Here is a 102,054-nt window from a genome sequence, read left to right on the forward strand (position 1 = left end):
CGCCTCTAAAACTAGGGCAGACTTGCTACAGAAAGCCATTAAGCATTCAAACCAGAGTGGCTCTGATCAGCTTCACATTGTAAACCTTGCAATATTGGCTATCAACACCAGAAGTCATTACTGAACACCTGTGAATAGAGTTTAAGACTAAATTTAACAGATGTGAAATAAGGATGAGAAAAACTGTAGGCACCCCCTGTGTTATTTCTGGAAGGAAGCTGAAAATATTTGAAACCATTCAACATCAGATCCCGATTCAGGGAGTGTACTGAGAGATCTGGAGTATGCATTCAGGACTCTGCAGTTAGGGGTGCTGGTGAAGCAATACATCTAACGCCACTGAAAGCATTAAAGTACAGCTCTGTGAGAAATCTACACTACCCAACAAAAGACTGTCCTTACAAGTCAGCAATATGATGGGGTTTATTACAGGCCACCCTGCTAAAACAATGCTAAGACCCTCCAGATGTTAACTACAAGTTAGGCTCAAAGGTTAGTTATTTCTATGATGGTATTCCTCTACAAATAAAGACATGAAGGAGCGAATGTAGAATTCCCAACATGAATTGTTTGTGGGAATCTTAGTTTTTTATTCAAGTGATATTAAAAGTACTTAAGAAAGTCATTAAGTACATATATTCAGTAAACTTTTTAAAACTTGACATGCTATCAATAACTTTGAATAGTAAGCTGACATTTAGAGCTGTCTGTATCATACTTCATTCCATGCACATTTACCTCATTCGAACAATTTGTTTTGATCAAGTCTGTTACAGGTCAATCATAGTAACTCCTTGTAGATTTCTGAATCCCTGCCCCTGCATCCTACAGCTATATGTACATAGGCTAGTGAATGGAGAATTTTAAGGCAGGCTGTAGTACTTCACAGGACACTGGGTATCAGAGTAGCTCCGACACACAAGAAGAAATATCTGGAATTACAGTCACGTATTCCATGCCACCACTGCTGTTTGTGAGGCAGTAGTGTTTAAATGACAGTCAGGTACATGAACCTTCTACAGATAAGCATTCAAGAAATAATTAACTATTAGAATAAGGCGTAAGTCCAACATGGAGAAACAATGTATGCCTGGTGCTACCTTCCCTCTAAAAGTTCAAATAATGCACTAACACAAGAAAGGGATTGATTTGTTAGTGTAAAGTGACCGTAATCTCCCCATTCTTACCCAGGTACATTAGCTGATACTATCTTAGCAGTAAGTGGTATCTGCTAAGTACTTGCCCTGGAGAGGGGCACTCTAAACCCAAGCAGAGCACTGCCCTGGTAACGATTCTACTAAAGAAGCTTCATGTCTCCATCCTGTCACATACTCTGTCTAGTTTGAGGGGGGGGGGGGGGGGGGGCGGGGGGAAGGGTCACTATTGATACAGATTTTCAGGCTGTTTTCAAAACTGGCCAAATACATTTGTTTTGCTTCAGCAGAGTTTTAGTTTAATGCCTGAAATATTAGAAGACCTAAAACCCCACAAGCACACACAGGAGACAGATATGCATGCAGTTTTAGCTTACCTTAGCATGTATTGGGATAGAAAACAAGGAAATAACACTACCCACTGGAAGAGGCAACCTAGGGTAAGCGGAGGTCTTCCTCATCTTGACACAAATATTAGGTTACATAAAAATTAACTCTGGTTTTGCACACCAAGCTTTAGCAAATGAATCCTAGACTGCTGTTTCAGGGCTGCTGAGGAAGCAAGGCAGCTGTTGCCAAATGGGACTGCCCTAGTCCTTTCCAGCAATGCAGCACTGCCCCTCCTTCACCTCCACCCCAGTACTCACTGGACCTTTCTTCAAGCCTCCTTCAGCTGGGAAGCAAAACATTGCACCCCACAGCTTGCTGGTATAAGTGGGTTAATGGAGTTGACAGACACAGAAATTGGCACAGTACAAGCTAGGAAACAAGACCCTTTTGGTGACAAACAGAAAGTTTGACAGCTCTTGGGGAAGTCCAGACTCAGACCTTACTACTATGAAGGTCAGACTCCTTGCAGTTGCTTATGCTTTTCTGCCAGGGTAAGAGACACACAAAGTAACTCTTTGAGCTCCAGGATGCCTCAGGGTAAGAATTCCTGACGTTCTATTGAAGGAAGTTTTGGTATTTATCTCTTATTTCCAAGTTTCGCAGGAAAGTAAGCATACACAGGAAAGAAGGGATGATCTCCAGCATTCCTGGAATAGTTCTCTAGGACTTGTGTCCCCTCATCACTGCCTTTATTCCTCCAGAGGACAGTCAGTCTAGTTGAGCCATACTGGTCCATTCAAGGAAAGCCTGACAAGCCTACAGCATCTGGGGCTCTGCACAGTTTAAAGAGGAGGATGTAGTTTAGAGCTGGGAACTTATTTTTTGTTGCATTTTGATTTCAATGTTGTTGCAAGTAAGTCAAAAGAGATTTTATTTCCTAGACAATCAAGCTATTTGGCAGTATTTCTGTGTGTCATTATGTTACTAATAACATGCCAATGTTTTCTTCTCCAAAATATCCTATCTTAATTATGAAATCCCCAGGGAAGGCAGATTACACAAATACTGACCGCTACAGAGATGGCATTTACTTTAAGTTTTAAATTTCATGCAGTCCTGAAGGAGGTATTTCTACTCTCCTTCCTCCTGTTTGATTAGAAGTCAAGAGCAAAACTACGTTTTGCCTATTGTTTTTGTCATGCCCCAAGAAACTGCTGCTTAGCCAAGTTGTCACCTCCTTGTTTGTAGCTGTAAATAATCAGAAAGTTTATACTTCTGCTTCCTAGCTGCTGCTATCTAATTCAAGAGCAGGAACTAGATGTCTGTTTAAACAGACACAGACTTCACAGTAAATATCTCTAGCTTTCTTCAGGCAACAAAAATAATTGCATTTAGTCTCTTATACCTTTTCAGTGGTTTTGTGGGTTTTTTTTTTAACCCAGGTATTTTCATTTGAGTTAATGCAAGCCATAACCCCAAATAGTTTTTAAGATAAGATCAGAGAAAACTATTTGGTTTAAGCATTTATTCATCAACACTTTAGATAAACCTCTTTCCACTAAACTGTTACAGAACTATCAAGTATTGATGAGTTACACCAAACCTAAAAGCAGATAACCTTACAAGCCAACAGTGACAGTACAAAGCAACATCTCACAGTTTTATGCCACAGTAACGTATTTTAGTATTAGCACAGATTCCAAAAGCCATAGTGATTTTTTTAAAAAAACATTCATGAGAGGGAATCTTCCTTTTGAGTAACAATGAGGAACTGAAGCTTTTGGGGTGGGACCAGGGAAAGAGGAAGGGTCTAGAGAGTAAGGCACAAGCACAGTATCAACTACTCAAGTCCCACATGCAAATCCCAGAAGCAGTTCTGATTAAGCCAGCTAGCTCTTACCACCTCACAGCTTGTGATGTGTGCATTTAAGACCACACTGCTAAACAGACAAGCCTGTTCACAGGACACTTTCTGCAACAATTATGCATTTATTGACATTTCACTGGATCAACTGCTTTGAGGCAACACAGAGCTTTCATTCAGCAGCACCTGGAAACCATATCAAACCTGACAACCTTCCCATTTGTTTTGGATTTGCTTTAGTTCTGCAAGCACAGAATCATTCTGTATTTTATAGCTGCAGTTAAATGTCTTGGAGTACCCCAAGTGAGCTACTGTGAGGGCAAACAAAACAGCTGAGTAGCAGCTACGGTCTCTCACTCAAGAAAGCAAAAATTGCCTCTTACCTGTGTAAATCACTAAGCATGTCAGGGAGCTAATCAGCTCCAGGCCCAGGACTCCCAGGATAAGATACAGGTACGCTTTACTGTGATCAGGAAAAGAATGCTGCATTGACAGAATTAAAAGCAGGGCTGCATTACCTAGAAAACAAATGTCATCTTTCACAGGTGTAACAATTTCATTAGCTGTTGAAAATAATTTAGTACTCTGTCATCCCTAGTATCTGCATTAAGCTGCAACAATTCAGTAATGCTTTTCCATTTCATAGAAATCACACCATACTTTCCTCTTTGGTTAATTTCCTTAATTCAGGTGTGCAAGCTTACAACTGCTGGCAGTAAAATCGGATTTCAGCATTTGACTGTAATGGTAGAGAATTATGAGTTTTCTGACTTAAGAGTGGAAAAAGCACACTAGAAATACCTAATATATTCATGTGGGCTTCAACAGCTTCTAACCTTGTTGCTGCTACCCATCCTGAAAACTGCTTGAGGACATACGTTTCTTTCTATTCTTAAGAGGTCACACCAAGTCAAATCAAAATGACATGGTGTTTTCCTTCAAGTGGTGGATTTGAGTGTGTTTAAGTGAGGCTAATAGAGCAAAAATGCAAGCACGTTTCTTTCACAGGGAGATACTGCACAGGCTTCCAGTTGCCTAGTTGTTATTTTAATACTTGCAAGTTACTGAAAGTTCAACTGAAATAAGCACAATGAGCCATGGACAGCAAGTGTTAGTTACAGACCTAACAAATGTTCTTAACACCCTCTTCTGCAATACGGACTGTGAAATGTCCTCTCCTTTTGGCTAGAAATCCTGTAACCAGTATCTGGATAAAGCACTAGGTATTAGTACCATTAATGCAGCTAGGGAACTGTACGGTTCTCTTTCATACTGCATTAGGCAACTGAATGGTCAGGATGGAAGTGGTATCAGCAGTAATTTGCACAGTAGGGAGTTTGCAGTAATGGAGCTAACCACGTTCTGAACTACAGATGATCTACATCAAAAGTCTACAGCATGCAACTAATTGCACCTGAGCATTTGCACATGCCCAGAGTTTGTCTGGTAGTGATGAGGTGGGGTCCATCGACAACTGAGAAGAGGGCTAAGTACTCCAGATTACACTGCAACAGGCATAAACAGTCCTTTTACTCTTACAAAACATCCCCAAGCCTGCTGCAGCCTGACTTTGTCACTGCACTGAAAACACATCTTGACCTTCAGGGCTCTACCTAGTGGCCAGAACCTGAAGTTTTGCACATTCATCAAGCTGACCAGATCCTTCAGTGACAGAGTGGAAAGCAAGCTAAAACGTTATATGAAGCAGGACCATCTAACTGGTAATTCTAGTTTGAAAAAAAAATAAATATACTCCAGTCATTCAGAAGACTTACAAAAGGGAAGTGGGATTATAAGAGGCAAAAATACTATAAAAGCCAGCACTGTTCCCTTTTCCATTGCTATTTGTGTGAAAAATCCCCTCAAGTTAGAAACTACTTCAACAAATCTAAAATCTGTCTCTTAGAAAAGCTACACCAGCTAACTGTGCCAACATTTCTTTCAGCTTCATCAGCCAGTGATGTAACTTTAGGATACAAAGAGCTAACCCACTCCCATACACCACCTTCTGTCTGCAGAAAAAGGCAGTCAAAGTTGAATGTCTCACAGCCCCACTGAATATTGGACAATTGCTTATTTTACTGATTTCAGACAGCTGTTGAGCAACAGGCAGTTTATCTGTTTCTACATGAATTGCTGAGCTTGAAAAGGAGGAGCAGCACACTTCTTGGAAGGACTAGCAGTCTTGCCACATATCCAACTAGACAAGTGAGTATGCAAAGTGGGATCACCAGCAGCCAAACATAGACCTTGCTGGCTGAACACTATATACAAATGACTGCTTTACTCAGCCTCACATTTGTCTGCGTTTTTGCACTGCAAAGAGTTCTTTACAACATGCATTTGTCAGGCCAGAAAAGGTCAGTCAGGGGTCCATCTGACTAAAGTATCATTCATAAATGCTCATAGGTGGGTTTTCAACAGTTCATATAATATAGTTTTATATATAACTGTTTGGTCTTATTGTGTCATAGGGTAAAGCTTTAGAATAAAAAAACGTAAGAAAACAAATTCACTTCACCTGTGGAGTGTATCAGCAGCGGAAGCCTTTTTAGATGTCTTGTTGAACGATATATTGAAAAGTAACCTCTACTTCTTACTTTACTGTGGTGGTGCTGGATGTATCGTTCAAAAAAAACATGCAGAATCCACAGAATTACTTTTGCAGTGATTATGACAGTCTGTACTTTAAGTGGGTGAGTATAGTTTCCAGGGCACTTATCCTGATTTGGATTGGGGTAGGAACAAAACATAGCTGCTAGAAATGCTAGAACAACAAAAGCAACCTGCAAGAGAAAGAAAGAAAAAAAACTCTTAAAGTCAACACTTAACTATAAGAAACAGGCTTATGTCATTTACTCATTATGCATTACTTCCTGAGTTTATTTTACTAGAGTTGAGATAATGCATAAAATGTTAGACACTTACTATAACACTTCATGTCATTCTGGGAACATTCTGGGACTGAAATGCCAAAGTAGTAAGATTGTCTTCCAGTAAGGCAACCAGTCTCCAGAAGAAGAAAGCTGAGAATCACTAATCTTCCCAGAACTTCCTCTAAATCAATTTTGCTTTTTCTCAAGTCAAGTCAAGTTTATTTTACTTCTGGACCCTCTTTACTATGTCTTCTTACTTTAAAGGGAGCTTTATTTATACCCCTTCAAAAAAACCCAACATCTTTTTCGATTCATTCAGTTACACTTGTTACTGCTCTGCAGGACAGCCTCATATCTTACTGGTACAGTCCACATTTCTATAAAATGACATTTCATAAGTGACAATCAACCTTTTACTATATCCATTGAAGATAATCTCCAGATTATGACATCTGAAAAAGAGTAAAACATAGTAATTTAAGAAGTGAATTATTAACACTGGGTAGGCATCTTTGCCAGTTGGTGATCATTCTTTAGTGTATTTACTAATCAGATTTTTTCATTTTGCTCAGAACTTATGTAAGAATGACCAGACTATAGTTAGACTAGTGCCATTATGCCATAACTTTTCCCGTCTTCTTGACTTTTCTCCAAGTTTACAGCATTGGCTGTGAGCATCAGCAACCTTTTGGCCAACCAGAAGAAAATGCCTTGGGTGGATATTACCTGCAGTACATGTACACACACAGGGCCTTCTTAACCTTTAGGAAATGCTTTTGTCATAGACAATACCCTACTGTCTTCATTCAGCAAATATGAAAATACAACACTTTCTCATCCTGGTTCAGTCTACAGAATAGGAACATTTTAAAGCAGAAGTGAAGACAAAAACCAACTCCCACCAACACAAAAGTAAGTTGAGAGCTTCTGTATACAACAACCACCATAAATTTGCCTCAAGTCTGCAGAAGTCTAATACCTCTAATATATTTAGCTTAAAGAAAAGAACTGTCCAATGTTCTGCACCTCACAGCTACTAGAAACAATACATCAGAACCAAAGATGGAGGAAACTGTCTAATTTTTGTTTACTAGCTTTGTTACCATACTTAATTCTATGGATATGTAAGAGCCTACCAACCCCTCCCACACTCCCTTGAACTTGTACTTTTATCATTTCTCAAGCAACTTTCTTCACAGAGATTAACCTTTCAGAACCACTTCATTACTCTTGATACAACCTGCCTTTAGCTTGCTCTGGTTGTGAGTACAGTTAGGTAACTGGGGAGGGAGGAAGAAAGGGGAACAATTTTCATACAATTATCAATACCTAAAAGAGACCTCATAGGTGACAGACAGGGTAGAAGATGGGAGAAGAAAAAAAAAAGCGTGTCCTATATGATCCATAAGACCATTACTTCAAATGCAAATTAAATTCCAAATTATCTTGAGATGGGTTAAGTAGCTAAATTAATAAGTTAAATAAGAAGGCGGTTTATCAACAACACATTTGTTTAATCTATTATTTTACCACCTTCTTTTCTTAAAGCTAAGAAAAATCTAGCTAACCCAGATTTTACTTGGTCCATTTACAGTTTGGTTTGCCATTTTAAGTTAGTAACACATCCAGCTCTGCTCCCTCCAGGTGTTAGGAATATATTTCAGTACAGAAAATGGCTATATTAAAATGGTGCAAGCAGAAATGACCTAGCATTGCAGTCCTACTGATCTACTACAGCAGCACATACAAGAGGAAACAGGTATCTGGCATTAAAAGTGGCATTTATTAAAGATGTTTTGCTTACATTTTAGGGTAGTCCAACAACAGGTGCTTCAGCCCAGTACAGGGCATTTTTACATATCAAAACCACTATTCTTTATAAGAGTAACTTGAGTTCAATGTTATGTACATGCATGCTGAGAGGCAGTTAAGGAAATACGAGTTAATATAAAGGAATTCTTTCTAGCCTGTACACTTTACACTGCTCTGCAGTTCTGCTATGAGCCAGAAGCCTGCACAGAAGCAAGGCTTGGCGAAAGGAAAGCCACTCAAACTCAGCCCCACCACACTCCAGCATATCCTGCCCACACAGTCCAGAACTGTACGTAACTATACAGCTCCACCAAAGCAGCCATTTGCTACCTAACTCCATTTCTTGGCACAGGATGGCGGAGAAGAAATGCTCAAAGTTACATACTTACTACTTTGGAGATGCATTACAACTCAATACTGTGATGACTTAACTTCTACAGGATGCTTGCCCCTTGGGCAGGTTGTGCATCAGAAGCTAACCTGGTGTCTCCATGTTCCACAAGGTTCGTGCATGTTTGCAGGAGCAGAGGGGAAGGAGACCCAGTAAGCTTGTTTCCCCCATTCATCTTTTCAGCGAGATGGACAGCAGCATTTCATTTGTGAACTAGAGTGCTCTATTTCACCAACAGAAAAGGGTACTTTTCAGTTTTGCTCCAGGGACCAACCAGCCACTGCAGCAGGTTCAGCAACAGTAGCAAGACCTTACCTGGAAAAGCATGTGTCAATAGAGGCCTCAGAACTTTCCTCTCTCTCCATCTCCCCACACTTCCTTCCATTTGCAGGAGAGGGGAAGTGGTGGGGACAGAAGAGGCAGAGCAGCTTCCTAGGATCTGGGCGACTAGCATTTGCCTACATCAGGTATGGCAGTAGACAGCAAGGTCTCAAGGCTTGGCAGAAAAAACATTTACTGCTCTACTACCAACAGCTGTGTCTACCTTTGTAACACAGACTTCAAGTGCCATCCTAACGGGATAGCACTGGGGTTCTTCCAGCAGGGGAAGGCAAGAAGGCTGGATGCAGTTTCCATTGGGAATTTTGGTAGTTTATTCAGCAGAACAGCAGGAATCTTTCCTAAGTCTATTTGACAGACATTTCTTGATATTACCAAGAGGCCCACAAAACATTTACTTCTAAATCTAGAAGGCTAGAACACTTTGTTTTAACAGCTTTATGCAGCTGCCCAAGAGACCTTAGAGGTTGGGATGTGCTTTTGAAGTTCTGGCAGAGAGTATGTTTTGCAGAGCACTGGCTACCACATCTTTGCTTGCAATCAAATGAAGCTCTAAAATAGCTAACACCACATACATCCATGTCTTGTGCATGCTCTGGCTTTATATATACTATCTTCAGGTCAGCATTAATGGCATTATAGAATTGTTTAGGTTGTAACAGACCCTTAAGGTCATCAAGTCCCACCATTTACCCAACACTACGATGTCCACTAAACTGTCCCTAAGCACCATGCAAGTACTATTTCAGTTAGATCTTAGGACCAGAGCTCTTCACCCTTCGTGTTTTGTTTCCACATGCTCACAAGCAACAAGCCTCTTCAGCTTATCAAGGATAAACTCACTATTACACAGAATCTCTCTACTTCTGTCTACCAGCCTCAGGAAGGGCTTCATACTGTTCGGTACAAGGTCTGTCCATAGTCTCTGCTTTTCACTCTTAACCCCCAGAAGTCAGAGCAGGAAGTAACATTTTGATTCCTTTAATCTCTTCATCCACTGCCACGCAAAACCACTGAAGCAAGTCCAACTTTACTCGTTTAGTTACAATAAGAAATATCTTAAGTCTTCCCTCTGAAATAAAATTCAGTCTCCAAAAGGCATGACATGAAAATTATCTTAGCCTTCTATAACCAGTATAAGCACTTCTGCAGCAGTAACATTGTTCTAAAAGTACATTTCCACAGCATACAAGGAACTGCTGTTTAAAAGGCTTTCCTTCTTAACATGATGCTTTGTAGCATGTTAGCACTCACAATCAGAATGAGAAAACAGCAAGTATCATGTAGCATACACATGACCAGAATTCATTGGTAAATAGGACTTCACTGGTTTGGAAGAACAGTGTGTGCAAGTCTCGGGAGAATTGTGTCCACATGAACAGCAGGAATTCAGAACAGAGACAGCAAGTTTTCATAAGGAAATCATGCTTCTTAAACTTACATGTATTAGCAACAGAAAATTGGCAAGTAGAACCACTGGGATGGCATGAAATCTTGGCCTCAGCTGGGAATGCAATGTATGGGATGAGATAAGTGGTGCATCCAGTAGAGGATCATCTTCCAAACTCTGCGTTATTTCCAAGGAACCCTGGAACAGAAGAGGAGGGCAAAAATGAGTAACAGGTAAGCTCTAAAAGTAAAGCACAAAGTTATAGCAATTTCCTGTTACCAAATCAAGCTTTGGGGAGATAGAGACCCCTAGGTGAGTATCTTGAGAGCAGCTCTTAGATTTTAGGTAAATGCTTATCGCACCTTTATGTAAGAACTCGGTCCCTGAGGAATCCAACACAAATCTACCTCCCAGTATCACACTGAGTCTTAAGGAACTTTAGTCTTTAAAGCGTATGACAAATATTTGAGCATCAATCCTGACAGATGCCACAGCTATTAATAAGTTTATGTGAAAAGGCAGAAAAAGTGACAAAGCCTCTCTCATACTTCATACAGGTACTTCAAAAATCCTTGTTATTCTTATTTCTGTACAACTACACAGAGGCAAACACAAAGCTGCAGCATACCAATAACAGTTTTCAGTAATTCAGCCACTGACCCGTCAAAACACCAGCAGCAGTAATTCAAACAGAACCCAGGCAAGAAAGAAACAGCATTTCACAGAGGGAAGAGGATGCTGCCAAGTGCCGGGCAAAACATTCCCTGCTTTCATGATAAAGCATGCAGCCCTTACTTGTGACTTGGTGCCAAGTATTGGGGCTTTGACTTCACAGTCAGCTCAGATGTTTTGGCTACTTAAGTTGAAAAGTACCTTTTACTTACAAAACAAAAAAAAGTAGTAAAACTAAGTATGGGTGGAAAGAAAAACTTTTCCTTCTGGACAAAGAACCTGCCCCAGTGCTACACATCTCTGTACCTTCCAGGCCAGGACACAGTCATTCCACACATCTTAAGCTGAACATACACAACCACTAAAAATGCTCAAACTGCTCAAGTTTTCCTCTTAGCATTGTTATGTTATGACTTCCTTGTGCAAGAGATAAAGAAACCCAAGATTACCAGTCAAGCTGGCTGCTCTTCTCCTGAGCGATACCAACCACAGCTCAGGACATCAGGACAAGAGCAGAACCCCCCCTGCCCCCCAACTGTTCATTCAGAGACATGCCAAAGTTCACTGTGCTATTTACTGCTCTTAAACAGAGGGCTTCTGCTGGTGATGACAGAAAGCAGCATAAGCCTCAAGACAAATGAGGCATGTAATTTTTCTAGACATCAGCACAAGAAGAGAGAGATAAGTTTTGGAATTAGACCTATGTTTGTATTTCATATTAACCATGACAATGCAGACTGTAGGTTAAATAACACTGGGGAGTCAAACAGCCAGCTACAGTGAAGGAACTAGTCATCAAGGGTTATTTCAGTCAGCAACCAGATTTATTTTAGTACTGTTAATACCACACTTGGCCTACCACAAGAGCATGAACAGGGCTCCCTCACCTATTGGATTTTACCCTCTAATTAGCCTAGTCTTTACCTGTAAGCAACCCTTGCTGAAATACCTACCTGAAAAGATGACCTTTTACTACAGACCTAAACATTTATGATTGTCACCAATGTGAAATCCAGAAGCAAGAGTACAGACATGCCCTCTGTCCCGCATCATCCATTTTCAGGGGCCAGGTATAATTTTAAAGCTCCGAAAGCAAGCGTACAGGACTGGCACTCCAGCAGCCAAGACACCTTACCTCATTCTTCCCTATCGCAGAATTAATAGTTAACAGCTCACACCTCCCACAAGGGCAGGGATCCTCCTCAGGGCTGTATCCCTTGTCTCGTGAGAACAGATGAGCTCTGCTGCTGCAACACCAGGACAGATCAGCACTCCTTCGCAGACAGAGCTTTACTAGGATGTGTTTCACCATTTCACCTACTGCAAGACCAGCTACAAACCATCTGCACACCCTGAAATACAGTCACCATTAGGAAGCACTGGGCAGCATAACCACCCCACACAGCTGTTATTACAGGCAACGTGGGGAGGAGAGGAATTAAAGCAAGAGAGATGATGATGCCATCCGGTCAATGTGACATTACAAAAATCTAGTAAGTGTCCTCATTAGATGAAACACAGGTTTCATTCAATTAAGATGAAACAAAGACACAGCTGTCAAAACCCTGAACAGAACACCTCAAGCAGATGGGCCATCTGTCAGGCGCCGATGCTACCACAAGCACAAGTCACGGCTTCAGCCTCGGGGCTCCCCGATGCGCTCCCAGCATGTGACCGGCCCCGGCCCCGCCAGCCCCGGGGCAGCGCCCCAGCCCCGGGAACGCGCCGTGGCCGCGGCAGCGTGTCAACCCGCAGGATCCGCCCGCGGAAAGCGGCGCACAAGAACCAAACCAGCCACACGAGCCACCTCGCCTACACTGACCACCGCGGTGAGGCGTAGCCCCCCGTCCGCGTTACCCGGGGGAGCTCAGGCACCACCGGGGGCCGGCCCGGTGGCCTCCCCGCTTCGGAAACGGCCATTTAGGAGGCGGCCCGGCCGGCCGCTCCCCCCGAGAGAGCCAGAGGCGGCGGGGAAAAGCGGAAGGCGGAGAGGAAACGGAAGGCGCGGCGAGGCGCTCCGCCAGCGGCGCCCACCGCGAACGGCAGCCCGGCCGCTCGCCCCGGCCCGCAGCACAGGCCCGCACTCACGTTGTCCAAGTCCTGCCGCCGCCTCCCCGCCACCAGCGCCATCTCGCCTTCCCGCCCCCGCTGCCCCGGCTGTATTTAATCGGCGCCCCCGCCGCGGCCCGGCCGCCGCAGGCCCCGCCCCGCCATCAGCGCGCCCGGCCGCCATTGGGCCCGAGCCGCGACGCAGCGCAGGCCCTGGGGCGGGGCCCGGCCGGGCGGTGGGCGGGGCCGCCCTGGAGGTGCCGCAGGCCTGGGGGGGCCGCGCCCGCCGGCGGGGCTGGGACACGGCCCCCTGCTCGCCCCGCCCCGCCGCGTGTCCCGCCCAGAGAGCGAGGGCCTCCCGCCTCGGGGAGCGGGGCGCCGCGCCGGGGCCCCTCAGCCGGGAGCCGGGGCCCAGATTAGCGACAGGGGAAGAGGAAGCAGCCTGAAGTTGTGCCAGGGGAGGCTTACATTGGATATTAGGAAGAATTTCTTCACCGAAAGGGTGGTCAGGCCTTGGCACAGGCTGCCCAGGGAGGTGGTGGAGTCACCATCCCTGGAGGTGTTTAGAAAACGGGTAGATGCCGTGCTGAGGGACATGGTTTAGCAGTGGGCTTGGGCGGTCCTGGGTCAGTGGTTGGACTTGATGATCTCAATGATCTTTTCTAGCCTAAATGATTCTTTGATCCCGTAATTCGTGCCCTCCTCCTGCCCAGGTGCTGCATCTCCCATGGCCATGCTGGGCCAGGCTGGCTCGGCAGCTGGGGGCTCAGATTAGGCAGGTGTTATGGCAGACGGGCGGGTGGTTAAGGCGAGCGGTTATGGCGGGCGGGCGGTTATGGCGGGCGGGCAGTTATGGTGGGCGGGTGGTTATGGCGGGCGGGCAGTTATGGTGGGCGGGTGGTTATGGCAGGTGGGTGGTTATGGCTGGGCGGGTGGTTATGGCAGGTGGGTGGTTATGGCTGGGCGGTTATAGCGGGCGGTTATGGCAGGCAGGCAGTTATGGCTGGGCGGCTATGGCGGGCAGGCAGTTGTGGCAGGTGGTTATGGCGGGCGGTTATGGCAGGCGGCTGGTTATGGTGGGCAGGCGGGCGTTGCTGCGGCAGCTCAGGCAGCATTGCAGGAGGGAGAGGTAAAGCAGCAGCAGGTGCCTAGCAGGAGTGTGAGGACAAGGGCAGCACAGTGTTGCCTTCTTGCTGTGCGGAGTATTCTCCCATCTCCCAACAGTCTGTGTTGAAGGGACTTCTTGAGAAAGGGATGGAGTCTGTGCATTTAATTATTATTTCCAGTGCATTATTTTCCATGAATGGGCATGGTTGCCTCTTCAGACCACGGAAAGTTGTAGTGTGCACAAGACAATAAGTTGTCAAAGATATTTCTGACCCAGTTGTGTATTTTGTGAAGAAACATGTTTTCTTTAAGACCTGTCCACAGTTAATTTAATTTTATGACCTTTTGTTCTCACACTGAGGTGGACTATGGAACTCGCAGCGTCCATGCTACCCATATGTTGGATCTCTGTCTTACTACTCCTTGACACCCTTTTGTATGTGGAAGACTCCTCAACCACTTAGCTACTCTTTGGCCATCTTTGTTAGCTTCTCTGCCCTTTTCCAGCTAGGTCTGTTCTGAAACAGGAGGGACGAGAATGACACAGCTTTCAAGCATCTCAGTAGTATGAGGTTACAAAGGCTGTTACTATGTTGTGTGCTTTTTTCACCTGCTGTTTCTTAACCTTGTTTGCTCTGACCATCCCTGAGCTTTGAGCTGATTTTGGTGGGGACACTGCAGAGGATCGAACTTCTAACAGGGGCTTGAAAGACAGCAAGATTGTATCATCTCCAGGTTGGAATTGTTCTTTATGTACTACTTAAGAGAAGCCAGGACTTTTCACCCTGAACAGCTGCCATGGCCCTGCCTCTCTTGAAAGAGCACAGAAGCGCCAAGAGGTGAAAGCTGCTTTTGAGGTATAGGCATCTTCAGGCTGTCCCAAGTTTTTAATCTCTGTTTCTGTGCCTTCACTTGGGTTCCTTTTTGTAGAAAAAAAAAAAAAAAAACAAACAAAAAAACCCACCCCCAAAACAACAGAAACCTCCCACACAGAGCATTTACATTCATCATTTGCATTCATTTCTTCTTGCTTTACATAGATACACATATTTAACAAAATGGGCAACTACCTTAAATGAAAAACAAGCCTTAAACTTGCTGGGTTCTGTAGGACTAAGTCCAGCTCTTGTGTTAAGAATCTGCTCAGTTCCAGTTTCTCAGCCCCAATGTTCTTTTTTCCTCTTATTGTGCTTCCTCTTTTTTCCTTTCTCACAAGAACAGAAATCCTACTGATCAGCAGCCAGAGGACAAAAGTTTTCTGTGACAGTGAAGTGAGGCCAAATTCACTGGTTGCTGTTTGAGTAATTTGCTTTACTTTTGTGAGGTGTCCTGCCATGGCAAGTAGTTATCTTAGCAGGTGTGGCCTACATCTACACAGATCTAATAGCCATCGAAGACAAAGGTGGTTCAATAGATCAGTTTGAAATTTGACTGTGGAATTTTTATGAGGGTGCTGTGCAACTGCCAGAATTTCCTATTTCTTTGCGTAACTATCTAACCCACCTGCCTAATGCCTTTGAGGTTTTGCTCAGCTTGCAAAACACTGAGTTTTTACGTTTTGTTTGTTTTGCAAGGAACAACAATGTTTCTGTTCTGATTAACATGTCTGTTCTGGAATAACCAGAGAAGCCAGTACGTAGTGTGTTGTACTTAGTCCCACAGCCATGAAGCTTATAAAGGTGCCAGTTATGACACCAATGACAATAGCTAGAATATTTTTTTAAATACATTTATTTTGATTAAAATACTTTATAGCAGTTGGCTTTTTAAAATAATTAAAATAATATTAAACTTATTTAAGAAACAAGTAAAAAAACAAACTCAAAAAAAGAAGTGTTTTACAAAAAGTGTCACATTGTCTGGCGTTGCTTAGCTGCTGTTGCTTTCATTTACGACCAAATAAAATGCTGAACTGCACGTTTATTCCTCCTTTCCCCACATTTTGCTTGCTTGCTTGCTTACATGCATGCTTAGGAATGCACACACGTTTTTGTCCTTTAATCCAGGGGTTTGGGATTTTGCATTTGGGAAGGGTGATATTTGAGGGGAAACAGTAGGGGAAAAAGAAATACAATTTTAAAAAGAATATATTTAGAACAGTGGTTCAAAGAGTTAGGAACCAAGAAGCCTAAAATCACAGATTTGATTCATTACTTGGATACACAAGCTCAACTACCTAGCTTTTTTATTAGCATAATAATTTCAGTTCTGGAAGTACTCCTCCTGTTGCCAGTCTCTGTAAAATACTATAGGTTAGTTACAATCTTGGCTCTAGCCCGTTTCTTCAGATATCCAATACAGACAGGTGAGAAACACATATTTCATCTACATTACAACAGCAACATACTATTTAAAAAGTGAACACAATTGCTAATTAATTGCCTTTTCTCTGTGCTTGTTCAGGAGAATTTTCTAACAATCTCCATTCAGAGATTTAGAAATTTGGTCGAATGTGTAATCCATTACTGCAAACTGCTGTATACACCTCCGTTCAGTGGCTTACATACATATATACAGTGTGCATGATAGATGCCATTAGACAAGTGTTTGAGATAAAATCAAATACATAAATTATTCTAAGTATAATTTTAGAATCTGAAGTCCCAGGAAGTTTACATTTATTAGCTCTCATGTGAGTAAGTGTAATTCTATATGTAATTGTAAGTATTGTTTCTACTGAATAGAAAATGAAGTGTTCTCAATGGCTTACTGAAAAGCATAGTTGGGGGAAATTTAAAAGTTTAAATATTTGAGATGTATAAATGTTTACTGTACACAACACCAGCTAGCATTTTTAGAAATATGTGACTGCCAATTTCAACTGGTTTACTTAAAATATGTGTATAATCTTTACAGTACTAGTCTACTCTTGCTCTTACTAGATCACCCAATCCGTGTTTTGGTATTGAGATATTGGTTTAGTTACTAGATTCACGGGTAATCTTTATTGTGAGAGGATTTAATGATGTAAGTAAGGTTTTAATGAAAGATTCTTTTCTGCTAATTGCAGTTCTGCAGAAATTGTCATTTTAGTACACGTGACTTGAAAGTCTGCTCCTGAGGGCTGTTGCAGTGCTGGGGAGTCTAAACCAGATTAAGATATGGCCTGTTCTTAAATTACTTCCTTTGCAGCTCCATCAGTAACGATGAAGGTATCTGAAAAGGGTAACTTAAAAACATGTGGTATACCCCAAAAATGCCATGATATAACATCCTTATTTGCCAGCTGCCCTTAAGAAAAGCTAGCATAGGTTAGATACCGAGGATTAAGTCCTATACTTAGGCATAACATTTTCCATATCGGTAATAATTTTACAATATTTGGAGACTATCACAATTGTATCCTCACAAAGAGGCCTAATGCCTACTTTTCTTCCTCTCAGTTTTATTTAAAATTTGGCATGAACGGAAACAGGATGGGGCTCACAACCTTTTTCACATTCAACTATAAGGTATAATTATTATTACTGTTTCTTATTCATATTGCAGGTACAATTAGTACTTAAACTGTATTCAGCTCTATGTAAAGAATATACTCTCTGCTCTGAGAATATGGGGTTGTGACAGACCCCAGCATGACTATAATTACAAATGGGAAGTGAAAAGGTAAAAATAATAGTGAGGACAATTTTTTTTTTCACATGAATTGGTTGTAATAGTCCAAACAGTCATACTGCAGTAGGCACAGTCTATGTTCTAGCCTCAAATTACAGACACTTCACAGGTACTTGTTTTACTTCAAGCTTCTGTAAGTTTTTAAAATCCTATGGAGATTAAAAAACAGTTCACTGCTGAATACATTTAAAATAAAGGAACCTTTCTTTCCATGTACGGTTTCAGATTTTCACATCATGCAAGTGTAAGCTTTTTGTGGTGAACAGCATGGGGCTGTTTATACACAGTAATCATGTAACCAAAAACTGCCATTTGCTATGAAGCTTTAGCTTCATAAATAAAATGCCCATTAAAAATTCTTTGGCCTTTAAATGCAAGCTACTAAAAAGAGAAGAGCATAACACTAGTATTAATAAAAACTCTTCCAGCCTTTCACCAATTAATATACAAATTTGAATGCTGGAGGTTTATTGTGGCCCTTGATTAGTTCAACTAATCTGTTAGTACAAATAATTTAGCAAAATGTCCTGTGTGCCCATAATGAAGCCCAGCGACAGGACTGATGAAAACAAATAGATAAAAGTTAATACAGCTGTCGAGAGAGAATTTGGACTGCCTCATGCAGATGAGACAAAGGACGTAATATAATAGTGAATGGAAGAATTGTGAACAACAGAATGGGCACTTACTTACTTTTTAAAATTTTACTGGATTTTCAGTTATATTCAAAAGCAAATATGTTGAGGTTAAAGAAAGGATGCCACCCATCAATTTTGTATTTTTTGTTATGAATATACACAAAGTATAAATCAAACTTTGGAACTAAGTAGCATGATGTATCTTATTTACTTCATGCTAAAGGTAAGTTTTGGTGTTTAAAATGGTTTAGGGTTTAAGAAAACATCTAATTTTCAGGGTGAAAAGTATTCCCTCTGCAGAGTAATTTTTAACTATTTTTTTTTTTACTTCTGATTTTTCAAAATTACGTTTCTGTTTCTATTGTATTATAGAGCCTTCGTGATACGACAAACATTTACTTGAAATACAGAAAGGAAAATGCAGAGCTGTTTCTGAAGATATTTGGGTTTAGATTGTATATCATGTGGGGTGATTTTCATGGAAAAAGAGGAATGTTTGAGATAATTTACCTCAAGAAAACTACTGATAAAATTAAAACCAAGGGAGAGGATAAAATTTCAAGGAAGAAATAGAGCTTTGCCCCCCCGCCCCCCCCAGTTCTTTTTGCATTTTCTAAATACTTCGTTTGAAAATCATAAAATGAACTTGTCAAGAACTAGCTTGCATAAACTAACTTTTTAGGCTGTATAGTTAAATATTACCATTCTGACAAGGTAGTCTCTTGAATATTTTAGATTCTAAGGATACCTGGGGTTTTTTTCATCCAGTATATTAGTGTGGACCACAATGTTATTCTTTTGCATATAAAAAACGGCAAGAGACTTTCCCTGATACCAGTGAGAATTGTACCCCAGGAACACCATATAATCTATTCATTTTATGAACATCTGTACTATAATTATTGGACTAAAACTTCTCTTACTTTTACCTTTGACTTCAATTTCCCCTTCATTTTTTTAATTTAACAGGAGTCCAATTTTACTAGACATTCTGCATAGTTAAGTGTACTAATCCTGAGCTCTTTTCTTAATCTTTACAAGTTTGCAATATCTTCTAGTCTCTCTTACACAAAATTATTCTAGATGAGGATTTACTCAATTTCTTGAGCAGCAGCATGATATGCTTTTCACTTTCTGTGAACAATATGTCTGTGCAAAATTATATGCAGTAACTACACCTTTGATTGGTTTTGTTATGATTCCCTGAATATAATCTTTTCATATTTTAATGTCTTTGATTTCATTGCCTCTGTGTACAAAAGAATTTGTACAATGTGTAAGCTATATCCCACTTGCTCTTTCCCAGTCTACAGTATTTTTCATTTTCACTGAATGCCCCCTCAAGTGCTGTAAATTCTGCAAATACACTTCTTACAGACTTATTTACATGCATATGAAACAATAGATATTTAGGTTGATTCTTCCAGCATACTGTGTCACTTTTTGCAGCGTAGATTGCTCCCAATAACTGTTCCTAGGTAAGCTCACTAGATGCATGACTACATGCAAACTGGCGAGTTTAACAGTTGTTGTGCTATGGGCCGATCACAGACACCGGGAACTATTGAAACAGGAATTTCTTTTCACGGTTGTGCGGCCAGTGAGCACTAGATGGTAGTATATCAACTGTGTAAATGTAGTTTTAATTAATGAGCTGTACCTGTTTTCTTCTCAAGAAGTTGTGTATGGGTTAGGGCTATCTTAAAACACCACTGTTAGAGCGGAGAATATGATGGAGGAGAACTACACAGATTTTGATGGACTTGCACCTGAGAGATACAGTACTATACCTTACAGTTATTTTCTATGAAGAAAACTGCTTTTGCTTCATTTTTCAAGAAAACAATGTTTTGAGAAGTTAAACAAGTATGACTGAACAGAATAATAATCTACACTATTTTTCAACTAAAATGATCAGGAAAAACATACCAGTGACTGAAATAGCTTCTGTGAACAAGGAGGCTACCATAAAGGTCCTGCTTATCCACATGATGTATCTATTGTTTGCTAAAGAGTGAATGTTGTAAGTAGTTTTTTCTTCTTTTGCTTTTTTTTTTTTTGTGTGTGTGTCTGTGTCTCTGTGTGTGTGGTCAGTATACAAAACCTGTGCAGAACTTGTTTCAGTAAGGAATTGCTCTGTATTGAAGGGTGGAGCTCCATCATCAGCTTTGCCTGCTGCTGACGGGAATGGTCCAGCTTTCCCCAAGAAATCCCTGCTGCAGGTTTTTGCTGCGACCTTTTCTAAGTGATCACGTGGCTACAAGGAGAAAACTAATAATTTTTGATGGGCTTTCTGCTGGTTCAGTGAATGGAACCCACTCAGTACAGAGATGTCGTTGCCTTACCCAGTGCACAGGAGGCAACACCAGTCCACATCTGTGAGAGCAGGAGTTGGTTCACCTCTTTCGGAGTCATTTCAGGGATACACCATATATGAAATCCAAACTGTCGCAGTGCTGAGTCTAAGATTTGCTCATCAAGATCTCTACTTTGTGTCTTAGTAGTCTGCAGTATGAATATCAACCAAAGCCATGACCTACACTTGCTTCTCTTCATCATGCTTGCTTGAGCTAGGACTTCCTTTTTCCATGGCACTAAAACGAACTTGTAATCTACCAGGAACACTGCACTGTTCAGCACCGACCACAGGGACCTGGCCTCTCTATTGAATAGAACTAGAAGCATCATACCATTCGCTTTTTATTTGCCTCTTCTTTCCAAAACTAGGATTGAAGTATTTAAAGTCTGTTTACGAGACTGTGTGCTATATCAAGTCTTTCTGGAAATTACACCATGTCTGGTTTTGAATGCTATAAAACCAGTTCTCAGTTACTAATTTTCATCATCATCATTACAGGATCCATGAACTTTACAGAATGAGTCTTATCCTTCACCTATTTTCATTAGGTATGTATCATTCTTAGGCCTCCAGAAATTGCTTACATAGAAGAATAATGATAGAAAAGACTAAATATTTTTACGCATGCTTAATTGTATTTAACTCATTTTGGTCACAGTACAATTTATTTTTGATAGTGGCTGCTTTGCTATTCCTTATTTCACATTCCCAGTTTACACGTCTTATTTTTTTCTCTCTCTGCCTACTCTCCAGTACATATTCCTCTGCAGTCTGGTCCCTTTCTCAGTCTGCTGCATGTGCTTTCTTGCTTTTCCTTTTCACTTTTCAGTAGTTCTTCCCAACTGCATTCATGTCCTTAGGCAGAGGGTTCCCTGAAACTTCAAATATTCCATTATTTTGGGGAAGAAAATTCTCTTCCACTAGAGTGAGGCCTTTTAATATTAGTTAATGCTGGATTAATGCTCATTAGTGCTAGTGTCTTAGACAAAAAAAAAAATGCAGTAACGGCTAATGTCTGTGTTGACCTCAAGTCCTGACATGAATTCCACATAGGTTCTTGTGAATCTATTTAGATGCAGGGATGCTGGTTGAATAAAAGTCTGTTGCCAGATTGTAATGTTAGTGGGGGTAAAATGCATGGGAAAAAATGGATGTGGGCCCTGAAAGATTTCAGATAAATATGTACTTATTTTTACAGAAATCTTATACCTAAATTGCCCACAACTAAATTCATTAAGATACAAATGTAATGGATAACCTAACAGCCAGCAAAGTGAGGAAGGACCTTGTTTTTCTTTGAAGCAATTGGAGTACGGAGAGGTACTTAAGTCCTCAATTCTAGTCCCTTCCTTTTCCATGGAAAGCATCCCAGCCTTAGCAGTAACTTCTCATAAGCATGCTGCCCAAATTGCCAAGAAGGTATGACTTCTAATATCTTAAACAAGAGCAAATGTTCTTAAAAATATAATTTTTGTCCTTTTTGGAAGGGTCTTCCAAACTTGCATTTGTCAATTAAAAATACTAGTAAGAACTTATTTTGGTGTTCACTGTGGCTAAACCTAATGCAGTTTTCTTCTAACATAACCATGTCAGCATGGTGTGTGATCCCTCAAAGATGCTTACAGAACACCCTCCATTGACTTTTACCAGGATTATTCCAGTTGTGGGACTGTGTAACTTGTGGAACTGTCTTGCTAGAAAGCAGAACTTTGCTGACACAGCTTCATTGTCTTCACTGCACTTCACTGATGTATAGTATCAGGATTTCTATACCAGTAAAGTACTTCGAGCATCAATATATCCAAAGAACTGTGCAATCGTATAGTAAGAGTTGGCAGCATTCCTTTGGAACTCTAAAACAAGTGGGAAAGGACCAAGAGTTGTTACAGGGGCAGTCCTAAACACGACAGAGAATTTCCTCAGTAAATGCAGTGATTTGAACTGCGGCAGCATAAACAAAAATGGCAGCTGTTTCATCATAGTTAAGAAATGTAGCCTATTTCCTTTCAGAACTACATACACCCCACCCCACCCCCCCCCGCATAAATAGGTTTTTTTTCTCTAAAAGTTCTTTTCTAAGAAGAGACATTGGATTAAGCTGAATCCTATAAAAATCCAAACATTGTATTTAAAGGATGTGTTTTTTCATGGTTAGATATGTAAGTTGTTTTGCCGTAATCACATAATGTAGTTTGGATGCAGTCTTTTTTGTTTCAGCTGTTTATGATTTCTTTCATGATTACTGAAGTACAAAGACATAATTTTAGAAAAATAAAATAGAATCCTGCTCTGTTTGTGTTTCTTTATGTTCTGCATCACCAAAGTTACTTCAAAAAACATTAAACATTTGGCTTAAAGGCCAAAACAACACTACAAGAAAAGAAATCACAGGTTGGAAATGCTAAATTTCATTTAAGAATAAACATTAATAAACAGTTCTGCCATGTTAACAACGGGCAGAATCTGCAGCTTCTGCACATAGGTGCTTGCAGGATGTATATGCAGGTAGTGTACAAAACCCCTCATCAGCTTCTGGACAAGTGTACAATGATGCATGTCCCGTGTGGACCTTTAAACACCGTGCAATCTATTACTAGCTGGGTTCACTTAGGTCTTATGGATCAGTAAAAGCTAGGAACTTTGTCTTACCAAGTAGCACGCACAGGACTTTATTCTAGGGTACAAAAACCTGAAGCGTGATGTGACGGTCAACAGCAACTCTCTGATCTACCCAGGCCATCCCTGCTTATGAACTCAGAACTTGCTGACGCTACACCACATGGAGCCGGCTGAATTTTAAACCCCCTTTTCAGAGTGCATTATTGCTGGTTGGCTCCTTTGGAGCCGACTGCCCTGCAAACAGGTTTTGTTGCATCTGTCAGATCTTTAACAAGTACCTCGTCTTTTCCAATACAACCCAGAAGCAAATCTAGTTGTCTCTCGAGGAGACAAACTCAGCAGTTATGAAGCACAGACTTCATAAAACCAGGCACTAACAATTGCAACTATTTAATTTAGAAAAACCTCTGGTGGAAACCCATTGAAAAAATTTTGAAGTGTTCCCAGATAAAACATCACAGCGTAGTGAAAGAGGATTGGTAAACTGAGAAAACTAAAATGGTGTTTTCCAAGTGAGGAATATTATTAGACTAGGAAACATGAAAGTAACAAATTAAAATACATTTAGTTTTAATAACCTTATTAGAAACATCGGTGAAGGTTTTATGTATCCATCTATATTCTTCACCCAAAATGCACCTGCTGTTTTCTGTTTTGCCTTCTACTTAAAATGTGCTGTCCTCAAACTTACCACTCTTAGACAAAATAGAGTTGGTCGGTTAGTGACAGATTTATTAGTTTAGCAGTTACTTTGCCAATATAAAATCTTTCTCCAGTGAAGAAGCATTTTATTTTTACAAACACTATCAGACATAAATACTTAAAGTGTGTTCAGCTTGCTAAACACATCTTCCACCACACAATCTAAGGTAAGATTTTGAAGTAAGTTACAGAGGGGCTAGTACAGTACATTCTTCTCGAGTACATCAGGGCAGAAGTTGCTAAATGTAGTATTCATTACTAATCGAATTAGCATCGCTTGCACAGACATGTTTGAAAGAGATCCCTATTGCATTTGTTTTTTTGGCCTGTTCTGCATCACAGAGGCTACTGAAGCAAACACTAGAACACAAGTACTTCATGGTCGGCATCCTCGACGTTGGCGACTGCATGACTGCAGGCAGGAGGGCAGCTGCTGGCACCCGCACAGTCGCTCTTCTGCTGGACCGGCTCAAATGAAAGCAGATCGGTCACGGCCTGCCCCCCGCAGCGCCCCTATCCCCGCCCTGAGCCGCTCCCCGGCCCCGCTGCCCCGCTCGGGCCCTGCCAGGGCAGCTCCCCGCCGGCCCGGGACCCAGCCGCGGGTGCCCTCCGCGGCCCGCGCGGCTCCTTTCGCAGCCGAGACCTGCGGCCACGTTTGGCTGGTTTATTTCCCACGGGCAGTCCCGGCTGCAGGGCCCAGCGCGCCCCCGCGCCCCCCGCCGTCCCCCCGCCGCCGAACGCCCCGGCCCGGGCCCGCTCTCCGGCCCTGCCCGCAGCCCGCGCCCTCCCGGCAGGCGGAGACGCGCCCTGGGACCGGCGGGGCCGCGGGCCGCGCTCGCCCCCGCTCAGGCCCCGCTCCCTTCAGCGGCGGGCAGCGGCGCCTCCTCTGCTTCCCAGAGCCACTGGGTCGGCGCCGCCCCGCCGAGAGGCAGCACCGGCCCCACAGCCCCAGCGGCACCCAGCGCAGCGCCCGGCCGGGGGCACCGGAGTGCAGCCACCCACCCACCTCGGCACCGCAGCCCCCCGCCCACGGGGTCGGCCCGGGCGCCCCCCGCCACCGCGCCTGCGCCAGCGCCCCGCCCCGCCGGCGCCCTCCGGCGGGCGGGAACCCGGAAGTGGGCAGCGGCGGCGGCTCCCGGCGGGCAGCGGGGGCTCCGCCGGGCGGGCGCAGGCGGCACCCCGCGGCGGGGCAGCGGCGGCTGGCATGGTGCTGGCGGTAGCGCGCCGCGCCCGCGTTGCACGGAGGGAGCCCGAGCGGAGCCGCGATGGAGATGCTGCTGCCGCCCGTGTGAGTGCGGCTGCGGGGCGGGCGGGGAGGCGGCCGAGCTCCCGGAGCCCGGCCGGGACGGCGGCGCGGAGCGGAGCGCGGTGCAGCGCCGCGGGCTGGGGGCGCGGGGCCGGGCCCCGCCGCGTAACAGCGAGCTGAGCCGGCTCCCCTCGGCACCGGGGGCGGAGCGGCGCTGGCGGGGGCGCAGACCCGGCCGCGGCGGCTGGGGCAGCACTGGCGGGAGAGTCGCGCCGGCGGCGGAGCCGGTGATCGGTGCCGGGCGGCCCGGGGCTAGCGCGGCCGTCTGCAGCGCCGTGCCGCGCCGTGCCGCGCCGCCCGTGCCTTCGGCGGGCGCTGGGTGCCGGCCGGGCCGGGGGACGCGGGCGCCGGGTCCCCGCGGGTGGGCGCAGGGCTGCCGGCACCCCCTCGCCGCCTCCCGCAGCCCGCCCGCTGGCGGGGACAGGCGCTTTTTTCCCTGGTCTTTTTTTTCTTCCATCCTCCCCCTCACTCCTTCTGCTTCCTCCATATGCGGTCCCCAGTTGCTCCCCGCTTGACTCAGCAGTCCCGCTCGGCGCACGCCGGCGGTGCAGGGGACCGGGTGAGCCGTCGCTCCCGGCAGCGCTCGGCAGGACGCGCAGCCCCGCACCCCCGGCACCGCCGGCCGGTCCGGTCCCCGCTGCGGCCCGTGCGCTCCGGGTGAGGCCCTTGAGAGCAACCCAAAGGGAGCCAGTTCAGACGGCTTTGATCCAACTGGTGGAATGGTAAGGGAGACTCCAGGCAGACAAGCCGCTCTCAGAACAGGAGGGGTATGGCTGGTGGTTTTGTAGGCTTCATTAGCTTAAAACAAAGTCATCCTTTGTGACAAACTAATGAAACTTCAGCAAAGGAATTCACGCTTCGTAGGAACTCCTCCATCTGTCCAGGTTGCTTGGCAGCTCTCTACAGGCAACTCTGACCACCTTTTTTCCTTGCTTGTCTGTATGTGATGTGTGCATAGTCCGTATACGTGTGCAGATACGTATGCTTCAGTACCTGACGCACTGCTTTGGGATTTATAAAGGTGCCATGCAAGAAGTGTTCGTATTTTGGACTTGATAAGGCAGTGGTATAATTAAAAGCTGGGTCTCTTCCTCAGTTATCCTTTGGTGTTCTGAGTGTTTCCTGAAGTCGCTGATTTCTGTATGTGACTTTTTGAATGCTGGTCACTACATGTCACATGATTTAGAAGAGTAATGCTCAGTCCAAAGGAGTTTTCTAGATAGGGTGTCTTTTTTTTTTTTTTAACCTCTACACAGCAGCATGTGTATGTGCTCTGTAACATGTAACGATTTATTTTTTTGAGTGATGCAAAATTGTCTGTTACGTGATTCCTTTCAGCAATGAGTTGTATCATTCAAAATTGAGCATGAAACTTTAATTCATAGAATTTTCGTGGTACAGTGTAGTAAGTTGGTAGTAATTTGAGTTTTGTAGGTGGATTTTACTTTGTTAGCTGGTGTTTTTCAGGGACTTTTTTCTATTCCTTTGTTGCTTGATGCAGTTTCATGCTGTTTTCTCCAAAATTTTGTATCTAGTTTTGGAATCATGGGAAGTAGAGCCAACTACTTTGCTTTGCATGTTGTAGTGCACAGATTTGGGGCTCGAGTTGAAAATCTTAAATTATAGTTGAATTTTTCTTTTAAGCTTCTTTAGACTTGCCCAAGTAAAAAGCTTTAGGTATGGTGGAAGTGAGGCTGGAACTACGGGATTCAATGCATACCTTAAATTTGACTATAAACTCAATCTTACTTGCTTTAGGTTTCATTTAGAATCACATCTCTGATGTACCAGCATCAGTTGCACGACCAGGTGACTTCCCTGCCTGCTTACTTCCAGCTTGGCGGTTCTGGAGTAGGTTTACAATACCATAGGTGAAAGCATCACTGACGCTAAGCATTTTCTAAGTACTACGACAATGCAGTTTGCCTTGTAAGAATAATGTTGTGATTGTAAACAATGAAACAAGCCATTGGCTTTGCTTGGCATGAAAACCCACTTGCTGTTGGGACAGTCCTAGAGGTTGAGGAGTGTACATAATCATTTTTCTACAGAAGTTATTGTCTGTAGTGCTTGGGTATTCCTTATGAAAGGAGGTAATTGCAGATAGAGCTAATGATTTTTCACAGTGCTTAAGTTTTTTTCTCTCTTGGTATTTTGGGTGCGTTTTTGAGAGAAGACTAAAGAGGTTGGTTGCTTTGCTTTTCAAAACACTTAGTGCATCTCTAAAACTACCCACTTTTTCTCATATTCACTTACGTCTTGTGCTGCTGCTAGGGAAGGCCTGGGCAATTGAAGTAGTTGCCCTGTGGTCTTCCTGTCAGACATGAACTGGGAGCTGCGTGAACCGGTAAGGAGGCCCTGGCAGAGGGGCAGAGTGTGGCTCTTGTCTCACAGGTGGTGACAGCATTGAGAGATGGGGGTGATGGATGCTGCATCCTGCCATTGGTCTGTATGGACATCAGGCTAAAAGTTCCCAAACCTCTGCTTTTCCCCTCACTTTAGGGCTTATTGTAAATATTCTAAGGCACCATCTTCATGTTTTCCTTAGTGGAGACTATTGTTAGCCCTGAGTGCTCCTGTGAACCTCACTGGGTCACCAACATATTACTTCCTCAGGAATTCTACCTACTCTGCACTGTGGGTAATGGGGAAACCAGAATTGCTTGGAGTAAAGAGTAAGCTGGAGTACAAATCTTTTCCTCCTCACCAAGATGAAGGTGGGGAAAATAAGAGTGACAGAACTGGAGGTTAGACAGAAGTGTTAACTCTCTTCTTTGTTTTTCTTCCTCTTTCCAGATGTACCAAACTTTGCCACCAGAAGCCCTTGGATCTGAAAGATGATAACACTGAAATTCACTGTCCTGTTACAGTAAACCCATGGCACATGAAGAAAGCCTTTAAAGTTATGAATGAATTAAGAAGGTATTACTACACTGTGTACATCTGGAGTCCATAATACATTTTTACTTTCATTTGCATTTGTGCAGTTGTTAGTAGTTGTTTGTTTAAGAACGTGCAATTCCAGAAGTGTAGCTGATGAGAAGGGTTAAATATACAGTGAAGTGATAGCTGAATGATAGTCATATGACGATAGCTGTAATGTAAAGCACGTTTTTGCCCCTTGTAAGTAAATCCAAACTGGGTTTGAGACTTGAAAAATACGTGGAGGTTGTATTTGAAGAGTTAGAGCTACTGATCCTGTCTTCTATGTAGTTGATCCTGGACAGATGTAAAGTGGCTGTTTAGCTGAGTCTAAGGCTCTTCATGTGCCTCCGTTGATTTTTGTGGTAGGCTGGGAACTGGAAAAATGTTAAAAATTTCTAGTCTGGAGACATAGGTCACAGTCTAACAAATGTAGAGCAACTGGCAGTACCTTTTCTTAGTTATCTTTTGTTGCCCCCTGGGAGAAACTGATGAACTCCCAAATCAAATATTGGAAGTAACTTTTCTCAGGAAAGTTTTGTAAAACTTCAAGTGGTACTGCCATCAGTTTGAGCAAAACTGGGAGACTGGTGCTGATGCTGTTCTTAGCACCCATATTGATTTATTTTCTGCATATGAGTGAGGTGGGATGGTGTTGAAAACTGTGATAGCTGGTAATTAGAGCTCACAACTGAGCTCTGATAATTAGGACTCACAACTATCACTGACAGTAATTCAGCTTTATAACTAACAGCCAGAATTGAGGAATTAAATAAATAAACCACTTCTCTAGCACAGACAATACCAGAGGATGTGAAAATCCTGTACTACTTTGTTATTTCCCATATAAGATTAGAACCTGGAGAGGCTTCACCTGAAAAAAGACAGCAACTGATACCTTATTAAAGTGTGCCTCTGTCTTTGGTCTTTGCTGTTCCATATGGGTAAAACTTTTAGTACTCTGGTAGATACTGTGGTCAGTCAATGTATTTGTCTGGCTGTGACAGTTCATACCATACTGGAAGACTGGAGAAAAATCATATGCTGACTATAAATGACTTTAAATCCAGCTGAAAGACTTCCATAGTCTGAGGATAACGGGATAAGAGCAAAGACTATTTTTCTAGTCTGTTAACAACCCAGTTACCTTTCGCGAGAAGGACTGATACTTGTCGTTTCACCTTACTTAACACCCTTGGCTTTTTCAAGGATCCCAGTAACCAGGTTCAGTGTCTTAAGGAGTGTAACAGAGCCTGGCTAGAGCCAGTAGCCATCACTTCCTAAGGATGAGCAAGAGTTTAGATGAAGAAACAGCTTCCCAGAATGAATCTTGCAACAATTCCAGAAGCAGAAACCTTACCTGCTTTTGTTGTGTTGCGAGTAAAAGATACATGGTCTTCCCGCAGAGTGCATTGTTGAAGGCCGTGGATCATTTTCAGAATATACTTTAGTTTCCATGGTTACTTAGATTTGAATTGGTGTAGAAGAAATTTGAGCAATTTTGTCTTACATGTATAAATAAAGTTGGAACAGGAGCAGAGCCATGCAAACCTTAACTGAGGTAGTTCTTATTTAATAAGGTAGTTGAGGCAGCAATGTCGCTGTTCAAGCTGAGTACAGCTTTTAGAATGGTAAGTGCTAATTAAATAAGAGTATAAACATTAATATTTGTATTTATTTGAAATTATAAACTAAAATATTTTAGAAGTGTTTCAGATTTCATTATTCTAAATGAAGACCTAATATTAATCAAGGAAATGATATTTTAGATTTTATTTACTACATTTTTGAAGTGGTTTCTATTTCAGTTTTTTTCATTAGTATAGCACAAGCAGGTATTTGCCCAGGGGTTTACTCTCCAGAAAGTGGATAGCTAGTGAAGAAATCATCTGCTTAGGCATTTGAAATACATTTGTTTTGGAATGCTTAAGGTCGTGAGTTTATATTACATTTTTGGCTGCTGTCAAGTTGCCTGGTCCTACTAGCTCATAAGAGGTTTTTTCTGTGCCTTCAAATTTTGACAAATTTGAGTAATTTTGTCCTTTGTAGTTTTTGTCATTGCATTACTCACCATCATCTCAACACTGAGTCAGAGAGATCATTAGGATAGCTAATTAGTTCTTGACATATGAAGAAATTACCCTCTGATACCCATCTTTACTCTTCATTATGATTTCCTTTTATCACAATGGAATTTGACCTTACTTATATTTGTTAAAATCCTCATTCATACAAACAAGACTTTACCAAGATCTTCTGAAGGCGTGGGTAATGACCTTTCTTTATAATAACCAATAAGGAGTAGCCTGTGAGCTGGTAAACAGTTATGGTTCTTAAATCGATACTTGTTTGCTCCCCCTTTCTCATTTTCTCATTTCCTTTACTGAGATGATGTACCCCCATGGCTCGGTTCATTCAGTCGCTCTGTACAAGCAAATGAGTACAGTGTTGTGTCAGAATGCAAGCTTTTCTGAAACAAATTGGTGTGCCCTCATGAAATGAAGGTGTAGAGTTGCTGTGGAAGCCACAGGATGCTTGCAGCAGAGTACCTGATTAAATTTATAAGCTTGTTTATTTAGTAGTTTTAGTAGTTGATTTAGCTTGTCAGTTGTGTGGTAGTAACACAGAGCATATTCATTCACTTAACGCAGTTCCAGAGTAGAGATATATCTGAACTACCTCTAAGTTACTATGTCTATATATGCACAATGTGGTTAATTAGCTGGAGTTTTGCATTGATGTAATTCTTGCTTCTGGCTTCATTGTTATCTTTGGTATTTCTGTGTGGCTAAGTATAAAATGTTTTGTTCCTGTAGTCAGGATAAGTGCAGGTGTCTGAAGAAGCTGGGTATCTGATGACCTTTTATGTCCAGGTTTCTGTTTCAATTTTTGTATAATAAATTTAATAGTTGTTTTCAAGCTTCTCTGAATTGTGTGTTTCATCTGGGTATGTCATTACCTTGTGTTATACATCTCTGATAATAATGGTGTTGCAGGCTAAACTTACGGGACTTAGTTGCTGTAGAATTAAAAGCTGAAAGGGGGAAAGTATTTTAATGCCAGGATTACAGTATGGCCCCGAAGGTTAGTTGTGGCCACCAAATTTTTTGGGGTGCGACCTCCACACGGCCACCTTACTTGAGGGTGGGCTCAGATAAACTGGATGATTCCAGAGGCTGAGAGATCATGGGATTTTCTTTGGACTGAGGAGAATAGCTGGGCGGTTTGGCTGGGAGCTCTAGCTGCAGCTGCTTCCCCTGGTCTCTGCAACAACTGTCTGCGGTAGTTGCAAACTATCAGAAAGCCTGCACTCTAATTGCAATATATATTCAGAAAAAGTAAGATTTTATCTTTTTGGAAGTACTAAGAATAGAGATCGCTGGATTGACGTACAGCTCTAGCCCCATCCCTAAGGAATATGTTCTGTTAGATCGTGCTTTCCCCGCTTCCCTTTGTTGCCCTGGCCGAGTTTTGTGGATTGTACGTGACTTTGCAGGGACCGCGCTGGCATGGGAAGGGGGTGAGAGGCAGCGGTGACTACGGCTCCGTAGGTGCTGGGGGATTGGAGCCTTTTGAGGGTGTGGGTTTTTTTTTTTTTTTGGTGTGTGCGTTCCCCCCACCCCCCATCCCTTTTGATCTGGAAATTTGGATTATGAAGAGTATGTGGTGTGGTGGGTTTATCTGGGACAGGGCTGTCCAATAGCCATAAGCCACACTGGAAGCACCGGTATTGGGAATCACGGTGGTTTGGGTTGGAAGGGACCGTCACTGGTTGTCCGGGCCAACCCCCTGCCACGGGCAGGGACGGCGGGATTGTTAATGGATGTTACTTTATTGCAACAGAAGGAGGAGGAAATATGTATTACAAGACAAGGACAAGACTGCAAATGGATGTAATGAAGATAAAATGTCAGGCAAGATATGAAGTTAACCATAATAAATTCTAAACTGGTCAGAGCGGAAAAAAATAATTGCTCTTGCGTGCATGGACTGTTTATGAAAAATTCTTGGAAAAGAGTAAATAGAGATGATGGAGTAGTGATTTTGAACAGTGAACTAGGCATGAGCTTCCAATGTAATGTGACACAGGCACCGCAACTGAAGTTTTGATTCTTTGTTATCTGTAAGGTCTTATTTCTTACCTCGGTTTTCTTTTTTAGTGTTTGTGTGTATCATTTTTTTTCTAGGCTAATTATTCAAAGAGGCCCAGACTTCCAGTGAGAAGATTTACACATTGAGCTTGACACAAATTTTGGTTCTTCAATGCAGAAAACTTCTGTGCAAGAAATCACAATCCAGTTGTTTGATTTTTAGAAAGTTCTGTGTACTGAAGCACCATCTGTAATCCCAATGAATAATAACCATGTGGTTGTGTAACACGTTTAAAAACAATTCTTCATCAACATTGTCTGCCTGCGTCTTTTGAGGGCACGGGAAAAGAAATTGTGTGTGATATTATATACTTTTCTGTTGTAGTTCACTGATGTGAAATTGCCTTCTCTGATATTTCTAAATAGTCAAAACTTGCTGTGTGATGTGACGATAGTAGCTGAAGACATGGAAATTGCAGCGCATAGAGTTGTGTTAGCCGCCTGCAGCCCCTACTTCCATGCCATGTTTACAGGTACCAAACGTTTCAATACTTACTATGTTGTAATCCAATCCAACTTGTAAAGCACAAAATTAAATGACTTTTGCTTTTTAGGATCTCATTTCGTTTTTAGGTAAGCCATTAGGAACATTTGGGTTTCTTAATTTTTTTTTTTTTTCAGTCTAAGGACATAGTGGCAACTTATTCTTTGTTAGCATGATGAATGCTTTAAAAAAATCTCCTTCATTTAAACAAATTTAAATGCTAGGTCAGCCAGGAATAGTAGAGTTGTTATACCCTTTAAGGCTCTAATAATGTCAGTTGTCCAAAAGAAGGTTAAAATAACTTTCATGTGCATTTTGGAGTAAATTATGTCCTGTAACAACTACTGCTGCTACTTTCTTCAGACCCTAAGTACTTTAGGCTGTTAGTAGATATGAAAGCTTCCTGTGGCTTTGACAGCCTGTAGCTGGAGTACATGTTTCGGTATTTTTAGGTTAATTCTCTGTGACAGATGTGCTCTGCATCATTGCCACAACTTCTCTGTGCAGGCTTGATTCTGCCTCTGCTCGCTCCATGCTGGCCACGTTACTGCTCTGCTGCTAGAATAGGAATGCCGAGGGCTCGCAGAGCTCAGATAGGTTCAGGGTCATAGGAGCCTCCAGCTGCTGAATTCCTGTGCTGTGGGTTTAATTTCATAATGCTTACAAATCCCATGGAAATCATGTGGAATTTGATGTCAAAGTGAAAATGCTACTAAATGCATGTTGAAATTAACTTCTGAAGTTTTTTGGCTCCTTCTCAAATCTTGTACCAGTCTGGTGGTTAATGTTGACTGTCTGAAACTAAAAGAATTCTCTGCCACATATTGCTTCTGACCACCAGCTCAGGTGGAAGTGGAAATGTGACTCTTGGCCTGTCACTATACAAGCAAATTATAGAGTTTTAATAACTTTAATTGTATGCAACTGGAAGATTGATGACATTTGAAATACTGTTGGGTCCTGGGGAAGCAGCTGATTATTCTTGATTTTTATATGCTAATATTTTGACACAACCAAAGCTAGAAGTGAAGTCACTACGAGCAGCAACAATGCTTTAAAGTTGTGTGTAAAATTAAGTATCTGTTCTTCTAGTAGTTCTTCAAGCTTGCATTTGTGGTTGAGACAAACATTCCAGGTGACTGATACGTTCTTTCCTAATTTTTACTGCTGCCCTTAAAGTTAGAATGAAAACAGCTTCTTCTGCAGTTCCTTTCCGTCAGTGTAGTAACAGGGAAACGCAAGCCTCTCACATTAGTTCTGTATGGAAGATTAACTGTAGTTGGCTGTCACATTGGAAATGCTCTTTATTTGGAGTACAGTTTTACATTAAGCTTTTTCTGGTTAAGGTATTTCTGCTTGCCCCTCCTGCCCTTTCTGTGGAGAAGTTTATTACCTGTTAGGAGTGCCAGTGCAGTAGTGGCTGTGGCTGCTCTCCAGATGGAATCACTGAAATCTTGGTTCTTTCCTTGCTTCAGTCCCTTTAAACATTTTTTGCTTGTTTTATGCTTTTGAATGTAGATTGTCTTTGGCCCCCAGTGGTGCAGAGGGTGGGAATGCTCACCTGAGTAAAGGGTGGGAAGTGTTTAACCCATACATCTGTGGCAATGTTTGTGTGGCTGGTGAACCACGCTGGTGGGAGTTTAAATGGAATTCAGCTGTGCCTTCAAGATTTAGCAACAGATTTTAGGCTGCTGTCATAGGCTGGTTCCAGCAAGGCCCAGCTGTGGCGTTGGTGCATGTCAGATATTCCCCACAGAAAAAAATTCCTGATGATCATGGTAACTGTTACCTCCGAAGCCCGCAGTTCACGCTCCGCAGGCAGATCTGTGTTCTCAGCCAGCAATCGCCAAGTTCAAATAAGCAACTTTGATCCCTTAACTGGCTACAACCAAATGGGAAAGTGTCTTCTTCCATCCAGAATAAAACAGGAACCGAAAAGACAGTAAAAAAAAAAAATGCCCTTTTATGCTTTATGCTTACTTCTTGACTAGGAATTAGAAGCTTATATTTTGACAAGTTTGCAGGTTACTTCCATCTTTCTCCGAGTCCTTGGGTGCTGACTGCTGTGCAGGCCGGGATATGGAATGAACTGGGATCAAATGCTCTGCCTGGTTTTTTTTTTATCTGTTTGCAGGTGTAATGGTAGAAGTAGCCCTATTAAATATCCAGAATGAAAAAGTTACTGCCTTTTAAAGTTACAAAATTTAGTAAGTTAGTAACAATTATCCTGTGGCAGACAGGGGGAAGATTAAACACCTGGGACTGTGTTACTAGGATTAATTTGTCCTTCTGTATGCAGTGGAATTCTTTAGAAATGTATTGTGATCTGAATTAAATACACTTAAATGTTTAGAGGAAAGAAGGGGACGCTTCAGTGGCCATACAGCCTGACTTGGGACAAAGATGACCTGACTTCTAATTTTCTCTTCTGCAATGGCAGTTATCCTTAGGGTATTACCTGCTCTCTTCGCTTCCATTCTTAGTTTGTAAAATTCTGTGTGGTGGGTGGTTTTTGTTTTTTTTAAAGCCTCCTTACAGTACTTTGTGAGGAACAATATAAGCTTTCTAGATAGTCTTTTAGTAACTTCAGCTTAGTGTAGTACTCTGCTGTTCTTGCTTGGGAGGTTGGATCGGCTCAGTGCTTTCCTTTCTGGTCACGATACGACTTCCCATTGCTAACAGCTCTGTGGAGATACGGCGGTGCAGCTTCCCAGTCATGAACAGGGTTCCTCAGAGCCTGAATTCTGGGCTGGGACTGCCTAGCAAGTGAATCTGTGTTTTCCTGCACGTGATCTGTCAAGTCCAGATCACAAGAGGGCTGAGCTAGGATTGTAGTAAGACTGCATGCCCGTTTAGCATGAAGATAGAAGCAAGTCTTTGTTTTGGTTTTGTTTGCATTTGGTGGTTTATAGATTTATTTTTTTTTTAGTATTTTGGGCTCTGTTGTTAAACAGAGAAGGTGCCTATCCATGGCTCCAGAAGCCTTGACAAAATCTGAAAACAAACCTAATGTGCTTGCAGAATACCAAACTTTGCTCTCCCACACACACAATTTTCCCAAAGGACCACCTCCACAGCAGCTCGCATAATAAATAACTTGCAGCATACATGCTCTGAAGATCAATAGGTTTAACCTGTGTCAAACTACAAGTAGAAATTTGGAATACAGGGCCCTGCAGAGAATACACTGCTATCGTCCTTCAGAGGTGTAGGGGAATGTTTCAGAAGAGCAGGTGAAAAGAGAAATCTCTGAGGGGGGCTGGATTTTGCTGGTTTTGATGTGGTCCTTCATCAATGTTTTCTAGAATGCTAGCAACCTGTGCTGCCGTTGAGTAGTATCATGTTCTGTAGAAGTTCTTCTGCGCTTTCACCACTTAAAGACTTGATTTAAAATGCCATTCCCTACCCTCCAGCTCAAAAAAAGGCATGAATATTGGCAACAAATTTCTCAGTGATGATCCCTTTGCCAAAAACACTGGGTAAAATGCATTGTTTGGCACCAACCCTAGAGACCACAGGGTAACAAACAATGAAAATGTGTATGTACTTTACAAGGAAATAGCAGCAATGGTCAGCATCATCTTGTTTGCTTCCCCATCCTGTCTGCTTCTGTTGTACACATTAAATCTGTTACCTCGTCAGTGCCCTTATCTCTAGATGCCTTGAGGAAAGAAACAAAAATACAGCCAATACAGAAAAATAAGAAATTGATGTATCCAGAGGCTGGAATATACTCTTACATAAACTTTGACTTTGGATCTACCAACATAACCGGCATAGTTCATGTTTTGCTTGTCAGTGCAAGTCAAGGCAAAAGGGGTTAAAGGTCTGAGATGAGCAGATGTGTGGTTGGTAGTCATGGAGAAAGTTATAATCATTAATTCAAAATGCATCTTTGGGCAGTTATTTTGGATATTAACACAATGTTGTATTGTGAGATATATTTTAGAAGATGGAAGCTATTCTGCAGGCCTTTCCTACAAAGATCAGTTGTGGCGTATGGCCAATATGTCAGCCTCCACAAAATGAGATCCAAGAAGTTTTCCCTTGCTTACCATTTTATCTTAGCTTGAGTTTTAACTGTTTAGTCACATCTGTAACAGAGGTGAAATTGCCAAGGGAATAATAAGTAGTCAAGCAAAGAATTATGTATGTTAATTTTTCTGCGGGGATATAATTTTTCTTATTTAATTAAAAAGACTCCAGACTGCCTTTGGTGTGCTCCTTCAGTTAAGAAATTAATAAAGGTAGAGTGTTTTAATTGCTTGCTTTGCCAGAAAAATGATTTTATATGCATTTGAAGAGTTATTTATGCCTGATAACAGTATTTTCCTGATATTGTACACCGGAGAAAATGGGTCACCTGCTGTAAAAGTATTAACTCAGATAGCATCCACATGGTGCTAACAACAAAGTATTCCTTTCTCTTGGGAGGGAGGGAGGAAGGAACTTGAATTATTATTGAAGTTGTTTACTGTCACAACTGATCATACACAAAAAGTTCTGTGTGTATTAAACATTTGTGCTGTATTTCTGTCTCATTTACTTGACTAATAAACTGTATTTGTAGGTGAGATGAGTGAAAGCCGGGCAAAGAGAGTTCGAATAAAGGAAGTTGATGGGTGGACTCTAAGGATGCTTATTGATTATATTTACACTGCTGAAATTCAAGTTACAGAAGAAAATGTGCAGGTAAGAGTGAGAATATTTTCTGCTGCAAAAGAGATGTAATATGCAGAGTCATTTGTTTTGTCAGTGTGGTTCAGCTTCGATACGGGAAATCTTGTCTGCAAACTGGAATTTTTTTCAGACCTTGTGCTTACAAAGCAAGTAGTCATGCTGTTTAAATTTTAGGTCAAATTCAAAGGCTATTGAAGTAAATGAAGAGTCAGTTGACTTAAATGGGCTTTGCAACCAAACCTTATGTAATAATGAAATGAATGCTGTCAGTCACCTCTGTACCACCCCCTCTCTGATACTTTAGTACAATTTACATAAACAAAGTAGATTTGATCCTAAACGTGAAAAACATGTTTTCCAATTAAGCTGTCTCTGTGTTTTGTTTTTTTTTCTGCTGGCCTGTAGAATACAGTACTTTCTCCTGCTCAGTCTCTGTACCTTGCCAGTGGCCAGTTGTGCAGAAATTTTTAGCTACTGCTGTTTTTTGGTTGTGTTTTTTTTTTTTTTTAAATCAACCGATATCTAGCATGAAGGTTTTGCCCATCCCACATAGAGCTGATCAGATTTTCTAATCAGCTGTACCTTAAACTGAAACTTCAATTAGAATAAAACAAAGACAAGCTTAGAAACATAGCTTCCTGCCCTTAATGTCTTCTAACCGCAGATCCGGAAGATGGACAGAGTAGATTTTCCTTCCACTGTCTTTTGAGATTTGGTGTAGATGTTTGCTAAGTTTAAAACTAATTACGTAACAGGTGATGGATTTAAGTCTCCTGTTTGTCTTTTTGCTTCTAAGCCCTTGTTTCTGCTCCTGCCCAGTGCCATGTTACTAGCAGTTATTGTGCTGCTTTTGCAGGGGGCAAAGCCATGTTGCTGTATTTGGCATTGAAAATTTCTGTTGCAATTGTATGATTTGAAAGTATTTGCTTTTATTGGGCATTAGGCTGAAATTGCTAGCTTTTCATCGGCTGCTGAATCAGATGAGGTCACTGCTAGTTTCAGCTACACTTGATTGAAGGCCTAGAAATGAGAACGTTAGCAACTTGAAATAAAATACCTTACCTCTAAACCTTCCATATCTTAGGTCGTACCATAAGTCTTTTAATTCTACAATATTAATTTCTTGTCATCTACTTAAGTAGTTGTTTACTTCTGGTCTGATGATGGGTGTACATAGTGAAAAAACTGTCTGAAATTATGTTGTATCTTGCCAATCTGGTGGTTGCACAAATTTTTTGGATCATTGTGGAAGACACTGGGCAAAATCCAGAGGTGTCAGAGATTCCCTAACAAACCCCTTCTTGCTTCATCATGCTGGCTCTTCATCCTTAAAGCAGAATATTCTGTCTTGCTGACACATCTCAATGACCCCAGTCTTGTAGTTTGGATCCGTAGTATCAGACTGGACGCAGTGGGCAGCCTGCTGTGCTGTGGCCACAGGGGTGCCCGGGCGGGTGCGTTGTAGCCTGTTGCTGGCACTGCCGACCCACCTGTCTGCGGGCAGGAGTCGTCAGTGGTATGTTTCTTCCTCACGCTGAACTTGGTGAAGGCCAGAAATCTCCAGCTTTAAAGCTTCTGAGTCTGATGGGGCTTTCATCAGATTATCTGTCTGAAGATGTATCTGATGATGTTTGGGATGGTAATATAAATAATGTGGCCTAGTGAGTGGTATTAGTTTAGTGGTTACTTGAGTACTGAGAAGACAGTCAAGTTTTTAAGTGCATTTTGATTTATTGCGATATAGTTGGACTTCAATGTTGATACTGAATCTACTCGTAATGTGACTGGTAATGAATGTAAAGCTCTTCCTACTTTGTCACTTTCATCCTTTTTGTGTTATTACTAAATGATATGTAGTGTTTATTTGCATTATGGTAGAACCAAAGACTACAGATAAAAATGAATATACTGGTGAAAGTCCTCTTCTTTAAGTTTGAAAGCCAGGGAGGTGTTACTGTGAATTTCTGGCAACTTAGAAACCTAGTGCAGAGCGTCAGGCCTTAGTTAAAAGTGTATTCTCTCCATAAATGTGTTGCGTGCTCTTGAGATCTAATTCTAGCTCTTAATTTCTTGTCCATATGACAAGAATAAGTATTGCTAGAAGGTATTGTGAAATTTCAATAATGGTTAAGAATTTGTCTTGTAGGAATACAGAACCGTGAAAACCTAAGACACCGTGTAATACCATCTGTCTTAACTTTTTTTGTATTTGGGCTAATGTGCTAAACTAGAGCTTCAGCTTCTAGGCAGTTGGTTATGATTCATATTCTGATACCCTTCATGGGACTTCAAGTGCATTATTCTGTCTTTTCAGGTTATACATAGTAAGAATAGGTATTGAATTAATTTGTAAGTTATGAGACAATGTTTGAAAAGGGTGTGAGTGCTTCGTGTTTAATACAGAATTACTAAGTACTTTTTGATATTAAAATAGCTACATTGTATATTGATGAAAACTGATTATAAATGAATACCTAATGATATAGCCAAGCTCACTGGTCTTTCTCAAGGGACAGGTTAACTGTGAGCTTCTTTCTTCAATATTTTACTGGATCTAGATGTGGACAGGAGATTGCTTCCTTACTGTGCCTTTGCAACTTCTGCATAAGAGCTGTTCAATTCTGCTCACCACTGTCATGTTCTCACTTGTATGTTTTTGGGTGTAGAGGGGGAGTAGAAGAGTCAGGTGTAATCGATGATTAAGGAGAAACCCACATTTATTTAGTGCATAAACTACCAGCATAGAGAGGCCCTCAGCACTGAATGTTATCACTGTAGTAGTTAAATAAAAGAGTATTTGTTCTTTTCTTCAGTTCTTGGTTCAAGAGGTTCCCCCCAGCCCCCAACAGTAAGACAGCTGGTATATGAATGTGTATGTTCTTGGTTTTCTTCTGGTATTTGTCCATTTAGAATGAGTTATTGTATCACTCATCTCTAATGGCACTCACTTCGCACAGTGCCATACCAGTGTTTCTGTCATATTACATATTGCGTCACGTTTTCCTGTGTTCTCAGCTCTCTGCTCTACCTTTTTCTTTTTTTATTTCAGGAATGAAATGAAATGTCAGACAATGCAATATCACATTTGTCATGTTTTAAGAAGGGAACATCAAAGTTAACGTTTTCAGAAGGCAAATCAACTTTCTTGCACACCGAATTTTTTCAATTTCCATGTAGGTATTAACTACACGTAGTGCACAATGTGGGAGAGTTAGTTACTATAAGAAGCTCATGCGTGAGTAATTCTCCCACACTATGCGTATGCATTTCAGCACGTATTTAGTCAGCTGTATACCTAGGGCCTCCACTGAGCACAAATGGATCGGAGAAGAAATTCCTGCAGTTGTTTACAGATTGGGGATTTGTTAAAAGGGCGAGTGGGATGTGATTGGGGTAAACATGGGATAAAGTTGGTCGTGTTCCTTTCTGATTCTCTGCTACAGTTCTCTGTTCCTGTAGTTGTACTAATACAGCTGTTCAGTGGACTGCTTTATAAAACAGATCACTGAACTTACTTAAAAGAAAACCACCACCACCACACTCCTTGCCCCCTGCTCTCTCTCCCTGGCATTTATATTTTTTTTTTGAATTGTTTTTCTTAACTTGAATCACTTCAAGGATCTGGTTTATAAGATAGCCCTACCTGTTGTTGTGTTCACACAATACTTCGGGTTACTGTATCGGTGTGGGAACATGTACCTGAGGGGGCGGACACTTCCCTGCTGCCTGGGGAAAACATTACATGTAGCTTCACGTTGGACTTGTCAATAAACATGCGATGCTGCTTTTGAACAGGAAGTGTGCATGAGAGATATCAGAAGAGAAACATCACAAATACTGGTATTTTCACAAAGCTCTGTCCTGGCATGTTTTTCCCTTCAAAGAATTGTGTTAGGTACAACCAATGTGAAGTCCAAAATCCTGAATAGGACCCTTTTAATATGTGTAATCTTTTGTGCTCATTTTCTGAAATTATTCAAGAACAATCTTTGTATAGCAATAAGCAATTATAAATATATGAACACCCAGTATGTATGGATCTTTGTAACTCTTACTGTTTACGCAGGTTGCCATCTAAAGTATAACAGACACTTCTGTTTGTATGGCGTCATAGGGCGTGGGTGTGAGAGTTGACAGCACATTTGATTTGAGGTGCTGTCAAAACAAGGTCCAAAAAGCAGCTGATTTCCCTGAGAAATCCTCAAAAAAGAAGATCTTCATGTTGTCCAAACTTCTTACTAAGGCAGTCATTCTATAGTACAGTATTTGGTAACACAGGCTCTGACTATTTGTGCTGCTCCTCATCACCTGTGGAGTCTACTGGTTGAACAACTTTGAAGGGCTGTTGAGTCCTGAAGAGTTCTCTAGCTTGGAAGTGAAGAGATACCTCACACCAAAACCCAGAGAAGTCCCGCAGCTTATGGGGGGGGGGGGGGGGGGGGGGGAAACAGATGTGTGCTTTTCAAGATGGTAATCTTCTGAATTTTGTTTGTGGCGTGACCCACAAACAGTTGGATAAGCAGGACTGAGGGTATGTGAAGGAGCACAAAGGAAGAAGGAATGGGAGGTTACAGGGAATACCATAAAAGATAACTTTTTAACTCTGTAAAGTGAAACACTGGTTGAATGTATCTAGCCTTGGCAGAGCACATTTAAGACAACAGTGGTAACTTTATACTAATCCTTAGGTAGTTTTTTCCAGTTGCTTTATAGCTGTTCTAGTTAAAAAGATAGTATCTCACTTAAATATTTTTTTGTCTGTAGTAGACCAATTTCTGGTACTTCCTTCTGCTGTCTTGTAGACCAAATTGTTACTGGTTTTGCTGTAACAGTCTTGTATGTTGAAAGACTGTTCTCATTCATATAGTTTAATTTTTTTCTTTAGACTGAACATCATAGACTTTTCTTTGGAGACAAAGTTTTCTAAATCTTACCATTCTTCTTGCTCTTCTAAATTCTTTCCATTTCACCTATATCTACATTTTCAATACGCGATGGCCAAAATTAGACCCAGTAGTCTTATTGAGGCCTTGTTAATACAGAATAGAGTGAAATTACTACCCTGTGAGTAAAATACAGGGTGGGTTTCTTTGTCATTGAGTGGACGCTCTTTCCCAGTAACATGACATTGACTCTAGCCATCACTTTCTTTTATGCCAGTCAAGAGAACGAGAACAGGACAGTGGTCGTCATGCAGTGGGAGAAGGAACTTGTGGTACCTCTTAATGCCAGTTAGTCTCATTTGTTGTTGTAAGTATTTATGCTTATTTGCATAGTACTCCTAATAAACAGAACCAGCAGAAGTCAAATCTGGTTTATAGTAGTGTCTTTCAGTAAGTTTAGCAGGTAAGATTTCAGTTTCACACCAGGAATATCTGTTACGAAGGGGTGTCAATTTGCAAGTCTGTTTTCAGAGTGCAACCACATGCTAAAACTGTAATTATTTTCACTTTGGAGAAATGTTCAGTTATCTTTTAAAACTCATCGTTAACAGAAAAGAATGGCCTACTGAAAACCTTGTAAACTTAGATGTGTCTGGGGGTGGGAGGGCAAGGGAGGAGAAGAAAGGTGCATACAAGTCATTTTAAAATGTCCGAAAGGAAGATGTCGTATCTTTTGGAGAGATTGTTACACAGAATAGAATGCAGAAGAATGAATAATCCAGACTTGTTCCTTTTGAGGAGTACAAAAAACCCCCAACAAACCACCAAGGAGTAGGTAGTAGTGCCAATAAAATGTAGTAAAAATATATGCCATCAGTAATACGAAGCCTATGTAAACATAGGGTCTGTGTTTACCATGCCTAATCTTTTCTGGCTACTAATTTAAAGGGAAAGATAAAATTCTGCGCAGCATGTAACATTCCTTATTTGTTGTTGTGCTGAGCACTGGAATAAACTCGGATCAGAATATTCACAAAAAATTGTTGTATTACATTTAGAAATGGTCTGCTTATCACAGGCAGTTTTATGTGAGTGGGACTTGTGAAGTGACCTCTGTTTCGGGGCTACCAGTTTCTTCTGAAACTTGTATTACCGTAATACCAGATTTGGTAACAAAGTCGGTTTTTTCCTCATGTCTGTGTTTCATGATGGCTTCAGATTCCCTCCTTCAGTACCCTTTCCACTAAGGGATAGGTACGCCAGTTTAGAGGAGTTTAATTAAAAAAGGGGTTCAGGATGATAATGGAATTACCAGTTTAACCACTTAATATTGCACATCAGCTGAACAGCAGCTGTTTGTGTGTGCTTTTAGCTTGAAGAAAATATGAAATGACAGTATAAGCCAGTTTATAAGGCTCATCTTTTTACTTAATATTTGCTACACTCTTGAGCACTTACACGATCAAATTACTATAGCTTAAATTCCCGTAATTTTCAGAGCCATACTGTCTTTGTATCTGAGCCGAGAGTCAAAATACTCCTGGGAATATTCTGATGCTTGTCAAGCTTTATCATCAAAAGTACTTTATATATACAAACTAGTGACTAAGCTAACAGTCTTTACGTGAGTTAGCAACACTGAGATGTTGCTTGAAGAGCATGAAGCATGTTTTTTGAAACTAGTTTCATTTTAGATACCTGACTTGGAACGTTTTTGAAGAGATTCTAAAGCCTACCAAAAATTTATACCTCCGAACACTAAAGAACATCTTTCCCTTATTGGATCAAAAGATGTCCCTCACCTTTCAGTGTAATTTGGTTAGCTTTATGAACACAGAAAATTTTCTGTTTGAATGGGATGGACTCTTCCTTTTTAGAACTGAAGACTGACTGTCCTTTACAGCTGTGTGCTGGGCATTGTAAGAGGACGGAGTTCGTTTCAGCACTGGAGCAGAGATGTGCGTTCTGTGTCCCGGAGGTATGCGTGCTGCTGTGGGAGTGGGTGGGAGAGAGAAAAGAAAGAAACACGTATTCAACCGAGCTGAATGCTGTGAAGCTTTCACTGAATCTTATCGTACAGTAGGTCCTGGTTTAAATATAACATTATATATATATATATATATATAAAAATATATATAATGCTATATTTTAAATCTGCTTTGAGACCAAATAATGCTGAAATTGCTTCCATGGGAACTTGGCTATTCTCCTAGAGAGTGCCCATGAAAGAGATGCCCAGGAGAAAATGCTACGTTTGATTTAAGAACCTAAAATCAAAGGGCAGGGAGGGAACAGGTTTGATCTTCGTGCGTTTACAGGTGTGCTTCTCCAGCCACTTCTTCTTTAAGGACTTGTTGATAATCAGGGAAAGTGAAACAGCTTAAATGAAAGTTATCTTTCAAAGAGGGAGTGCTAGGTAGGCTGGATCTAGGCAGTTACAGCCCTGTTGGTCATGTCACAATTAACACCTTGCACATTACCAAGAGACCAACAGATAATTAATACAGGTCTAGTACCTTCCCAGTCATGCACTCTACTGAAACGCAGGGCTCCTTCAGAAGAGTTTATCCTGAATTAACAGCAATCACTGAATGGTTTTCAAATAGACTATTATATGCTAGACAGTGCCGTTTGGTGATGACAGTATGGGTAATGATAGCAATTTTTCTGGCTAGAAGCAGTCACAATCTTCTAGCAGATGCAGGTAGCTTAGTAAAACTGTTACTGCTGTATCACAGGTTAAATTAAGCATCGCTTAAATTTGCAGGCTGACTGTTGATAAAGGCCTTTCTTCTTGTATTTGCCTCTATTTACTAATCATGATTGCCTGGTGACAGCATTTAAAAATAATTCTTCAGAGAATACCTTTTGTTCCACTGGAGTCTTCATTATATTATATAATTTTGAGTTCCTTGATGTATGTTTTAAGCCAGTGGGGTTTTTCCCCTCCCAGTTCTTTGCATAGCTGTCCTCTTGCATCTCCACAGTAGCTGGGCAGCCACTTCTTACAACTTTCTCATCTTGGTTTAGCTTCCAAAGTTTTTCCTGCAAGGCCGTTTGCATATTTGGTGCTGGAGACAGAATTGGACTGTGTGAGTATCCCTCTGAGCTGGTTTCTTGCTAAATTCTGCATGCTGCTAATGAAGAATGTTAGGTCAGACAATACCAATGCAATTTAAGATAACAGTGATACTTCTTTCTTTTTTACTTTTAGAGATTTTTTTTTTGAGTGAATGAGTTTGTTTCTCCTACTGTCCCTAAAAAAGTGGAGCAATATTGCACTGATTTCTCTGTCAATAGCTGCAGTATGTTTTTTTTAAAACTGAAAAGAGCTCTGACTTTACATTATAAATATTGTTGACAGCATCTTTAGGGCTGAAATCTGTGAATTTGTATTTCCTGTGACTTTAAATTTAACTCTTTGCCAGAAATTCAGCAAAGTATCCTGCTGCAACGCACAGTTTTTTAGATAGACTGTTAGGCCAAATCTTCATTAAAACTGGATGGCTGTCTTTCAAGCTGTTCATATAGTGTCATTTTTTAAAGCTGATACTGAATTCTGAGACACAAATAATCTCTTGTGAGCTTAACATTTGGGACAGATTTGTCTGATGACAATTGATATAGCTGCTCAAAAATTGACTTTCTCTCCACATAATGTTAAAACCCATGAAATATTAAATTGTGATACTACATAATTTTCCAGCACCATTCAAACAAAAATGGTCTTTGCACTGTATTTTGATGGGCACAAACAAAATTTTGTTTTTACATTTTGACCTGTTGAGACTTGATAATCGCCTTGCATGCTGGAACACCGTGTCGTACCTGTCCTTGCAGCAAGTACATCTGTGTCAAAATTTCTTTTAGCTGAAGGGCCAAGTGTTAAACCGTATACCTGGGGTATTTAATCTCTTCTGTGAGTTTCTGTAGGTAGAGGATAATTTGTCAAAATATGACTTTTACAAATGAGGTACAGGTACCTAATTTCTCATCAGGTTATGCAGTGACAGAATAATTTGTCAGCTGCATTAATTTTTAGATAAAATACTGTTGTCAAAAATGAGTAATTAACACTGTTGTCTGTAACTGCTGCTTTAAGTATTGGAGCAGGCACTTAGAACAAGGGCTAGAATTCAGGAATGCCTGTACAAAATGTTTCTCCTCTGTCTTAAGAGCTGGGTGAGGCGTGTGAAGACTGCGAGGTGTGTCCCAGCGTGCAGGGCCACGCAGCATCACGGGTGATTCTCTTCACTTATGCCCGTGTGAGAACATTTTGAGAAGAGAGGAAGGAGAAATGTTTAAAGACAGCTGTATGTGTAGAGAACTTAAGGACAGAGGGTATCTCAGCTGATGCTTTCAACTTTCTAATTGATGTGACAGTTTTAGTGTTCCTTTAACATTTTATGTGATATTTCTTACAAGACATTTGAAGACAGCCCCTCTCTGCCTTCAATATATAACAAGTAAGGTATAATTACTGAACCCTGAGGTGACAGGTTACAATCCTGCTTGTTTCTGAGGTAATTAAAATATTTGTCCTGTTTTTAAGGCTCCTCATCTTCCATGTCCTCCACCAGTGGGTGTGTGATGGACTTGGCTTGAGCTTGTAACCTTGAAAGCTTGATATATCCACCATCATATTTCAGCTTATGATGACTTTTTACATAGCCTTCGTGGAGACCTAAAACTTTATGTCCATAAACTAATTCTTTTCTTTGCTAATAGGTTTCAGGAAACCACTCATTCTTGAAAGCATTTTTATTTACAAAAAGTGTTCTATGTAATAGTGCTATTGAGTGTCAAAAGCTGCTGGTGGTCCCTAGTCTTATTTCCCTGACACAGACATTATTAAAGCTTTAGGGGGAGATGGAGTTCTTTATTGGATTGTCTTATAGAGCTTTGAAAATAAACAAGTCTTTGATCTTTCTGCTGATCTCCGTCATGGCTGCAGTGGCATAGCTACTACATTCTGCAAGTTCTTGCAAATTCTGAAGTTGCATTCCAAGTCATTCAAGTTAAAATGTTTTATAAAACTGGCTCATCCTAATGACTTCATGATTAAAACCAAATTAAATCGGTTAATCCTGATGTGTGTTGAAACCACTCTTTATATGGTAATCCAAACTTTCACTTCTTTTATGCCAGTACAGTTCTAATAATATTAGAGGCTTGCTGACACTGCAGAGAGGCACTTAAATCCAAGCTGACATGAGTTTCGTTACAAACCCTATTGATAGAAGCATGTTTAAGTCTTACTGGGCAAGAATTTAATGTTGGACTAAACAGCCTTATAGTATACTGTTCGACTGTGTGTGGAAAGGGTACCAGTGGAGTACCACTGTTTTGCTTTTGTACATATTTTATAACTTGGGCCTCAAGCAACCATCTGGTTACCTCTTTTGACCTATTTTTTTTTTTTTGGTATTCGTGACAACAGCTTTGGGGATTTTAATAATGTGAGGGCACAACTAATATGTGGCTTAGCTGGAGGAGAGACAGTGGCACACTTTTTGAATTTTTATGCATTGTAAGACATTTCAGGCAACAGTAAAGGATCTAATTTTTCCTGTGAAATAATCCTGCTATGCATTCATTTGCTTATACATGCCTGCCTGTCAGGAGAGTGAGTGTAGGAGGGAAGGGAAAAGAAGAATGTGATCTTTCTACAGGCGTATTTTATTACCAATACAAGCTTCATTAATTTGTGCTTTAAATGAGTAAGCTTCACATAAAAGATCTGCTGACCAAGATACTAAGCAAACAGCATTGTGGGGAAAATTAGTATTTTGCCCTCTGTCAGTTTTTCAATGCATATTAAATAGTAGTCATTTTTCTCTAGTCTTTTTTTTTTTTTTTTTCCCAAGGCATATCTTTCGTGGCTTTAGCTATTATGTATGTACAAAGTAGAAACTGTCTGGATTTTGAGGTACAGTATTATTATTATAAGACTGAGAAACTGGGTATTTTGGTTTGGTTGAAGGTGTATTTGGAAGCCTCACCCCTGGCTGATAGGCATTTGATGCCCTACTAAAGGATTGCCTTTTCTGCTTTGGCTGGCTTGGTGGCATGTGGCAGGAGGAGATGGTGCTGTGTGCCTGCCGTGAGGGAGGTGTAAGGCTGACTGACTGCCATAGCCTGGGAACAGCAAGGTCGCTGCCGCTCTGTGTCCCCAGGCTTCGGCTGGTAGCGAGGCTGATCATGTATTTCTGGTAGGGACATACACAATCACATGTGAACAGCACACGTGTGTGCGGCCAGGCACACAGATCAGTGCAGACAGAAATACTCGGCTGCTGTCTCGATTCTGTTGAGATGGCCCTTGGGTTGGGCCATCTTCCTAAAACGTCCCTTGGACATGTCTGTTCAACACCTTCTTTTGCATTGTGGTGCTAGACCTAGAGCAGACCTTCCCAAATTATGTTTTAAGCCAAGCTGAATAAATGTAATTCACACTTCTTCATTTGGAGATAAAATTCTTTACTATTCCCTCCCCTTGGTTATAGGTGATATGGTGAGGTTCCGGAAGGTAGGCAGCAAAAGGAGTTTGTAGAGGAGGCAACTGCTGTTTCTATACACCTGTAGATTTGGTTAAGGCAGAGAAAAATGGTGGCAGGACCATCAGAACCAGGAGAAGCAGATGTTGCACAGATGTGGCAACTACTCTTTTCCAGAGGTATTCACATTTTTACATTTCTGGTTTCTTTTTTTCTTTTTTTTTGTTGGAAGCTATCTTTCTGCTATTTCTCTCAGTCATCCAACTGATGCTTTATTCACATTTTGCTGGCATTTTCTAGCCAGTAAGTCTTTTTATAACATCTTTTTTTTGCTGTGATCTTGCTGAATGGGAGATCTCAGAACTTTGTTCATGAAGAAAATTGGGTAGGCAGAAGGGCATGAGCCTCATAAGAATGAAAAATACCTGAATGGAAAGCTGAGCTGTCGTACAGCAGCTTGTAGTTGCTAAAGAGAAATACATGAGGGAGGAACAGAACTGAGTACAAGAGAGAAAGGTGAATCTAGAATGTGGAATGGGTATGGGTACATTAAATTGTCCTGAGACTGTAAAAGACTGTATTGGACTATCAAGTGCCAGTGTGTGTGGGAGCAGTGTCTTGAACTTCTGGAGGGAGACTGAAATCTTACAGACTGAATCGCAGATTATCCCTGTCTCGAAATCTGTTCCTTCAGAAGATGGTTTGAGGGACGGTAAAAACCACTTTTTGGAAGAGAGACTTTTGGGCAAAGGCGGTGAAGAGGCTTGTGCTTGGCTGTGTCAGTGTGGTCTAAGCAGGAGCCAAGGAATGAATCAGAAACTGACGGAGGAGGTGATGGGGTGAGACAGAAGTGGGCTTGAGGCAGGAGTGCATTATAGAAGAGATACTGATCTGTAATCCCGCACTTCAGAAGCATGTGATTCTCATTACTGTGGGAGGTGAATGGGAAGTCACTGGGGGATTTAAACAGGCATGTTTAATTTAAATGATAAAAAGAATAAAACACTTTTACTCAGCACTGCAGCTCTAAATATAACAGCTGTTCATTTCCTGCATATTGTTTCTTTAATGAGTGATTTAGGAGAGTGGGTAGGCTGCCAGAGCTGTGCATGAACAAGGTGCCAAAAACTAATGAAGGTGGAGTGGCCGGGTTATGCCAACAGACCCTGCAAGGTGCGTCCCCTTACAGGACAAGGATCAGATTAGAGAAAGGGTCAAAAGATGAAGATGCCAAAGCAAGTAAGAGTATCAGATCATTTGGGCAAATAGGAATTCATAGACGTATGTGTAAAAATAATCCTTGCATACCCATGGAGACAAAACTTTTAGTGTGAGGTGGCTGAGAGTGTGTAAAAATATTGTATTCTCTATCTGTCTGTTCCTTGCAGTTTCATCTCACATTTTAGTAAATTGGTACAATGTCCCTAGTGTTCCTGAGCATTAGAGAGACTATCAAGTTGTTGGGTTTTTTTGTTTTGTTGGTGTCAATTAGCATAAGGGATGTTCAAACTTTCAGTATGTTTTAGAATTCTATTAGTTATGCATAGCTCCTAGAAACCTTCTGTAATTCTTTGAGTGGTCCAGAAATAACCATATCAAAGGCTTTTGAAAGTCAAGTTAGTTATACTCCCTCCTAAATTGTCACATGAGGAGCAATAAATAGATCAAAAATCCCTAGGGAGCACAGGAGCAAATAGGAATAAATAGTTGGTTTTCACTGTATCAGAATGGTTGTAATGTGTCACAAGCTTCCAAAGGAGGACAGATTTTCTTTAATTTTAAAAAGTAGATGGCAAAAGATGTAGGTGATAAACTGGTTTAATTTTTTTTTTTCCAAGACTAGACAAAAATAGAAAATTTCACTGCTTTCTAGCTAAGCTAGATGTCGGGCTAGCATGATCGCGGGCCGCATTTAATGTTGGAAAGTGTAAAGTAATGCATGAAAAGAAAAAATGGAATTACTCCTACGTATTGCTATGTTTTATATTAACAGCTTTTCCTAGAATAGAATAACATACTGTAGTCACCTTAGAAAAACTTCTCATTGTGAAATAGTGACTTTAAAAAGGAGTGTAAAAAATGGCACAGCAGCATCTGCATGTCAGTGTATAAATGTGTTCTCACCTGTAACACTCTGCTGGATGGTTTAAAATATGACAGGAATAGCACGCTTTGGGGAAGGCTTTAAAGCAGCTAAAGGCATGGAAAAGCTATCGCTGAAGAGAAGGAGAGAATTCCGGCCTTTTTAGGTTGACTGTGAGATGACTAAACAAGGACTACTTTTTCTCCAGTATCTGTTTCAAAGACTCCACATACCCTTTTTAAGGGTAAAAGTATGAGGTATTTACTTACACTGAAATATAATAAGCTTTTCTTTAGGATACCTAGAGAGGAGTACACAAAAACATACATGTGTGTATGTATTGTTGTTGTTACTACACTTAGAGTGGTGGCCTAACGAATAGAGCACGGTGCTGCAAAATGCGTGAGAGGAGCTGCCCGGACGCGGAAAGTGAGCAATGTGCTCTTCTAGCTGTGCTGGTTGGTCTGGAAATGATTACTTGTGAATGCTGGGTTACCATTAGAATAGACTGTGTTTCAAAGCAGGTACTTTCACCCTGTAAGGTTTACCTCCCTAATTAGGTGACAGCATATGAGGTCCAGGTCTGGGTTGGGTTCACCTGGTCTGCTTTTCTCCATCCTAAGTTTCCTCTTCCCCTTTCCCTTGGAAGGGGGGAAGGCGGAGGAAGAGGTGGTGCTGATGGAAGCAGAGCAGAGCTGTGAAGCTTCATTTCAGTAAATACTGGGTTTAACCACATATTGGGGAAGGGAGGAGAGCATGACAGATTCTGTCTTGAGCCAGCTGCCAAACTTACTTCCAGTGTGGCTGAGAGTGTGGAGGAGATCCCTGGCTGGTTGCAGCAGAGCTAGACAAGAACAGTTCTAGGAAGGGCAAAATTGTTGCCATTTCTTCCTCGTTATCTTCTACCCCTCACCTACTGTTACAAAAGCCTGCGTATCCCCGACCCAGCAGCCAGAACCACAGCCACCATCACGACCTTGTACTGTCCCTTTCAAACATGGAAGAGCAGGCCGTTGTCATGCTGCAGCATTTACTTTTATTTGCCTGGGAAGCACTGGAGACTGCCAATTTTTCTCAAGTGACATTTTGTTTTAACTAGAAATGCTATTCTAAAAGGTAGGATGTGACCTTGTGTTTCAAGAGCAAACTGTTCTTACGTTTCAAGGAAACATTCTGCGTTGTGGCTGATTTTACTCTGGACTGTGGGGTTTCCTGCACTCTGATAGTGGATGAAGTTGGATGTTGCTAGACTACCTGGGGTGAACAGACTATTGCTTAGGTCTGATATATCCCAGTGTTTTCATGATTGGCATGACTTGAGGTTGGTCTTGGAACTGTTCGGAAGTGCTCAGCTTCTACATCGGAAGGGTGGCTGCCTTCTAAAAATAGGATGGGAAGAACATGCAAATGGAAGAACATGCAGAAGGAAACTCGGAGATTTTTTTTCATGCAGTTGACGAGGGACGCGTGCGTTGCCTTTTCTTTTTAGAAGGCAGGGATTTTAACTGCTTGAACATAATTTAGCTGAAAAACTGTAAAGTTCTAGGCTAACCTGGAAAATATTTTAAACTCTTCTATGGGCCGGTCCCATAATGAGATTGGGATTCCATTATGAGAGGTATTACAGTAACAAGCTAATAAGTATGGTGTGGCCCAAAAGTGTTTACAGACTTGAATAGACTATTTAAAAAAGAAGAAAGGGAAACAGAGCTACAGTGACCAATGGGTAGGTCAGAAGTAATCAGGACTGAGTTCACAAGTTTTCTGATGCTAAACTGCGGTGCCTTCATCCTGCCTAGCTGGGATGTGGTTGCCCTTTAACTAGACATTAATGAATAAGAACCTCTGTATGTAAACTGCCTTCTCAGACCGAACAGCTTGTGCAACTTTTCTGACTCTGTGATCTTTAAAATCATCACGCTGCTAGGCTGTGTTAGAGCCTCCTCTGTCAAGTCAGATGAAAGCAGCTACTTTAGGCTCCGCTGTGACCTTTACCGTAGGCATCCCTGTATCTTATTTCTGTGTATGACCATAAAGCTACCTGTGGCAAAACCTGAAAGACAGCCCTTGCTAACTTAAAGTGCAGAGGTCATTTGTTCAAATGAAAGCATGTGTGCCTGTCCACCTCCCTGTAAGATTCAAGGTACTTATTATGAGTAAATTAAGCCACTTAAAGAAGAGGTTCCATGCTTGAGCTCTCCTACTTGCAAATAGGTTCAGCAGTGTGTTGTTACACATACGATGAAATTTCTGGAAGCTGAATAAAGGCTTCCTTGAAAATATTTGTTTTCTGGATATTGGTTAAATCATGAAACGTATGCATTAAACCTCCACCTGAAAACATTTTCAAATGAGATACTAGAGATGCCATTTGTTTTGGATGTTCTGTCCCTACATACCTGAAATTTATAAGCACAACATCTAGATTAAAGTGATTACGAAATTCGTCACTAAACTTAATGTCTTTTTTTAGGAGACATTTCCCTGTGACATTTGTAGGAGAATATAGATATGGTCTGATGTAGGGCCCTGAGTAAGTGAGAGTTTATCTCAATAAAATATTAAAACATAACTGTAATGCTAAAAGCTTGGAGTAATCAAATGTGTCTTGATTCCACTGAAGGGCCATTTATTGTACATTAGGTTTTAATATTAACACAATTTTTGTATTGAAGATAAGCACCATGCACACAAAGCACTTCTACTTCATGCTATTTCTGTTGTCCTTAGTTCTTGGTTTTGTGTTACTATAAAACTCGTTAGTATGGATGCATCTTCTGCACCACAGAATGGGATAATAGAGAAAGCAGAGGATCACAATCTACTATCCCAGTTATGCTGCTATTTGTCTTCAGCACAGGCTTTAGGGTTCTGCAAATGGTGTTTCAATCCCACTCTTTCAGGTTGCCAGAAAATATGCAGTTATACAAGAAGAACAAGCCTTGTTTGTTACAAGTCAGTCAGTCTGCAATGTAGAAAAAAACAATTTCAACAACAAACAATTCCTTCCTCGATGCCCTCCCCCTCAGTCCCCCCAAAGCTGTCTTTTACACTTTAGGAAACATAGCAGGTGAACATTTTGATTCTTTTTGATAGCCTTTTATGTCTTCAATTTTAGGGAATATTTTTTAAATTTTTCTATCATAATAATCTTTGGTATAGCCAAACGCAGCGTATCTGTCAGTAGGGTCTGAGACTGAGGGTGGTCTGGTGCTGAAGGTGTGAGATGTTGCAGGTAAACCCTGCAGCTGAATCTGGAGGTATAGCCTATACCTAACTAAAGGCGTCAGCTGATACAGCGATTCTTTATGTGGGTCAGCCTTTACAGAAAGATCGAAGACCACATAGTGTGAGTTATGTTATCCTGCCTACTTAATGTCTTCAGCTGCTTTTAATCCTGCTGCAGGCGAACTTCATATATTATTTGACTGGTTGGCACTTCAGCTAAGTTGAAGAATAAATTGTCCAGTTTCTGAATGACAGTATCAGCAGCAAGTGGCTTTGTTCAGACTCTGGTTAGTCTTGTTTAAATTATCCTGCCCCTAGGAAAATGTGAAGGTATTTTTATGCAGCTGTATAATCTTTTAAGCACTGAATTGCAGTATGATAAAGGATTCTGAGCTTTCCTTCTGGATGACTTACTGGACATGTACTTAAATCAGTGACCAAACTTCAATTCAAAAGCTCTATTTCTATCAAATCAAAATGTCTAACATTTTTTTCACTGAAAGAGAAAGCTAAAATTCTAGCTAAAATTATTTTAGGTTCAAGAATGTTTCACTCCAAGTGAGACAATGTCTCATTTCTATTTCCAGTATCTTTTAACAGAAGAAGAGGATATGAAAGGCTAAGCTCATGACAGTTAACAAAAATAACCATCAGAATGGAAAATCAATCTGTTTTGTGCGGAGGCTTGTGCCAAAATGTGCCGTTACATGGTGGTTAGGGCACTCTTCTGGTAGAGAAGTAGGAGAACGCTCAAGCCAAACAAGACTGCATAGTTCCCCCTTGTAGATCAGATGGACACCATTAATTATAGTGTATTATTTGATTAAAGTGACCCTTCTGTTACTTTGCGTCATGAATCTTGTTTCTGCACTTCAGCAACCCCTGACTGCATCCCAAATCCCTCCCAAAACTTCCACACCTACCCCTTTCAAGAAAACAACAAAGAAATCACACCCCCACCCCAAATGTTTTAATTGATTAGTAATTCATTCAGACTAATCCTGTAAAGTGATATCTCTTCCAAAGCCAATTTTGGAGCAAACCAGTTGCTTCCTATAAATTGCATGTCACTAACTGGACTCGAGCACAGATTGTGATGCTGGTTAAAAAGCAGGTGTGTAAACCAGTTACTTTTTCCTTACGCTCCACTCTAATTTGTCATGTTGCTTTCCAAGTCAGGAGCTGCTTAGTATTTTTTAGATCGTGTCAGACATTCAATATATTAAGTTATCATGATTATTTTCTGCTTTTCAACTGAAATAGTGCTCAGTTTATCTCTAGTACTAAGGGAATGTGAAGGAATAGGATTGTATCTTGATTAGCAGCCTGATTCCTTCCTCTGATACTGTAAAACTGCCACCTGCACCTGATTTTTAATTGGATGGGGCTCATTAAGCTAAAGGGTACATTTATACAGTCAAGTTTTCACTGTGCAATAGCCTATGAAGTCAAGGATGTTAAGATACTCAGAAGGTATATTTTATGAGATAACATGGTATCATGTTCTAAACTTACAGCTCATGCATCTTTAAATCCAGTGCAGTATCTTATTTGTGTATTTTAACACTGGAACAGTACACTTAATTTGCACATGTTATTTGTATAGAAATGCTGGCAGGGTTGAATTTTCCACAGTTGGAACTTCCACATTTTATTCCACAGAAGCAAGTGTTAAAATATTTGTATCTATTTTAGTGGTTTTGTATGCATACTCCCAAATGGCATAATTTCAGTGCAGTGCTGAATGATTTCACTAGACCTTAAGACTACACTTCAGTTACAAACCAGTTTTAATTACAGCACAGATGCATGTAAATGAGAATAAAAAAACCAAGATAATTTGGATGATCTTTGACTGTTATTTTAATTTCTTTCTTCCTTATGCCATGATAGTATGAACAGCAAATGAAGGAGTCTAGTTTGCTTAAACATGGTTATTTAAACCTCAGAGATTAAATTTCACTGTATTTCCTCAAAATTTGTTTTATGACAGGCATTAACATAACTGCTGCTCTCTGAAATTGATTTCATTTTAATGTTGTAACTCAAAATGTGGAATATCTGCAATTAGCAAGGATGTAACTTGCTCTCCTGTGTGCTTCTGTGTTGCATTGTACTGCATTCAGATTCTCACACGTCTGCTTTCCTAGGTTAGCCTCTTGCCTAATGTTACAAATTTGTTTTCTTTCCCCTCTGATAAAGAATGATTTTTTTCTGTTTTAAACAGCACATTATTAATTTCTCTTGATTGCTTTGATTTTTATTGGCTTATTTGCTGGCAAAGTCCTTCAGTGCTCTGAGAAATTTGGTGTTTTTTTATGCTGTGGGATCTTGTTTCCAAAACCTGCAATATGTTCTTTCATTATTTTCATATAGGCATTATACTGATCTTAAAGCATTGTTGGTGGGTATCAATTTGAATCTGGGCAAGAATTCATGACAGAAATCTTAAAGAAATTCCAAGAAATTTAAAAATAGTGGAGATGAAAATATTGCCTTAAACATCTTCATACTGCAGGTAGCGCAATATGTTCTGGCTAGGAGAATCTTATTGGTACAAAGAGGAGTGCAAAGGTGATAGCATGGATTTACATAAAATTACGGAATTATTGATTTAAATCAGCACGCAGAAAGCATTAAGCAATTTAAATTTTACTTGTTGTTTAACTTTTTAAAAGCAGGTCCAGTTAAAGTAGGTTGAGGGGCCTGTCCACTGAATTTTGAGTATCTCCAAGTGTGGTGATTCTGTAGCTTCTCGGGGCAACCTCTTCCAGGGCTTAACTACCCTCATGGTTTAAAATAAGAAACAAAACAAGTCCTTTTTTCCAATTAGATTTTCCTGTGTTCATACTTGCCTATTGTCCCACTGCTATGCATCTTCAAGAACAGTCTGGCTCACTCTTTTATACCCTTCTGTTAGGTAGCTGTGGACAGTAATAAGATCTCCCCTTTGTTTTCTCTTTTATGGAACAAATTCAGTGTTCTTAGCCTCTCCTTGTAATATCACATGCTCCAGCTCTCTGATCATCTTGGTGTGGCTCTTTCTGTTGGACTAGTTCCTCCATTCTTAACTAGCAGGACAGTTAGTAAAAGCTTGTGTTGCATAAAGGGGGACCCGCTTGTGGCAGCAAGGGGCTGTGTGAAAGGGAGTGTGGTACCGAACTTTGTGAAGCAAATATACTGTGAAGGGATTCCCATTAGGTCATCTGGCAGCCTTTGGGTAGGATGAGCTCCGGTGTGGAGGCACTCCAGGGCAGCTTCTCTTAGCCAGCTTCTTCTATATATTCCACATGGAGGGTTTAATATTTTATATAAAATTTACTGATTGGAAAATAATTGGTGCTACATAGGGCTGCGTTTTGATTTAGCAGAGAGATACAGCAACGTACTGAAGTCACAACTCAAGCACAGTATAGTAATTGCAACGTACATTTGGATCAACATGCAAAAGTGATTTCTACTACTGGTGTCTCTGTGCCCGCTGTCAGGATGTTGGGCATCCCCAGATCACCAGGAAGAAAGATGTGGGCTAAAGCCAACCCAAGCCCATTGCTCTTTTCAGAGCTCCTTCTGTTGGCTGTGTTCAGTTTTTATACTTTTTGTTGGGCTGAGCTACATATGTGCCTCTCCTGCTGCTGCTCTGGCTACCTGGGGAAGACATTACACTCTACTAATTATCTCAGAGAAGGCTGTTTACGCAGCCTGGTGACTCAGCGGTACAGCTGTATACCTAAAATAAAGGTTACCGTCCACTCCCCCCTTGTGTTAAGTTCAGCTTTCTAAACACCGCTTGGTCGTTCCTTATGTTTTTTCCGTGAGCTCATCACCCTTGCCCATCTCCCCTGAGCCTTATTCCACTGTAGGGACGTGTTGGTTGCTGTGTCTCCCCGAGACAGTTGTAAATGTAATCCCTGCACCCCAGGGGTCACGCAGCTGGGGATGTACCTGCCTGCACTGGCTGCGCCTCGCCCCAGGGCTCACTATGTGCGTGGTCACGGGAGGCATGCCCAGCCAGCCCTGCAAGGGTAAGCAGCGGCACGATGATGCTGTTTGGAAAAAAAAGAGGGAGAAAAGCTGCAGGCAAGGTCAGTACCCTCAGTCAGTGTACGCCTGGCACGTACCTGAAGGGCCACAACAGAAGGCAGCAGCCTGGGGTGCAGCTTGGTGGTCCGAGTTACTCTGAAGGGCTTGAATCTACTCCGGTGGAAATGGGGACCTGAGTTTAGGGCCTTAAGTGGATCCCTCCTGACTCTGCAGGTGACCTGCAGGTGGATTTTAAAATTAAGCCTTGTGCCTGCTCACAGTCCTGTCTGTCTGGGTGGCTGGAAGGTGGATGTGGCAGGGCAGGTGCACACAGCTGTGGGAACAGGAGTGCCACTGCAGGGAGGAGAGCCAGGAGGGCGCAGTCAGGGAACAGCTGTCAGACCTTTAAGGGTTAAATTATCCACTTTAGGAAATCCAGCAGTCGTTCCAAGATTCATCACCACAATTTTGAAACAAAAAAGAGAATATATAATTTATTACTTGCCATCTGTAATAATAATCTGTTCAAGCTTTTTATTATTAAAACAGCCACCGCTGTGATGAGGATATGTTTTCATAGAATAAGCAATTGGAGATGTTCCCCCCCCCCGTATTTCTTGCAGTACAGAGCGGCATGCATATTCAAGTATTTTTGATCTTTAGGGGAAGTTAGGACACCCCCTACTGGCTATTTTTGGAAATAAATCTGAGTGATAGCCCACCCGTTTAGCCAGCAGCAGTTAAACTTCATCTGTACTGCAGTTGTCCAGTTGTAACGTAGTCCTTTTCTTTTTTTCTTTTTTTTTTTTTTTCTTTTTTATAATGGGTTTGAGAGGAGCTTGTGTTGTTCTGGTCTTTTTTTCCCTGTGTGGTTTTGTCCCTGGCCTCAGCAGTGTCAATCTGCCTGTGATGAAACCGTGTTGTTAAATGCAGGCTGTTGCAGCTCCAGGCTGAGGGTTCTATAGGTGCAGATGGAAATGGCTGAATGGTACCGCAGCTCGCGTTGCCTAGGAACCAAAGCCCACTGTATAAATTTGATGCACTTTGCCTCTCCTATCTTTTTTAGTAGTGGAATACACGTAAATAGATTTAGATTTAAATGTTTTATTGTTTGATAACTAAACTGTATTTAAATCTACAACTTTACAAACTCAATTACAATCATCTAAGAACAGATGTAAATATTGCATAATGAAGAGTGATCTTGTTCTTGTAACACTGCTTTGACTCTACATATGAGCCAGCAAGTGGCTCAGTGTGACTGGGCATACAAATCTTAAATTCTTTTCTGCATATACGATTCTCAAATTGCACCTTTTGATTTTGTTTACTGTTTTGGTGATGATTTGCACTTTTCTACTGAATCCATTTAAGCAGGCAAGGATTGTTCTCGGAGTTATTTGCTCAACTATACTGGTAACATTCCTAAAATTACCTAGGACTGTGTTTGAATTACTGAATTTGTAAGCAGGTTTTTTGGTCCCGCTTCTACTATTTATGGCTGCTCCTCTCCCTTAAACTTGCCATGTATGAAGCCTGCTTGAAAACCATCTTTCTATTCCTCAAAATATTAATCCTTGTTTGCTTCATTCGGATGACTTGTGCAAATAAATACTTGTATTATATTTCTAGCCTTGATTTTTTGGTATGTAATTTCATGAACATATCTTAGCCTAGAATTCACTGTCAAATGAATTACCTACTCACTGTTACAACTAATCATACTTTAGTTCTAGTAATAGAAATTTTATTAGTAACATTATTTTTACATTTTCATAAACATGCTAAAATAAAATGAGTTCACTGTACTGTTTTAACCTTGTCATTAGTAACCTTTAAGCTAACTAGATTTGTTTTCAGTTATGTGACTTTATCATGTTTATGCCTATTACGTACACATCTTCTCTGCTTATTTTTGTCGACTTATTTGGTATTTTCAGAGATTTAAACTAGTTTAGCTATTTTATTTAGTTAGTTATTAGCAGCAGTCTGTGTCTCTCTGCAATCACATTTGTGTTTTTCCTTCACTTCTCTTTCATTAACAGTTGGCATTAAAAGCAAACTCTTGTTAAATGTATGATCCTTCCTTTTTGCTGTCTATATTGAAAGCCGTATGTGTAAAACAGATGCTGTAGTGGATTACTGCTTCAAATTGGGGATTAATATTTTGAGGAATAGAAAGATGGGTTTCAAGCAGGCTTCATACATGGCAAGTTTAAGGGAGAGGAACAGCCATAAATAGTAGAAGTGGGACCAAAAAATGAAGTTTAAAGCAAACGTTAGCTTTACAAGTTTGTATCAACTGAAGTCCTTTTTCTTTTAGTTTGGTCATACTTGTTAGCTTTATTTCAAGAAAAAAAGTCTAAAGAGTAAACAGTAACAGTAGCTCTTTAGAAGCCAAGTAGATGGACGCACTTACAGAGATGATGGCAAATTATTTTACAGACAGTAAGACTAAAGCTTCTTCCAAAGGGCAATAAATTAGAAGTATTTTCTGCAGCTTCCATGTAGTACATGGTACAGTTTTCTAAATCGTTTTACTGTGCTCTTCCAGCTCTCTTTATTCTTCCCGTTTTCTTCTTGTTTGACTCTCTCTAATTCTGCCCAGGTAATTGTTTAAATGAAAAGCAAATATTAACAAGAGTTGTGCAGCTGTTGTCTTTAATGTGGTTTTTGCTTACTTATTATTGATGCAGCCCTATAGTGTATGTTTTCTCTATATGTAAGTGAACAGTTGCAAGATTTCTGTGTTAAAATCTTACTTGTCATCCACTGAAGATGCAAGCTAGCATTAATTTCACACTTAAGTGTTCTAAAATAGAAGTCTCATTAAAATAGCTGTCAAAGACACAGAAAAGTAAAATATAGTGAAGAAAAAATTCTAGCTAGCAGGATGGAATTTCACTCAAAGGCACAATTATAGTTCACCTAAATCTCATGTTTAAGTTTTAGTGAGCAAATAAGGTGTATATGATAGAGATTTTTAAATTCCTCTTTACTTTTTCTTGCTTTGTGAAAGTTGAAGGACAGGTAGTAATTTAGACTAATTCCTTACTGATACAGATTTTTAATGAGTTACAGAATATTTTGTATGTTCGGACTTTTAAATGCCTGAATTGTCAGTCTTCCAAGAAGGTCACAGACTTCTTTGGAAGCTGAGTTGAGTCTGTGCTGGAATCAATTGCATGAAGATGCTTATTATTGATGCTAAAAAGTGGTACAATGTCCAGCACTTGCATGCAAACAAGATTTACATATTCTATCATGGTCTAGAAAACTTTGCTTTAAAGAAATATCTAATGCTGAAGGTGTGGAAACGAGATGTAATTATGGAGTGTTGGGAACAGTAAGAAGGGAACTTGTGAATGAATATTGGGAAGAATTTACATGAAGTGTGAGAAATTATAATCTATGGAATGATTTTCCAGTGAACATGGTGTTCATAGAGGTGCTGCTTGTTATTTTAAATCTTAAACGGTGTTTGCAGGGAGATAAAATCATGTTTATGTTGGGTTTAAAGTTCTTCAGTTGCATAACACTGAAATTGTCCTCTCTGTTTTAGTCTTAATTTTTTAATGGATTCTTTTGTTTTCTGTATTAATATTGGGAATCCTCTTGTGTAAGCTCAAAATTGAATTGAGATATTAACACCTGCTTGCTTCTTACAGGTACTGCTCCCAGCAGCTGGTCTCTTGCAACTGCAGGATGTGAAAAGGACTTGCTGTGAATTTTTGGAATCCCAGCTTCATCCAATCAACTGCTTAGGGATCCGTGCTTTTGCTGACATGCACGCGTGCACAGATCTCTTGAACAAGGCCAACACATATGCAGGCAAGTTACCATTAGTATAGCGTGTAGCTTGGTATCTGTCTGTGTGGATACACGCATACGGGTTTGATGCCCACCCAATCTCAACCAGAGGAAACTGAATTTTATCCAGGGTATTGCAGACATGTATCTTCTGATGAAGAGTGTTTTTGATATGAATGTCTTTAAGAGAAATAAAGTCTCCTGGCTGGAACATAGTTACAGTAGGCTGTGAAGATGCTGTCCCTTTGTGCTTATCAGGGCCACGCAGGGTCCAAGCAATTTGTAATTCAGAAAGAAGCTAGCTTTCTGTTTAAAATTTTGCACCATCACTTAAGTGTGGAAATCAGGAAAGAAGAATTAAAATTCTGGCACAAGCAGAAGTCTGTAGGAAGTACATAGGGGAAGAAAGAAGATAAGGGCATGGAGGGGAGCTATGTGTAGCCCCTGTACTGCACTGGCTAAAGAAGCAAGAAACTTGCCATAAATACTGTGTTACGAGCTTGTCTTCTGAAGATCCTACTCATCTAGCCCAAGACTTGAAATTCTGAGCTGTAAAGCGTACCAGTCTCGCTCTTCTTCCTTGACACGAAGTAGATAGAGGTGCATCTTCTAACTCACTGTATAGCCACTGTACAGCCAACGAAGTTTTACTTTCCTTGAAAGAACACTTGCCATTGGGTTGTTTCTCATTTTTTTTCTGAAGGAAAATGTTCTTAATTCTATGGCTAAAAGTACAATGTCATGGTCATCTTAAATAGTGTTATTTGTATATGTAAGAGGACTGGCTCATGGCAAGTCTTGACATCTTTGAAAATTAGGGTTTTATTATGTATGCTGTTGTAAATGAAAAAGCAATTCTGATTCTATGGTGTAGTAACAGTAGTGTTGTATGGCGGGGGACAAGGCAGGCAATTCCCTTTTTCTTCATGCTGGTCAGGCCTCAGGTGGAAAAATACTGAAGCGAACTTTAAGATAGATGCAGAGGCTGAAGTGAATCCAAGGAAGTCTGTGAGAGAAGAGAGTCCTTTCAGTCAAGAAACTAAAAGGTGAGGAGGACAAGGAATGCAAATCTTCCTGTGCATAAAAATGACTGAGTAAGCTTAACTTGTGAGGTATTTTTAAAGTTGTTTCAGATATTAAGGAAAAAAATCTAATTGTAAAAGTTACACAGATCAGGCAAGTTGTCTGTGGATGTTATGGACTGGCAACTGTTAGGCAGCTGTGAAAAAACTAAATAGAGTAACTTTTGATTTAAGTTGATCTAAATCACATCTGTGTGCAAAAATAGATGCTTTGAAATTCTTTCTAGCTTACGTTTCTATGGTTCTGCGAAGGCTAAAATCCTTTTTTTTCTTTTTTTTTCTTCCAAACCCGTTTTCTGCTGCTGGAAACTGATATATATGTGTAGTTTCAGAGTGTATTACTAAATTGGTAACTTTTAACATAACAGATTAAAACCTTGACTGGTCTTGATGCCAAAAAAGCTTGCAAAAGGTGGATTGCTAAAGAGTAAATGAAACATTGTGTAAGCTTGTAAGTTTGTAGCATAACACTGTAACCAAACTAAGGCTTTTAATTCACTGGAGTAGCGATCATGCTGTTGGTGGGGTGTGGAGTGCCTTGTGGTCTTGATGTTTGAGTGGAGACTGAAGATGTTACACTGAAGAATTACTTTTTAATTGAAGCTTTTTGTAGTGAACAAACCCCCCTCTTTTATAGGGTTTAACTTACTAGCCAGTGGAGTAGTATAGTTTGATTAGCGCTTTGGCAGTGAATGTTCAGTCAGACAGAAGTGTTTGGAAATGGCGAGGCCGCCGTGCCGGCAGCTGGGAGCGCGCGGGTATGCCTTCTTACACGCAGCGGGCACTGCCTGCCAGTCACAGACCTTTTCCTGTCTTTTCAGTGTCTCTTGAATGTTTCATTTCTACTTCAGGTTCAGCAAAACTGAATTGCTTTCCATCTAAACATCTTTCCCTTCTCCCTGTCTTCCTCTGTCACTGGTGACTTCAGTGTTCTCCCAGTCATTCAGGTTTGTAAACTTGACAACTTTCTCTCCTCTGCCATTTTCTCTCACCTACTCTGTTGCGTGTTCCTCTTTTCTTTCTTCCCTACCAAGTCTGCTCTACACCATGTTTTCCTTCTGCTGCAATGTAAGTCTATCTCTGCCATAACTTTGTTGGCAAAGGTCAATTTACTGCTTTTGCAATATTCCTTTTCCCCTGGATCAAATTCCAGCCTCTCATCCTTGGCTTTTCCAGTTCAGCAGAATTACCCTCACCTGAACCTTTTATTTAATATCTCTCTACTACTTTTGTGCTTGCAACTAACCTCCTCTGTCCTCCATAATCAAGCTTTTCCCATTTCTGTCAGATTTCTCCAGAAAGCACTTTCCTTGTCTATGCTTCTTTTTTTGTCATCATATTCTTGGAGTCCTGCTGGCCCATACCACAAGCTGCCAGCTCAACTCCTACTGTATTTTTGCTGTATCTGTGTGTTAAATTTTAAGGCAATTCACATTCTGTTCTTACTCCTGAGATAAATGTGCTGTGTATAGTCAGGGTGTGAGCTACTTCATTGCGTTGCACTCTCTGTGCTGCCTTCCTTAATCCCTAGCACTCTGTCAGGCTTAGTGCAAGAGCAATACTGAGAAGAGAATTAAAAATTAAATGTCCTGATAAGGCTGCAGAAAAAATTCATGATTGTATTCCTTTTCATAAATTTTCTAAAATGTACAGTGGCCAATTAGCATCGTTAACAATTAGTAGAGAGTTAAACCTGAAGATTTTCCTAAAATAGAGCACTAAGTGCTTCAATTCATATGTCTAGGTCCAAATAATAGGCTTTTTATTGCGTTGGGTAATTTTAGACCTCATAAAAAAAAAGGATTTTGATGAATGCTTTCAGTTGCCTTAATTTCTAGAAAATTTGTTTTCCAGTATAGATTTTTCTTTTTTAACACAATTACAGGAGATTGTAGTATTTCTATCAAGTATGGGTGTTTAAGGGAAAACCAGAAATGCAGCAAACTCATATGATCAGGTGTCTGTCAACAGAATCCTTGGTTGCTGTCTTAAGTGTGAAACTAAGGTATACAAATCATTTATATTCAGAAGTTTTAGTCTAGTGAAATTGTAATCAAATAATATAGATATCTATTTTAAAAAATTCAAAAGCTATTCAGTTTTTTTCTGAAAGTACTAGTTTTTGTAATGCGTGTCTTACTTGAGAAGTTCTAATGTGTATGTGACTGAATGACTTGGTAATAACTCTGTTGAGACTATTATGCAAAAAGCTTTAATTAAATCTTTTTTTTCTTTGAGTAATATCAAATCCCAAAAGCGATATATGACCTTTTATGCGCTAGGAAGCAAGGCATATGTTTATTAACTAGAATTAATGTTCAGATATTTAAAGTTTTAGGGAACACATTTTGGTATAGCTGTTGCTTAATTTTGAATTTTAAATTATTTTTTCCAACTTTTATTCTGACTGTGCCTTAGTTACTTCTAAACTACTTCAGTTACTTCTAAATAATCTTTGTTCAATTTAGTAGTTGAAGCTACTATTTCTGTAGATTACTTTCTAGAAATATAAAATCTAAAAGCCTGGCAAGACCTTGAGTGTAATATTGGTTAAATGTGCCGGACAGCTCAGGAACTGTGTCCAGCATGTAACGCTCCCTCTCTGGCTGACTTTGTTCAGGCATCCTTTCCTGTGCTCAGAGAGACTCTGCAAGCGGGATGCAGGCAAGTGGAAAGAAGGAAGCTGTTTGCTGGTCCTAGGTGGGACTTGCACGCTACTAGGCTGAGCACCAGCATGCTCAGTATTCCTGGCAAAAGCGTCCAGGGAGGAAAGGTTGGCCTTCATTTCTCCTTGAAACGGGCTGATTGTTGGTGTTGCTGGATGTCTGCTGACTCCCTGGTTTTCTTTTGTACAGTTTTATACCTGTCCAGGTCAACGTTTTTCATATTTTCAAGCTTCTTACTGCCTGTATCTCAGCCATCACAGCTTCTCCCTGCCCCACCCACCCCCCCCACCCTCCCCCCCGGTTTTTTTATCTCAAATAGCATTTTGTACTTTGTCAAGACTTTCTAACAGCTGAAAAAAAAAAAAGTCTGATCCACAGATACATGGCTGCGCCCTTTCAGAATTAGGCCTTGTATCACAGACAGCTAACTCCCAGTAACAGACGTTTTGGGATTAGGGCTCCAGAAACTAGAATGAGTACAGAATAGGATTATTAGATTGAAAAAGCAGTGAAAATATTTCCCTGCTAGAGAAGCATTTGGATGCTTTTTGGACTTCTCCCAGTCTTTCTTTTGTTACACTTGCTATTTTATACTTACGAAAAAGAGGCAGGGTGATACTTCTGCTAATAGACAGTGATGGCATAAAGAAATGGATGCCAACGTAGATCAGAAGTTATTAGAAAAGTGAAATTCTGGAACTTCCTTCCAGTGGGAGTAAAAATCCTGCTTCTACTAAAACAGGAGTTTCATAATCCTATGGTGAGGTTGGTCCTCCTGTAGCAGGGCGTGAGATTTCTATAATTGGAGTCATTTATATACATCTATGATGCCTATGGAGAGACCTGAAAATTGTGGACAATTGATACAGATTACTTGGAATGAGCTTTTGTTGAAATTTGATTTTCTGAGGGGCTGCCTATTCTCATGATGGTCCAACAAGCGGTCCTGCTCTGATTCCTGTCGCACTTGCACTGTTAGGGACTATGTACAGCTGAGGCCTCTCACCTTTCGTGTGTGAAGAGTATGTGGCATGAACGCTGCTAGTCCATCCTGGTTTTTGTCTGGGATGCATCTTACACATGCTTAGAGGATGTGTAAAAAATAACAATTTTTCCTGAGAATAAGGTGCATTTTGTAGTTGTCCTAATGGTACCATAGAATGATTTAGGTTGGAAGTGACCTTGAAGGTTGTCTAGTTCCAACCCCCTGCCACAGGCAGGGACACCCGAAGATAGGTTGGTAAAGCCTTTTAATGAGGAGGGGTATGCCAGCTTGGACTAGAATGACACTGGCTCAGCGCTTATTTCTTGACATAGTTATAACCAAAGAATAACAGTGTACCTGCACTCCCCGCATAGGTTGGTACAGGGCTTGGAAACACCGGATTACCTGTGGAGGGAGTATCTTTTGAAGACCAGCTTTACACAGCAAACCTTCTTGGCTTTTAGCATTGTGCTGAGGAGATGTTGAAACTTTTGTTAGGGAATCTTACCACGTGTTGTGAAGCAGGGATTGGTGTGTTGTACTTAACTGTGGGATACAGCATTCTTGATTCTGGTGCTCTGACTAGACTTGGAAGCATGCATGTCTGTAGACTATTCTTGTGTACCTTCCTCCGTATGCATGAGATTGAAAGGATGTAGTTAGCAGAATCATTCTTATGATTCTATTCTGAGTAGCAACGTCTGTTGCTATGCTGCTGTTACCTTGGCTGCTATGAATTTCATGGTGTTCTCAAAAGCAGTTATTTAAGCATGAAATTAACAAGTGAGTGAGATTTTTGTAAAAAAAAAATTGGTTCTGCAATGTTTAGTTTCTGCTGGTTCTCCAACTGGCAGGGTTTATGCCTAACCCTCTGTAATAAGGCTGGAGTTCCTGCTTGACCAGTGCCTTGTGTTAAATGATTAGCAAAACCCTTATGTCCCAAGCCAAAACAATCACAATGTGACATTTTGAATTGCAGCAATAATTAAATGAATGAATTCTTGCTAATATATTTGTTTCATCTGCTTGAGAAACTGCCATTGTTCTTTTAAGTGGATGTAAGGTGTAGATCTTTCCAAGCTCCCATTCTCTGCATTGCTCTAAACCAAGACTTTATCAGTTCAGCAAGAAGCTACATTTCTGGAAGGTTCCAGCTAGTTTTGTAGCATTATTGTGTCATAAAAATGCAGGTACTCCATTTATTTTATAAAAAATATCATCATCTGTTCTGCAGAATAGAAATAGTTGGCCTGAACCAGACAAAAGACACTTATGAGACTCAATATATTCAATTGTGATATTGCTTCACACACTAGTAGACATTGTAATTAAAAGGTCTAGGGAATATGAGGGGGTTTCTCCTTTTTCCAGCTGCAGCCTCTGGCACTGATAAGCTCTGGCCATGTTCTTCATGCCTGTTAATGTGGCTTTGGGAAGATCTTTGGGAGAAGATTTCTGAAAGTGTACAAAATCTTAAAAAGATTTCTGGAAATGGATATTAACTGTCATCAGCTGCTGGAACACCTCAGAAAAATGTTAGAAAATGACTGAAGCCTATTAATGATGGAACAGAAATTTAGGCAGTCTATGGCAGTGTCATACAGAGAGACAAACACTGCTAACAGCCACTGTCATATAATAAAAAGGAGAAGATAGGTTACAGGCTGGGTTTTTTTGGCCACCATGATTCATTGGAAGTTTTTTTAATCCGAGGGAACTTCAACAGACCTTTGTTACTGTACTTGTTTATTCCATTTAGTAAAGGCAATTAAGCAGGGGAGGTCTGACTGTAGGTATATAAAGGAGTGAAATAGTGTTTGTGAATTAATCAACAAATGTGTATAGCATAAAATGTCCCATGCATATTTCAGATGTAGCTTTCCTTCCTATGTAATTGAGAAATATAAAGTTAGCATCAACGTCTTTCTGGCCAGCAAGATTATGTGCCTTTTGGATAGAAGAGGTAGGTCAAGTGCTTGCTGCTGCTCTGTGCATGTATAATACACATCTCCAGACTCCATAATGAAAAAGTACCAAAAAGTGGTACATTTACAGCTCCTGTTACTCTCCTGTGCTCTGTATACTGGTATTGTTTACTGTACTCCCAAATGTTTTGTTACTAGCCCCTCTCATGTTGTTTAGAACTTCCTTTTTGTTCTTTTAGTTTGTCCCTGAAGCTGAAGTCCCATCCTGCTGGTACAGGGCAGGCAAGGACAGATCTTTAGCTGTTCAGATAGAAGCTGTCTCTGTCGGTTGCGAAAATGTGAAAATCTGTTTTTCATATGCAATTGGAACAGTTATTTTAGAAATGTCCTAAAAAGGAAGACACGGTTTTTAAAGGCAGATTTTAGTTTTGATAATAATAAAAGTAGGATTCTACTTGCTTAGGAAATGGGAATTTAGGAGCCAAGCCTCTGCAGCTCCTAAGCCAGCTTGTTTCCAGGCTGCCTGACTCTGGAGCCAGCTGGCTTCAATGTCTGGGTAAAGTGGCAAGAAGTGGGGCAGGATTCCAATACAAATTTGTCAAAGTTGCACACTGTGTGGAAAATTCTGATTTGGAAAAAAAATAAGTTTTTTATTCTCATGAATACTTCCAGCCTACTATTGCAACTATTCCAACTTCCAGTTCTATCTGTTGGCTTATCTAGGAGATGTTAATGAAGAAAATGTTACCTAATGCACCAAATAGAAATGAAGCTAACTAGAGAATTTTCAGGGGAGGGATGCATGAAATAATCATGTCATAAGTTTTGTGATGTTTATTTTAATATCTCCAGATTACTGAAGCTTTCCGGATGTAAGCAGTAAGATCAGATAATACAAATCCTAATGCAGATTGCAGAAAAAGCCCACACAGCCCCAATACTATTTTTCTGTCTTAATTATTGGATAAAGAGGATCAAAATGGGATTTTTTTTGAATCATAGTATTTCAAAGATGCTGATATCTTTCTTGTCAAAAGGAAGCAAACATTTGAATTTCATAAGCATTAGATTTATATATAATAAAATAATGCCTTCTGTCTGCAACATTTGAACAGCTTTAAATAAATTTCCTCTGGGAGATTTAATTGGTGTTTTTGTATTTCGTTGTTCCTTTTCAATTTCTAATTATTTTGAATAATCCATTTAGCTGTAATTTCAATTGGCTTCTGCCAAAAGGTTATCTATCAATCAGTTAAGATGGTCTCCTTGACAACAAGAGATCTGGTTCTTAAGAGACAAGTGATTTCACCTTACCTGTTTTTTTGATGACTGACATTCATATAGCAATCTACTCTCCAATTTCTCTTTTTTCTGTAATTCATTCAGCTGAGGATTTGTTTTCTGGTGTTGCTAGAGAACCTGAGCTTGTAGCTATTGCCTGAGTAGTTTGTTTTAATTTCTCCTTTTTTTTTTTTACACTTCTTTCTTCTCTTGGTCATGTGCCTTGTTTTGTGCTTTAAGACAGGTGCTGGCATCCAGTAAAGCAGTCTTAGTTTTTGTTCAAGTACTATTTTTTTTCAGGTTTTCTTCTACAATTCTCTTTCTGGCAAGAAAACAGAAGGCAACCTCCATTCATTGTATTACTTTGAAAATTCTCAACTTTTACTCTTCTGGTTTAGAGGCTGGATCTCTTCCAGTTTGGGGTGTGTCATAAATCTAAATCAACTTTGATAAGGCAAGGTTTTTACATACAAGTCTATAAAATCAACGGAGATTTCTAGTTTACGAAGTGTATCCTGTTGGATGTGATCCACTGTTGGATCAGCTTTCTCGAGGGAAGGTGAACAAAGCTTCTGAATCTCAGGCTTGAGACTTGTATGAGTGTTGCTTCCTAGCTCAGCTTCCGAGTACAGTCAGGCTTGCTGTTTTGTGGCACTGTCACTTGAAATTTGGAGTTTATCACAAAGGTAATCTATGTAAATTACCTTTCTCAATTTCTGTTTGCCATATGCAAGTAGTAAAATTCATCAGATACTTATTTCAATAACAGTACCTCAGAAAATTCTACTTCAGCTTAAGGAACTGCACATAGGTAGTCTGAAAAGCAAACTTACACAAAGGTTTGTATGGACTGGAGACATAATGGTGGTGTTATAAAAATCGGTAGTATTTCTTCTCATCCTTTCTTTCCCATTGCCTGAAATAATGCAGAAAATATTACCCATCCATCGTAAGAGAATGCTGCAGAACTGGAGGGACTGTAGTGATGACGATTGCATGACTGAAAAGGCTGGTAGGATGAGGGACTGAAAAGGCAGGGCTTGGGAGACGAAGGCTAAAAAGGAATACAGAATAATGAATGATTTTGAGTAGACAGACTGTGGCTTTCCCTACTATGTATTCAGCATTAGAACACGGGGATATTAAATGAAAAACTGATTAATGGTAAACTGGGTGTTAAGTTTAGATGTGGGGCTTTTTGTTCAATGAGACTGGGATTATTACTACAGGAAAGTGTTAAAGTTAATTTAACAGGATTCAAGGGGACTGAACTGTGTCTTGCTGAACTCATTGTTTAGTGAAATGTGGTTAAGGTAAAATGTCATTCTGCGGGCTAGCAGTCTCTAATCTTTCATGATTATAGTGAGACCTTTATGGGAGGAGGTGTTACTGCCGTGCTTTTTGTATATATTCTTGGACTTTTGCCTGAAGCTATTTGTGTTGTCTGTTTCAAGGAACAGAATGCTGAATTAGATAAAGGATGAGAATTATACTGTGTTAAGTTTATCTTTTTATGCTCTCTAGGCTTTAGTACAGTGTGAAAAAGCTGTTGTACCCTACAAAGTTGACCTGAGAAATTTAGACTCCTTATGCTGGAAGCATTCAGCATTCTTTAACTTTTCTGAACAGCTGAAGACAGTTTGTCAGGTGTGGAGTCTTAACTATAGTAGCACTAGTGGAGTGATACAAAAGGTTTTTTAAAAATTCTTTAGTTTGAATATGTTTGACTTTTCTCTACATATTCTAATTTTGAATTAATTGTTGAATTCCCAGTAACTTCTAGTCCCATCTAACTTCTATAAGAATAGCTGAAGAGGGGAAAAATAAGTTAACTGTATGGAGCTACTTTTTAAGCAACTGAATGGCTTAAAATTTATTTTTAAGAAAGGGAGAGGACAACTGAATAACTGAACAACTACTTGATAAAGATATATGCTCTATGTTAAAATAAAATGCCTGATTCTACAAGTAAACCATTAAATTTTGTCCGTTCTGTTTACTTTGAGGCATTAAAAAACCCTCTGAGTAAAAATTACACGCCTTCTACATGTTGTAGAGATTGTGATACGTAATATTTTTATGACCTTGGAGAAGCTCTGACTGGTGGAACAGGATCCAGGCTTGTTGTTTGATTTGACACTGCTGGTAGGTCTAATGAATCAGCCACTATTCATGTTGAACTACAGGTTTAAAATATGTTTTTGAAAAACATACAGGGTGTATGAGGGGTCTGGGCAGGCTGGGCCGAGGCCACTGTACGAGGTTCCACCAGGCTCAGTGCCGGGCCCTGCCCTTGGGTCACAGCAACCCCCCGCAGCGCTCCAGGCTGGGGGAGAGCAGCTGGGCAGGGCCTGGGGGGAAAGGGCCTGGGGGTGCTGGCTGGCAGCCGGCTGGGCAGGAGCCAGCAGGGTGCCCAGGTGGCCAGGAAGGCCGGCAGCGTCCTGGCTGGTGTCTGAAACGGTGTGGCCAGCGGGGCAAGGGCAGTGACCGTCCCCCTGCGCTCGGCACTGGTGAGGCCGCACCTCGGGTACCGAGTTCAGGTTTGGGCCCCTCGCTGCAAGAGGGACAGGGAGGTGCTGGAGCGTGTCCAGGGACGGGCAGCGAGGCTGGTGGGGGGTCTGGAGCACAAGTCTTGTCAGGGGCGGCTGAGGGAACCGGGGTGTTCAGCCTGGAGAAAAGGAGGCTCGGGGGGGCCTCATTGCTGCCTACAGCTGCCTGAGAGGGGGTTGTAGGCACGTGGGGGTCGGTCTCTCCTCCCAGGTAACAAGTGACAGGACAAGAAGAAAAGGCCTCAAGTTTTGCCAGGAGAGGTTTATAGTGGACGTTAGGAAGAATTTCTTCACTGCAAGGGTGGTCAGTCATTGGAACAGGCTGCCCAGGGAGGTGGTGGAATCACCATCCCTGGAGGTGTTTAAAAAATGTGTAGGTGCAGTGCTTAGGGATGTGGTTTAGTGGTGGGCTTGGCAGTCCTGGATCATTGGTTGTACTCTCTGATCTTAAAGGTCTTTTGCAACCTAAATGAATCTATGATTTTATATCCTTTTTATAGAAATATTTTGCTGTATTGGTTTCTACAAAATTAGCAAAATGAGATTAAAGTATTGTCAAGGACAAGTGCTGAGATGAAGCAATGCTGAAAATGATAATTGCTATGATTATACTAAAAGTAGCAATGGGTTTTAACATTTCAATTATTTTAAAGTCTTTAAATATGAAAGCTAATTGTGAGACCAAGCTTTACCCTATATAAAATGTTTTAAGTTAAGGTGTTACTTCTAGATATGACAAAATAGAATGCATATTGAATTGTTTTCCTCTATTTTTTCCTCTGTTGCTTTAATACTTGTAGTGGGATACATTTTGCACTGTGTTAGAATATTTCTTTTCCTCCAAACAGAACAGCATTTTTCTGATGTTGTACTTAGTGAAGAATACCTCAATCTTGGTGTAGAGCAGGTGTGCAGTCTTATATCCAGTGACAAACTCACAATTGCCTCAGAAGAGAAGGTAAGGCAAGACCATCTGTACGCCAGTATTCTTTTTATCCTTTTGGGTGAGAGGGTAAGCTTGCTTTTACTGCACTTGTACACTTAGTTGGATGTGTTCTTTGTTTCCTCAGTGAAATTAGGCATGTTTTGTGCTCAAGTTTAAAGGATTTTCCCCAAAAGTGTTGTCAGTCTGATGATGAATATTAGTCTCAACTCTTAAAAATCACATAACCCTTTGTTCTTTGAAAAAATGGAATTAAATGGAAATTCCTTCTCATCCTCAAGCAGAACAAATAGAACACATGCTGTGAGTCACATACATGGGAGTTTGGTTTTTCAAGGGATAAATAACTCAAAAATAGTTTGAAAAGCAAGTATATGCTATCCACTAACATCATCATCATCAGTCCCACAAAGGAATTAAAACTGTATGTGTATGTGGGCTGTTAAGCCTACCTGAACAAATACGGCTTGCAAAGGAGATGGTTAGGTAGCTCCGTATAACCAAACCTGAGTTTAAGTGTGTATTGGCTCAGCGTTAGCTAGATCTCATTCTTCCAGAGCCATTTTTGAAACTGTGATCTTCAGTGGGCCCAGTGTACCATTTTGAACCTCTACTGGTTTTCAGGCTGTAGTCGTGTTCATTTTGAGCTCTTGAATCCAGTTGTGATCAATTTAAAATGTGTTGGTTTTCTTTTTCTAAGGCATATATAGTTGTACTAACACCTCTGTTCAAATGACGCTAAATTGTGTTCAAAAGCATGTTTGAAAACTGAGTTGTATGGCTGGGCAGTGTTTTGTGTTAAAACTTTTGAAATTTTGATTCTAAGAACTCTCTGCCTAAACTGCAGCTAGCAAAGTCATGTTGCTGTTCCCATAATACCCTGAAGGTCCAGATCTATCTGTCACTTTGATACACGTGATGCTGCTTGTGTGGAGTGTAATTAAGGTTTAAATGCTCTAGTGTATGATGAGCTGTGCCGTGGTTTAACCCCAGCCAGCAACTAAGCACCACCCAGCTGCTCGCTCATTCCCCCCAGTGGGATGGGGGAGAGAATCAGAAGAGTGAAAGTGAAAGAACTCATGAGCTGAGATAAAGACATTTTAGTAAGGAAAGTAAAGCAAAAGCTGCCCACGCAAGCAAAGCAAAGCAAGGCATTCATTCACTGTGTCCCATTGGCAGGTGACGTTCAGCCACCCCCAGGACAGCCGGGCTGTGTCACTGGAGCAGTGGCTTGGGAAGAGAAACGCCGTCACTCTGAGTGTGTCCCACACACACCTCCTTCTTCCCCAGCTTTATATCCTGAGCGTGACACCACATGTTCTGGAACACCCCTTGTGCCAGCTGTGTCCAGCTGTCCCGGCTGTGCCCCCCCAGCTCCCTGTGCCCCCCAGCCTGCTCGCTGGGGGGTGAGAGGCAGAAGAGCCCTCGGCTCTGTGCCAGCGCTGCTCAGCAGCAAGGGAACATCCCAGTGTCACCAGCACTGCTTCCAGCACAAATCCAGAGCGCAGCCCCACACCAGCTACTGGGATGAAAATCAACCCTGCCCCAGCCAAAACGAGCACAGCTGCTGTGCAGTAGAGAAGAAACTAGGCTTCTCCTAAGACGCAGTGACAAGTCATTTGAATGATGATGTGGCAGGCTGATTCTCCCAAGAAATGCAGAAAAGTATGAGGATTGTAATATCGCAGCTGCTGTGTTGCTTGTGTACCTAGTTTTATTGGATTTTCAGTGTCAATGAAATTACAGTGTGCATTTTGTCAATGTAGCATGGCTATCCACAGTAGATATCCACAAAAAGAGACTGGCTCGTGCATCTTCAGAATTTTGTAGTGGATAAATACAGGAACACAGGGAGCTGTAATTGCTGTTGTCTTTTCTTACATTAGGAATTTTAGTATAAGCAAAAACTATTTTTGGAGGCACACTGATATTTTCATACTTATGAACTTGTAAGTCAAGGGACTTGCGTTTGTTTGTTTTCTGGAAGGTATTTGAAGCAGTGATAGCGTGGGTAAACCATGACAAAGATGTAAGGCAGGAGCTAATGGCACGCCTGATGGAGCATGTTCGGCTGCCTTTGCTATCCCGGGAATATTTAGTTCAGGTAAGCAAAAAGGAATACTAATTCTTCTGCACGTGAACATTTCCACTTATTTATTTTTAATGTCAGATGGATAATTTAAACAGGGTAATGCAGTGTGTTACTGACAGTAAAAATAAACAGACAGCAATTACCATATATGCACGTGCACATACATGGAATGTCAAATGAGGGATTGCCACATACAGGATGACATAGATAAGTAATTTATCTGTCTGGTTGTCTACTTGTCATACCACACTAGTAATTTGAATGATTTAATTTGCTGAGATCCAGTTGGCTTTCATTTGTAATTTGATCTTTGATAAAAGTTTTGTTTTCATAAGGGAATTTTCAACCTCAGAATTGCATCTATTGTTTAAGTTTTTTAGGAATGAATGACAAAGGAAACATTCCTTTACCTGGTTCAAATATAATGCATTTTTTCAAATTTTATAAGCTCATTTTGAATACTTTGGTGTCGGGATAAATATTTAACATTGAAAATATGAGTTTGCTATTAACATTGGTTAGTAGGTGTAGTAGTATGTTGGTAGGTACTATGGTTAGAAATTCTGTGTTTGTGGTGCAAATGTCCTCCACTTTGTGTGGGTTGTTTTGGGGTTTTGTTTGGTTTGGGTTTTTGGGTGTTTTGCTGCTCTTGTCTGTTGTGGGGTGGCTTACTAATTTGTTAAATTTGTCTGTGCTACTTCTGCGCCCCCCCCCCCCCCCCCCCCCCCCCCGAGTTCTGTACTTCCTGTATTTGAAAAGTCAAGAAATATGCCAGATTGTAAGAAAAGTGATTTACCTTGCCTAACACTGCTTCTTTAACTTACTAACTGAGAATCAACTTCTGATTTTTATTTATTTTTAGTGACTGCATATTGCCATCACATAAATTTGTGTCTAAGTGGTTAAATGACAATCTAAATAATTAGATTAATTTGCATTTGTGTGATATGACACAGGCTTTATTACAGTTCAGATTGTGATTTGTATTTGCTTCCTTAATATGCTCAGACCTTGTTAAACTTCTATTAATAAACAGAGAGTTGAAGAGGAAATACTGGTTAAGAACAGCAGTGCTTGTAAAGATTACCTCATTGAAGCTATGAAGTATCACTTGCTGCCAACTGAGCAACGAGCATTGATGAAAAGCACTCGAACAAAATTGAGAACACCTGCTAGCCTTCCAAAAGTAAGACGCTTGTTTTTCTTATGTACTTATTTCTTCAAACTGCATTTTAAAAGATTTCATGACAGCATGACTGTCACTTGGCATATTCCAGTAAAAATTTTCGTACCAGAATTATTTATCACAAAAATATAACAAGTGATCAGCTTCATCCTCCGTACTACTTATGGCATAGATGTTTTAGTCTCCCACCTACACACCACCACCACGACCGCTACCTCCCCTAGCAATAAGTATTTTTTAATAAGTGTTTCAGCATTTGAGAAATACACAATTATGGGGAAGTAAACCTATTTTAAAAAAACCCAAACAATCAAAACAAAGACTGAGTCTTCTGGTTTGAGGCATTTTATGCAATTTTTAGCTAAATAATGCCTTTAGTTCATTTTGGGTGGAAGCAAACGTTAGAGATGATCTTATTTTCAGAGTACTATTATGGCAACTGTGATAACGGAATAGGAGATTCTATTCAGCAGATTTAGCATGTTTCTGTCAAAGGAACCAGTTAATGCTGTTCTGTGGTGGATAGTCACAGTACTGTTGAACATCAGAGACACTGGATTCTGGGACCTGAGGTCAGAGTAGGATGTGAAGATACAGCAGAACTTGCCTCATTTGTGGGAGCTCTACCTAGATTCTAATTGATTCCTGCTTTTCTACCTCAAATATTTTCTCTGGGCACAATAATTACAAATTGCATATGTTGTTTTTTGGTTTTTTTTTTAAACAAAACAACAAACAAAAAACCCACTAAAAATAAAATGACAGACAAGAAAAAACAAAACAAAAAAAAACCCACCCAAATTTTGCCTAGTTCACAAGATTTAAATTTCTTTTTTAGGAGAATTGTCCTGTAGTTATTTCTTGTACAGAAGCTTGATTGATTTTTTTTTTAGCACTTTTTTTTACCTTTCAGGTGCTCTCATATATGCAAATAACTAACAAATATTATTGTTTCCCTTTTAGTTGATGATGGTAGTTGGAGGACAGGCACCAAAGGCTATTCGCAGTGTTGAATGTTATGATTTTAAAGAAGAGCGCTGGCATCAGGTGGCTGAACTGCCTTCCAGAAGATGTAGAGCGGGTAAACCATGTCTAATTTTTTGTTGTGGTTAGTAATGCTTCAGGATTTGGGCATCTATATAAAGCATTGTATGTTCTTTGGAACAATACTTAAGATATTTATCTGAGAAGGGCTAAGCCTTGACTTCAGTGTTCATTTTTAACATCTGAATTACTTGCTAATCTGGAGCAATACAAGTTTGGTAACTTGATCTTAATTTGTGCTTCAGTTTGTAATCAGTAGAATAAACTGCTTTATTACTTCCCATAGATACAAAGGATAACTAAATTTAAATATTAATGCATAATAATAATGACTTATTTTGCTAATAAATACCCTATTATTATTAAATGAGATGAAGAATGTGAAGAAGTGATCAACCAAGACTAAAAATGTCATCTTAAAGCAGCTGAGATACATAAGCAAGAAGAAATTCCGCAAGCGTGACATTCAGAAGTGTGAGGTATTACTAAAAAAAAAAGTGTCCAAACTTCTGGTGCTCAATCTGAATGAACTGTGGCGCTGGGACACTGTCAAAAGCCTGATAGTGTCATGAGTACTGTACATTGTGTCATGTATCTGCATACTTGGGACAGTACAGAATAAAATTAATTGACAAAGAAACTGAAACGCGTATCTTTCCTCCCTGCTTCCCTGCTCTAGGAATGGTGTACATGGGAGGAATGGTTTATGCCGTTGGTGGTTTCAACGGTTCTTTGAGAGTGCGCACAGTGGATTCCTATGATCCAGTGAAGGACCAGTGGACAAGTGTTGCTAATATGCAAGACAGGAGAAGCACACTGGGAGCAGCTGTATTAAATGGCCTTCTTTATGCCGTGGGAGGATTTGATGGGAGTACAGGTATATTTGCCTTTATACACTGCTGATTGGCATTGTCTGCTTGACATAATTTTATCAAACCTGAATGTCTCTTCCCTGGTAGCTGTGATGAAACCAGGCACGAGCCTGGCCTGGCATCTTGTGGTGTGGAATGTGCTTTAGTGGTCACGTCCTTCTACCTGAACAGTGGACTGTTTGCTCCCATCCAAGAGTTTAGGCTTAAGCATCAGTGACTCTTTAACAAGTTTCCTTCCAGTATTCCTTCTATAGTCAGAGTCCTTAACCCATGGAAGGTGTGAGCATAAAAATTACCTGATTGCTTTTGTCCTATTTGCATACGAAATATGTATCTGCATTTTCATGTAGCATAAGTAGGATTACAAAGAGCTTTCTCTGACCTGTGGGAGAGCTTTGGACATAAACTGTTCATTCTCTTCACAGGTGCATTAAACCATTTGTGCAGAGATGATGCTTTTTGTCAATAACTATTACAAAAGCATATATAGGAGAGAGCATTGTGACTGACTTTAGAAAGAAAGAAATCCAGGGAAGAATTTTTCAGCGTTCCACAAAAGCTTTTATTAATTTGCCCATTTTCAGACACCAAGAATGGCTTGACTGTAATTGGTTATCTAAAGAACAGCAGTTGTGCCTTTTGCACGGTAATTAACGGTCCTTAAAATGAAATAATTTGAATTTTCAGTTATGAAGAATTTCCTGGAAGGTAGAGAGTATGTTGCATCCAGATTTACAGAGAAAATAATGTTACATTTTCTTTGTAGGTTTATCATCAGTTGAAGTTTACAACTTAAAGACTAATGAGTGGTTTCATGTAGCTCCAATGAACACAAGAAGAAGTAGTGTTGGTGTAGGTGTTGTTGGAGGTAAGTTGACAAATGACATTAAAAAGATGGGGGGAGGGGAAAGCAACCATTTACCTTACTACCTTTTCTCACTTTTAAAAACATACATCAGATCTGTGGTTTTGCTCAACCTTGTAATTCAAATGGTATGAACAATACATAATCATTCTACTTGGTTTATTTTTTTTTTCCCAGAGCTTCCACTGTGCCTGAGGCCAAATGAAGGAAAAGCTTGCTAAGCATGCATGCTCTAGGTTACATGTCAGCAAAGCTAGAGAGCCTGATGACTGAACTGATGACCTTATAAATTGGTCTTTAGTGATGTAGCACTGCAGTATTGTCAACACTGTTATCTGTGGCTGACTTTGCTAGTTGCACTCTGGGGATGACCTCAAGGACAGTGCCAGGAAAACTGCTGGCTTTTGAGTAAGCTCGATGGTGAATAGCCTGGATGTTGCTTGCACAGTGCAGACTTGGGCTGGCTCGTGGGTCTTAGCGTAGTTTCAGGTGTGTGTTTTAACTGCATAGGAACCACTGCTAATTCTGATCTGAAAATGCAGACACTGCAAGAAATTTTCATGTGAATTTTTGATATTTCTAGGAAGCCTATTTGCAAGCTTCCAGTGCTGGACATACTTGAATTAGCTTGCTTTTGAACAGTTCTTAATGAAAACCAGGGTAAAGTACCTTTTGTATTTCAGCTGGGCAATTTAAAATCTTTTGACTCGCGTTGTTCTTGTTAGATAGTGGCTGCCTTTTACATCCTAAAAATGACAAGAACTATAGTGTAGTATCTCAGACTGTTTACAAAATAGAAACTCAGTAACTGATTGATGATAGGTACTGATTCGGAGCTAATTCAGAGAATGATGGCTTTTCCTCAGCCTGTGTACTGATATAGTCTGTGTGCATTAAAAATTTGTGGGTTTCTCGGTTATCCTTCCAGGTAAACTGTATGCTGTCGGTGGCTACGATGGGGCGTCGCGTCAGTGCCTTAGTTCAGTAGAATGCTATGATGCTAATACAAATGAGTGGACTTATGTTGCAGAAATGAGCACTAGACGGAGTGGAGCAGGTGAGTGGATGAGAATCAACTATCTCTGTAAAACTGAAACAAATTTGTGGTTTTAAAATGTGTCTAAAAATATAAAAGGTAAGCTGAAGTCTGTGTCCATTGGAACATGTTAGTCTTAGATGGTTGATACGTTGCAGGTTATAAATACAAAACTGTCCTACAGAGTAAGATTGTCTATGAATAGTAAATAGCTTTCCTTGCTTTTTGTATTCCTCCTTTTCCCGTAACTTCTGATGTTTTTAACATATAGACTAATACGCATGGATTGTGACAGTCAATTTAATATCATCTAAATAACACGGTAGCAAAATCTATGTGGCCAGGTTTAAAATATATTTCTTCAAAGATGTCTCTTTGCCAGTGTAGGGCTGATTTTTCTAATAGTTTTTTCAGGATAACTGAATTGTAACTAGATTTCTGCCTCTTTGGAGGACTTGTTCTGCATTCTGATTCACTGCGGGAAATTTTGTCCTTGTTCATTCTTAAGTTTGTATTACTGGTTTCATCGTATTACTTCCACTTATGTACCCTTTGTTTCATCTTCAGTAATTCTTCTCATCACCTGGTGTTTACATCCTTTGGATATGTATAGGCTACTACATGTTATCCTTCCTTATCGGTTAGTCAAGGTATATCCATTTATTTCCTTATAAATCCCGTTTTTGGTTTGGTTTTTTTTTTTTGTGGCTTTCTTTTTTCCCTTCTTACGATTCTCAGTATGTGTATTTCTCTTCAAAAGTCCCTGTGGTATTCTGCTTTTGTTTAAAGAAATGATGTTTCCACAGTTCCAAATTGACTTTAGCATTTTCATTATCTATTTATATTATGGACTCAAATCTCATTTACTGTTCACTGTCCTCAATTTGTCTTTTGGTATTTCAGGTTTTTTCAACTCGCAGAAGTTGTTTTATTTCTCTAGATGTGTTACCATGGACTTTTTCAAGTCAAATTGCATGGCATTATTTTTCTACATTTATTTTTTTAATAGTTACTCAAGTCACTTTTTTGCCAAGTACTCAGTGGTGCTTTTTAGTAACACCCTTCAAGTATCTACTGGTGATTGCAATAATGTGCTTCATAATTGGAAGAGTTGTTGCTACAAATAAAACTGGATGGACCTCTAGGACGCTCGATAGTTATCCCGACTTTCATCTTGCCTTCCATTATTCTTTATTAATGCTGAACAGTTTTTAATCTGTATCATGATGTCTAAATTAAGACCAAAATTTTTCAAAAGAAATATGCAGAAGTATTACAATCGTTACTAGAATTAAGATAACTTAGTTTGTGATACTTTTATTATACCTTTACGAAATCAGCAAGTTGGTAAGTCTGTTATTGCTAAAGGTAATGTTTTAATTGTGTTTCTAAACTAAAACTGTTTGAAGGCAACATGATAAATTGTATCTCCAGAAAACATAGTTGTCTTGCAAAAGTTCTGGTTACTCAAGTCTGTGTGGAGTAAATTCTGGATTAAAAAACGGCCAGAGTTGCAGTAGAGGTACTGTTTAATACTCCCGTCTGATACTGGCAAGTTTTGAGTAAAATATTTATATGAAATGGGCAAATTACAGGTATCATTATGAAGACAAATAGTGTTGGTGGATTGTGACAAAGCTTCATTTTGCAATTTGCCCGCACACCCATTTTATCTCAGTGGTTTTTGTTTTGTTCTTTTCTTAATACTCTGGTTTTGCAAACTATCGTTGTGCTTGTAGCCTATTTATACACTAGATATTGGTATTTTCAGGATTTTTTTTTAATGTTGAGTTATTGCTATAACTCTGAAATTAGTGCCTTAGATACACTAATTACTGGAATCTTTCTGCCCCTCTTCCCTCCCCTTGTCCCAGAGCTCAGGACTGTATGTGTTTACTCAACGCTCTGCTGCCTTTTACCTTGTCCTCTGATTAAACAAAAAAAAAAAGAATTGGGGAGGAAAAGTAAATGTAGTCAGTTATTTCAGATTCATGTGACTGACTAAAATAATCAACATTCTTCTGTGTCACTCTGTTAATACCTGGAAAATTATATTTGTGCGTAGGGGAGTGGATGGTAATGTGAAAATCATGACTATTGATTGAGCTTGGTTGTAGTGGCCAAATACCTAAAACCACCAGAACTGTTTCAATTGGCAATCAGTCCTGGTGGTGTTCCAGGTGCTAACTACAGATAATTGTATTCATGTATTAAACCTCTGGATCTCTGGTCATCTGAAGGAACTTAAGCCCGTCTCTTCTGTTCCTACTGCTTCAGCTTCATTCAAAAGCAGCTTCAGTTACTCTTCTTTAGTGCCAACTGCTTCTCAGTTGATCAGTGCGGGGACAGATCTCTTTCCAGCAACATACTGGGATGAGGAACATCAGATCCAGATAGAGGCCATTTGGGAGGGATGAGAGATATAAGACAGGGTCCTGAAAAATGGGCAGGAAAGAAAAATTAACAAAGAAAGGAGAACTCGGAAGACGGCAACAAGAGGATACAGACGGAAGGAGCAAGGAATAAGGTAGGACTTGGAAACTGGGTGTGGGATTAAGGGAAAATGAAGCACCAAAGAAGAACGGAGGACGTTATTAAAAAAAAGGAGCTATCAAAGAAAAAATGGCAATGTGGCAGAGGGGAAACTACACACTGAATAGGAAGGTCAGTAACTATACTGAAAACCTGGGGGTGTGTGTGGGGGGCATTTGTGTCACATCACATATTTAAACTAAACACTTTAGCCCTCCTTCTAGCTCTGTAGTGTTTAATTCTACAGAAGCTGAATGTTGTATTATCCTGTGTAATGGTGTGATCACAGCGGGAGAAATAAAAGCGGTCAACTATACTATGACATGATAGCTAGAAATAATAGCAATAAAAGAGGAATTAAATTAACTGGCAAAGATAAGGGGAAATGTTAGTAGTGAATGTCACTGATAAAGTGTTAGATAGCATGACTTATAAAAGTGTCCTATTAAGAAGCTTTTTTTCAAATTTGCAGTAACAATTAACTCTTCCATGTTTCCTTCCCCTCTTCCTTTAATTATTAAAATTTGTCTTTTTATTAAGAAAATGTAGTTATTTCAGCAGGAGTAGTTTCTGTCCTCATTTAGGAATGGCTGTTAAATAAACATTAGTGATATGTTTTCAAAGGTATTTCGGTTGGCTATTAAGGTCTCAGGGTTCTCTTTTTAACCCAGCTTTTTTATTTTTTATTTTACTCTGAAGGACTTAACTGATCTTTTGCATTCATATTTGCTGTTTCCCTTTAAAAAATTTAAGCTGTGCCCTTTCCATGGAACCTTTTAAGAACTATACTTGCAAATCTGTATCTCAGCTTTGAGTTTCATGATCTTAAATGTGACATATGTAAGATTTCTCAGCATACTTTCATAGTGTTTTTTCAGTTGTTTTTATAGTCCATTGCTCACAATTTTTAATGCAAAAAACCTACGTTTCTGAAATCTATTATGTTTGGGTTCTAACAGTGGATTATAAAGTGAGGAATGCACAGGCCTTCTTTTCTGTTTCTCCTATATCATCTTTTCAGTATGTGCAGCCCAATCAGCAAGTAGATACAGACTAGCTTTATTCTTTCGTTCCAAGCTTATAGACTGATAAACTTCTATTGTAAATCTAAGAAGTCCCTTTAATATCCTTTTGGGTATTTGGGTAACTGAAGCTTGGTTCAAGGAAGTTTGGTGTCTGAATCCTGGAGGAGGAAGGTGCTGACTCTTTAATTTTGTTTCATATATAGGTTTACAAGGTATTCCAGCCCTTCAGTGGAAACATCCCTATTGTATAATGTCTATCCATTCAGCTTTCATCCTCTGTACTGCGCATTTTTTTACTTTCTAAAAATTCACTTACGCTTTGTCATCATGTCAGATTTCCGTTATGCTGGCTGAGCATGCTGTCTCATTTACTGTCACTTCTAATTAGTCCTAGATTTCAATAGTCCTCTTACTCCCGCACATCATTTTTCACCTAGAATTTTCTAAATCTTCTGTTGCAGAACAGCTCTGGTCTTTGTATGCTGCAGTGTGGTAGATAGGCACACAAGACATGTTATCAGTGTCTGCTGTAGTTACTGTCTGTTTCCTTTAATGCGTCCTGACCCAAATGTTTTTGGAAATAACATTCCTAACATTGACTGGATGAAGGATTTGTGTTAATGGACATAATATTTGTTGTTTCTCCTTTGTATCAGTCAAACCATTCTCTGGTTAATTTTTAGTATTTTCATATGTTCACAGGTGTTGGTGTGTTAAACAATTTATTGTATGCGGTAGGTGGTCACGATGGTCCTTTGGTAAGAAAAAGTGTTGAAGTGTTTGACCCCGTTGCCAGTACATGGAAGCAGGTTGCAGACATGAACATGTGCCGAAGGAATGCAGGTATAACAACAATTACTTGAAAACAGCAGCAGTATTGTTTGGTGTAAATGGCATGTTCCTGGACTTCTGCTGCTTTCATGATGTTGCAGAATAGAAACCATGCTTTTGCAGGGTGAACAGGCCAACTGCTAATTTTCATACTGGTTTCCTGTGCTTTTATTAGGTGTTTGTGCTGTAAATGGTCTCTTGTATGTAGTTGGAGGAGATGATGGTTCCTGTAATTTATCAACAGTGGAATATTATAATCCAACAACTGATAAATGGACAGTTGTGTCATCCTGTATGAGTACAGGGAGGAGCTATGCAGGTAATGTCTATAGATATTTTTTTAACAGACTTTTTACAGTATAACAGCTAGGTTAAGAAATTTGACAAAGCGTCCAAAGACCTATCTAAGGTAAAACTAAGATACTAAAATGAGTATCAAGAATCTGGTGATAGGTTTTGAGTGGTGTCTTCAAACTGTTACTTGCTACAAGGAAAAAAATGGTATTAAACTGTACTTGAGGGATTTAGCACGTAAGTGGTGAGTCAGAAAAATGACTCGGGTATGACCAGTCCTTTTATGAACATGGGATCTGTGTCTCAATCTACGGGGTCCAATTCTTAAGTTCTTTAGGATTTGATATTTAGAAAACAAGAGCTGATTAAGGAATCTTTTACTTCAATAATTGCAGTTTCTCAAATGAGTTAAGTGAATGTTACGGATGTATTTCACTGATAACAAAATTATACATGAGTAATGGAAAATTTTTTCAAGTGAAACTTTTGAAAACTGCACTGATTTAGAAAACTGTCAGAGAAATTAGGGAAGATACAAACACTGATTTTTTTTTTAATGGTTTCTGATGCACATTTTTTTGACATTATGCTAGTTGCAAGGTATTATATTAAAACCTTATTTCATATTCTTGATTTTTTTTTTATACTACCTAAAGTTTTATGCCTCTCCTTTCTCACTTTAGGTGTTACAGTTATCGACAAACCATTATGATCAGTGAAGGGATTTTCAACTTGATTATGCACTAGAAGCAGTCTTCAACAAGTGTATTTGAAGTGACTGAGTATCTTAAGCACTTCTCTACTTGTAGCTGCACCTTGAGTCACAGTGGAAGATGTGACTGTCTACAATTGCAGATGACAGATGATGAAGATTACTCTAGGTAGAAGCAATGCGTAGGATTATTCTGCAGTTGAGCAGAAGCTGATTGAATTTTTAAAGTCAAGTGGACCTTTTTTTTTTTTAGCAAGGTCTTAAAAAAAAAAACAACAACCCACTTTTGTAAGGACCGGCTTCTGTCAGTCATGACTGAGAAACGGATTGTCAGTGAAGAATGGTGTGTATTCTGGTGAAAGTAAATTTTTGTCTTATTTTTTCCAGAGTCTAATAAATATATTTAAAGAAATGAACCGTCAGTCTTCATAGTAGGTATTGAATCCCACCTCAGTAATTCAAGCTGGCATGGGGTAAATCTGTTTCCTTTTATAAAACTTTTGTTACATGACTATACTATGTGCATATGTTTGTGTGAGCCTAAGTTGCTTTCTATTGAAATTCTTCAAAACCTGATTTTACTATTTATAATTTGGCAAAGTACTTTGAATATGTCAGTACTATGTTGTAAAACAGAGTTGTATTTTTTGATATGTAACAATGCTTAACGCTACTAATTCCCATTGAAGGAGATCAGAGATGGTATAACACTTCTCGAACAGGTGTAATTTCAAAATCTTTTTAATAAAAATGTTGCCTGTACTTATGATTTTTTTTTTGTGTTCAATTTTGGTCACACTTAGATGTTACTTATCTTTTTATCCAAAAGGTGATTTGGCATGAAAATAACTGAAAATTTATAATGTATGAAATTGCATTGAACTTGCATGGTACTAAGGCCTATTTATGTGTGTAACCTTAGCTTCTGTTAGCTAATACCTGAATATACTGTATGTGGCCATGCTTCTAAAGCAGCTCATTTTTATTCGTTCTTGGACGGCCTCCTTTCTAACATGACCAAAGTTATTGTCATATTTGAGACATTTTCTTCTAATAAAAGTTTGTATATTGCTTCCTAATGCCAACATATGGCTTAAAACACGTGTTTCTGAATGCAAGTCTCAAATCAAAGAATTGTACATCGGTGAAGAGGTTTGGGGGTGGGGTTGGGGTTCTAAAGACCTGAATGCAAGCATATTGAAAAGAACTTCTGAGGTTTAGGAACTGATCATGTAAATATCGCTCATTTGCAGCAGGTCTGTTGTGGAAAGCTTTGGTCTTCAGTGAGTGAAGGTGTAGTGGCCACCTCCAAGTTCCAGCGAAGCTCATGGCTTGGTGTGGCGCAGGGTTTTGGCAGAGGCTGCATTTACATCGATGATGGCGTTTCACTGTGGGTGCCGGGGTGTGACACGTTGTGGTAGCGGGCTTCAGCAGGAACTTTTCACTGAGGCTGTGCATTTGTATTTGTAGAGTTTCACCGGCAGGATGCCGAACTCGGTGCGTACGGTTCTGGCCCGTTGCCACCCTGCCATACCTTGTGTTCGTCATTTATTTATGCTGTGGGCGGTTATGTCAGTTCTCCTACGCAAGCCCCTGTGCCCCCGCACGGTCGCCACCGGTCGCGGCTGCGCGCCCACGGGCCGTGCCGCCCCCCGGAGAGCGAGAGGGCGGTGGCCGTGGGGCACGGCCCGCTTCACACGCAGCGGCGGGAACGAGCTGCGGCGGCGGCTTCCCTCGGAACGATCGTCTCCTTCGCACCCGCGGCCCGCGCTCTGCCTGCCTGCCGCCAGGCTGCCTTTCTCGGCGGTTTCTGCCGCCGGTCCCGCCCGGGCCGGCCGTGCGAAGAGCAGAGGCGAGCGCAGGGGCGGCACCCCAGGGAGCGGCACCACCGGCGGCCCCGGGGCGGCTGAAACGCCGCGCCCGCCTCAGGTACCGGTCCCCGCCTCATCACGTCTCCGACGTCAGCCCGCGTCCCTCCCGCCTCATTGGCCGCGGGCCGGGGTCGCACTATCCTCACTCCACCCCTTCAGCCAATGGGCGCGCGGGAGCCGCAGCGCCGTGCCGGCCCTCCTCACGCCTGACTCTCCGCCGCTGCCGCCAGCCAGCCAATGGGCGCCGCGCGGGGTGTTGCCGAGCGGCCAATGGGAGGGCGCTCTTCAAGAGGCGGCGGTGCCGGTGCCGGCGGGTGTTATTCCTGTGGCGGGCGCGGGTGTGGTCGGTGCTGCTGCTGCCGTCACCCAGGTGAGGGGGCGCCCCGCCAGGGGAAGCCGAGGGCGGGCGGGCGGGCTGGCTGGCTGGCTGTCGCGGCCTGACCCGGGGGTGCCGCTGCTGGGGTGTGGGCGCCCGTCCGGCTGTGCGGCTGCTCCGCGGGGAGGGCTGGCCGTGCGCGGGTGCTGCCGGCCGTGCGCGGGTGCTGCCGGCCGTGCGCGGGTGCCGCCGGCCGGGCGTCTCCCCTGGGCATTCCCCCGCCGCCGCCGCCATCGCCCCGAGCGCGGGTGGCGTGTGCCAGGGTCTCTCCTCTTCCTCACAGGGGCCGCGGACGGTCTGGGACCCCGGAGTAGCCTGGTCCCTCGGCGAGCCGGCGGCGTTCCCGGAGGGTGAGTAGCCGCGTGTGCCCGCCCGTCGGGAGCTCGGGCTGGAGGCCCGCTGGGCGGCTGCTGCCGCGCGTTCCCCTCAACACGGTGTCCGTCGTGGTGTTCGTGCTTTAATGGGAGCGATAGCGTCGTGGTGCCGTTGCCAAGAGGGAAACACGCCAACTGATGCCAGATACCGCGCTCGGTGCGGGGTTTGTGCTGGGCCCGGCCCGGGGGCGGCGGCCGGGGGCCCGTGACCCGCAGGGGCGGCGCGGGGCGGCCGGGCAGCGCCTGCGGGGGGGCTGGGCTGGGGCCGGGCTGCCTGGGGAAGGGAAGCCTCGGGGAACACCTCGCTGCGGCCTTTCGGTAAGTAAAAGGGCCTTACAAGGACCATGGAGAAAGACTTTTTGTGAAGGTCTCTAGCAGCAACACGAGGGGCAGCGGTTTTAGACTAAAAAGGTAGGTCTGGATTGGGTATATGGGCATAAGGACAGTGTTTTTTACTCTGAAAGCGGTGAGACACTGGAACAGGCTGCCGAGGGAAGCAGTGTATGCTTCCATCGTTGGAGGTATTCAAGGTAAGGTTGGATGGGGCTTTCACCTGCCTGATCTGGTGAAAAATGCCCCTGTCCCAGCCCAAGGGGCTTGGACTAGATGACCTTTCCCTTCCAACCCAAACCAACACTCATTCTATTCTGTGGAAGCGGCAGAACTTTGGGGTGCCTGCAGGAGCACTGCTCCTGTGCTTTTGCAAACTGTGACAAAAACTCCATTGCTTACAGAGAGGTGGATTGCCTCGAGCCAGCTGCAGTCTATAAAGGCAGTCTGCTGTGTTGTAGTTTGTGTGGATTCTGGCTCACAGCTATGAGAAGAATGAGGCTGGATAATCCAGAGATTGGGGTTGATTTAATTTTTAGATCTGACTTGAACCTCTCTGTGATCTTTTAGTACAGAATACAATTATCTTGCAAAAAGCTTGAAATGAAATTGGGTAATAATTAATATTTTTTTTATCCCTTTGCTCCTAATCTCAAAACCTGAGAGCTGATTGCCTTTCAAATTGGTTTGCCTCTCAAACCAATCTTAAGCTTTGTTCTTTTAGACTGTTCTGTAGAAAGAGAATCTGCTTTTCCCTTCCCTTTACTTTAAAACTAGGTGACAGCTAACATAGGTAGCGTGGTTTTTTTTTCCTGAAGGTGAACTGCTGTTTATTATTTTTTTTCTCAAAATGTGCAGGTTACTTACAGACAACTGTACCAGAACTATAATTGTGATGGTTTATGTTTGAACGATGGCAGTGAACGACAGTGTTAATATCTTGAATTCTGCTTATCTGGCGGTGGAATATATAGACTCCTTCTTGCCTGACAATCCTCTGCAGCAACCATTTAAAAATGCCTGGAATTACATGCTGGATAACTACACAAAGTTCCAGATTGCAACTTGGGGATCACTTATAGTTCATGAAGTTTCGTACTTCTTACTCTGTGTACCTGGATTTGTCTTCCAATTTATACCATACATGCAGAAGTATAAAATTCAGCAGGTAAGACAGAGTTGTGAACTACAAGCTTACTGATTTGTCTGTATAGATGCGTGAAGTAGAATGTATAACTGCAGTATCCTAGTTTCCAATTTGTATGACTCCATTTCTTCTATCACTTGGACGTCCTGGAATTGACAGAAAAAAATTCCAATGTGTGTGAGGAGAGCAAGAGAAGTGAATTTTGAGGAAGGAAGGGAGTTTTTTCTGAGGGAGGGTGTCCTTTCCACCATGGTGGTATAAAGAGAAAAGTGTATGTCAATCTTTATGTTAGCAAAGTTATCTATATAGTTTATGTGTCAACAGGGGAAGGTGTAATAGCATCTGGTAGTAGAGGTGTGTCTTGATATTATGAAATAATTAAGCAGTGTGCTTATTTAATAGCAAGCATCTCTTTCAGAGAACCTCTATGCGCACTGTCTTGAAAGGATTTTGAAGTTTTTTAACGATGGAGAAGCCTGGGATGGACTGTGTGCTCCTAATTGATAGTAAAGTCACAATCTGTATTTAAGGATGGTAATTTTCCTCCAGTTCATTGTAATTTGAATTGGAAATTAATAATGCCAGCTCCTAAATTACTATAGGAATTAGTGAAATGTCTCCCTGCAAAAACTAGAAGTTATCAAGGTAACTTACTTCTTCATAGGCTTGTATCTTCAGCATCTTTGTATTATTCTAGCTGTAGAAATACATTCTGTGGTGTAAAGAAGAAAAGCGAACTTAGATTTGCGTTCAGCTGTTGAAAATAAAGTGCTCCTGCTAACTGATAAAAAGAATAGTTTGGGGCAACTGGCAAAGACAACTTCTGTTGAGAGGCTTACTTCATATTTTATAAAAAGCTAGCTTAGAAAAATGAGGTTTTGAAAAAGCTGAATCCAATCCCATGTAATTTGTATTGCCTGAGTTAATTTTTATTATTGGAAGACCTGCTATCTGTCTTCCAAGGTGAAATGGAACTGCCTCTAAAGTAGTTTTTGCAGCACTATGGTTATGTGCAATAGAAATATCTAATACAACTGATTCTTTTTGCTGCTTCTTAGGATAAACCAGAAACATGGGAAAAACAGTGGAAGTGTTTCAAAACGCTGCTCTTCAATCACTTTTTCATTCAGCTTCCTCTGATTTGTGGCACCTATTACTTCACAGAGTACTTTAACATCCCGTATGAGTGGGAAGAGATGCCTAGATGGTAGGTAGATTTTTCTTACATGTTGATGCTGAGTATGTTGAAGGCAGAATATTTAACAGATAGCATCGTCAATTCTAATACACAATAATTTTTTGGAGATGTGAACTGTATTTGTTAGTCTTGCTTCTGTTGATGGTTAATTGCTAGAAGAGCTGATTAAAACTTACAAGAGTTCTTTAAATGGCCCCAAATGGATCTGATACTCAGAAGGGAGATTAGGAGGGAGTTTATGGAAGCGAAGCAAGCTTCATGACGGCATGGGTTTAATACTGGATTTCTGGGGGGGTTTATGCAAAATTTTTTTATTCCTCCTAAGTGTTTCTTCCCCCTCCCTTGTTTTATGTCATAGCAGCAGTGTGTCCTTCAAAGGAGACAATGTACCACCTGCTTGACATTTTCCTCCTTATGCACTAAACTGATGTACTTTTAAACAAAGCTGAATTAATTATAAATGCTGCCTCCTCCCCCACGCCACCCCTGCCTCGATAGTGGTTCTTTGCAAAAGAAGGTCATCTTTCTTGGAATGCTATTTTCTGTTTAGTTTAGACAGCTGACGTAGCTCTGTATTTTTATATCTAGGCCATACACAGTCTATGGGTGTTCCTTACAGACTGCACGTGTAACATTGGAAGGACAGCTTGCTATACTGCGTGCTGACTCCCTTCAGCATATCAACACATGAGCTGATAAGCCCAGTAGCCCATGTACCTGGTCATTAACATTTTTAGTATGTTAAAAAGACAGTGTTAATAATGCGCTGTTATTCAGTCAGTAATAGGCTGAACATTTCCTACCCTTACTGGTAGATAACTGTTTTCTCCATCAAGATTGTGCATCTGCTAGTATATTCTATAACTAATAGCTCTTCTGCTTTTTAAAGGTATGTTCTGGTTGCCCAGTGTTTTGGATGTGCAGTGATTGAGGATGCCTGGCACTATTTCCTGCATAGATTGCTGCATCACAAGAGAATATACAAGTATATCCATAAGGTTCACCATGAGTTTGTTGTATGTATTCCTTGATATTTTTTAATAGTTTTTAGTATATAAGGTTTCATACAACTTGTTTAAACATCTTATTTGAAAGACTTAAGAATTTTGTATCCCTCTAATACTGTGATAGATGTCTTTTCTTGAGCTCTTTGTCAGGAACAGGCATCCATTTTGTTTCTGAAAACACCTCCTGTAATTTTATTTCATTTAATGGAAATGAAAGAGTGCACTCTTGCTAAAGTTTGATCATATCTGTGGAGCTAGGTGCAGCAGGCTTTTAGAAGTTAATTATAGGTCTCATTGTTAGGGGAGGGGAAATGATAGATTTCTGGTTTTGATTGTTCGTCAGTTCTCCACCATTTAGGGTGTTGTTTAGGGCATACTAATCCCCAGAAGATGAACCTGCACAGCCTGGGTGTGTGCATCATGTGTGCAGCATACTTGATTCGGGGAAGGATTGTAGCTTTGGGTATGGGCCTCGTGGAAGCAGTATAGCCAGTTGTGTGAATCTGCATGGAGAGCACAGTGCAGCATGCAGATATATTGGGTGGCTCTGTGTGTATCGGGTGTTGGAGCTGACACTAAGCACAAAGTAATGAGCCGTGCTTGGCTGGAGGTGGCACTGTCTGAGTAAGGTAGGGTGCAGCAGTGCCTACACCTGGTAGTATCGCCGTGTTTAGATGGCACTGGCTTTGGGTCACAGAAGTGTTAATGCTACGGTGTGTGTGTTGTGTTTCAGTGTGTAACTTGTACTGTGCCTAAGGTCAGCTGCAAGCTGCTGGGTTAGGGCTGGTTTATACAGACTGCCGGTAGTAGAGAGGCTTGGTATTGATTGATGCGTTCATATTTATGTACATCTGCAGCAGCAGATACTGTTTTCCTCTTGCTCCTGGCAGCCCCTCAGGTTTCTGACAGGAGCAGCTTCTGCCCGTTACTCTTGAGAGTGGTTAGTAGTTCATACGGGAGTCATCTGTAGACTAATGGCAGTTTCACTAAAAACTCTCCCTGATGGTAAAAGTCCATAAGCCAAAGTGGACTTTATTTTTCTTCCGATAACCAAACTTAAAATCTTCAGCATTAGATCAAATTTTTTTAAATTGTTCTTTGTATGGTGTTCTACTTCTGAAAACTCTCAGTAGAATGTTTTTTTTGGTAAACCAAATGTAGGAATGACTGGGGTGTGTGTGTGTGTATATACACACACATATGTAAAGGAAAGAAAATGTTTTACTTCTGTCTCAAACATTTGAAGGGTAGAAATTTATTTTAAAAAAATCATCAAAGTTGAGGGATTTTTTTATTTTTTATTTTAAAAATAAACTAAGTGAATCCCGATTCTGAAAATATTTTGGCTTCCTTCTTTCTTCTGCTTCCAAGACTAGATGCATAGCAAAACTGATAGGAGCTTGCCAAACGCTTTAATATTCCTGAAATAACACACTGGCCTGGGGTAAGGGTAAGCCTAAACAAAAGGTTTCAACTAGTAGTGAAGTGTTTGGAATCACTAATGGGATGATAATCCTTATGTCTTTGGAATACTGTTTTCCCAACGAGGAGCTGAACACCCGTGTTAAGGCCTTTGCTCAATTGTACCATTTCCTTTGCCCACAACATCATTCAGTTTGTCCTGTTGTAGTCTTGTGGGGTGCTGGGAACGGGAGAGTACTGCAAGATGGTGATTCTGATTTGGGGGTATATAAAATCAAAAATGGTGACTGTTTTCCTGTCTGTTACCTCTTTATAGTCTCCATTTGGAATGCAAGCAGAATATGCACATCCTCTGGAAACACTTATCCTTGGAACTGGCTTTTTTATTGGGATTGTTGTTTTCTGTAACCATGTGATTCTTCTGTGGGCGTGGGTGATATGTCGCTTGATGGAAACCATTGATGTACACAGGTGAAATCCTCATTGCCTTCTCTTCTCCCTAAGTCTGTCTCCAACTTACCTGTCTCTGTCATTGAGATTTATTGTTTATTTTGCACTGAAATGCTTTTACCTGTCTTACAAAGAACAACATGCCTGAACAGTTACCAGTTTTCTCTTTTGAGGTTGTGTTAGTAGCAAATCTTGCTGATTAAGAGTGTAGGCTATCAGCTAGAGCATGACAAGGAGGGTTTCAGAAGCTAGATGCCTGATTAGGATGTCTGGCTGTACAAATTAGGATATTTGGTGTACGAGTGATCTTACGCATGTTAGAACACCAAAAATCAATTACAAAAAGTGATATTCCAGCTAAGATTTTTTTTTTCCATTTAGTACTTTGTCAGACAGTTTTGCTGGACAAGAGGAACTTTAGGCTCTACAACCACTGTCTGTCTTTAAAACAACTACATAAATTGCTTTTGTCTGTTTGTTAATTGTAAATACAAAGGACAAGTATTCCTGTTTCTGTAGTAAAACTGACTTCTTTCAGATTTGGCTCCACAATCCTAGTGCAAATCCCAGTAGGTTTGGTTGGGTCCATCTGTAAATGAATGAGCTTTTCTTCCTGTGCTCAAGAGGAAGAGGGCAGTAGGAGTTCATTTTTAAAATGCCAGTATTAACACTTGACCTTACGTCTTGTAGATACGTTAGGAAGCATATGGTGTCTTCTTGTAAGCTGTGTCAAGTGTTTTAGTGGAATGTGAGCTACTAATGAACTCATTGTACAAATCATTGCGGGTTTCATTATATGTTGCTTGTAGACTGAGAAGTGTATGTTGTGACATACCATGAAGTAATTGATGCAATACAAATCTCCTTTGACAATTACGTGAGGTGTTTGTAACAAGTCACCTTGCACTCTCCCCACTAGGTGGTGGTAAGATGCCTTCCAGTACTACTAAGCAAAAAAGTTGAAATCCCTCTAAACGAAGTGCTTTTAATATTATTTTAATTGTATATTTCAAACATTTGAAGAACTTGCAATAAGCTGAAAATAAGACTAGAAATACTACAGTTGTAGTTGATCTGAGATGCTGTTTGAGGAGGAGCTGAGCTGAGGTTCGTAGCTTGTCACGAAAAGATAGTGTTACTGTTCCTCCTTCCTAATGTCACACTGAGTCAGGAAAAGGTGCTAAGCCAGCAGGAGGTCACCCACTGTGAGTTTATTTATTTATTTATTGGTGACTTTCTTGAATGTTTTTGTATTGCCAAGTACACTGAGCTGAAAAGGCCAGCGAGTACCAAAGCTGTTGTGGGGAGTTTACAGAAGTATTTGGCTAGGATAGGAGGGGTCTTGTTTTTCATATTACGCCAGTATTTCAGTGATTATGGCAAGGTCTTATAATACCAAAAAATCTTTTCATTTTATATAAAAATGACAAGTTATGGCCTATGTTTTGTGTTTTATGTCTGGAAAAAGTCCTCACTCTAGTTACTTTTTATCTTTTTTTCCTCCCCTGTAGTGGTTATGATGTTCCACTGAACCCTCTTCACTTGGTGCCTTTCTATGCTGGGGCTCGTTTTCATGATTTCCATCACATGAACTTTATCGGCAATTATGCTTCAACTTTCACGTGGTGGGATAGAATCTTTGGTACAGACTCTCAATTCATTGCCTATAAAGAAAAAGAGAAGAAGCAACAACTCATAACAAAGAAGAAGGTTAACTAGATTTCCAGTGTAAAAATTCTGATGCTAATACTGGTAGTCAACTTTTGCTTTTCTGTAAAGCAAAATAGGGATTGGGTGTTAAGCATAAATCTTGTTCCTTGGCTACTAAGTGGTAGGCAAAAACAGCTAATTACACTGCAGCATCTTCCTAATGGGAATGCTTTCTATTTTATACATAAGCACTGCATATATTTTAACTACAGATTTAAAGATGATGCAAAAAAAATGAGATGACTTGTGTCTATCCTTTTTCTTTGGGGGGTGTGTGTGTGGAAGTAATATTCAGTTTTATCTTCAATGTTGCCCACTTTGGATCCAGGTGGAATTGTATATGTACACTGAAATTTGACTTAGTTTTTTTAAAATATATATTCTTAAATTTGTAATTTCAAATAGCAGAACATATTAACTAGTATAAGAACTGTATTATTTAAATACTGGATAAAAGTTGCTTAGAACCAAAACATCTGTTAATGGGGAGCTTGGACTGGCCTTTTGCACACTGGATAATGCGAACTGTTAATAACTGAATACCTGGCTAAACACGAGTTAGCAGAGACATTCCTGATCCAGATTTATTACGTTATTTTAGATTACAGGGTAAAAAGAATAGAAGTTTTTAATTGAAGAAACTGTTTTTTGCTGCTCTTTTGAAGTTGGTCTGTCAGTGTACTTAGCATTTACATTACATTCTTGTCTGTGTGTTGTAATTTGCTGAACTGACTTGTTGCTATATTTGCACTTGTGACTGATGAAATAAATGTGGTTTGGTTTGATGCGTGTATTATACCTTTCATACGTTTTTTAAAAACAAAGCTTTAATAGAAACCATATAGGATATAGTGTCTTACTCTGTTAATCTCTTTAATGAAGCAGCATTGTTTCTGTTAGTATGGTCTACAGCAGTTAAACTGTTAAACTTCTTACAGAGACAGCAGTAAAAAATGGAGATGGAGAACATCTTGTAAGTACCGCTGGTTTGTGTTTTGAGGGACTGATTACATAGCTACTCAGTGTAGTGACAACTTTTGGGCCAAGTGCATTCTCAAGTTAAGCTACAGCTTTCCAAACTAGAATCTCAAAATCTACTATTTGAGTTGTACTCCTAATAGAAGCAGTAGTCTAATATTGTTGAATCTACTCTGTCTGTTGCCCAGGACATAACAGTGGAAGTATTTAAGAAGGGCTTAACCCTTGCAAAGGTCTTGCACTTTGAAGAGCAGCTGACATGAAAATACAGACTTCAAATACCACTTCATCTACCCTGTAACCCCTTTAGAGACGCTTAGAGTGTTTTGCTTATTCAAAACCACCTGAGTTTTCATGCCGCTTCACATGAAGTCTGGTGTATGTAATACTCTGAACAGGCACTCCTGTGGAAGTGCAGATGAGATCAGGTGTCTTAACAAAAAAACCAAGGTGTTAATGACATTCAGAGTGATTCAGATATTACTTGAGATGTGGGAGTGGTTCAGATTCCTCTTCTGCATGTGTTTTGTGGAAGCTTTTACTTCTCTGTCTGTATCCCTGTTGAATCAGTGTTATTCCCCTTCTCTGTAAAAGGAAGTAAAAAAACTTGACTGCGGCAGGTGAATGGAAGCTGAAATCCTGTGTTCACTTTATAGCAGAGACTGGTACTTAAGACTTGCTGAATCCATACGCACTGCCAGCCTGAACTCTCCAAAGCAACCTTTTTAATCAGATTTCAGAGATGGCCATTATCCTCTTTGCTTTTTCAACTCCCACTCTCGTCCTGCAGCTGCAGCCATACTTAGCTTTACTTTACTGAACCCCTAGCCTAAAAATACAAAGAGCTTTTAGTGCTTCGGATTTTTCCTGCATACAGGATTTTATTCAGTGGTTCTCAGCCTGCTGGCTTGTGCCTATATGCACCCTGTCACAAAATTGTGTACAGCTATGACCCAGTTGCTTAAATACCCCAGTAAAGGTATTTGTAAGAGCTTGGTGCCTCCTCAGCTACTGGAGAGCTCAATCAGAGCACTAAAAGCTTTAGGATGACTTATAATGTAAAAACATATATTCCGTTCTTCAAGAGGTTTTTAAAATAAGGAGTGTAATTTTAACACGTTGCTTACGCCACCAGTTTAGGTAGTGCGCATGGTGTTTGCTTTTTTTTTTTTAGGTTTGTTGTTCAGCCCTTGAATCCATCTTTTTCTGACACCCATTGCTATTTCAGGGGTTTGGGTTATTTTACACGTCCTTAGTGTACGATGTGATGACATCATTGCTTTTGATCTTTCTTTAACAGATCTCTGGAGAATTATGCAAGCTGTGCTTTATAAATTTAATTTTTGCTGAAAAAAATGTGCCTCTGTTAGAGAGAGGAACTTGCATTTGAAAATGACAGGCTTGTTTTGCCGCAGGACTCGGGCAGACCTGCATTTTACCACCGCACGCCGCCTTTCAAATGCAGAACCTTGTATGTATTACCGAACGTAGTGATGCTGCCTGGTGAATGACCTGCTTCATTACTACGTATCTTCTATGAATATCAAGAACTATGTCAGGAAATTAGATTTTTGAGGTTTTAGGCCTTTTATTAAATAAGACTGCACTGATTTTTTTTTTCATATTTAGTGAGAGACAGTATAGAGAGTGTGTGCCATTCTGAATACTAAAAGGTATTTGTGCAACAGCAAAAAAAATGAGAGCAATGTATGGGTAACAGTCTCTGGCTCTTCACAAGGCACAACAAAACCTCACACAATCTGTTGTTCTTTATCCTCTTTAGCCAGGAGACAGATTTAACTCTTAGAAGTGGTAGGATAGGGGAATAAGAGGGGGAGCAACATCTTCCACAACTTAATCTTTTTCTGAAAGTCCAGTTTAGTTTAAGTAATGCTTATCTGTGGGAAATAACAGCTCGTACTCTCCCATAGGACATGACAATAAATCAAGTCCTGTAAAAGCGATGAATTAATTTCTTGGGTTTTGTGTCAAAAAAACATGGAAACTTGAAAAGTGTAATGAATTGTTAAGATTAGGATTGCAAAATAAACAACTGCTTTTGGCTGCTGATGTGGAATACTAAGTAAGGTTTATGTTACACTACAGCAAAGCTTGCCAGAAAATAATGATTGATACTATGATTTTATTTGTAGATTATATGACTTAATTTATTTCCATCACTGAGTTTATAATGAGTGACTGCTGAGGTAGACTGTTTTAAGGTAATTTTAAAGAAAAGTGCAGTATGTTTCTAGATTTTAACATGCATTTTACTGAAAAATGATACCGAAACCTACATTATGGCTACAGCTAGTTACTGCTGACTGTGGTGCCTGGTCCATTGCTTCCAAATCTCCATCCCGTTGCTGCTGCCTCTCTCTGCCAGGTGCAGCCTTTGGGTAAGTCTCAGCCATCAAAACCTGTAACTGGCAGGTTTCAACAGAGTTTTTAACAGGGAGAAGGCAACCTTTTGCCATGGGTTCTAGTTATAATTTTCTATCCGTGAAGGTAGTAAGCACAGCAATCAAATTGCTTTTTAATGGTATTTTTCACCAACTAACTGGATTATATAATGTCTTCCACAGCAAGGCGTAGCCTCTGTTTCTCAGATCCCTTCAGTGGCTTGTCTCTGGATTGTCAATGTCTTGTTTCACCCATAGATATCAGAACTGTGTCCCCGGATCATCCTTTCTAATACCACCTTGGCGGTATAATCACATCCTTCCTCTTAACCGTTGTCCTTCTGTCTAAACATTCAAAGATAAAATTAGCTGTTCTGCACCACTATGCTGGAAAACACAGTCAAGTTACCCATTTCTTGTGTTCTCTCCATGCTACCAGCAATACTGCTTGCCAGACTGTTAGGAGTGTGTTTTGTATTTCTTGCTCTTCAGCATAATTTGCAATTTGCTGCTCTGAAATATTTAAAAGTGCTCAACTTACCAAGTAATCTAAATCACATTCCAGACCCGCTGTATCTTTATTATTCACTGGTTTTTGTCATCTGCAAATTTTAATCAGTTTTGATTCACATTTATGTAATCACTGAATAAATTAGCCCCCGGACTTGAAATACTAATTGTTGTGTTTCTCTGTGTGAGTGTTTGGTGCTGTAGCCGTGCCATCTCTCAGGAACGGCATTGCAGTTCAGTCTCCAGGACCTAACACCGCTGCAGTGATTACTCCCGCAAATTGAAGGAAGGGGCAGCAATAAGCCACAGCCGTTTGTGTAGTTACACAGCGTGTAAGTGCAAACGTCAGGTACATAGATGTGAAATTTGAGTTGCAGCCTATGAACAGGCTCTGTGCAGTATTGTTACATGTATGGGGGTTCACCACCACAGTAAGCTCATGAACACCTGATAGGGTTGAGTTTCAGTAACATGGGTGAGTCATCTAACAGGTGGGGAGACAATAAAAGATTCAGTCTTGCAATACATAACTGGAAGGTGGGGTAGTTTTGGGTTTTTTTCCCTTTCTGTAACCTCCTGCTAACTGCCTCGTCTGTATTTGCATTTTTAAATATTCATTCTTTTTTTGTTTATATTTCCTTTGACCTGCCTTTTGTTAAGCCTGTTGTCAAAGTACTGAAAACGCCACAACTTTCCGTATCTCAACCCTGTTTTGCAAGCAGCCAAGAAACAGAGCCACTGAGTTGTGTGAGACATTGGGGAGGTTGGTGATAGAAGCTTCTGCCTTGACAGTTTCCAGTGACCAGAGCTGCCAGGTATAGTATGTGTATATAATAAGCATTCAGGCAAGTTTTGTGAAAGCTTCTTCCACAACTTATCTCTACCTACTCGCCCAGAAAGTTGTCAACACTGAGATCAACTGTTCCCTTTGTAAAATTGATTGGAACTATTCTATCTCTATCATTAATTTCTTGATTGAAACCCTTCCTAGCCTTTACCTGGTCCTTTAGGACATATATGGTCCATAGCTGTTTTCTCTGAATAGCTGTGCTGTGTGAATACCCTAATTAGTCTTTCAGATTTTTTCCAAGGCTTTCCAATGCGATGTAACTGGCTACTAGCAGGCCCAAGATAGCCCTCCTCCGAGGGGGGCTTAAAGACCAGCTGGTGATTTGGTCTTGCTTATCTGAACACGCTTCTCCTTATGCATGCGTTATGGCCAGCATCCTACTTGTGTTCCTAGTATGTTAGAAAAAAACAGTCGTCTTCATGCAGTATAATGCACCCTCTCACTTCTTTCCAAATATAAATCAGAGAAGTTTACTGAGTATTTCCATGGTGTAATTATTAACCGTACTTTGCCTTTAATAGTGTGGCCTCCATCATAGAGTGTTTTTAGGATTTGTGCTGTTCTAATGTGCTTCTCTTGTTTTGAATGGATGTAGCTTTATGGTTCTCATTTTGGGTTATACAAGAAAACGGTTGCCTCAGCCTGCTTGTCTTGCCACACAAATAAAAAAAAGGTTCAGAATTACTCAAGTCTTGCAAGCAGAACTCTGTGAGCGTGAGGGTTTTTGGGCTTCTGGGGAAGATTTATTTATATACTTGTTGGTGAATCATGATTTGCTGAAAAAGATTCAGGCGAGTCAAAAGTGTTTGAAATTTGAATCACATTCAGCAAATTGTTTTGGCCAAAAAAATGTAGTGATATGTCAATATATATGATTACTATATTTATATATGTTTGTGTGTGTATATATATATATATATTTGCCTATAAATAAATATTTTTGGAAATGTCAGTGAAATTTTCTTCACCAGTACCAAATTACTAGGCAGCAAAATACAGTCTACTATTTGGTGTCCATATACAGACATAAGAGACAGGTAAACCAGATTTGAAATCTGCTGATGGGGACACTTTCTGCGCGGGGAGCAGCTCTGCTCCCTGCTTTAGTTAGTGTCATAGGCTTACAAGGCCCTGCCCAGAAGCCTGGTTATGCACATAGGCTGAGAACGCCCTTGCAGTTAGGGTGTTCCTCTGAGGGAAGTGCAGAACCTTTTTCCATATTACAAGGGAATTTGGCCTTTGCTTGTGATGACAGTCCTCATCTCCGAACTGTAGAAAACGGGGAGGGATCAGATCCAAAGGAAGTCACAGATTTATTCCTCCTGCTCAGTTCTGCGAATGCTCCTAAGATGCCTGAGAATCTAATCATCGTTTCTTAATCCTGTATTAAAAAAAATTTAGTACATGTGAACTCAAAATGAAACATTCCATAGTATATAAAATGCCCTGTTTTATACAAGATGTGTGTGTGCATGTGCTTTTATAGGTACTCATTTTCTTAATTATTTTAGGGGTGGTTAATAAG

The 102,054-nt window shown here is 40.6% G+C and overlaps 3 protein-coding genes across 8 annotated transcripts in view; 2 read left to right on the forward strand and 1 right to left on the reverse strand.

The window, feature by feature from the left end:
- TMEM192 (transmembrane protein 192) overlaps positions 1-13,067 on the reverse strand; it is a 17,692-nt gene extending 4,625 nt beyond the window's left edge. Inside the window, exons 1-4 of one of the 2 annotated variants that reach the window (XM_055708065.1) lie at positions 12,917-13,067; positions 10,208-10,354; positions 5,870-6,134; positions 3,732-3,866 (exon numbers count right to left, since the gene is read on the reverse strand). In XM_055708065.1, coding sequence (XP_055564040.1) covers positions 3,732-3,866; positions 5,870-6,134; positions 10,208-10,354; positions 12,917-12,958 — 589 coding nt within the window. In that variant the 5' untranslated portion in view covers positions 12,959-13,067. Of the gene's footprint in view, positions 1-3,731; positions 3,867-5,869; positions 6,135-10,207; positions 10,355-12,685; positions 12,834-12,916 lie in introns of those variants that run through there. The other variant, XM_055708060.1, reaches the window with a different exon arrangement.
- Positions 13,068-25,022: 11,955 nt separating this feature from the next.
- On the forward strand, positions 25,023-86,666 carry KLHL2 (kelch like family member 2). Of its 5 annotated transcripts, none has more exons than XM_055708083.1 (15): positions 25,023-25,205; positions 28,020-28,145; positions 32,663-32,769; positions 37,351-37,472; positions 61,843-62,005; positions 73,321-73,430; positions 75,403-75,519; positions 76,544-76,693; positions 77,657-77,774; positions 78,417-78,614; positions 79,376-79,477; positions 80,403-80,531; positions 84,770-84,910; positions 85,074-85,217; positions 85,876-86,666. In XM_055708083.1, the coding sequence occupies exons 1-15, from the start codon at positions 25,183-25,185 to the stop codon at positions 85,902-85,904; spliced, it is 1,779 nt and encodes a 592-aa protein (XP_055564058.1). In that variant the 5' UTR covers positions 25,023-25,182; the 3' UTR covers positions 85,905-86,666. The 5 variants fall into 5 exon arrangements, with proteins under 5 accessions (XP_055564058.1, XP_055564062.1, XP_055564068.1 ...); XM_005444564.4 differs by lacking the exon at positions 25,023-25,205 and adding an exon at positions 25,714-25,945; XM_055708087.1 differs by lacking the exon at positions 75,403-75,519 and having other exon boundaries at positions 25,041-25,205.
- Positions 86,667-88,058: 1,392 nt separating this feature from the next.
- On the forward strand, positions 88,059-96,574 carry MSMO1 (methylsterol monooxygenase 1). Its single transcript, XM_055702188.1, has 7 exons — positions 88,059-88,145; positions 88,435-88,501; positions 89,714-90,023; positions 91,061-91,209; positions 92,090-92,216; positions 93,946-94,100; positions 95,591-96,574. The coding sequence occupies exons 3-7, from the start codon at positions 89,769-89,771 to the stop codon at positions 95,796-95,798; spliced, it is 894 nt and encodes a 297-aa protein (XP_055558163.1). The 5' UTR covers positions 88,059-88,145; positions 88,435-88,501; positions 89,714-89,768; the 3' UTR covers positions 95,799-96,574.
- The last annotated feature ends 5,480 nt before the right edge of the window (positions 96,575-102,054 follow it).

Source organism: Falco cherrug, chromosome 1 (assembly GCF_023634085.1).
Source record: "Falco cherrug isolate bFalChe1 chromosome 1, bFalChe1.pri, whole genome shotgun sequence".
NCBI lineage: Eukaryota > Metazoa > Chordata > Aves > Falconiformes > Falconidae > Falco > Falco cherrug.

Coding starts and splice junctions, on each gene's coding strand:
- KLHL2 (XM_055708083.1), top strand. CDS start 25,183: ATGGAGATGCTGCTGCCGCCCGT. Junction 28,146..32,662: donor GTTATGAATGAATTAAGAAG/GTATTACTACAC, acceptor ATTTCTAAATAG/TCAAAACTTGCTGTGTGATG. Junction 80,532..84,769: donor CACTAGACGGAGTGGAGCAG/GTGAGTGGATGA, acceptor ATATGTTCACAG/GTGTTGGTGTGTTAAACAAT.
- MSMO1 (XM_055702188.1), top strand. CDS start 89,769: ATGGCAGTGAACGACAGTGTTAATATCTTGAATTCTGCTTATCTGGCG. Junction 91,210..92,089: donor TGGGAAGAGATGCCTAGATG/GTAGGTAGATTT, acceptor TGCTTTTTAAAG/GTATGTTCTGGTTGCCCAGT. Junction 94,101..95,590: donor GAAACCATTGATGTACACAG/GTGAAATCCTCA, acceptor CCTCCCCTGTAG/TGGTTATGATGTTCCACTGA.